The 112,577-nt window shown below is 40.3% G+C and overlaps 4 protein-coding genes and 1 pseudogene across 9 annotated transcripts in view; 4 read left to right on the top strand and 1 right to left on the bottom strand.

The window, feature by feature from the left end:
• CLDN15 (claudin 15) overlaps positions 1 to 19,770 on the top strand; it is a 41,195-nt gene extending 21,425 nt beyond the window's left edge. Inside the window, exons 3-5 of the mRNA XM_044673286.1 lie at positions 18,592 to 18,673; positions 19,100 to 19,213; positions 19,319 to 19,770. Of these exons, the coding sequence (XP_044529221.1) occupies positions 18,592 to 18,673; positions 19,100 to 19,213; positions 19,319 to 19,421 (299 nt within the window). The 3' untranslated portion in view covers positions 19,422 to 19,770. The remainder of the gene's footprint in view (positions 1 to 18,591; positions 18,674 to 19,099; positions 19,214 to 19,318) is intronic.
• A 19,414-nt stretch (positions 19,771 to 39,184) lies between these two features.
• ZNHIT1 (zinc finger HIT-type containing 1) lies at positions 39,185 to 43,257 on the bottom strand. Of its 3 annotated transcripts, none has more exons than XM_044673321.1 (5): positions 42,609 to 43,257; positions 42,322 to 42,492; positions 40,450 to 40,529; positions 40,150 to 40,319; positions 39,185 to 39,318 (listed from the first exon to the last, which is right to left on the bottom strand). In XM_044673321.1, exons 1-5 carry the CDS (start codon positions 42,628 to 42,630, stop codon positions 39,213 to 39,215), a joined length of 549 nt encoding a protein of 182 aa, XP_044529256.1. In that variant the 5' UTR covers positions 42,631 to 43,257; the 3' UTR covers positions 39,185 to 39,212. The 3 variants fall into 3 exon arrangements, with proteins under 3 accessions (XP_044529256.1, XP_044529258.1, XP_044529257.1); XM_044673323.1 differs by having other exon boundaries at positions 39,185 to 39,314; positions 42,609 to 43,254; XM_044673322.1 differs by lacking the exon at positions 39,185 to 39,318 and adding an exon at positions 39,552 to 39,847 and having other exon boundaries at positions 42,609 to 43,032.
• A 1,391-nt stretch (positions 43,258 to 44,648) lies between these two features.
• PLOD3 (procollagen-lysine,2-oxoglutarate 5-dioxygenase 3) lies at positions 44,649 to 56,424 on the top strand. Of its 3 annotated transcripts, XM_044673318.1 has the most exons (19): positions 44,649 to 45,129; positions 45,795 to 45,886; positions 46,047 to 46,183; positions 47,307 to 47,470; positions 47,729 to 47,841; positions 48,069 to 48,132; positions 48,360 to 48,457; positions 48,984 to 49,085; positions 49,636 to 49,761; positions 50,290 to 50,411; positions 50,811 to 50,915; positions 51,078 to 51,203; positions 51,885 to 52,026; positions 52,306 to 52,419; positions 52,637 to 52,705; positions 53,044 to 53,148; positions 53,507 to 53,653; positions 55,152 to 55,277; positions 55,969 to 56,424. In XM_044673318.1, the coding sequence occupies exons 1-19, from the start codon at positions 44,937 to 44,939 to the stop codon at positions 56,122 to 56,124; spliced, it is 2,301 nt and encodes a 766-aa protein (XP_044529253.1). In that variant the 5' UTR covers positions 44,649 to 44,936; the 3' UTR covers positions 56,125 to 56,424. The 3 variants fall into 3 exon arrangements, with proteins under 3 accessions (XP_044529253.1, XP_044529254.1, XP_044529255.1); XM_044673319.1 differs by lacking the exon at positions 53,044 to 53,148; XM_044673320.1 differs by lacking the exons at positions 53,044 to 53,148; positions 53,507 to 53,653.
• Positions 56,425 to 60,928: 4,504 nt separating this feature from the next.
• Positions 60,929 to 79,208, top strand: LOC123246322 (annotated as a pseudogene).
• Positions 79,132 to 85,343, top strand: MOGAT3 (monoacylglycerol O-acyltransferase 3). 2 transcript variants are annotated; one of them, XM_044673351.1, is made up of 8 exons: positions 79,132 to 79,227; positions 79,418 to 79,514; positions 79,669 to 79,776; positions 79,902 to 79,972; positions 80,469 to 80,673; positions 81,040 to 81,214; positions 84,738 to 84,934; positions 85,030 to 85,343. In XM_044673351.1, the coding sequence occupies exons 2-8, from the start codon at positions 79,442 to 79,444 to the stop codon at positions 85,182 to 85,184; spliced, it is 984 nt and encodes a 327-aa protein (XP_044529286.1). In that variant the 5' UTR covers positions 79,132 to 79,227; positions 79,418 to 79,441; the 3' UTR covers positions 85,185 to 85,343. The 2 variants fall into 2 exon arrangements, with proteins under 2 accessions (XP_044529286.1, XP_044529285.1); XM_044673350.1 differs by lacking the exon at positions 79,132 to 79,227 and adding an exon at positions 79,274 to 79,319.
• Positions 85,344 to 112,577: the final 27,234 nt, after the last annotated feature.

Here is a 112,577-nt window from a genome sequence, read left to right on the forward strand (position 1 = left end):
TGAGGGTGTGGACTCGAAACTACCACACCAATGCAACTACCAACAATTTGGAAATTGGTCTTGATCAAGGACACATGACAAAACTAGTGGAAATGTGCATCGGCCATGGGTGGGGGATTGCGGGGGGGTGAAGGGGAAAGGAGGAGCATGAATCATGTAACCATGTTAAAAATGAATATTAATAAATGTTTGAAAAAATGCAAAAAAAAAAAAAACAAGGAAAAAAAAAGATTAAGTAGGAGGCCATTAGGGAGAAGTGATGAGAGCACAAACTGAGGTGGCTATGTAAGTAGAAAGAAGGGAGTGGATTGTAGAGATATCATAGAGATAGAAATGTCAAGATTTTGGCAACTGATTGGATATATGGATGAAGGAGAGCAAAGAGTATGACCTGGGAAACTGGAAAGCTGGTGGTACCTTTGCCAGAAATAGGGGAGTTTAGAAAAGGAGTGGACTTGAGGGAAAAAATTGAGTTCTATTTTGTACATGTTGACTTTGAGATGGCTATGACATCTAGTTTGAAATGTCTAATAGTTGGTGATGTGGGACGTAAGCTCAGGGGAGAAACAAGCTAGATATATAGCTCTGTGAGTCATATGCATACAGTTGATAATTAAACCCATGGGAGCTGATGAAAATCACTGAGAGAGAGTGTTGAAATACCCAGAGTTATCAGGTGAATGATGAACCAGTAAAGGACCCTTTTGTTGAAAGGTCAGTCATACAGGTACAAAGAGAACTAAAGAGAAATCTCACAAAAACCTAGAATCAAGGTTACACAGAAAGTGAAGCTTGTCAGCAGGGTCAAATGCAGTAGTAAGGGCAAGAAGGATGAGAACTGAGAAAAACCTATAGATTATTGAGAGAATACTGGTAAATTAAGAAAGAGAGAGCAGTTTTAGTTGAATGATGAAGTAAAAGGGTTGAATGAGTGAGAGAAAAGAAAATGGAGGCAATGAGTATAGACAAATTTTCCAAGCTTTTAGTGGAAAAAGAGAGGAGAGATATGGAATGAGGAGATAATATTGTCTAACAATTTTTTTAAAAATATTTTATTTTTTTAGAAAGATTTTCTATGGTTACATGATTCTTGTTTTTACTTTCCCCTTCACCCCCCTTTACCCTCCCATATCCAATGCATTTCCACTGGTTTTAACATGTGTGATCAATCAAGACTTATTTACATATTATTGATAGTTGCATTTGTGTGGTTGTTTAGTGTCACATCCCCAACCATGTCTGCATCCACCCATGTGTTCAAGCAGTTGTTTTTCTTCTGTGTTTCCACTCCTGCAGTTCTTCCTTTGAATGTGGGTAGCATTCTTTTCCATAAATCCCTCAGAATGGTCCTGGGTCATTGCATTGCTGCTAGTACAGAAGTCCATTACATTCTATTTTACCACAGTGTATCAGCCTCTGTGTATAATATTCTCCTGGTTCTGCTCCTTTCACTCTGCATCAATTCTTGGAGGTCTTTTCAGTTCACATGGAATTCCTCCAGTTTATTATTACTTTGAGCACAATAGTATTCCATCACCAGCATATACCACAATTTGTTCAGCCATTCCCCAATTGAAGGGCATCTCTTCGTTTTCCAGTTTTTTGCCACCACAAAAAGCACGGCTATAAATATTTTTGTACAAGTCTGTTTATGATCTCTTTGGGGTACAAACCCAGCAATACTATGGGCAGGCAGTCTTTTAGAGCTCTTTGGGCATAGTTCCAAATTGCCTTCCAGAATGGTTGGATCAGTTCACAACTCTACCAGCAATGCATTAATATCCAAATTTTGCCACATCCCCTCCAACATCCATTACTCTCCCCTTCTGTCATTTTAGCCAATCTGCTAGGTGTGAGGTGATACCTCAGAGTTGTTTTGATTTGCATTTCTCTAATTATTAGATTTAGAACACTTTCTCATGTGCTTATTGATAGTTTTATCTGAAAATTGCTTATTCATGTTCCTTGCCCATTTATCAATTGGGGAATGGCTTGATTTTTTATACGATTCATTTAGCTCCTTGTATATTTGAGTAATTAGATCCCTGTCAGAATTTTTTGTTATAAAGATTTTTTCCCAGTCTGTTGTTTCCCTTCTGATTTTGGTTGCATTGTTTTTGTTTGTACAAAACCTTTTTAATTTAATATAATCAAAATTATTTATTTTACATTTCGTAATTTTTTCTAACTTGCTTGGTTTAAAATTTTTCCCTTTCCCATAGATCTGTCAGGTATACTATTCTATGTTAACCTAATTTTCTTATAGTTTCCTTCTTTATATTCAAGTCATTCACCCATTCTGAATTTATCTTGGGGTAGGGTGTGAGATGTTGATCTAAACCTAATCTCTTCCCATATCGTTAATTTTCCCAAAAGTTTTTGTCAAATAGTGGATTTTTGTTACAAAAGTTAGGCTTTTTGAGTTTATCATAGATAGTCTTGCTGATGTCACTTACCCCAAGTCTATTCTACTGATTCTCCCTTCTGTCTCTTAGCCAGTACCATATTGTTTTGATGACTGCTGCTTTATAGTATAGTTTAATATCTGGTACTGCTAGGCCCCCTTCCTTCACATTTTTTTTTCATTATTTCCCTTGATATTCTTGATCTTTTGTTCGTCCAAATGAACTTTGTTATAGTTTTTTCTAATTCAGTAAAAAAGTTTTTTGGTAATTTGATAGGTATGGCACTAAATAGGTAAATTAATTTGGGTAGAATGGTCATTTTTATTATGTTAGCTTGTCCTACCCATGAACAATCAATGTTTTTCCATTTGTTTAGATCTAGTTTTAATTGTTTGGAAAGTGTTTTGTAGTTGTGCTCATATAATTCCTGTGTTTTGTTTTGGTAGATAGATTCCTAAGTATTTTATATTGTGTAGGGTGATTTTAAATGGTGTTTCTCTTTCTACCTCTTGCTGTTGTGATGTGTTGGAGATATATAGAAATGCTGAGGATTTATGTGCATTTATTTTGTATCCTTCAACTTTGCTAAAGTTGTTGATTATTTCTACTAGCTTTTTAGTTGATTCTCTAGGATTTTTTAAGTAGACCATATCCTCTGCAAAGAGTGATAGCTTAGTCTCCTCATTGCCTATTTTAATACCTTCAATTTCTTTTTCTTCTCTAATTGTTACTACTAGTGTTTCTAGTACATTGTTAAATAATAGAGGTGACAATGGGCATCCTTGTTTCACACTTGATCTTATTGGAAAGGCTTCTAATTTATCCACATTGCATATGATGCTTGTTGATGGTTTAGATATATACTGTTTATTATTTTTAGGAAAGGTCCTTCTATTCCTATACTTTCTAGTGTTTTCAATAGGAATGGATGTTGTATTTTGTCAAAGGCTTTTTCAGCATCTATTGAGATAATCATGTGGTTTTTGTTGGTTTGCTTGTTGATATGGTCAATTATGTGAATGGTTGTTGAACCATCCTTGCATTCCTGGTATAAATCCCACCTGATCATAATGAATAACCCTCGTGATCACTTGCTGGAGTCTTTTTGCTAGTATTCTGTTTAAGATTTTTGCATCTATGTTCATTAAGGAGATTGGTCTGTAGTTTTCTTTCTCTGTTTTTGATCTACCGGGCTTTGGGATCAGTACCATATTTGTATCATAAAAGGAATTTGGTAGAACTCCTTCTTTGCTTATTATGTCAAATAGTTTGTATAGTATTGGAGTTAGTTGTTCTTTGAAGGTTTAATAGAATTCATTTGTGAATACATCAGGCCCTGGGGATTTTTTCTTAGGGAGTTCTTTGATGGCTTGTTCAATTTCTTTTTCTGATATGGGATTATTTAAGTATTCTATTTCTTCTACTGCTAATCTAGGCAATTTATATTTTTGTAAATATTCATCCATCTCACTTAGATTGCTATATAATTGCACAAAATAGTTTTTAATGATTGCCTTGATTTCCTCTTCATTAGAGGTAAGGTCTACCATTTTATCTTTGATACTGATGATTTGGTTTTCTTCTTTCCTTTTTTTAAATTAGACTGACCAGTACTTTTGTCAATTTTGTTTGTTTTTTCAAAGTACCAGCTTCTAGTCTTATTTATTAATTCAATAGTTCTTTTACTTTCAATTTTATTGATTTCTCCTTTAATTTTTGTAATCTCTAATTGGGTCTTTAGCTGAAGATTTTTAATTTGTTCCCTTTCTAGTTTTTTAATTTGCATGCCCAGTTCATTGATCTTTGCCCTCTCTAATTTGTTAATATATGCACTCGAGGATATAAATTTCCCGAGTAATGCCTTAGCTGCTTCCCACAGAGTTTGGTATGATATCTCATCATTGTCATTCTCTTCAATGAAATTATTGATTTTTTCTATGAATTCTTCTTTAACTAATTGATTTTGGAGAATAATATTATTTAATTTACAATTAGTTTTTGATTTACCTGTCCATGTGCCCTTACTAATTATTATTTTTATTGCATTATGATCTGAGAAGGTTACATTTATTATTTCTGATCTTTTGTATTTTTTTTGTGATGTTTCTATGCCCTATTACATGGTCAATCTTTGTGAATGTACCATGTGCAGCTGAAAAGGTGTATTCCTTTTTCTCCCTTTTTATTTTTCTCCACATATCTATTAATTCTAATTTTTCTAGGATTTCATTCACCTCTCTTATCTCTTTCTTATTTATTTTTTGGTTTGATTTATCTAGATCTGAAAGAGGAATATTTACTTCTTCCACTAGTATGGTTTTACTATCTATTTCCTTCTTGAGCTCAGCCAGTTTCTCCTTTAGGAATTTTGATGCTATACCATTTGGTGCATACATGTTGATTACTGTTATTTCCTCATTGTCTATACTGCCTTTTATCAGGATGTAATTATCTTCCCTGTCTATTAATAATATCTATTTTTACTTTGGCTTTGTCAGAAATCATGATCACCACTCCTGCCTTCTTTTTCTCATTTGAAGCCCAAAAGATTTTGCTCCAGCCCTTGACCTTAAACCTGTGTATGTCTGCCCGCCTCATATGTGTTTCTTGTAGACAACATATGGTAGGATTTTGGTTTCTAATCCACTCTGCTATTTGCTTCCGTTTTATGGGTGAGTTCATCCCATTCACATTCAGAGTTATAATTATCAGTTGTGTTTTCCCCAACATTTTGTTATCCTCTCCTAGTTCTACCCCTTCTTCTTACACTATTTCCTTTTAAACCAGTGGTTTGTTTTAGACCAGTCCCCCTTGAACCCTCCCTCGATTTACTTCCCTTTCTACCCCCTCCCTTATTATTCCCCTCTTTTTATTTTTTAAGGCCTAATGAATTCCCTCCCCCCTCTCTTCCCTTCCCTTTTTTGACCTCTACTCCCCTGCTCCCCTTGGTTAATCCCTTCTGACTTTCTCAGGAGGGTTAGATAGAATTCTATATCCCAATGGATATAGATACTGTTTCCTCTCAGGGTTAATTCTGCTGAGGGTAAGGTTTAAGTATTACCTCTTAATGCTCTCTTCCTTTCCTTCTTATAATAGTATTCATCCCCTCCCCTTCCCATGCCCTCTTTGTGTGGTATAGAATATTCTATTTTTCTTATTCATTCAACTTTCTCTTGATGCCATCTACTATTCACCCCCTTCTTCCCCCCCCATCTCATCTTAGACCATTTAGTGCTCCAACCTCTCTCTGTGAATAATTCTTCTAATTACTATAATAGTGAATTCAGTTTTTGAAGATTACACTTATTTCTGCATATAGGAATACAAATAATTTGATCTTATTAAAGCCCTTAAAGAGGCAAATTTAAAAAAATAAGAGTTTTCTTACTTTCCCTTCTGTTTCTTATTTACCTTTTCATGTTTCTCTTGGTTTTTGTGTTTGGATATTGAACTTTCCATTTTTAGTCCTAGTCTTTTCTGTGCAAATACTTGGAAATCTTCTATCTTGTTGAATGCCCATACTTTCCCTTGGAAGTATGTAGTCAGTTTTGATGGGTAGGTGATCCTTGGTTATAGACCCAGTTCTCTTGCTTTTCTGTATATCATATTCCAAGCTTTGTGGTCTTTTAGTGTGGAGGCTTCCAGATCCTGTGTGATCCTGATTGGTGCTCCTTGATATCTGAATTGTCTCTTTCTGGCTTCTTGTAATATTTTTTCTTTTACTTGGAAGGTCTTGAATTTGGCTATTATATTCTGGGGGTTGTCTTTTCAGGGTCTAGTGTAGAGGGTGATCTATGGATCCTTTCAATGTCTATATTGCCCTCTTGATATAGAACTTCAGGGCAGTTTTGCTGAATAATTTCTTTTAGTATGGAGTCCAAATTTCTATTAATTTCTGCTTTTTCAAGAAGACCAATGATTCTCAGATTGTCCCTTCTAGACTTGTTTTCTTGATCTGTCAATTTCTTGTTGAGATATTTCATGTTTCCTTGTATTTTATCAGTCTTTTGACTTTGCTTTATTTGTTCTTGCTGTCTTGAGAGATCATTGGCTTCTAATTGCCCAATTCTAGCCTTTAGAGACTGGTTTTCGGCTATAATCTTGGTTTTCCTTTTCAATCTGGTCTGTTTGGTTTTTCAAGGCTTCCAGCTGGTCATTTCTGGTCTTCAAGTTGCTTATCAATTTATTTGATTTCTGAGCCTCACTTTCCAATTGCGAAATTCTGCCTTTTAAATTGTTATTTTTTTTTTTTGCCAGATCTCTTCAATCTTTCTCATAATCTTAGATTTGAACTCTTCAAGAGCTTGTGACCAGTTTTCATTTTTTTGGGAAGGTTTGGATATGATTACTTGTTCATTCTCCTCTGTTGTTTGCTCTGTTGTCTGAAATTTTTCTGTGTAAAAGTTGTCGAGTGTTAAAGATTTCTTCTTGATCTTTCTCTTCTGGGGTTCTTGTGTCTGGCTTGCCATTGTTAGCCCAGTGCCCTCTCAGCTTTATCCTCACGCCCAGGGTCTGTCTGCGTTCTTTAGGCTCCTGAGGTCTCAGGTTTAGTTGTTCTCAGGGTCAAGCCTCCTGGTGGTCCCCTTCTTGTTCCTCTGCTCCTTTAACAATCTCAGGGTGCTACTTCCACAGTCATGCTCCCCTCTGTGCTGGGTCCCCACCCAAGGTCCGCACCTGGGCTCAAGGTCTGTGTTCAAAGTCTGGTTCTTTAGCCTCTTGGGGTCTTATGTCTTGCTGCTCACAGCAGCAAGCCCTGGTGAGCTGCCAAGGACTTAATGGATGCCCCAAACTTGCTCTAACTCTTGTGCGCTGGCTTTGGCACTGTAGGTGGTGTGGGGGGAGGGGATTGCTCAGCTCGCTTTTTAGTGAGAGCTATTTCATCCCTTTATAGCAATGAAATGTCCCGATCCCACATACCTTCAACACTGCACCCTGTTGTGGGGTCCCTTCGTTCGTCTGGATTTGTTTTTATGTCCTCTTGAGGAGTTCTGTATGCGTGGTTAGGAGAGGTTAAGCAGCTGCTTTTTACTCTGCCACCATCTTAACCCAGAAAAAGAATTTTTTTTTTAAGGATGGAGTAGACTTGGGCATATTTGAAGGAAGGAGGAAAGGAACCAGTATCAAACACAAAATAAATTTAAATTAAATTAAATTAAAAACCAGTATTAAAAACAAAATCCAGGATCAAATACAAAATTCCTTCATATCCTAGCCCCTGACTCCCTTTCTAGTGGTTTATTTTTTTGTTGTTGTTGTTGTTTGTTTTTGAAACCCTTAACTTCTCTGTATTGGCTCCTTGGTGGAAGAGTGTTAAGGGTAGGCAGTGGGGGTCAAGTGACTTGCCCAGGGTCATACAGCTGGGAAGTGTCTGGGGCCAGATTTGAACCTAGGACCTCCCATCTCTAGGCCTGACTAAATCCACTGAGCTCCCAGCTACCCCCCTTTCCAGTGTTTTTATACCTGCCCCACACCCTTTGATCCAATGGCATTGGCCTCCTGGTTCTTCCAAGAACAATATACTCTATCTCTCTGAGCATTTCTCTGTCTGTCCCACATACCTAGGGGCAGCCAGGTGTCACAGTGGATAGAATGCCAGACCTGGAGTCAGGAAGACTCATCCTTCTAAGTTCAAATCTGACCTCAGGCACTTAATAGATGTGTGACCCTGGGCAAGTCACTTAATCCCATCTGCCTCAGTTCCCTCATTTGTAAAATGAGATGGAGAAGGAAATGGCAAACCCAGTATCTTTGCTAAGGAAACCTCAAATGGGGTCATGAAAGGATCAGACATGATTGAAAAATGACTAAACTACAATAACCTCCATGCCTGAAATGCTCTCCCTCTTCTTTTCTGCCCACTGACTTCCCTGGATTTCTTTAAGCCCTGTCTAAAATCCCATCTTCTACAAAAAAGGTTTGCCCAAACTCTTTTAATTCTAGTGCCTTTTCTCTCAATTATTTCCTATTTATCCTGTATATAGTTTGTTTGTCTTTAACTTTCATTAGATTGTGAGTCTCTCCAGGGCAAGGACTGTCTTTTGTCTCTTTTTTTGACCCCAGTGCTTAATGCAATTCCTGGCATATAGTAGGTGCTTACCAAATGTTTGATAGGGAGAGATGTTCGATTAGAGAGGAAGGGATATTTGAAGGAATAAGATGTTAGAAAGTATGAAAAGGGATGAGATCATATCTGACACCATATTCAACCAGTTATCAAGTCCTGTTGTTTTTACCATTGTTACTCTGTCATATATATCCCTTCTCTCCTTTGATACTCCAGCAACCCTAATGAAGGTCCCTTATAGCCTTATGGCTAGACTACTATCTGCTTTATTATTTTTTTAAATCCTTACCTTCTGTCTTAGAATCAATACTAAATATTGGATCCAAGGCAGAAGAGTGGTAAAGGTTAGGCAATGAGGTTTAAGTGACTTGCCTAGAGTCACATAGCTAGGAAGTATCTAAGGTCAGATTCGAACCCAGAACCTCCCATTTCTACTTCTGGCTCTTTATCCACTGAGCTACCTAGCTGTTTTTCTAATAGCTTTATGATTAGTCTCCTTGCCTCAGGTCTCCCAATTCTAATGCATCTTTTATTCAGGTGTCAGTTTGATCTTCCTCACACTAAGATCTGACCATGTGACCTCCCTATTCCCTAAGTTCCAATGGTTTCCTTTTACCTTCAGGATCAAATACAAAATCTTCTCTTTGACTTTTAGAGTCTCTTCCTACATTTCCAGTCTTAAACCTTACTCCCCTCTGTGTACTCTCTGATCCAGTAACTCACTGGCTTCCTTGCTATTCCTTGAGTGTGACACTCCCATCTCCTGCCTGGCTTCCTTCAAGGCCCAGCAAAAGCCTCATCTTCTTCAAGAAGCTTTCCCAGGTTTCCTTAATCTTTCCCGCTTAGGCATCCCATCACTTGACCTGTATGTACCTTTATTTGTACAGAACTGTTTGCATGTTGACTCACTCATTAGAGTTCCATGAGAGAAGGAGCTGGCTTTTTTTGCCTTTCTTTGAATATCCAGAGCTTAGTACAGTGCCTGTTACTTAATAAGTACTACTTGCCTGACAGACATTAGAGAATTTGGCTTTGAAAAGGAGAAAGGCTGTCTTATCAGACACTGGGAGAAAGGAGGAGAGAAGGATACTAATCAAGCGAGTTTAAGATTAAAGTGGAGAAGAGGGAATTCATAGTGAAAATTTTCTTACATTTTTCTCATTAAAAGAAGATTTAAGAGGGGGTTAAGATGGCGGCAGAGTAAAAAGCAACTTCTTGACCTCTCCTAACCCACGCATATAGGACTCCTCAAGAAGACAACAGGGTGCAGCATCGGAGGTTCGTGGAAACGGGGCATTTCCATGCTATAAAGGGGTGAAACAGCTCCCACGAAAACACGAGCGGAGCAACCCCCTCCCCCACCCCACACCATCTACCGCACCAAAGCCCAGCACACGGGAGTAAGAGCAGGTTTGGGGCACCCATTGGGTCATTGGCAGCTCACCAGGGCTTGTTCCTGGGAGCAGCAAGACTTGGGATCCCCGCCCCCCCCCCCGGGAGCCTGAGGAACTGGCAGACTCTGAGCGCAGACCCTGAGCCCAGGTGCAGGCAAAGGGACTGACACAGGCGCCGGCTGAGGCACGGATTAAAGCGTGGACTGGGGAGTGGACGAAGGGGCTGATCCTGAGTGCAAGAGCGGACCTTAAGTGGGGACCCAGTGCAGAGAGGTGCTTGACTGCGGAAGCAGCTCCCTGAAACTGTTAAAGGAGCTTCAGGCAAAAGAACGAGCAAGGAGACTACCAGGAGGCTTGTCCCAAAATAACTATACCTGAGACCTCAGGAATATCTAAAGAGACACAAACAGATCCTGGGCGTGAGCATAAAGCTGAGAGGGAACTCAGCTTACAATGGCAAGCCAGAATCATCAGGAAAACCAGAAGAGAAAGATGAAGAAGAAAAAACCTTTAACACTTGACAACTTTTACACAGAAAAAATCCAGACAACAGAGGAAACAGTAGAGGAGAACAAACAATCCAAACCTTCCCAAAACAATGAAAATGGGTCACAAGGTCTTGAAGAGTTCAGATCTGAGATCATGAGAAAGATGGAAGAGATCTGGAAAGAAAATAACAGTTTAAAAGGCAGAATTTCACAATTGGAAAGTGAGGCAAGTAAATCAAAGACCAGAAATGACCAGATTGAAAAGGAAAACCAGTCTCTAAAGGCTAGAATTGAGCAATTAGAAAAAGATGCCCCCAAATCAAAAGAATTAATAAGCAAATTGGAGACCAAAATCAAACAGCTGGAAAACAGGTCAGACCAAACTGAAAAAGAAAATCAAAAGCTTATAGCAGAAAACCAGTCTCTAAAGACAAGAATTGGGCAAGTAGAAGCCAATGATCTATCAAGACAGCAAGATCAAATAAAACAAAGTCAAAAGACAGATAAAATAGAAGGAAACATGAAATATCTCAATGAGAAACTGACAGATCAAGAAAACAGGTCTAGAAGAGACAATGTGAAAATCATTGGTCTTCCTGAAAAACCAGAAATTAATAGAAATTTGGACTCCATACTAAAAGAAATTATTCAGCAAAACTGCCCTGAAGTTCTATATCAAGAGGGCAATATAGACATTGAAAGGATCCATAGATCACCCTCTACACTAGACCCTGAAAAGACAACCCCCAGAATATAATAGCCAAATTCAAGACCTTCCAAGTAAAAGAAAAAAAATATTACAAGAAGCCAGAAAGAGACAATTCAGATATCAAGGAGCACCAATCAGGATCACACAGGATCTGGCAGCCTCCACACTAAAAGACCGCAAGGCTTGGAATATGATATTCAGAAAGGCAAGAGAACTGGGTTTACAACCAAGGATCACCTACCCATCAAAACTGACTATATTCTTCCAGGGGAAAGTTTGGGCATTTAACAAGATAGAAAATTTCCAAGCATTTGCACAAAAGAGACCAGGACTAAATGGAAAGTTTGATATCCAACCACAAAAATCAAGAGAAACATGAAAAGGTAAATAAGAAACAGAAGGGAAAGTAAGAAAACTCATATTTTTTTAAATTTGCCTCTTTAAGGGCTTCAATAAGATCTAATTATTGGTACTCCTATGCGGGGAAATGTTATGTATAATTCTCTGTAGTGAACTCTGTTCACCATTATAGCATTCACTATTATAATAATTAGAAGAATTATTCATAGGGAGAGGTTGGAATGCCAAATGGTCTAAGATAATATGGGTGGGAAGGAAAAAAGGGGGATGAATAGTAGAGACACTAAGAGAATCTTGAAGGAATAAGAAAAATAGGATATTCTATTACACACAAAGAGGGCATGGGAAGGAGAAGGGATGAATATTATTATAAGAAGGAGAGGAAGAGAGCATTAAGAGGTAATATTTACACCTTACTCTCAGTGTAATTAACCCTGAGAGGGAAGAATAGTTATATCCATTGGGATATAAAACTCTATCTAGGGGCAGCTGGGTAGCTCAGTGGAGTGAGAGTCAGGCCTAGAGACAGGAGGTCCTAGGTTCAAATCTGGCCTCAGCCACTTCCCAGCTGTGTGACCCTGGGCAAGTCACTTGACCCCCATTGCCCACCCTTACCAATCTTCCACCTATGAGACAATACACCGAAGTACAAGGGTTAAAAAAACAACAAAAAACTCTATCTAACCCTACTGAGAAAGTCAGAAGGGATAAACCAAGGGGAGCAGGGGAATGGGGAGGTCAAAAAAGGGAGGGGAGAAGGGGGAGGGAATTCATTAGGCCTTTAAAAATAAAAAGAGAGGAATAATAAGGGAGGGGGTAGAAAAGGAAGTAAATCAAGGGAGGGGATAAGGGATACTGGCTGAAAGCAAACCACTGGTTTAAAAGGAAATAGTTTAAGAGGGGATAGGAATAGGGGAGGATACGAAAATGTCAGAGAATGCACAACTGACAATTATGACTCTGAATGTGAATGGGATGAACTCACTCATAAAACAGAAGCAAATAGCAGAATGGATTAGAAACCAAAATCCTAGCATATGTTGTCTACAAGAAACACATATGAGGCGGGTGGACATACACAAGTTTAAGGTTCAGGGCTTGAGCAAAATCTTTTGGGCATCAAATGAGAAAAAGAAGGCAGGAGTGGCTATTATGATTTCTGACAAAGCCAAAGTAAAAATAGATATGATTTAAAAAGACAGGGAAGGTCATTACATCCTGATTAAAAGCAGTATAAATAATAAAGAAATAACACTGCTCAATATGTATGCACCAAGTGGCATAGCATCCAAATTCATAAAGGAGAAACTGGCAGAGCTCAAGAAGGAAATAGACAGTAAAACCATAATAGTGGGAGATCTAAATATTCCTCTTTCAGATCTAGATAAATCAAACCGAAAAATAAATAAGAAAGAGGTAAGAGAGGTGAATGAAATCCTAGAAAAATTAGATTTAATTGATATGTGGAGAAAAATAAATAGGGACAAAAAGGAATACACCTTCTTTTCAGCTGCACATGGTACATTCACAAAGATTGACCATGTAATAGGGCATAGAAACATTGCAAACAAATGCAAAAGAGCAGAAATAATAAATGTAACTTTCTCAGATCATAATGCAATAAAAACAATAATTAGTAAGGGCACCTGGACAGGCAAATCAAAAACCAATTGGAAATTAAATAATATGATTCTCCAAAACCAGCTAGTCAAAGAAGAAATCATAGAAACAATCAACAATTTCATTGAAGAAAATGACAATGATGAGACATCCTACCAAACTCTGTGGGATGCAGCCAAGGCAGTACTCAGGGGGACGTTTATATCCTTGAGTGCATATATTAACAAATTAAGGAGGGCAGAGATTAATGAATTGGGCATGCAACTTAAAAAATTAGAAAGCCAGCAAATTAAAAATCCTCAGATGAAAACTAAATTAGAAATACTAAAAATCAAGGGAGAAATTAATAAAATCGAAAGTAAAAGAACTATTGAATTAATAAATAAGACTAGAAGCTGGTATTTTGAAAAAACAGATAAAATAGACAAAGTACTGGTCAATCTAATTAAAAAAAGGAAAGAAGAAAACCAAATTGACAGTATCAAAGATGAAAAGGGAGACCTCACCTCTAATGAAGGGGAAATTAAGGCAATCATTAAAAACTATTTTGCCCAATTACATGGCAACAAATATAACAATTTAGGAGATATGGATGAATATTTACAAAAATATAAATTGCCTAGGTTAACAGCAGAAGAAATAGAATACCTAAATAATCCCATTTCAGAAAAAGAAATTGAACAAGCCATCAAAGAACTCCCTAAGAAAAAATCGCCAGGGCCTGATGGATTCACAAGTGAATTCTATCAGACATTCAAAGAGCAACTAATCCCAATACTAAACAAATTATTTGATATGATAAGCAAAGAAGGAGTCCTACCAAATTCCTTTTATGACACAAATATGGTACTGATTCCAAAGCCAGGGAGATCAAAAACAGAGAAAGAAAAGGATAGACCAATCTCCCTAATGAACATAGATGCAAAAATCTTAAATAGAATACCAGCAAAGAGACTCCAGCAAGTAATTAAGAAGATCATCCACCATGATCAGGTGGGATTTATACCAGGAATGCAAGGTTGGTTCAACATTAGGAAAACCATCCACATAATTGACCATATCAACAGTCTAAAAAACAAAAATCACATGATTATCTCAAAAGATGCTGAAAAAGCCTTTGACAAAATACAGCACCCGTTCCTATTGAAAACACTAGAGAGTATAGGAATAGAAGGACCTTTCCTAAAAATAATAAACAGTATATACCTGAAACCATCAACAAGCATTATATGCAATGGGGATAAATTAGAAGCCTTCCCAATAAGATCAGGAGTAAAACAAGGATGCCCATTATCTCCTCTATTATTTAACATTGTACTAGAAACACTAGCAGTAGCAATTAGAGAAGAAAAAGAAATTGAGGGTATTAAAATAGGCAATGAGGAGACTAAGCTATCAATCTTTGCAGAGGATATGATGGTCTACTTAAAAAATCCTAGAGAATCAACTAAGAAGCTTGTAGAAATAATCAACAACTTTAGCAAAGTTGCAGGGTACAAAATAAATGCACATAAATCATCAGCATTTCTATATATTTCCAATACATCACAGCAGCAAGAGGTAGAAAGAGAAACACCACTTAAAAACACCCTAGACAATATAAAATACTTAGGAATCTATCTACCAAAACAAACACAGGAAATTATATGAAAACAACTACAAAACACTTTCCAAATGAGTAAAACTAGATCTAAACAATTTGAAAAACATTGATTGCTCATGGGTAGGACGAACTAACATAATAAAAATGACCATTCTACCCAAATTAATTTACCTATTTAGTGCCATACCTATCAAATTACCAAAAATCTTTTTCACTGAATTAGGAAAAACTATAACAAAGTTCATTTGGAATAACAAAAGATCAAGAATATGAAGGGAAATAATGAAAAAAAATGTGAAGGAAGGGGGCCTAGCAGTACCAGATATTAAACTATACTATAAAGCATCAGTCATCAAAACGGTATGGTAGGGGGCAGCTGGGTAGCTCAGTGGATTGAGAGCCAGGCCTAGAGACAGGAGGTCCTAGGTTCAAATCCGGCCTCAGACACTTCCCAGCTGTGTGTCCCTGGGCAAGTCACTTGACCCCCATTGCCTACCCTTACCAATCTTCCACCTATAAGTCAATACACAGAAGTTAAGGGTTTAAAATTTTAAAAAAACAAACAAAAAAACAACGGTATGGTACTGGCTAAGAGACAGAAGGGAGGATCAGTGGAATCGACTTGGGGTAAGTGACGTCAGCAAGACAGTATATGATAAACCCAAAGAGCCCAATTTTGGGGACAAAAATCCACTATTTGACAAAAACTGTTGGGAAATTTGGAAAACAATATGGGAGAGATTAGGTTTAGATCAACATCTCACACCCTACACCAAGATAAATTCAGAATGGGTGAATGACTTGAATATAAAGAGGGAAACTATAAATAAGTTAAGTGAACACAGAATAGTATACTTGTCAGATCTCTGGGAAAGGAAAGATTTTAAAACCAAGCAAGAGTTAGAGAAAATTACAAAATGTAAAATAAATTATTTTGATTATATCAAACTAAAAAGCTTTTGTACAAACCAAAACAATGTAGCCAAAATCAGAAGGGAAATAACAAACTGGGAAAAAATCTTTATAACAAAAAACTCTGACAGAGGTCTAATTACTCAAATATATAAGGAGTTAAATCAATTGCATAAAAAATCATGCCATTCCCCAATTGATAAATGGGCAAGAGACATGAATAGGCAATTTTCAGGTAAAGAAATAAAAACTATCAATAAGCACATGAGAAAGTGTTTTAAATTTCTAATAATTAGAGAAAAGCAAATCAAAACAACTCTGTGGTATTACCTCACACCTAGCAGAATGACTAAAATGAAAGAAGGGGAGAGTAATGAATGTTGGAGGGGATGTGGCAAAGTTGGCACATTAATGCATTGCTGGTGGAGCTGTGAACTGATCCAACCATTCTGGATGGCAATTTGGATCTATGTTCAAAGGGCTATAAAAGAATGCTTACCCCTTGATCCAGCCATACCATTATTGGGCTTGTACCCCAAAGAGATCATAGATAAACAGACTTGTACAAAAATATTTATAGCCGCGCTTTTTGTGGTGGCAAAAACTGGAAAACGGGGGTATGTCCTTCAATTGGGGAATGGCTGAACAAACTGTGGTATATGCTGGTGATGGAATACTATTGTGCTAAAAGGAATAATAAACTGGAGGAATTCCATGTGAATTGGAAAGACCTCCAGGAACTAATGCAAAGTGAAAGAAGCAGAGCCAGAAGAACATTGTACACAGAGACTGATATACTGTGGTAAAATCAAATGCAATGGACTTCTGTACTAGCAGCAATGCAATGACCCAGACAATTCTGAGGGATTGATGGAAAAGAATGCTACCCACATTCAGAGGGAGAACAGCAGGAGAGGAAACACAAGAAAATCAACTGCTTGAATACATGGGATGATGAGGACATGATAGGGGATGGAAAGTACCACACCAATGCAACTACCAACAATTTGGAAATTGGTCTTGATCAAGGACACATGACAAAACTAGTGGAAATGTGCATCGGCCATGGGTGGGGGGAGTGCGGGGGGTGAAGAGGAAAGTAAGAGCTTAAATCTTGTAACCATGTTAAATTTTCTAAAATATAAATATTAATAAATGTTTAAAAAAAAAGAAGATTTAAGGTCCTCAGTTGAAAGGGTGGGAGGCAGGGGGAAGTAGTAGAATGGAGGAGAGAAAATAAAATTTGGACTATTTAATATGTGGAATGAAATAGGGAATCAGGGATGGGGACTCTGACAGGTAGAATATGAAATAATTGAGGAAACAAAGGTATGAGTTTCTATGCATATTGGTTTATTAAGCAATTCATGACAATTGCATAATAAATTGAGATCAAGCCTCCTTAGCTTGGCACTGAAACCCAAATACAGGGAGAAACAGATTTTTATGCATTAAAAGAAAATAATTAACAGGATATAAACTAGTTTACACAGTTAGGTAATCTGATTTCTCTATGGAAAAATGATATGAGGCTTTCTGGGTAGGGAGGGGGAGAACGTACTGGTGCAGTTTCCTGAAATCAGAAGAGGTGTCCCACTTCCCCCACTTTCCCCCAAGTGTCTATATTCACTCAAAGGAACAAAGAAACATTAATTAATTGACTGATTTGGAGCTAGTTTTCAGATAAGGAATATAGGTGACTTGAGATGTATAAATGTGAGAAAACTCTTTGCATCAGCCTTTTCATATGACTAGATTTTTTTATCAATATAACCTAGGTCTCTAATTAGGAATCTCTAAGCAATAGTAGTGCTGGTTCAGCTTTCCAGCCATGTAGGCCTAGGTTCGAACAATGCAATAAAGTTTCCTCACAATTCCCATAATTGAATAAAGTTTTCTCACAAAACAGAAATTGGGCTAGATCCATAATTGAATAGAAAGGGAATTGAGCTAGTTCCAGACTTGAGTTACAAGATGGAGTAGTGGTTCACTCAATTCCAACTACCACTTCAGGGGCAGCACTTTATCCACTGTACCACCCAGTTGTATACTTGACACAGAATAGGTGCTTAATAAATGTTTATTGTTATTGTAACTTGCAGGAATGGAGTCAGGCAGGGTTTCCATCTACTGTGGGAATCAGGTATGAATAAAAAGATTGCCTTGCTGCATTGATACCCCAACTAAAGTAAGCAGGACTGTGTGACTTCCTCTAGCTCTAGTCAGCATGTATGAAAAGCTAGCTACCCCTAGATAGGTTTATGTATAATCCTCCCTCCTTTTACTCTATATTTGGAAATGCCTATTTTAATTTGATGATTAAGTTCAGAATAAAAACATATTTTAAGAAAAGAATATAAGTTCTTTGAGGAGAGGGCTTATATCACTTTTGTATTTGTATCCCCAGTACACAGAATACCGTCTAGCACACAAGCTTATCACTGTATGACACTGGGCTTAGGAAAAAGAAAAGATATTTAACAGGACAAGGCAGAATGTGTTTTAGTAGCTTAAAGGAGGGAGAAAACATGGTGAGGTGGAATATTCCAGGAAAGTTTCATGTAGGAGGTGTACCTTGAGCGGGAAAGATGGGGAAAATATGAACCAGGGGAGAAGAAAATGTGATCAGAGGTACACAGATGGAAATATGCAAGGCAAAGTCAGGGAAACTTTGAGTTTGACTTAAGAGTCATGATGAAGAAATAAGGTGGAAGTTAGATTGTGGAGGGCCTGGCTGAAGAAATTTGCTTTCATTGTGAGTAAGAGAGTAGTCTTTGACACTATTCATATAGGATTCTGGTAGATGTTTTAATTTTTTAGTTGTTTTAGTTCCCAGGCCTCCATTTTTTGCTGAACCATCCATCTTTCATTTTCTCCCCTACCTCTGAGAGCATATGTTCTTCTTAGGCCTTCTCTTGTTTTCCATTTCCCTCTCGTGACTTGGTTCCTTTTCTTCCTTGTCTTTTCTCCCAAAAGGGAGTGTGAGAGGCTAGGGAGGTTCAGTATAATTCTCTCTCCTTTAATCTTTCCCCTCAGGTATTTGTGGGATGGTGACTATCTCCTGGTATGCCGCTAATATCACCCGTCAGTTCTTTGACCCCATGTATCCTGGGACCAAGTAAGTATGGGAACTCTTTTCTATGATTCTGTTTGTCTCCATGTTCCATACCCAGCCACAAAGTTTCACTGCCCTGTTCCATTCTCCAACTGTCAGGTCCTGCCCTCCTATGCATCTATAAGGACTGCTCCCCTTTTCAGTTCCCCTCTTTAGCATTGGCCCCAGAGCTCCATACATTCAACAATTCCAGTAGGCAAACTTTTTAGAAACCAAGTACCAAAACTGCAACTCTCACACCATATGTGAACTTCCCCCTTTCACCAGACAGGGGAGGGAGGAAGAGTTTCCATTGGGCTGCTTGGCAGAGGGGTGGGTGATGTGAGAAATATTCTTAGGCACATGTGGAGAGGGGGAGGGGAGCAGCCCCCTCTGGCACATGTGCCATAAGTTCACCAACACAGATATTCCATCCCTGTGCTGTTCCAGGTATGAGCTAGGCCCTGCCCTGTATCTAGGCTGGAGTGCCTCCCTGATATGCATTCTTGGGGGTATCTGCCTCTGTAGCCACTGCTGCTGCCCACCAGAGAGTCCCTCGAATAGGTAAGCCTCAGGAAGGGGCATGAGAGGGAGGGGGCACAGATAGGGAAGCTATGGAGGAAGGGAAGGGACCCCATTGCTTAACTCTTGTCCCCATCTCTCTTGCAGTGCTCCACTACCCTACAAGGCTCCCTTGGCTGTACTGCCCCCAAGGACTTCGGAGGATAGTGAAGTCAGCTTTGGCAAATACGGGAAAAATGCCTATGTATAGAGAGACTTAGGTGGTAGCTTCTGCTCTCTTCTATTGCACCAGTTTGGAGAAAACAGGAGGAGAGGGCATGAGCTACCTAAAATCAGACCCACTCCTAGAACTTTGGCTCTGCCTTGGTTCCGAGCAAGTTCCAAGCACTCCAAACCCCTACAATTACTCTAGCTCTGCCACCAGGCTTCACCCTGAATTTCATGTCCCACACCTTCCTCTCTGGCCCTGAACTATTGGGCAGCTTTCTCCCCATTGCCTCTTTCCTTGGTCAGTCTCTGGGAGAACCTATGGGATTGAGTTGGGGGGGACCACTGAGTATGTGTATTTTGTATAAATAAAAGTTTATATTGCAACCACAGTTAAACTAAGGGATTCATGGGGGGTGAGAGTGGAGTAGCAGTGGGGTGGGGCAGCACACTGAGAAGGGTGGAGAGAGCCTGAGGGAGGCAAATAGGAAATTGTGGGAGCATAAGGCTTGTATGTGTGTGTGACACACAGACAAACACATACACACTCACAATGGGTCTATAATCAGAAAAGTTTATATTCCAACTATAGAAAGTAACCACTTCTGTGAAACTCAGTTCCTTCATCTGTAAAAATGAAAATACACTTGAACTACTACTTCACCTTGTGAGGATCAAGTGAAATAGGCACTTAAAAAACTTCTAACAACTGTATAGTGCTAAATAATAATGTCAGGTGTTATTGTTGATCAGAAGAAAGCCTCCAATTTCAGACTGAACTCAAATAATTGATTTAAGAAATTAGAAGATGTATTTTCCTTTTTTTCTTTTATTTAATTAAGAAAAATTTCCCATGTTTACATGATTCATGTTCTTTCCCTCCCCTCCTCTCACCCCCCCTCCTATAGCCAACATTCAATTCCACTGGGTTTTACATGTGTCATTGATCAAGACCTATTTCCTGTTATAGGGGACTTTTAAGATGTAATGTGGGGATTAGGAAAGTGTAATATGGAATTAGATAGGATGTAATAAGGGGTTTTACAGGATATAATATGAGGCTGAAGCTAGGGGTAATAACTGGTAGGATCAGGGAATAAGACAAGGTAAGGGACCCAAGGCTGGAGGTAATCAAGGGAATAGAGTAGGTAGGGGAAGTTAAGGCAATATAGTGGATGAGGAAGGTTCAATGATGAAGGATGGTAGTTGAGGTGATAGGAGAAATAAGGGAATGTATGAGTTCAGGGAGTATAACACTGAGGTAACAAGGGTTTCAAGGGAGAGGATGAATTAATCTAAGAAGGCAAACAGCAGCAGGAAAATACAGACTTGGGACTTAGGTTAAAGACAAAACACAGAAGGGAAATAGACTGATCCCTTCAAGTAAAGGACACTATACAGCCAAGTTAGAGTCAGCCAAGACACATAGAAATTGACTTCAGGCTTTAGTCAGTTTCACAGGAAGGGACTTGTATTGAAGTTACACTTCCTTCAAAATGGATATCCTCAGCTTCCTTCAAACCCAGGAAGTATATTGTTTCTCTTCCCCTTCCTCCCTCTCTTATTAATTAACTAATGAAGTAGCCAGAAGGTCTTTTTTAAACATAAAAGGGGCTTATTGTCTTCTAGGATAGATTGACAGGGTAGAGGATCAAGGAAGCCCTAACCACCGCTTAGAGAAACCTCAGGTGGGGGAAGGGAAGCAGGAATGTGAGACTGAGAAAGGACCTGCCTTTACTGAGCTCTCCAGGTGATTTTGAAATCAAAAGGGGTTTAGGAAGTTGGATACAAAGACTCAGTAAATAATCTGTTGCCAGGCTAACACTAACTATCACAAATTTGAACTACCTCTCCGATTCACTCTCCTATTCACTCTTCTCAGACATTCAGGTAGGGGAAATGAAGGTAGGAAATAAGGTAGGATAGGAAATTCAAAGGATTTATCTAAATTAACAAATCTCAAAAAACTGCAAATCTAAGCTAGGTTTCAAACTCAAGAAGGAGCTTCAGCTGGACCCTGGTTCCCTCCACGAGTTCCCAAGTCCAACTGAAACTTTTTCCCAAGAAAAACCTTAACTGACAATAGAAATTCTGCAAAAACAGTTATGCCTCCACTCTACACCACATTCCATATTGTTGATATTTGCACTAGGGTGATAATTTAGTGTCTACATCCCCAATCACATCCCCATCGACCCATGTGATCAAGCAGTTATTTTTATTCTGTGTTTCTACTCCCACAGTTCTTTCTCTGGATGTGGATAGTGTTCTTTCTCATAAGTCCCTCAGAATTGTTCTGGATCATTGCATTGCTGCTAGTAGAGAAGTCCATTACATTCGATTAGAGATGTATTTTTGCTGTTGTTGTTTGGAAGTCTAAGGGATCACTTATGCAGTTTTGAAATGCCTACTCTCTTTGGAGATTTACCAGATTGTTATTAGCCTATAATAGATGGAGTGCTGGTTTTCAAGTCAGGAATACCTGGGTTCAGATTCTACTTCTGACACTTAAATTGCCATGCGACAGTGGGTGAGTCTGAACCTCTTGGAAACTTAATTTCTTCATCTATAAAACTGAGGAAAATAACTTTAATAACACACACATCAAGAGAGATAATAGGGAGCAACTAGGTGGTTCAGTGGATAGAGTGCCAGGCCTATAGATGGGAGGACTTGGGTTCAAATCTGACCTCAGACACTTCTAAGCTGTATGACCCTGGTTAAGTCACGTAACCCACTTTACTTAGCTCTTGCCCTTCTGTCTTAGAGTTGTTACTGAGACAGAAAGTAAGAATTTTTTTAAAAATGAGATAATAGGCAAGATGATAGATTACCAACTTTAAAGCAGTATCCAAATGTCCCACTCCCTCCTCTCTGTCCCTGAACCATTGGACAGCTTTCTCCTCATTGCCTCTTTCCTTGGTCAGTCTCTGAGAGACCCTATAAGATGGAGGAGGCACTGCTGAGTATGTGTATTTTGTATAAATAAAATAAAAAAGTATAAATGTCAGTAGCAGGAATTCTTGATAATACTGATACTGAAAACTCAGTGGTCTCAAGTAGAGGTAGTTATCAAGACTAAGAATGCTATTGGCTCAGCAGATTCCCAAACCTCTTTTATTGATGAGGCAAACTGGACAAGACAGTCTAAAGTCAAGCATCATCCCCAATGAATGAGCAGGTAATGACTTGAGATCTTTACTTTATCCCTGAGTACATGCTGCATTGGAGTATTGGATACTAAACTATAAGTTATATCTTCATTTAATTTAATTTATATTTATCTTCATTCATATAAGACTTAAATTCATTTGTATGCAGGCAGTACCAGCATGAGAGCATTCTCAAACTTAAAAAAGTGTTTTCATGCCTGGAAATGTGCATCTCAGGTTGCTGGTCAGTTATTTATGCTCAGGAAAGAAAGTGAAAAAGGAAGCTGGAGTTTTGTGATAGTCTTAAGCTCATCTAAATTAGCACATATACTGACTATCATGCTCCAGAAATATTATAGTGGGGGAAAAAGAACCCACTCCTTGGCTTCTCCTGGGACATCCAGAAAGAGGTTATATGTTGCTTCTCCAAGGAGAGGAAGAGGAGGAGATGTCCTTCAAAAAGTAAATACTGAATAGATAGTTCTTTGTGGATTAGTAGCCAATATTCCTGATGCAAATACCACCTTGTTGCCATCACAGAACCTAGGGATCTATGAGAGAATTGTTTCATTGTCCTGAAGCATTCAAGCCTGTCGGTGCTGTCAAACCCATGATCAGTTGGAAGCAGCCAGAGAACCTCATAGCAAACTCAATGGAGTAGTACCCTTACATGTCCACTTTCTATATACTCCAACCTACCTACATAAAGAGAAATTATCAATTTACATAATTAGAATCGCTACTAGTTTCAAGGAGCTGGACTTGTGTCAACTAAAAGGTTCATCTATTTTGGACCTATACATGTGGTTCCATCTCAGGTTGAGTTATGGAGGAGCTTGACTGCCAAAAGAAAGGTTTATCTTCCTTTTCTCGTACACTTTGTTTTATTATATCCACAGAGAAAACTGTTGAAAAGTTAGGTTTGGATCATGTCTAGAATATCCCCAAACTGAGGAACAGAAATATATTCAATCTACATTATGGGCCAGATTTAGACAGGTACTCATTTCCTCTACCCAAGAGAAATGTTAAACACAAAAAGCATTTACAGAAACTTAAACAATTAGACAATAATTATTACTATACTAGAAGGCCAAGACTTGAGCTTTGCAACATGAACAATTTATAGTATTGTTATATTTCACTTTGGACTTGCACTGTCCAAACAACGCCTTCCAGGTCCAGGTTATTTGGTAAGCCAGGCTAGGGTTTGAGTTCCTTTTCCTGTTACTGGTATGCTGTCAGGCATAAAAAACTCTGAAGCAGCTAGATGGTGCAGTGAATAGTGTTGGCCCTCTGAAATCAGGAAGACAAGTTCAAATTTAGAGTCAGACTTATTAGCTATGTGATTTTGGGTTAAGTCACTTAGCCTCTGTCAGCTTCAGTTTCCTCACCTATAAAATGGAAACTTAAAATAAATGTAAAATGACATCTACCTCTCTGGGAGGATCCAATGAGATAATATTTATAAAGTGCTTTTCAGATCCTGAAGCAATATATAAATACTATGAAACTATTACATTCTTCCTGCCACCAGCTAATTCCAACTAAGGACTTAGGATCTCCAAAACCTCTTGAACTCGAAAGGTTGCTTACAAAGCAAAACATATCCAAATTAGAGTTAATGTTTGGCTACCTGTTCTCAGCAAACAAAGCAAAAAGGCATCCAGGAGTCCCAAGATTTAGGCTTAGCTCCACCTAGCCAAGCACCTGTTCTAGCTGCCACATGAAAGTGGTTGCCATGCAATGGAAGGTGGATGGGTGGGTAGACCCTTCTACCCCTCATAGAATCACTTCTTCCTACAGTAAGAGTCAAAGGATAAAGGGGTAGATTATTGTTTCTTTTTTAAAGCCTCTGCTGAGGCTCTTCCTGAATTAGCAGTCAATATGGAGATTGCTTTGTCATCCCTAAAGTGCCTGAGTCTTTCAGGGCCGAGTCACCCATGGCCAGCTGGATGCATCAAAGAGTTTCATCATCCCCAAAACACCCACACACTGAGCTCACACATGTGGTCTGCTAAAGCAGTCAGGGCAGCTTTGAGCATGCCCTATTATATAAATAAATTCAAGCAACTTGGGTAAATGGAAAGGGGGTTGGGGAGGGAAGAGAGCCTGTGAAAATAGCCTAGCATTAAAGTAGTATAAGCAAAACTAATGGAAGGGACATCCTATTTGGCCAAGCTGAAAATGCAGCCATCTCCAAGGAGACTAGGATGCTTACTGGTTCAAACAGAAATTTCCCAGCATCCTTTTCCTCGACCTCCCCTTCCCATAGTTTTATGCTCCCCTTTAAGGCTGAAGGGACTTGTGGGAGCAAGAAGCAGGAAGAGAGGGCAGGTTGCCATTGTAAGAAAAGTAAGATGTAGGATTCTGCAATCTTTAGGGGTTGAATTCCCATCAAGAGATACAGCTTTCCCATAGGCTGGACTTAGACGCCCTATCTAGCCACAAAGGCAGTGGTATTACAGGGAAACTACTACTGTGAAGGTGACCTGAAGATGTTTGGTGTCTGTTACTGAGATAGTCATTAGAGATTTTCTCTGGTGCTTTCTGAGAGCTCCAATGCCATTTATCTGTCCTAATCTACTTAAGAATTATAAAAAAAAAAAAATCCTTACCTTCTGTTTTGGTGTTTAGATACTAAGTATTAGTTCCAAGGAAGAAGAGGGGTATGGCTGCTAAGTGACTTGCACAGGGTCACACAGCTAGGAAGTATTTGAGTTCAGATTTGAACCTAGGACCTCCTGTTTTCAGGCCTGGCTCTCTATCCACTGAGCCATCTAGATGTCTCCTAATCTATTTTTTATCTTGGCTTGTTCTCACAGAGTTGGAGGAAGGAGGCAGGGGCTGATCTTGTTGCTGCCTTCTGGAAGCAGGTTAAAGATAGTGTGGGAGGCAGCTGGGTGGCTCAGTGGATTGAGAGACAGGCCCAAAGACAGAGGTCCTGGATTCAAATCTGGCCTCAGACGCTTCCCAGCTGTGCGACCCTGGGCAAGTCATTTAACCCCTATTGCCTAGCTCTTACTACTCTTCTGCCTTGGAACCAATACATAGTATTGACTCCAAGATGGAAGGTAAGGGTTAAAAAAAAAAAAAAAAAAGGATAGTGTGGTACTAGCAGGAAAGAAGCACAAGAAAAACTAACTGAAGGGGAAAAGAGAAAGATTAAAACAAAATAGGATTTTGTTGACTTGGGGGGGAAAACTTGACCAACCTTAGTTGTATGTTGCTCATACTATACATGACTATGCCATACTGTGCCTAGGCAGGGGAGGAGGTTAGGGCATGAAGGGGTATAGAGCCTGAGGAATTTGAAAGCCCCACAGGAGGAAGCCACTGAGAAGATGGGTATATCCTAAGGAGGGAAAGAAGTAAGGAAAGAAAGATGGCAGTGGTGACTTGAGGGATAAACGAGGGATCCAAAGGGGTGAGAAATAGAATTATGATGGACTGGCTGCTGAGCCCAGGCCTTCTGAGCATGTCCATAGTACCTGAATAGCCAGAGAAATCTATGACCCCCACTCTCCTAGGCTCATCTTGTGTCTCTCTAGTACAACTCTCTAGTACAATTAAGGTTTAAACTATACTTCCTGGCCAACTTTCTGATGTGGCAGTTATAATTTCATGTTTCTCATATGCGGAGCAGGCCTTTCTGATTAATTTTTAGTATTCCCTGACCCACCACTTTCTCTACTGGTTCATATTCCTTGACCCTCTTACCTCACTGTGTGACAGCTGTGATGGCAGGCCCTTTTTGAAAATTTTCTATAGGGAGCCTCAGCAGTACCTTTGACTAGAGGGCATTTCTTAACTTCATCTGGGTCACCCCCCAGAATGTACCCTGTGGGACAGTAAAAGAATCTGATTGAAACACCGTTTGCCCATTGGGTCATACCCTCTTAGGCCACATTTGGTTGGGAATATAAACATTCTAATTGAGCCTAATATAATTGTACAAATTTGCCTGGACTTTCCTCTAGATTTGTGTGACAGTACCAAAGATACAAGTCCTTTGGGAAGCTGGATTCTGGGAGAATTGGGATGATGTGTAATGTAAGTGTCTTGTGGAGATCTGAAGCTTGTTTTGTAACTAGTTCTGCTTCCTAACCATGTGCTGTCGAGGATGCTCTTTAATTGGCTGTGGCTCTGTAATGTAAACTGGGGGGCATTCCAAAGGCACTAGGTGGCCTTCTCTCCACTCTTTTTGGTTGACTTCTTCCAATCTGATGGCATTCTGGTGAAAGAGGAGGTTGAATACTGTAAGGGAAGAGGTCTTGGGTCCTCCTCATCCAAGGTAGACATGTGGCCCATGAATACAAGCCTCAAGTTCTTTGCCTCAGTGCTTATAAGTTGATTGGGGTCTGCAGCCAGCTGGTCCAGCTTTGAGTCAGAAGGAGCAACCTTTAGGACCCAACCCAGCAGCTGAGATGAGGGCTCACCCAGCAGCAATACTATATTTGGATATGAGCCTGGTGGGATCAATGCTATGTAGAAACTAAGTTAAGTCTGAGCCATCTCTCTCCAGAGAACAAGTTGGCATAAGGTGGATGTGCCCCTACCAGTTTTATGGGGGAAATGTTTGTATTTCTTGATATAACTTTGAAGTAAATATTCCTTTGCAAAAGCTGTTTGATGTTAATTGGTTAATTGCTTAAAAGTTGGCATTGCTAATTACTGATGGTTAACTGTGGAGGGAATATATCCAGAATGGGGACATGAGTTAGTGTCTGTGGAGAAGAGCTGATATCCCACCTCTAGAAGCACCCACTTAAAACCTTGAAGGGTAGATGTAGTCGGCCTAGCTCTGGGACAGTAAGACTGGAGAATACTCTATATAGATACAAATGTTTAGGAAGAGTCTTTAGATATGTGATATGTTGGCTGGTGGGAAGGGGCAGATTTAGGGTAGCTATTCTTCAAACACACATTTTGGGGGTCTCTTTTACACAATCTCTGTTTTATGTGGGAAGGAAACAGGTAGAGAAAGAGGGAGAAATTGAGAGAGGATAGTACTTTGGGGAGTAAGAGTCACAAACAAAATAAACTTACTGACCCTAAAAAGGGAATTAAAAACATAATAGGGGTATAGATCCAACTCACTTGGCATCTCTTCATGTGGAAGACACTGAGGAAATGACTTCTGGGAGGATCAGAGTGCCATTTAAGGTGGATGCCTTGAAGATACTTTGGGACATTCTTGTACATTCTACTCATTCTGTTAAGGTAATCATGTGCTTGACAGAAAGCTGGAAGCAAAGGAGGGTTTTTTGGTTGTTGTTGTTGTTGTTGTTGTTTTTAAACCCTTGTACTTCGGTGTATTGTCTCATAGGTGGAAGAGTGGTAAGGGTGGGCAATGGGGGTCAAGTGACTTGCCCAGGGTCACACAGCTGGGAAATGGCTGAGGCCGGGTTTGAACCTAGGACCTCCTGTCTCTAGGCCTGACTCTCACTCCACTGAGCTACCCAGCTGCCCCTGTTGTTGTTTTTTAAAGGACTGCGTCAGTCTAATTGCCTCTCTTTTCCTTCATTCATGTTTGGAGGAATGACCTGACTCCTCCACTGAATTGGGCTGGGGTAAGATTTCTGGCCAAGAACAATAAGAAGGCTATTGAAACATCATGTATATATGATGTGAAATTAGAAATAACACTGAGGTTGTGAGCCTGGGTGACTCAGAGGATCCTTGTGCATCTATAGTAAGGCAAGTTCAGAATAGGAGAGTTTTGGGAAAAGATAATGAATTCTATTTAGACATGTTGAGTTTGAAATGACTATACCCCATTACTTATGGGCTTATCATCCCTACCAAAGTGTGTGTGTGTGTGTGTGTGTGTGTGTGTGTGTGTGTGTGTGTGTGTGCCCGCGTATGTGTGTGTTGTTTATTTCTGTGGCTGAGACCAGCCACCCATCTCTGGGGCTACCTGAATTCTCTCATACTGCCACCTTCTGGTCAGTTGTGGCTTCTTTTCCTAAGGGCAGGGCTTTGAGGGCACAGTGTTGAACACTGGCTGAGAATTTGGATTGGATTGTGGCCCATATGAGGGACAAGAGGTAGGAAATAAATTCTAAAAAAATACAGGGTTTAGGTTGTAGGTCAGTTTTTAGGGAAGACATTGGATAATCCTGGGCAAAGTCCAAAATAAGCAATGGATATTCCCTCAATTTACAAGATAAGTCCAGAGGTTTATTGGGATATTAAGGTTATTAAGGTTATTAAGAACCTACATTCCTAATCTGAATATTCTGATGGCTCCCATTTACCCAGTCACCCACAAGGTTACCTCTTTTGAATAAGGCCCAGAATACACCCAAGCCCTGTGAGACCTAAAGCAGACCATCCAGTAGGCTCTCTCTCGTGGGATTTATGATTCTCTGGGGCCCATAATTTTAGAAGTTTTGGTCCATAAAAACCAGGCTGAGTGGAACCTTTGGCAGGCACCAAGGGGTGGCCAGAATGAATCACTATTAGTCTTCTCGAGCTGCAAACACACTGAAGCAGCCACTCACTATAGCACTTTGTTTATTTGTTTTTTTTTTTAAACCCTTGTATTCGGTGTATTGTCTCATAGGTGGAAGATTGATAAGGGTGGGCAATGGGGGTCAAGTGACCTGCCCAGGGTCACACAGCTGGGAAGTGGCTGAGGCCGGGTTTGAACCCAGGACCTCCCGTCTCTAGGCCTGACTCTCACTCCACTGAGCTACCCAGCTGCCCCCTCACTATAGCACTTTAGAATAATTCACTTGCTATAAGACATTAGTTCCTACTGAATAGATGAGGAAAGGTCATACCTTTGCCCAGATCTGCCCATTATAAGTTGGGTAATATAAAAGAGTACTTCTAGCAAGAGGGGTAGGATACAGAACTCCATTGTTAAAAGGGAATATTCAAATACATTCAAGATCTTTGCTTGCTTGGGTCCTTACAGATGTCAGTGCCTCACACAAATAGGTTGACTCCAACAGAGACTGAGGCTTTTAGGCTAATCTGTGAGGCTCTGCCCCTTCTAATAACCCATTGAGCCCACAACAATCAGGATTTGGATATTGAATAATGCCATTTTTCTCTGGTTATTGATGTTTCTATGTACTAATAGTTGTGGGCAACTAGACCTCAGCAGCAATTCATCAGGTAATATCTTGTGGTATCAGGGTCCTGACAAGTTCTCCTGATAGGCTGTTATGAGTCCCATGGCTGATATGCAAGAGAACTTTGGAGGACTGGGTATATGAGGTCTTCATCTACATTGATTTTTGCATAGTGGCCATGGACCTGTGAGCCCAGAGAGAATGGGACTAGAGAATAAAAGCCTTTGTTCATGGTCAGAACCAGTGGAGGAGAAATGATCTTTCCTCATTGGTTCAAGGTGCTATATTTGCCTAGATAGCTACTGATGTCCCATTCTCCCATTCAAATTTCACTAATTTATCTATGATTGTGTGGCAGGGAGACCCATAGCTGAAGCCTATTGTTATTTGGTGGGATTCCATCCAGGTCATACCAAATTGCCTTCTAAGGCAGAACATGATGGTAGTGGTGGTGATGGGGGTGAGGGACAGGGAATAGAGAAATGCAGAGATCCAATAATCTACCAAATTCATCTCTTTAGGAATGCTACTTTTTATCCTTACAGATGGAATGGGAATTAATCATTATGGGACCAAGTTCGCAGAACTCTTTTTCTTAGTCATCTAAAAAGGGACAGAGAGCAGTCTTCATTTGGAGCATTGAATTGATTTAATTATCTTCCAAAGAGAAAGTCTTCCTGAAAGCTCTCTAAATTGATAGAACTCTGCTGTGGGAAGGATTTAGCTCCATGGGACCACATCCCCAGTCGTTTTTCAACATAACTCATCAGGTTGCTAGTTAAACTTTTTAATCTCCCCAGTTCCTTGGGGATGGGAGCACTTTCTGCTTCCTCTGTGGAGGAAATTACCCTTTGGGGGGGTTGGGGGTGGGAGTGGGGTAATAATGAATTATGCGGATTATTTTATTACCACTGGTTACCGAATCTTAATCCACTTCTGTTCTCAATCTTGTGTCTTATAACTGATCTCAGTGGGATGCTGCACATTTTTCAAAGAATGCTCTGGGTCAGAGATTATACTTTCTATCAATGGCCTATTTATTGTTCTTTCACTTGTGCAATCAGCTAGCTGCCTTCAGCTTTCTCTGCTTAGTCTTAAAAAAAAAATTGAAAGCTGACTTTAGTTTCTGAATTACTTTCACTTTTTTATGCTAGATCTAGTGCTTTCTTTAACTTCCTTGTTAGCTGTATCTAATCACTGAATCAATGGAGGCCTTCTCTCTGGTTCCACTGAGAAGACTTCATATGCCACCAGGTCTTTTGCTACTATGGTGACACACTGACTCATCTGGCCATCTGACTAGTCTGTCCTCTGCATTTGCATCACTTTTCCTTAATTTCAATCCTGACATGAATTACATCTCACTCTAATGTGAAGTAGTACATTTCATAGCCGAAGACATGTAAGTAAGAGATCCTGCACTAACTGGAGATTCATAGAATAAAAATGATTTGTTGTAGGGAAAGCAAAAGTGAAGGGAGTAGGGTGGGGGTAAGCTAAAAAAGACATTGTCCCACTATGTAAAATGGGACTATCTATGTCATGCTCAGAATGACTAAGAAGGTGGTGGGAGAAATTGAATGAACCCATGAGATAATCTTGTCAAAGGGCGTTTCTCGGCCATAGCTGAAAAGAAGGGCTGAAGGGCACCAGGAGTAACACAGAGGGCATTAATATATTACATATTAATTATTGTCATAATTAATATATGCATATTAATAAAAATAATTATATATATATATATCTGCAATCTTATGCTGATCAAGAATTTGGAGTTTAAATTATAGCCTGGAGTAAAGGAACATTGATCTTTAAGTGTATGTTCTGAGGGGACTCAATGTTAATTCTGGATTCTCTACCTCCAACCCAATGATAGTAGTTGTTTACATTAGTGCTCAGAATGGGTTAAAAGAGTGGATAGATAGGGTATCTTCCAAAACTATTTCAGGAGTCAAGAGCCAAGAACAAATACTAGAATGGAGTATATTATGATAAATAGCACCCATCAGATTTATATGATAAGTCTATTTATTGGCAGGAATAAAAGGATTGCTCGTTGTTTGTGTTGCTTTTTCACAACCCTGTGGGCCAGCTGTATCATATGGTTTTCTTGGCAAAGATATTAGAGTAGTTTGCCATTTCCTTCTCCAGAGTAAAAAAAGCTTTCTTTCCATAAAACCAGAATAAAAAGGCATATATTGAGCATTAATGATTGGAAAACAGACTACTATGGGTGAGGAGTAAGGGCTACACAGTGAGGTGTGGCCATTTTGATGGTTTGCTTTGCTTATGATTTTCTTTCTTACAAAGGAGAGCTCTGGAAATGGGAGCTACTACTGAGAAATGGCATAAAAACTAAGAAATAAAAACAAAACATTTTTTAACCCGCCTAGACCACAAGTGGGGAGCTGGAGTTAGGCTGACTCTTTCTTTGGCCACAGATGTTGAGCAGATCCACTGAAACCAGGGAGCAAAAAACACAACAGGGTCCATTCACTCCTGCTTGGTAGGAGGCATGAAGATATTCATACTGGCAGTGGCCCTTTGTGAAATGGTGGCATTCAGGCTGGATTTGTGTACTCCCATTTTGGTTTTTTTTAAAGCCTTAGCTTCTGTTTTAGAATCAATACTATGTATTGGTTCCAAGGCAGAAGAGTAGTAAGGGCTAGGAATGAAAGTTAAGTGATTTGCCCAAGGTCCTATAGCTAGAAGTGTCTAAGTTGATTTGAATCCAGGACCTCTCATCTCTAGGCCTGGTTCTCAATCCAGAGCCGTGCACCTGCCCCCAAGGGCCTACCTACTTGAGCTGGGGGATGTTCTTTGGCCAGTAGATACTCTTAAATGGATTTTGGCTATTGGTTCCTCCCTGGGTCCCATCTAGTTAGGAAACCATTCTTGGAGTTGTTCCTATGGCCTGGACCTCAGTGCAAAAGGTTCTGAATCATCATAGGCTCAATGAGGTATATAGTTAAGGTCTGAGTCCTGGGCATCCCCTCACTGGGCATTCTTTTATTCCCCCACAAGGAGGTGGTTCAGGAAGGATGGAATCACTGGTTCCTTTAAGCCCTTGGTGGGAGTATGAGTCAGGCTTGCCCCTCACTTCCAGTGACTGTTGCTTTACTTTCATGTTTAGTAGCCACTACGTACCAGTGGCTATTCACCTACCAAAAGAGGTGTCCTCAATAAATCTATGCCATCCAGAGAAAAAGGGCTCTCCAGTCCAGAAGTTTCTCAATTCCTACCTGTAAGATTTAATAGTAACAAACTGGTTTACCCTCAAAGGCCTTTCCTTACTCTATCTCTTGCATGGAGCCACCCAGACCTCAAGATTCCTGCCCTTTCAGGGATTCTATATGTTTTGAGGAAATGGCATATCTTCTTTTCCTCAGACAACTCCTTTGTTGAAAGGGCTTGGGGGACCAAGGGATAAATAAAACTTTTATAATAAATTTTTTGTCATCCAGTTGTTTTCAGTCACGTTGGACTCTTCATGACCCCATTTGGAGTTTTCTTGGCAAAGATAACTAGAGTGGTCTGCCATTTTCTTCTCCAGGTCATTTTACAGATGAAGAAAGTAAGGCAAACAGGGCTAAGTGATTCGCCCAAAGTCGAACAGCTAGGAAGTGCCTCAGGTCAGATTTGAACTCCAGGAAGATGAATCTTTCTGACTCTTAAGACCCAGCACTCTAGCTACCTTAACTGCCCTCATAACAAATATACATTCTGAAATAAAACAAATTCCCACAGTGGCCATGCCCAAAACTATGTCTTTTTCCTAATTTTAAGTCTATTATCTTGACAGTGGATTCTCCTATAATATTCTAGAATAGTTGCTTGCCATTCTACTGATCCAAGTTCTAAATTCTTTCAGTTTTGTCTTTGTAAATTAGTCAGTTATACAAACTATTCTCCTGGTTCTGTACCCTTTGCTTCTGCATTAGTCCACAGATACCTTCTCAGTTTCCTTTGAAACTACTTTGTTTTGTCATTTCTTTTGGCAATATAATATTCTATTACATTCAAAAACATTTCTTTTGGACATTCTCCACCAGAAGGAAACCCCTTATATATACTGTAGCATTATCTGAAATCATAATTGCTTCAGCTGAAAATTTGCATGTCTTTTTTAACTATGAATATTTGTGCTTCAGGTGTTTTCTTTTTTTTTTTTTAACCCTTAACTTCTGTGGATTGGCTCCTAGGTGGAAGAGTGGTAAGGGTGGGCAATGGGGGGGTCAAGTGACTTGCCCAGGGTCACACAGCTGGGAAGTGTCTGAGGCTGGATTTGAACCTAGGACCTCCCATCTCTAGGCCTGACTCTCAATCCACTGAGCTACCCAGCTGCCCCTCTTTAAGTGCTTCTTGTATACAACATATTGTTAAACTGTTTTCTATTCCATTTTTCTATCGTTTTATGGGTGAAGTCATTCACATTTACAGTTGCAATTATTTCCCTCCATCCTATCTTTGTGTACTTACTTTACTCATTGCTTCCACCCCTCTTCACAAATGATGTGATACTAAAGAGGGAGTTTGCCTGAAACTTGTGATGTATATAAGTGAAACAGCCTATTTTCTCTCAGTTGCAATTTTTCCTCTTTATTCTACCCTGGCCCCATTCCAGGTTTTTTACTTTTTCTTTTAGTCCTTACTTCACATTCTTCCCTCCAACATGCTCATCCTGCCTTCCCTATTAGATTCCTTTCTACCTCTCCCTTGTCCCTTCCCTCCTTATTTTCCTGTTACATTTAATGTATCCTTATATCAAAATCTGTGTATGGGTGTGTGTGTGGGGGGGGGTGTATGAGGTGGGGGTGGGGCATTCAATCTTCCTTTATCTGTTACAGAAGAAATTTAGGTTCTTGGGATGCCCATTTCCCCCATAACCATATCTTATGCACCAATCATGTGATTTTCCTTCTTTTTCCTTTCTTTCCTAGTAGAATTATATGTTCCTCACATTTTTGTTCTCTCCTAAGACCATTAAACAGAACACAAACCCTGCATCATTTTTATCTTTCTTTATGACCCATATAGACATTAGGAGGAGCTGAGGAGACATTTTTTTAAATTCTTCTTTTAACATGTAAACAATTCATCTTTCAATTAAATATGTAAACCTTTCTATGTTTCTCTCAGCTCCTGTGTTTCTATTTCCAAATGTTTACTTAGTCCTGGCCTATTCTTCAGAAATGCTTGAAAATTCTCTGTCTCATTATATTTGAGCCCCTATATGCACTATGATTATACTTACTTTTTCTGGATAAATGATCCCTGGTTGTAAGCCTTTATTTCTTGATTTTAACAGTATTACATTCCAACCTCTCCTCTCCTAAATGAGGGCTGACTTAAGTCTCTTGTGATCCTGATTATGGCCCCTTGGTACTTGATTTCTTTTTTGGCTTCTTGCAGTATTTCTTCTTTGCCCTGGATGTTCTGGATTTTGGCCATGACATTCCTGAAGCTTTTCATTTTAGGGTCTCTTTCAGGAAGAGACTATTTAAAAAAAAAATTTCCCCTTTTATTTTTCATTTTTATTTATTTATTTTTAAGCCCTTACCTTCCATCTTGGAGTCAATAGTGTGTATTGGCTCCAAGGCAAAAGAGTGGTAAGGGAGGCAATGGGGGTTAAGTGACTTGCCCAGGGTCACATGGCTGGGAAGTGTCTGAGGCCAGGTTTGAACCTAGAACCTCCTGTCTCTAGGTCTTGTTTGTTTTGAATTCAGGGAAGTGCTATTTGGAAGTGTCTAGCAGACTCCCTATGGACATGTAGGGACTTTGAGACTACATTTCCCGTGATCCCTATGGGTTTCCATTTGGAAATTCTTGGCCAGCAAATAATGGGCAGTCACCATTTCTGTTCCAATCAGAAATTTTATGTACAAATATTCCAAACAATTTCCAGGTTCTTCAGGGATCACAGGAGAATTTAAGAAATCATCTGGTCTGACTCCTTCATTTTCCAGATGAGGAAACTGAAGCCTAGAGACGATTGACTTCCCCAAGGTCATACTTACCAAAGTGGAAGAGCTGAACTTTTAAGTCTTCTAACTTAAACCCAGTGCTTTTCCCACTACATCCTGATCTATAACAATGAGACCTATCTCCCAAGGGAGACAGAGGAGTCCTGGAAGTGACAGTATTTCTCAGACCTCGGGGTCTTGCTTCTAGCCCAGCCCTTAAAGCAACTATTTAGGGAAGGGACCAGTCATTCCCACCAACTACCAGGGCAGGCAAACCAGCTAAGCTGAAAGTAGCAAGGTGCCCCCAGGAAGAGACAGGAGAAAGACCATCCTGAAACAACTTACTAGCTATTGGACCCTAGGTAAGTCACTTTACCTTTGCTGACTTTAGTTTCCTAAGAGGATATTAATAATAGCTATCTCCCTAGAGTTGTGGTAAGGATCAAATTATATTTGTAAAGTACTTAGGACAGTGCCTGGCACATAGGAAGCGTTTAATGAATATTTATCTTCTACCTTTCTTTCTTCCTTCTACTACTACTAACATGACTACCATTTCCTCCCCAGACCTTTTGAGACATCCCAGAACCCAGAGCACAAGATCCTTGAGAATAGCAGTGCCCCACAAACCACCAGATCTGCTTCTAGCCATCATTGAGGGGAGACATATTTGTGGAGAGGGAGCTCACCTTCCTCATCATGATCAGCAATAACTACTGACCAATTGCCATAAGCAGATGAGCACAGAAACCCTGGAAGTGGCAGCAACCACCAGACCTCAGAGTCTTGTTTTCCATCTAGCCTTCATGGCCATCATCCAGGAAAACAACTCCTTTCGAGACAGGGACAGACATTCCTACCACTTGCCAACCAACTGCCATACACAGGGCAAGTAAGCCAGCCAATCTGACCTGTAGAGGCATCCTGAGGGAGAAACAGGAGGTAGCAAGTGTCAAGCAAATCAAACTATCATCATCACTACCTCGATGACTATCTCCCTTCTGATACTGATGGAGATAGTCCAGAACCCTGAACTCAAGAGCCTTGGGATTAACAATACTTCCAGCCCAGTGCCCTCAGCACCCCAGTGAAGATGCAGCCTCATAAATGCTCCACTAGGTGCTTCAGCCATAGCTACTAAGGACCCATTAAAAAAGTTCTTGCCTTCAAAACCCTTGGCATTGTCAAATATTTCAACATCAGAAATAGATGATTTTATCAGTGGAAATGACATTAGAGAAGAGGCACTAACATCTACTTTACCCCTGCACCTAAAAACCATGAGACTTCTCCATCTCACTTACAACTGAAACCTTCCATATGTGTTGTCTCCTCCAAACCTTCTTCCTTGCCTTCTTATTACTGTTCAGGGTACCATCATCCTTCCTTTCACCTCAGTTGAAAATTGAGGTGTCTGATCAGACTATTTCTCCCTTCCCACATCTAATCTGTTGCCAGTGTCACTGCCACCAGAGATCCCCCCCCCCAAAGGGGAAACTATCTGTTTGTACAAAAATACTTATAGTTCTTTTTGTTGTGGCAAAGAATTGGAAATTTGAGGGGATGTCTATCAACTGGGGAATGGCTGAACAAGTTGTGGTATATGATTCTTTTTTAAAAATCCTTACTTTCCACCTTAGAATCAATACTATGCATTGGTTTTAAGACAGAAGAGTGGTAATGGCTAGGCAATGGGGGTGGTTAAATAAATTACTTACTCAGGGGTCACACAGCTAGCAAGTGTCTGAGGTCATATTTGAACCTAGGACCTCTCATCTCTAGGCTTGGCTCTCAATCCACTGAGCCATCCCCAATCCCCCCTATGGCATATGATTCTAATGGAATGTTATTGTGCTATAAGAAATGACAAGCAGTATGCTTTCAGAAAAACCTGGGAGGACTTACATTAACTGATATAAAGTGAGCAAAACCAGGAGAATATTATACACAGTAACAACAATACTCTCCAGTGATCAACTGTGAATGACTTCGTTATTCTCAGCAATACAATGATCTAAGACAATTCCAAAGGACTCAGGATGAAAAATGTTATCCATATCCATAGAACTGATGAAGTTTGAATACAGATCAAAGCATACTATTTTTCCCTTTGTTTTCTCTCACAACATGATTTATATGGATATATTTTGTATGACTGCAAATGTATAACCTGTATAAAATTGTTTACCCGCTTAAGGAGGGGGAGGGAAAGGAAGGGAGAATTTGGAACTCAAAATTTTTAAAAATGCTAAAAATTGTTTTTACATGCAATTGGGAAGAAAAACAAACAACTTTTCCCTGATGCTGCCACCATCCCTACAAGCTATGGTTCTGGCTAAAGCAATAAAAAATGGCCTATAATGACAGCTCTATTTTTACAACTACAACACTGATGTCATTTTTATTATCTATTCCCCAAGTTTTGTATGTCAATTATTTATTTAAATAGTTTGAGATGAAGTTGTTTTAACTGTATGCCTCATCTTTCTTCCTTTCTTTTTTAAAGCTATTTTTAATTTTAGATCTAATGAGCTGATACATCACTACAAATAGCTGATTCAGAGGTAATTCCTATATCAGTTCTGTCAAAATATAGTCTGTTTCATTTTTTGTGGGTTTCCTGGCATTTGTCTTGATCTGTACCTACCAATTCTTTTCACCTTCGTGTCTTTGGATTCTGTCATTCCTTCTGCCAGAGCCATGCCTTTATTTATTTATTTTTATTTATATGCATATATTTGTTCATTTATTCATTCATTCATTTATTTGTTTGTTTGTTTATTTATTTATTCTCCCATCCCCATCTTTCCATTAAGTCAACAAGTATCTGAGCACATGAAGATTTAATCTGGAACATTTTTCAAAATATCAAATTCATATCTTTTCTCTTCATTAACAACAACCAAATGGTGGTACAAAAAGGGTCAATTTCATTGTTCTCTTTTGACAAATATTTATCATTAGCACAACAATACATAATGGTCAAATATCTCAAAAAAATTGTTTTTTGCTACCTTGCTAACTCCTTTCATTTCCTTTTTAAAGAGTACTTCCTAGGAATTCTTCCCTTTAGCTTAAAATTCTTCCTTTCTTCTGTTTTGGTTTATAGCAACAATGTCAAGGTTGATAGAATTCATTTCCTCCAGCAATATAGAGAATCTCACATTTAGAATAGCAATAATTAAAAGTTTAAAGATGTTCTAAAGACTGTGCGATTCTTAGCATACTTTTCTCCCTTTCCAGACATTTCAAACATCATTATTTCTAGTAACAGGAGTCAATTGGCTTGAAAATTAGTTGCCTACTAAGACTGGAAAACCCTAAAGGCACAGACAAGGTTAACCGACTCTCTAATTTCTTCTGCACCATTTACTCTCTCTATTAAATCCCTCCTACCTCAGTCATCTGCAAATATAGGCTGTTTGGAAATTAACTAAAAAGAAAGAACACAGATATTAAAGAAGAAGCCAAGAGAGACAAGGATAAGGAGATGGTTAAAAGTAGAGATGGTGGAGACCAAATAGACACAGAAAGGAGGATAGAGTTATGAGGAGGAAAAGAAGGACCCCAATATATCCAACCCCAACAAATACAATGTCAACTTGATAGGGATAGGCTTCTCTTTATGGCTTTATTAGAGACATACAGATTGGACTGTTTTATGCATCTCCCCCATCCAAACTGAAGTGCTGGGGGCAAGACTTGAAGAAGGGGTTCTCATTTCCTCAGTATTTATCTTCCTTGTTGGAAAAGAAACAGGATTAAGAGATATACCTTTTCAGACACATACAAAGTAAAGATTTATGCTTATTTATTACAGGAGGTTGCTTTTTTTTTAATAGGTGGGATTTAGAAGAAAAAGAACTAGCAACAGATATGCCAAAAAAACAAAGACAGTCAATATAGCATTTTTTAAATGTACAGAAGAGAACAGAAGGTTTAGAAGGAGAGACAAGCAGGACAGCTTTGAAGTGAACATGTTGCATTTATTAAATCTTTTAAAGAATGCAAAATGTATATAAGTATTTTACATATAATCATATTTTGTGATCTGTATATTAGGAAATGCTAATGTTTGATATTTGTAGAACATGGAATTACAAAATGAAAAAAAAAATTTTTTTAAGAAAAAAGAAAAAGAGACTGAAAATTAGTCCTCTCTAGGAAGCTGTTAGGTTCCAACAGTTTCATCTTTTCTCTCTGAGAGGGCAAGATAGGGTTTTCTTTCCTTGGGGAAGGTCCCAGCCTTATACTGTCCATTTCAAACACCTGGGGACAGAGTTGAGGCATCAGTTATCTGGATTAAGAGTGGGGTATGTGGGGAGGGAAGGGTACAGAGATGAAAAAGAAGAGTCTTTTAGGGAAGAGACCTTGTCTTTTATCCCTCAATGAGTGAGTTTATCTAGGTTATTTCAGGGCAAGCAATTATGAATGGACAATAGTATATATGTAGGGAAGGGGAAGGGAACATCTCCAGGTTTCCCCAGCGGAAAATACATTAGAAGAGGTAGAACTAAATTGGCCTGATGAGGAATTAGGGAAAGAGAGGGGAAAATGAAATACAGTCTTACCGTGTCTCTTGGTGCGTGCCAAGGCAGCGGACAGTGCAGTATCTAGCTCCGCAGCTGACACAAGTATAAGGAGAAGGGAAGCCACACACTGCACAGAAGGGGCGCTGGGGTCGGGTTGGGGGGCCTGCACAGGCTGTGAGATAGTTAGGGCCCTCGGTCACACTTAAATTCTGAAAAAATGAAAGGAGTAGAGACATGGATTTCAGTTACCTCCATACTGCCCAATCCAAGTTTGCCCCTTCTCTGGTATTTCTATTTTCCCAACTCCTTACCCCCTAAGTACTCCCCCACTCTTCTCACCTGCTCTTCCAAAAGGGCTTGGAAGTTCTTACGAAAACGAAGTTTAAAATGGTCACCTCTGGTTTTCTTCTTCTTCTTTCCTAAAAAGAAATGGGAGAAGTTATTCCATGAACTTTTTCAGGCTCCTTTCTTTCCATACTTTTCCTCATCTTTAAGCCAATATCCCCCAAGTCCATCACACTTCCACTGTTCCACAGCAGAGCATCACAGATTTTTTTTTCTCCCTCCCACTTAAGCTTCCCTTTTATCTTTCTACTTTATTCACCTATTTTAACAAAAACAGAGATCATAGGACATGGACTAAAAGTTAAAAGGAGCCTCAAAGGAAACAAGTTTAGAAAGATCTTGCTTTTTCTTTATGAACATGCTGCCTTAGATACAAAGAACTGGTCTATGAATGTAAGTCTGAGGGAAGGTTCCAACTATGTGAAAGAACTGGGAATCTTAAGGAATTTGCTAACCTAATAGGCTCAGACAGAGAAAGTGTCTTGCCTCACAGCCCAAAGAGAGTGAATGGCAGTACTGGGATGAAAAAGAAAGTACCCTTGACAACCATGACAATAATCTTTCCGCCTGTTATCAGGATGTTTCTTTTTCTCTTAAAAGCTCACTTCTATTATTCTGTCTAGTTTTTCTCTTTTCCCTTAGCCCCTTTCACTGGAGTGAATCTTCTGTAGAGCTGACCTGGTTGAGGATGAATACAATACCTCAAATAGGTCTCATCTCTCTATAATCAGTCTGGCCCCAGAACTCTGGAGACCCCTTGCACTGACTATGAGGCAGGACCAAGAACTGGACATCTCCCTTGCTATCACACACCTTTCTCCCAACCCCTACACTTTTTCAGTGATTGATAATGAAGTCAATATTGCCTCCTCTACTGGAAAAGGAATGTCAATCTAGTGCCCTATGGCTCCATTTAGAATATATGGCTACAGATAGCTGCCTTGCCTCTCTGATCTGTTCCCTAAAGCCCATGTTAGTATGTCCAGTATTTTTTTTCCACTCTTCCTTTCCCTTGTATTGTGTCCTCTGGAACCTCAGTTCTGATAAAGTACCCTACATATTAAGTTTGTAGCCTCTAGTAAGAAAACTATATACTTTGTGTATATGTATATATTTTGTATCTATGTATGTATATTTTGGTGTTTTTTTCTGCCCAAGAGAATGTGAGTTCCTTAAGGACAGGGGCCATGTCCTTTTATCTTTCTAACACCAATACCTAACACAGTGCCTTGGGCACATAGTATGGACTATATAGTATAGGCTAAACAACAAAAACAACAACAACAAAAAACTGAACTGAATTAAGAAGCCCATATTTGGAGTAAAAGGACCTGAGTTTGAATTCTGGCTCTTACACTTACTCCTCATGTGTTCTTCAACAAATTGCTCTCTCTCTCTCTGGATCTTGATTTCCTTCTCTGTAGAATGATGGGCGAGGAACTGAGGTTCTTAACCTGATGCTATATAATATATTGATAACTATTTCAATAGAATTGGTTTCCTTTGTAATTCTATGTATTTTATATATTTAAAAATATTCTGCAAAGGGTTTGAAGACTGCATCTCACTGCTAAAGTGGAGGGAGTGTGACACAAAAAAAGTTAGAAGCTCCTGGTCCAAAGTTCTTAGGTCCCTTCCAGCTCTAAATCTAACATCCATAATACATATTGATAACTATATTTCAGTACAGTTGGTTTCCTTCGTAATTCCATGTGTTTTGTACATTTAAAAACATTTTGCAAAGGGTTTGAAGCCTTTAATTTACTGCCAAAGGGAAGGGTCCAGGACACAAACTCCTGGTCCAGATCTCGTAGGGCCCTACCTCCCAGGGCCGTAGTCCTTTTACCCTCCCTCTTCTGGGCTCACCGGTGTCGGCGTCATCGTCGAACTGTGGCAGCCTCTTGCCTAACTGGGGTAGGCCAGCATGGGGGTCATCCTGGAAGTTGTCGTTCTCTAGGGCCTCCAACTGTCTGTTGATTCGGCGCTGCCGGGCTGCTCGGTCCAGCACACGCCGTTGCCCAGGGTCCTGGGACCGCACTGGGTGGAAGGAGAGAGGAGACGGGGTCAGGCGGGATCGTCAGGGGAGAGGCTGCCAGAGGAGGGGCGAGTGGCGGCAAGGTCCAGCGGACCCATCCGGGGAGAATCAGACTCACCCGAAGGCTTCTTCTCCACCATTCTGGCCAGTCCAGCCCACAAACACCAGCGCCGAAGCTCGCCCGGAAACTCCGGTTTGCTAACAACGTAGCTACTTCCGGCGGAAGTTCTTTATAGACGTCAGAGGAAGGACGAGATTGCCGAGGCCACCATTTGTCTTAAGGGCACTAGCTAATTGGCCGCGGGGCCCAACTGTAACCATCATGTTGCCTAGGAGACGAGGCCTTCTACCGAGGCCTCAGTTTCCCAGATTTAGAAATATGATCCTATGTCTTCTTGGATTTGGGAATTCTGAAGACTTATTAACTGATGAAAAATGAAATGAATAGAATAGATTTATGCCATATCCATCTTGTAAAAACAAACAACTCTGATAGCTGTAAGAATTATGAGCATTTGTACAATGAGCATTCATAATTCTAGAGGACCAATAATGAAAACCTATTCATGACAGAGGTGATAAATTTAGGGTGCAGAATGCGATACTTATATATGTTTGTATACAGTCATTCAGAGAATCTGTTCTGCTTGCAATGCATATTTGTTCCAAAAAATTGTTTTTTTTATTTTTTTTTTATATCCTGATAGGATGGAGAGGTAGAAAAACTACATTTCTATTACTATTAAAAATAGAGAAGGAATGTGCTTCATTTGTGGAATGTTGCATGCGTTTTCAGATAAGACACTATTATTAGTTTTATTCCTTACCAGAGAACTACAGAATAAAAAAAGAGGAAGTAAAAAAAAAAGGAAAAGTAAAATAAATAAATGAATTAATGAACGAACAAATGAATGAATGAATGAACGAATGAACAAACAAATAAATAAATAGACAAATAAATGAATGAATGAATGAATAGAAACAAAATAGATCCATAAAATAGTGATTTGAGGAGCAGGCATTAACATGGGAAAATTGGGAAAGATCTCTTAAAGAAGGTGACACTTGAAATGAACCTTAAAGGAAACAAGAAGGGAAAGAAAACTCCCCTCCAAGAGGTGGAGAAGGGAGTAGGAGAGTATTTTAGGCATGGGGAAACCACTTTTGCAAACAGAGAAATGAAAAATAAAATACAATTTATGGAGAACAACAAGTGGGCTGGGTGTGTGAATAATGAATAATTTGTAAAGACAGTCAGATGTGATGATCATGATGATAGATTGCTCCTCAGAAAGTAGAGGAGATTTCATCTCTCAGGGCTGCCAAGGGTAGCAGAACTAGATAGGGGACTGAATTCTAATTCAGTCTTTTTTTTTTCAGTGTCAACCTTTTTGTACCAGTTTTCCTAAAATAAATAAACAAACAAACAAATAGATAGATAGATAAACCTTACCTTCTGTCTTAGAATCTTATTGGTAAAATGGCAAGGGCTAGGCAATTGGGGTTAAGTGACTTGCCCCAGGTCACACAATTGGAAAGTATCTGGGGTCACATTTGAACCTTGCTACTGGGTCCGAGTTCTGTCCAGTGCACTATCTAGCTGCCCCTTTGTACCGGTTTTCTTATCGATAAAGTGAATGAATTGGTCTAAATAATCGCTAAAGACTCTTCCAGCTTTGTATCCTAGACTTCACCATACAGCTCCCCAGCCTCCTAGCTTCTCAAGTCCGTATTCTTCCTCTTCCCACCTCACCTCGCCCAACTTTCTTTACTCTCTCTCCATACTCCAAGGTTACCTTCCCCTTTCTATTTCGCAGGCTATACTTTCCTCTCTCCAAAGACTCCCTAGTGTATTAAAGCTGGAGAGGGCCTTTAGTCCTTTTAAAGGTGAAAAAACTGATAAACAAGAGATGGGGAAGGAACTTTTCCAAGGTCACATTTGAGACAGAGACCAGGTCTTCCAGATCCTCATTCCTGTCCTCCAATTCTCTACAATCTCCTCTTACCTCTTTCCTCCTCAGCTTCCCTAAATAGTCGAGTTTCACTTTCTTTAAAGCTTTTCCTTTCCCGTTTCTAATTTTCCCTTTCCACCCCCTATTCCCAAATCCACCCCCTACTCCCTTCCCCGCCCTACCCTCCTGAAATTTCCCAGCCCACTTCCCTAGACGTGCCCCCAGTAAAGCGCCTGCAAGCCCCAGCACAATCCCCGCCTTGTCTGAGAGTTGGATTTCGGTTTCCGTCGCCTCGGGTTACGTCTTTTTTTCCAGGTCTTCTCGAACCCCCTTCTCCCTCCCTCTCAGAAGCTAACCCTCTATATCCCTTCCCTTCTCTTTCCCGATGCTCTCTTTCTGGAGACGGGATCTCTAGAGCCACCTCCTCTCGTAGCCCGATCCGGTGTGCGCCTGCCGCTGTCGGTCTTCTTCTGAGTCTCGGTCCGCGCCCGGCCATGAGCGCCCCCGGCTCGCCTTGTCTTTGGCTTAGGTTCAGGCTCCTGCTCCAGCTGGGACTGTCACCTCTGTTGCTGCTGCTGCTGCTGCTACCGCTGCAGCTGCAGGGACCGCCCGGCATCTTGGCCTCAGCGTCGGCCTCGGTAGCGGATGGTGCCGCTGGCCCCAGCAGTGGCGAGCGCGTCAATCCCGGTTAGTGACCGAGGAGTGCGGAAGGGGCCATAGCTGGGGAGCTGGAGGCAGCGGGAAGGGTTTGGGACGGGGTGGGAGGGGGAGAGCGGGCCATGGCCGGCGTTCGGTCCCGAGCCCCAGGGTGGGGCCCAAATCTCTGCGGCTGTTGAAAAGGAGTGCGAAGTTTGAGAAGCAAGGCAGTCTCAACTCAGTTTTCTCTGGCTTCTATTTTCATCTAGAAAGGAGGTAACAAACACGTCGCCTCCCTTTTTTGTTCCGGTTACATCTCTCTTTTCTCAGCTCCCCACCCTACATTTTTACTTGTATGTGAAATAGGAGTCAGGGTAAAGGGCAGAAGTAGAGGCTGAGATGGAATAGTTTAATAAAAGTTTCAGACACCGGAAGGGTTTAGGGGCCAAAGGAAATGAGTTTGAGAAGGAATTGGGAGGGCTGAAATGGATTTGGGTATACATACTAATCTGTGAGTTGGGGTTTGGGGATTAAGTGATCTTGGGCTTTAAACTTGCCGAGTCTCAGTTTTCTCAACTGTAAAATGAAGACTTTGGATGATTTCTGAGGTCTCTTCCAGTACTAGGTTGATGACCTTATTTTTCCTTGGGTTAGGGGTGTAAGGCTTGGAGTATTCTTTAGCCGGGAGGATCCTTATTCGCTGCTTACAATTTCAGATAAACTACTGGTGATCACCGCTGCAACAGAGGAAACAGAAGGATATCTGAGGTTCCTACAGTCTGCAAAGTTTTTCAATTACACTGTTCAGGTGAGGAACTCTCAGGTCGGCTGGGGAAGTTGGGAGGCTGTGCTGAGGAAGGGAAGCTGGAAGAGCTGTGTACTGCATGTCTGGGTCCTCGAGGGGAGCAGGGTTTGTCTGGCCAAAACAACAATCCTCTTCTTCCTGGCATTCTCTCTCCCTCCAACAGACACTGGGCCTAGGAGAAGAATGGAAGGGAGGAGATGTGGCTCGAACAGTTGGAGGAGGTCAGAAGGTTCGATGGCTGAAGAAGGAGATGGAGAAATATGCTGAAAGAAAGGACATGGTCATCATGTTTGTAGACAGGTAGAGAGACCTGGGAATGACTCATAGAGTTGGGGGTGAGGAAGGGGAAAGATCATTGGAATAGACCCTTTAATGAGCAAAGAATCAAAATAATGAGATTTTAGGTTTAGGGCCAGAAAGTGGATATTAAAAAAGGTCATTCAACCCTCTCATTTTTTTAGATCTGTAAAGTGGGACTCAAAGAAGTGAAGCATAATAAATGGCACAAGTCCTATTTACATTTACCAAGTGTCACAGCATTGGGCAAGTCACTTAACCCAGTTTGTTTCAATTCCTCCTCTGTAAAATGAGCTAGGGAAGGAAATGAGAGCCACTCCAGTATCTTTGCTAAGGAAACCCTACATGAGGTGATGAAGAATCAGTCATGATTGAAACAACTGAACAACAAGTCAACAAACATTTATTAAGCACTTGGGGTATACCACTGTGCTAAGTACTCAGTAAACAAATATAAGCAAAAAGAAAGATAATCCTTACTGTCAAGGAGCTTACATTCTAAAGTAGGGAAGGTAATAAAAAAAGGGCAGTAAGGTGGATAGAGCACTGGCCTTGAGTCAAGAAAACCTGAGTTTAAATCTGGACTCAGACACTTACTAGCTATGTGGCCCTAGGCAAGTCACATAACCCCTATTTGCCTTTAGTTTCCTCATCTGTAAAATGAGCTGGAGGAGGAAATGGCAAACCACTCTAGTATCTGCCAAGAATACCCAAAAGGTGAAGAGTTGGATGTTACTGAAAATGATTAAACAACTACATATAAAAGAGAGCTGAGGGAGGAAAATATGGTTTCAAAGTCTAGAAAGTCAGGAGAAGAATGACAAAGACTGGTTTGGGCCCTTTCTCAAATGGAAGTCTGAAAGGAACTCACTGATTGGAGAAAGAGGCCACAGAGGCAGAGGAATGTTCCTGGGTAAGAAGGTTCACAGGGTACTTCTTCAAATAGAAGTTCCAGGAGTAATTCACTGATGGGAAAAGGGTATTATAAGCAACAGAAGGATGTTTCAGGGCAAGAAAGATACAGGGATGGTTCTCTGACTTTAGGTCCATCAGTCCAAATGTATGGGCAAAGGTGACAACTAGGGAATGAGGAGGTTCTAATAAGATGATCTCTTCTTCCACCCAGTTATGATGTGCTTCTAGCTGGGAGCCCCAAAGAGTTGCTGTGGAAATTCCTTCAGAGTGGCAGCCGCTTGCTCTTTTCTGCTGAGAGTTTCTGCTGGCCAGAGTGGGGGCTAGCAGAAAGATACCCCTCTGTGGGGAATGGAAAACGTTTCCTCAATTCTGGAGGTAAGTATGCAGAAGGATTTAGGCAGCTGGACCACTTTGGTTACTGAGGCTAGGTCAATCTCTGGATTGGAATGAAGGACAAACAACATGGGACAGGGTTGGAGTGAGATGGGCTGGATAGATAGGAATTTGAGGGATGGGGAAGGCAGGTTACTGGGCCCCTAGGAATCCTAGAAATGAGACTTGGCCCAGAAAGTCAGGTCTCTCAGGGGAGTAGGGTTGGACACCAGGGTTCCAAAATTTGCCCCACCTGGACAGGGTTCATTGGCTTTGCCCCCACTATCCATCATATTGTTCGTCAGTGGAAATACAAGGATGATGACGATGACCAGTTGTTCTACACTCGACTCTACCTGGACTCCAAGCTCAGAGTGAGGAAAGGGGATTGGGAAGAAGTCTGAAATACCTTGAAAAAGAGATATCTCCTGGTGGGGGTGGTTTGAGCTTTCTGGTGGAGTGGGAGGGAAAATAATGTAGCTGGAGACAAATCTGGGAGGCTGGAAAAATGTGAAGAAGTGTTGAAAGAAATATGGGAAGAAAGAAATTGGGGGTGGGGGAGAATTCCTTGAACTAATATTCCCTATTCTGACCCCTCCAGGAAAAACTTGGCTTGGCTTTGGATCACAAATCTCGAATCTTTCAAAATCTCAATGGAGCCTTAGGTCAGAAAAATGAAGGGGGAGCAACTAAAATTAATTAGTGATTGGAAGGCTTTATTGGGCAGTTGGGTCACCTGCTTTGGGAAAATCCCAGAATTAAGAGGGGTCCTTCATGTAACTAACTGTGTTGGCATTGGAGTCCCTCCCCTAAAAAATTTTGTCTTTTGGAATTTATCATTATGAGTCCTGAGGTTGGTAAGTATGAAACTTGGCTTCTTCCTTTCCCCTAGATGAGGTGGTATTAAAGTTCGATCGGAATCAGGTTCGTATCCGGAATGTGGCCTATGATACACTCCCTGTTGTGATCCATGGCAATGGACCCACCAAGGTACATTTTCTCCTGTCCCATGGACCTATTAACATCCTTAAGGAACCCCCCTATCCCAGGAGTTGTAGTACCCCTGTATTCTGGATTCCTGCATGGTGACCCTTATCATCATCATCAAACAATAGCTAACATTTATATAATACTTTAAGGTTTGCAAAATTATATAGATATAGTATCTCATTTGATCCTCACAATAATCCTGTGAGATTGGTGGTATTATTATCCTCACCTAATAGATGAAGAAATTGAGGCTTCAGAAGTTGTGATTTGCCCAGAGGAACATAGCTAGAATTTGTGTAAAGTAGGATTCAAACTCAACTTTTCCAGGCTTTAAGGTTCCATGCTTTACTCATTGTGTTGCCTAATTTCAGTAGAGAAGATGTAGAGAACAGTTGAGGAGACTGCAGTGTCCCTCTAATTCCCCTTGCTGATGTCTTTCCTCACCTCTTTGTGTCCACTTCTGTGAAATACCTGACCCCCTTAGCTTCCTGGACTTAGATGTTTACTTTCTTTTCTCTTGTAATAGCTCCAGCTGAATTACTTGGGAAACTACATCCCTAATGGCTGGACCCCAGAGGGGGGATGTGGGTTCTGTGACCGTGACCGGATAGACCTCCAGGAGGGGCAGGTGAGGAAGATGTGAAGATGAGAAAGGGAAGGGGGAAGTGAAATGGTATGGAGGAGTTAAGTAGAATTAAAATGTTTAATTTTTGGTGTATTGGAACCAATCCAAGGCAGAAGAGCAGTAAAGGACTAGGCAGTGGGGATCAAGTGAAGTGTCTGAAGTCAAATTTGAATCCAGAACCTCCCATCTGCCCCCCAGGATTCAATTTAATGTAACAAACATTAATTGCCTACAGTATTCAAAGCATTGTTCTAGATGCTAGTGGGGTTGGAGTGAGCTCCTGGGGAGGATAGGGTAGGGAGCAGAGTGTCTGGGTTTTCTCCAGCTCATTTCTGCTGGTTGTGTTTGTTAGAGGGTTATTGCTAGACAGTACAGGGTTTTGGTCTCTTCTTCCTTTGGTAACTTCCCCCTTGCCCTAGGACTTCGGGCTTGTAAATATGTAGGGGTGTGTGGTTAAGGGAAATCTTGTCTGTCTCTGGAGGGGTAGAGGATGGGGAACTGATAAGCTAGGCTTCCCAGTGACAACTTTCTTCATGTGCTCCATCCACACCAGCCTTTCCCCCGGGTGCTTCTGTCTGTGTTTGTGGAACAGCCAACTCCATTCCTGCCACGATTCCTGCAGAGGCTGCTACTCATTGACTATCCACCAGAACAGATCTCACTCTTCCTACATAATAATGTGAGATAACCCCATTCCAGTTTCCATACTGCCTCCTACTTATCACCTCCTGAGATGTATCACTTAACCCTAGTAGAATGCAAGCTCCTTGAGGACAGGGGCTGTTAACTTTTATATTTGTATCCCCAAACTCTAGCAGCATTTGTCAGTTTCAAATCAAGACCCAATTGGTTTTTTTAAAATCCTTACCTTCTGTTTTAGAATCAATACTTTGTATTGGTTCTAAGGCAAAATAGCAGAAATAATTAGGCAGTAGGGTTAAGTAACTTGCCCAGGGTCACATAGCTAGGAAGTGTCTGAGGCCAAATTTGAACCCAGGATCTCCTGTCTCTAGTCCTGGCTCTCAATTACAAAGTCACCTAGGTGCCCCCTAAAGGCCTTCCTTAAACCCTTGTCTGACATTCTCTCCTAATTTCTTCCCTTGTCTTTTCTTTACAGTCACCCATTCTTGAATTTCCTATCTCCTTCATCTTTCTTGCTCCTTGATATCAATCTTTGCTATCTTTTCCTTCTTTCCCTCAACCCTAGGAGGTCCACCATGAGCCCCACATTGCAGCTGCTTGGCCTCAGCTTCAGGATCATTTCTTTGCTGTGAAGCTTGTTGGACCAGAGGAGGCTTTGACACCATCCCAGGCCCGGGACATGGCCATGTGAGTAATTCTGGAGTGGCAAAGTGATACCTCCCTAATCATTCCCCTGTTATATATCCTGGCCATATCTGGAATTACAGATTAACCCAGCCATCCTCCGGCCTCCCTACTGTCCAACACAGGCATACCTCTGTGCTATGCCATCCTGCTCTATAATTCAGCCAATCCAATTATGCGTAGTTAGGGACATAGCCAGAGATGTCTAGGGAAGATACTTTTCCTTATATTATCCATTCTCCATTAGTAAGTATTCTTTCTAGAGTTCTGTCTGATTCATTTTATAGTAGATTGTATCTATTTATTTCCTGCTCTTTTCTAGCAACTGGGAGTCAGGGTGGGAAGCAGGTAGGAGGAGAGATTTGCATCAGAAGACTGACCAGTCCATTTGTTGTTCTGCAGGGATAGCTGTCGTCAGGATTCTGAGTGTGAATTCTATTTTAGCCTGGATGCAGATGCCGTCATCACAAACCCTCAGACCCTACGCAACCTCATTGAAGAAAACAGGTCACCTAGCTGAGTCACTCCCCCAATCTCTGAAGGGATTCTCAAATCCTTTTCCTCCTCTCAAGAAGACCCCCTTATGTCCACTCCTAGGGGATACTCCAGGTCCCTCATATTTCTTCAGCCCAGTGCTCACCTCAATCTTCCTGTTCCATTTCCCTCCAGGAAGGTAATAGCTCCCATGTTGTCCCGACACGGGAAACTCTGGTCCAATTTCTGGGGAGCACTGAGCCCTGAGGAGTACTATGCTCGATCGGAGGATTACGTAGAACTGGTGCAGAGGAAACGAGTGTGAGTCTTTTTCCGTGGCAGGAATCCCTGCCTTATCTTCTACTATATCTCTTGCACCTTTCTCCTTCTCAGCACTCATACTGCCACTACTCTAGTTCACCACTGAGTTATCACCATTGAGGGCATAGTAGGTGCATAATAAATATTTATTGACTGATTCTCAACTGGACTACTGAAATAGCCTCCTAACTAGTCTCCCAGACACCTTCCCCTTCACACTCCATCACCTTGTGGTTTATAGCTCAGAGGAGCAAGATTTGGGGAAGCAGGAAGCAGTCAAAGGCAAACCCTGCTGAGGAATGCATAGTATACAGATATGGATCTGGGATGACCAAAGAAGGTGTATCTAGAGGGATGGAAGACTATTGATCTGGATAGGGTGTACTATGTAGTACATGGTATATTATGTAGTGTGTGGGTTATCAGGACACCTGGGTTCCATTCTAGCTCTCTTATGTATGACCTTGAGGGAATTGGTTAGCCTGTTTGGCCTGTTTCCTCCTCTTTAAAGTGGAGATATTTGTGTTACCTACCCTATGGTACTGTGAGCAAAGTATACCTCCAAAGTGATTTGGAAATGAGTTATCAAATAAAATAACATATGCAAAATGCTTTAGAGCCACAAAACATTATATAAGCTTTATTATTATTCTAATCTTGTCCTCTTCAACACATACACAGAGGTGTGTGGAACGTACCATATATATCCCAGGCCTATTTGATTAAAGGGGAGACACTTCGGAAGGAATTGCCCCAAAGAGAAGTGTTCTCCCGTAGCGAGAGTGATCCTGACATGGCTTTCTGCAAGACCATCCGTGATAAGGTAGGAAATTTGATCTCTGGGGTCAGTGGAGACTGGGAGGCCCATTCCCCAATTCTTTTTTTTAATCCTTACCCTCTGTCTTAGTATCAGTTCCAGCATTAAGTTCCAGGCAATGGAGATTAAGCAACTTTCCCAGAGTCACATAGCTAGTTATGTGGCTGAAGGCAGATTTGAACATAGGTCCTCCCAATTCTGAGCTTGGTATTCTATTCACTGTACTACCTAGTAGTACACACTCCTACTCCCAATTCTTTTCATCTCTTCTTTATTCTTCCCTAGGGTATCTTCCTCCATCTCAGTAACCAGGAGGAATTTGGGCGACTTTTGTCCACAGCCCGATACAAAGCAGACCACCTGTATCCTGACCTTTGGCAAATCTTCGACAACCCTCTGGTGAGGGAGGAACCCAGTCCTTTGCCCCAGCTTCTTGATGCCCAAGTGGTTATCTTTCAGGGTCTTTCCCTAAATCCCATCTTTCAGGGGAATAACCGCCCTGGCCCAGAGGAAAGTGAAGGAATGGAACAATCTTGAGTGTGTCTGATATTAGAGCCTGTTAGGACTGGAGAGTGGAGAGGTAATTGGTGATGTTTCCTCCATGATCTGCCTGCAGGATTGGCAAGAGCAATATATCCATGAGAACTACACTTGGGCACTTGATGGAGAAGGCATGGTGGAACAGGTAAGCCCATCTAAGGAAATATTCCCCAATTGCCCAAACAAACAGACTTCTCCCCCAAAACATAGTACCCTAGGGAGTATCCCAACTACTACCTCTGAGCCCAATACGTAGTCATTCTACTCCTGTTCACACCCTGACCTTGTTACTTTATTTTCCTAGTCTTCTTCCCCTCTATCTTGTATCCCCCTAGCACTGCCCCTTATCCCTTTATTTGTTTCTCCACCAACTACCAGATCTAAAATGACTCATTCCACCCAGATCCTTCTCCTTGTCCAATCATCAAGATTCCAGAGCTTTGTGTTTCTTTCCTTCCCCTCTCCCAAACCCTGCCTCTTTAGCCATGTCCAGATGTGTACTGGTTTCCATTGTTGTCGGAGCAGATGTGTGATGAGCTAGTAGAAGAGATGGAGAACTTTGGCCAGTGGTCTGGTGGCAAGCATGAGGTGGGATGGGATAACTTGGAGAGGGAGAGTCAGGAGAAGTGACACTGAGTATTCTGTGAAGTAGAGGGTAGAAGAGAGGGAGAGGATGAAGGAATTCTAGGGAGAAGATAGGGGAGGGTAGGATTTAGGGATGGTTTGGGAATGAATGAGAGGGCAGAGGGAGGGGATAAAAGATATACAAACCCAGGAGATGAAGGGATACACAGGATTCTAGGCAGGGGCCAAAAGATCTATGGCCATTTTGGAGGAAGGCAAATAGTGGTAAGGAAGGCTTAAAGAACTCCCTCCTGGGGATAGGGTATTCCCAGGAGAAAGTATAGGTAATTCAACTTCTTTGTGCCCAAATTCTCCTTTTTAGGACTTTAGGCTGGCAGGGGGATATGAGAATGTGCCTACTGTGGATATTCATATGAAGCAGCTGGGTTATGAAGATGAATGGCTACAATTCCTGAGAACCTATGTAGGACCCATGACAGAAAACCTATTTCCAGGGTATCATACGAAGGTTGGATGATGCAAGAGGGCATGAAAATACTTCACTTCTCCATCTTTCTAATTCACCCATCATATCTCAATATCAACTGTCCCTTTCCCTGCATGATCCCTGTGAGCTTCCAACATCTTTCACTAAGGGATTGTGATTTATGATTTCAGTTCCTTTGTCATGGATGGGGGTGGTGGTTATTAAGAAAACAAATAATTGCTCACTTTTATATGATACTCAGGAATTACAGAGAATTAAGTGCCCACAATAGCCCTAAGGCTTAGAGAGATGACTTGTTCAGAAACACATAGCTGGTAAGTCTTAGAGCCAGGATTCCCACTTCTTCTGAGACTAAATCCAGGGCTTTGCCTGCTGTGCCATGCCATGTACCTGCCCCACCAGATCCATAACTAATGTGTTGGCACTATTATGAGGAAAGGAGAGAAACAGGTAAGAGAGAGATTTTGCAAAGAGAGCAATGTGCAAGACAGTGCCACATGCCCTGGAACCAAAGGCTGTGTTCTAAGAATGAGGGGACATTATTATAAAAAAGGACCCAGAGCAGAATCCAACTATGTTCCTGTGTCCTGAGAGAGTGTTCCCAACTGCTGTGAAGATCCCTGCCAGCCAGCCAGTAACTGTTTTTGAGATAGGCGTGAAGCCATCTTGGCCCTAGCCTGAAGAGGTTTGATCCCTGAAATAAAGGGATCAGCATAACTGCTCTGAGAGACTATAAATCTAACCAAAATGTTATCTGGGAGGATCAGTAGCTCAGGTAGTTAGTTAGCTGAGATTTTCTAGACAGACAATGTAGAGACAGGCAGCCGGAAGATCAGAAGACATTCCTTTGTGGGAGTCTTAGAAAGGGGGTTGGTTTTGCTAGAAACTTTTAGATTAGGGCATGCTATCCCTAATCCTCCCTTCCAATTTATCTTGGTTTTAAAATAAACTCTCGAACTGTTTTGCAAACTACCTAAGAGTTTGAGAAGCGCACTGAGCCCTGAGAAGGTCTGTCTGGGCCTCCTCATTGTGGGATACCCTCAATCTTGGTATCTCACCTCTACAACAACAACCAGACTGATCATCCACTTATTTCAGTCCAGATGAGGTCTAGCTACACTGTACATTGACAGTTTCAAGAAGGGGGAGAACTGGAACTAAATGATGCCTCATTCAGCCTGAGGGAGGGAATTTGAGAGAGGGGAATGGAGTTGCTTGATAAGCTGGAATGGTCTACATCTGACTATTTTAGTATAAACCTTAAGATATAAACTTTCATTCTCTTTGAGCATTGGCAAGAATAGTGCCACCTGATGCTTCCTTGAGGCACTAGTGGTCCAGTTTCAACTACCTGGTCATAGCATTAAGTCTGTTGAAAGTGAAGGAAGAGGTCCTAGTTGAGGATTCCTAGAACCTACCCTTGCTCTTCCTTCCCAAATCCATCTCAGTGGTCCTTCTGGCTTGAACCTATGAGATCATTCCAGACCCCAGGCCATGATCTTCTTCTATCTTTCCCCAGACCCGAGCAGTGATGAACTTTGTGGTCCGGTACCGGCCAGATGAGCAGCCATCCTTGAGACCACATCATGATTCTTCTACTTTCACCCTGAATATTGCACTCAATAGCAAGGGTCTCGACTATGAGGTGAGCAAGGATACCGTTTTCCTCCCCAGTTGATTTCCCTTCCTCCTTCTGGGAACCGAATGAAATAAACCTCTTCTCCTATCCTCCAATATACCCGTAAGAACATTGTAATGCCCTAGTCCCAGGACTGAAAAACATAAGATGTCAAAAAAAAAAAAATCCTCAGAGCATTTTTTACACTTTTTTCTTTTCCTTCCTCCCTCCCTCCCTTCCTTCTTTCCTTCCTCTTCTCTTTTATTTTTTACTTTTTTTCTTAAAAAATTCTTACCTTCCATCTTATAATCAACACAGTATATTGGTTCCAAGGCCCAACGGCAGTAAGGGCTAGAAAATGGGGGTTGCCCAGAGTCACACAGCTAGGAATTATCTGAGGCCAGATCTGAACCTAGGACCTCCTAGGCATGGCTCTCAATGCACTGAACCACTTACCTACTCCCAGAACTTCTCTTTCTCATTTTTATATACACATTCACTTCTCACTTTCCTTTTGTCTCCCATTTCCTTTCTTTGGCATACATGCACACTCCCTTATTTTCTCTTTTAGATCTCTCTTTATTATAATTTCTTCATCTTCCTCTTCTCACTTCAGTCTCTTACTAGTTTAAGTCCACGCCCTATCCCAGCTTTATCCTAGGGAATCTGACTTTAGCTGCCATGACATCTTGTCTTCCTGGGTTTTCTCTTTATTTAGGGAGGAGGCTGCCGATTCCTGCGATATGACTGCATTGTCTCATCCCCAAGGAAAGGCTGGGGACTTTTGCACCCGGGGCGCCTCACCCACTACCACGAAGGGCTGCCCACTACAAAGGGCACCCGATACATCATGGTGTCTTTTGTGGATCCCTGACAGTCAGCTACTTTCCTTTCTCTTATCACCACTGTGCCTTCTTGGGCCTTGGGCCCAGTCCCCTTCATTGCTAAGGGGAGGGGACCAGAGAACTTCTCTGGGTTCTGCTTCATGATGTGTGTTTATTGTGTACCTTTCTGTCAGTCCAATGTGTGTCTGTCTACCTTGCCTTGACACGGCCCTCTCAGGTAGCCCTTGGAATGCTTGTCTTCTTTCTCCTCAGCCACAAATGGTAGAGTGGTAGAGAGTTTGCAGGAGGTTCCTTGTGTGATAAGTTATTGAATAAATAAGGATTTGTAATCCTTGTGTCCATATGTATGTGTTAAAACCATGCACCCATGCTGGGAAGAAAATCCCATTCTTTACCTTCATCCTTATTTGTGGTAGTGGAAAGAGCATTGAACTGGAGTACAATGACTTATATTCAAATCCTGCCTCTGTTACATACTGTGTAGCCCTGGACATGTTTAAATTCTCTGAGCTTCAGATTCCTCATCTGCAAAATGAGGGGGCTTCTAAAGTCCCTTCTAGCTCTAAATTTCCTGAGGTTTTAGTTTTATCCCTTAATGACTTTCCACCCTCCCCACACATCACTGAATATGGGGAAAGGCTGATATTCACTAAAGGGAAGTAGACAGAAGAGAAAGAGGGAAGGCCTGAGGCAGCTTTGGAAAAGAAGTGGGGTTGTCATTTAACCATTTTCAGTCATGTCTGACTCTTTGTGACTGTTTTTGGGGTTTTCATGGCAAAGATACTAGAATGGTTTGCCATTTCCTTCTCCAGCTCATTTTACAAAGAAGGAATTGTGGTAAACAGAGTTAAGTGACGTGCCCATGATTACACAGTTAGTGTCTGAGGTCAATTTGAACTTGGGTCTTTCTTTCTTTAATTAATTAATTAATTGAGAATATTTTCCAATGGTTACATGTTCTTTCATGTTCTTTCCCTCCCCCCTCCCAGAGCCAATGAGCAATTCCACTGGGTTTTACATGTATCGTTGTTCAAAACCCATTTCCATATTATTACTATTTGCAATAGAGTGATCATTTAACTCAACATCCCCAATCATATCCCCAATTGAACCATATGATCAATCATTTCTACTCCCACATGAACTTGAGTCTTTCTGAAACCAGGCTTGGTTCTCTCTGCCACCTATATGTCCAAAAAAAGGAAAAGAGAAAAGGAGACTCTAAAGGTTCTAGAATCTCCTCCAATCTATTCTGCAAACCATGGCTTGATTTTATGCTTTAGTAGTTCAAGGATTTGTGGTTTCACTGTGGGTAGTAAATTAAGTTAATATCTACCAAACCTTTTACATGCATTGCTTTGATTGATGCCTATAATAGAGGGAAGAGATGCAATAATCATTAACCCATTAACCCATCTGGAAGTTAAAGGTCAAAGAGAGAAATGATTTGTCCAAGATCACACAATATCAAAGTAGTGTAACTGATATTCAAACCTATATCTTAGAGCTCTAATTTCAGGTCTCATTCTTCTTTTTTCCCAACTTAGTCTGTCATCAGGCTCACATTTGAAACCTTTTTAGCTTGGCAGGATTGGAGAGATAAAAACAAAAAACAAAATCAACCCTTTACTTTCTTTTTCAGAATCCACATTTCACATCAGTTCCAAGGCAGAAGAGCAATAAGGACTAGGCAATTGGGGTTAAGTGATTTGCCCAGGGTCACACAGCTAGAATGTGTTTGAGACCAGATTTCAGCCCAGTTTCTAACTCCAGGCCTGGGTCTCCTTCCATTCAGCCACCTTGCTGCCCCTTCCAGAGATTTTGTGTTCTACTGGCATTCTGTTTAAGAACTTGTGGTTACTTCTGTGCTGTTAAAAACAAACAAAAAACCCTCATTAGGATTTCATTTGGAAACATAACTAAGTTAATCTACTTAAAACAAGGCTTTTTTCATGTCATTCCTCTAGAGGTTCAAGAACTTTGACTGGCTACCCATTGTTTATTAATTAAAATTTATATTATTCCTTGGTCTGGCAATCAGAGCCCACCATCATCTGGCCCCCAACTTACCTATCCAACCATATCTCGCTACTTCCCTTCCTCCCCTGCCCCTCTAACCCTGTAGTCATATCAACCTACCTACTGTCTCCATAACAGGCCATGTGTTTTCTCAATATCTCTGCTTTTGCTTCCTCTCCACCTGGTAAAATTCCTACCACCATTCAGATGGTCACCTCTTCTATGATTCCTCAATGGTCAGAAGTTATTGCCCCTAGCCCCCACCTCATTTATTGCCTGGTGGTGATATTTTAGCCTAGGGACATATATTTTCTCCCAAACTGGACTGTAAACTTCTTGAGGGTGAATACTTCTATGTAGTTTTAGTTCTCGTTACTTTCCAGAATGCATTCTAAATTCATGCCAAACTGACATATCGCTTGTTCTTTGACTTGACACCTCATCTCCTGCCACCATATCTTCTTTTAAAATACAGCTTAGGGAGGTTGAGGGCGCGCGCACGTTGTGGGCAGCGCGGGGACTGCCGGTCCTGGTCCTGGCGTGAGGCGGCTGCGTGATCCCGGAGTGGGAGCGGCTGAGGTGGCACAGCTGGGATGTCGCGCACGAAGTGGCTGGGATTCAAGACTGTAAAGGGAAGAAAATGAAGTCAGCAGGGGTCACTCCAGAAGATAAGAATGGACAGAGGGACTAGAGATCACCAAATTTCAGAATGGAAGGGACCTCAGAAGCTTGACAACCAACCCATACTTGACAAAAAAAAAATCTCTTCCATATGATACCCTGAAAGAGGTCATCCAGCCTTTACTTGAAGGTTGACAGTGTGGAGAAACCTATTTCCTCCTGACAGTTAATTATGCTCTTGGATAGATCCAGCAAGTATTTCCTCTAGCAAAGTCTAAATGTATCTCTTTACAACTTCCACCCAATACTCAAGTTATGGGGTTTTTTTATTTGAAATTTTTTATTTAATTAATTGATTTAGAATATTTTTCGATGGTTACATGATTCATGTTCTTTCCCTTCCCTTCTCCCATCCCCCCTCCTGTAGCCAATGAGCACTGGGTTTTACATGTGTCATTGATCAAGACCCATTTCCATATTATTAATATTTGCATTAGAGTGAATGGAGTCTACATCCCCAATCATATCCCCATCGAACCATGTGATCAAGCAGTTGTTTTTCTTCTGTGTTTCTACTCCCACAGTTCTTTCTCTGGACAAGTTATGGTTTTTGAGCAAGGAGAATAATCCATTTTCCATGTGACAGGCCTTCAAATACTTGGATATATCATTTCTCAGTCTTTTCTTATGTAGGGTAAATAGCTCCAGTTTCATTCATTGGGTTTTCAAAGTATGATTTAGGTAGCTGAGACTCTTCCAAAAGATCTTTGAGTTCAAAACTATTTTTACAAAAAGTATATAATATATATACTATATAATACACATTATATAATATAATATACAATAAATATATAATAAATAAGACATTATCGATTCATAATTTCATGAGTGAGGGTACTCTGTTGGTAAAGATCTCAGCTCTTTTCACACACCCTTACCCTGTGTTATTGTCCCTGTCTCTTCATACATATTAAATAAAATAAAAAGATACCTGACCCCCCCAAAAAAAAATGCAGCTTAGGGGCACTTTCTTTTTATTCAATTAATTAATTAGTAGTATTTTTTCCGTGGTTACATGATTTATGTTCTTTCCCTCCACACCTCCCTTCCCCCTCCTGTAGCCAAAGAGCAATTCAACTGGGTTTTACATGTCAAGACCCATTTCCATATTATTAATATTTGCAATAGAGTAGGGGGCAGCTGGGTAGCTCAGTGGATTGAGAGCCAGGTCCTAGAGATGGGAGGTCCTAGGTTCAAATCTGGCTTCAGACACTTCCTAGCTGTGTGACCCTCGACAAGTCACTTAACCCCCAAAAGGCATGTTGATGAAATCCACTTGTATGCACTCAAATGGTGTGTAAGCTAAAGGTTGACCTCCCAAACCTTTATTTTTTAACACTCCCTGATTGAATTTCATACAAGTTTTGCACTTCTGACAGGCTTTGATTGCATGTGAGGATATTCCCAGTGCAAGCCAAATTCGTCTAACTACATTTATTACTCCCTGGGTCCCATAGTGTCCTTTGCTATGTATGCTATTGCATACATAGCTTTCTAGGCAAGATGGGTTTGTCTGACTCTGAAAACCACATGCCTTCTATTTCTTTGGCTCCAAAGTTCTTTTTCCATGACTGAATTTCACTGTCCTCATAGGCATTGTGTAGATTTTCATCTTCTAAGACAGTGAAGTTCAATACATGTAGTGGGCCCATTCTCACAGCATATTTGGTGGTGATATTAGCCCTATGGTTTTCTTATAGGGAAAAACAGGGGAGTTAACTTAAATATTATATGTGGGTTCAGAAGGGTGAGCAGGAGACAGGAATGGACAATAGGTGGGGACTTAACAAGTTAGTGAAACTACGTTTAACTGTTAGGGGAAATGACTGTTGACAGAAGTGACAATTAGGCCTAACTGTCACCCTGTTCCATCTAGACAAGGGATAAACTCAGAGTATAATAAATACACACACTATGAGAACTTCAAGGTACGAATAAAACACACAGGGAAATAGTTTAATTGTTTTTTGAGAGGATAGGAGAGGGGTTTGAGGTGAACCTATGTCTAACTGCCCAGGACTGGAATCAAAAAGGGTAAGTTCCTTAGCCAACCCAGCTTCTGCCAGGTTTGACAGCTTGGCTAAGGACCTGAGGGAGAGGGCTTGGATTTGGGTTCTCACAACTGATCCAGAGATGTCTTCAGGATACGGAACCAACTCCTCTACAGCTGATGATCCAAAAGTAACCAGGTAGGGAGAGATGTCTGCAAATTGTCCACCAGAACATAGGCCTCTTCCCTACTCAGAGTTGACTTGCAGGATGATGTCTTCAGCCTTTACAACTTTCACCACTCTCCAAGTTCCCAGGTCAAATATGGACTGCTGATTGTACTTCTGCTCCAACCCCTCACAAAACAGCAATGTCTATTGCTTAGCTTTTTCCTCCCTACCCCTTCATTCTATTCAGAATGTCCATGACTTCCAGCCAAGGCTTTCCCTAATATACTTGCAAAAATCTGCCTTTATACTTTTAAAGCCTATACCTATTATAGTTTCCTACTTATACTGGGTCTTTCCCCAATGAGTGTGATTTGCAGTGGACCACTGCCACTTCCTTAGGCAATTGTATAGCCTTGAGTTCCATTATTAGGCTTGCATGTGCTATCTGTTTCCCTCCACTTGTAATATATGCTCTATGCTTCCATATCTCTCCAGTGGTGTGTATTAATCAAAATCCATACTTGGAATCTGTAAAGATGTTCACCCTTTTATCTTTTCAAATGTGCAATGCCCTTATCAGTGCCACCAATTCTGCCCCTTGACCTCTCATGTCTTCTGGCAGAGATCCATACTATAGTGTTTCTGACTAACTGCTGTTGCTCCTGAAAATCATTCACTTTGATACATAAAACTAGAGCTGTCTGGGCTTATCAATGGTGTATCTTTTAAGTCCATTCTGGACATTTCCACTAAGGATATAGTTTCTTCACAGTCATGAATTGATTCTCCCTTGAGTGGCAAATCTGGAAGTAGAGTTGCTAGGTTTAAAATGTTGCAACGTTTCAATGTGATGTTCTCATTGCTTAATAAGACAATTTCATACTGTGACAATCTTTGGTGAGTGAAAGCTTTTGAGATACATTTTTTCAATATTGCTTCTATCTGGTGGGCAGAGTGAACACTATGTTTGGATCCCAGGACTAAATCCATAGATTTTTGAATCATTAATGCTGTGGCTGCCACTGCTCAGAGACATGGGATCATGCCTCTGGCAACTGTGTCTAATATTGAGCTATAGTATGCCATGGGTCTAAAACTGGGTCCTAGGCTTTGCACTAAAACTGCAGAAGCTACCTCTTGTGCCTCATGTACAAATAGATGGAAATCTTGGTCATAATCAGGAATTCCAAGTGCTGGTGCTGTTATGATGGATTCTTTGAGTTTGGCTAGTATTTGGTGATGTTCAGCTGTGAGTCTTAAAGGTTCTGTGACCTCTTTTCTAGTTAGGTTCATGAGACACTTGGTTATTTGGCTGTAACATTGTCTACAGAAACCTGTTACTCCAAGAATTGCTTGAAGTTGCTTTTTTTGTTGGGGGGGGGGGCACACTGAGCTTTTGGATATCAGCCACTCTTTGAGATTTTTCTTGTTCCTTTTTCAAAAATGAATCTTAAGTATTCCACCTTGGGCATAAATCATTGCAATTGAGATTTTGATACTTTGTGACCTCTTTTGTGAAGCTCTATTAGGAGTTTTGTACTGTCATTAAGGCAAGCTCTTGAAATCAGACTGGCAATGAGGATGTCATCCACAAAGTGTATGATCTTACTTTCTTTAAATACTATGGATTTTAAATCTTGTTTTAAGATTTGGCAGAACAAATTTCCACTTTCACAGAAATGTTGAGGCAAATGGAACCAACAGAACTGATTTCCATTCTAAGTAAAAGCAAAAATCTTTTGGCTTTCCTTGTCAATGGGTATTGTTATATCCATATCCTGAGAAATTTAGATGTCACCTTGATTGACAAAGGAGGCAGTTGAAGAGATTGGAATGTTCCCAGATACTGTGAGTCAGGGGCAAAAGTCAGTTGGCCTGGGAGTATAAATAACCCTAACAGCCACCTGGAGGGGCTTTTGGTCTTTGGTCTTTGGGCTTGGGTCCCTGGGTGGTGAAGGGAGGCTGGGAGGTCTATGAAGAAGAGCGTTGGTAGGAACTGAATATTTCCTGAAGACTGTGAGAGCTGGTGCATCACCAAACACTGATAGTGAGAAAGCTGAGAGAATAAAACCACCAATACAGCTGCATCAAGAGCAGTCACCATTCTCTGGCTTGGCAGTGGCCAGGCTTGGCCAGAGGGGTTGTGAAGAACAAAGCTCCAGCTTCTACTAAATCAATAGCCTCCAGTCCTAAGTGTTAATTAATTAATTATAGGTATTAGATTGACAGGGTCTCAAATCCCAATCCTTATCCTGTTTATCCTTTCCCTAATTATAGATTATAGATAAAGAGTGTTTAATAAGTACCTTCCTGAGTGGTCTTTATATCATGACTCTTGGGGAGGGAGCTAATGCAGTCAGATAAGAAATGTGATCCAAGGCTAATCAGAGCCCTATATTAATAATTTATCCAACCCCAGGTTGGACCTGAAAGGGTTACCCATCCACCTAACCTTTTGGAGTCCTCCCTGGGCAATTGTTATTGAAAGGGGAAATTAGTATCTAGCAAGGGTGATTGGGGTTGGTATTTCCCCCATCATCTGCACCTAGGGAGAATACAGAGGTACATCTGTATTACTGCATACCTATATCTCCCTAGGACCTCTTTTCTTTATAAAAGTATTGAAAAGTAGGCACTGCACAGATCTATCATGGTATAAAATTTTTAATTACTAGGAATTTCAGCCAGGATACTAGATGGACTTAGAATGACAGGGTGACTTTTGATGATGAAATAATTTATTGCCCTTACATTTTGTACAAATCTCCACTGCACATTGCCTTTCTCATATAATTTTGGTTTCTTTATAGGCATTATGGGTGTGATGTACTCTGAAATTACTGGTACCAAGATTTTCTGCTGGATCAGACTGTTTATGATTGGGGTGATTCTGTCTATTGCTTCTTTGCTTAATTTGTATTGGAGTATTTTAGGAAGTGTTCCTTCCTTCACTTTAACTTTTACTGGTATTGCAGATTTTAAAATCCCTTACATCTATTGACTGTTTTGCCCATACTTCTTGAGGAACTTCTTTGGGGATTTCAAAGATTGTGTTTGACTCATGATCTTTTATTTTATCCACTTGCCCCAGGAAAAGCAATGGATGGTGTTTCAATGGCAAATGTAGGAAAATCTTTCTAGATGTGTCACATTGTATTGTAGCTCCTATTTTACACAAAAAGTCTCTACCCAGAAGATATGATGAACATCCAGGTATTAACAGGAATGTGTGTTCTGTAGTTAAGGGCCCTAGAGTTACCATTTTTTATTTTAGTTTTGGTACTTTCTGTTTTTCCTGTGGCTCCCATAACTTTTTATTTATTTATTTTTTTTATTTTAAACCCTTAACTTCTGTGAATTGACTTTTAAGTGGAAGAGTGGTAAGGGTAGGCAATGGGGGTCAAGTGACTTGCCCAGGGTCACACAGCTGGGAAGTGTCTGAGGCCGGATTTGAACCTAGGACCTCCCATCTCTAGGCCTGGCTCTCAATCCACTGAGCTACCCAGCTGCCCTCCCATAACTTTTATAGAACCCACGATTTTGCTTTCCTCAGATATTTTTAGCACTGAGTGTGTAGCACCTGTGTCAATTAATGCTGGATATATTTCTGTTCCCACTTTTATCATTACACGTGGCTCAGTATTTTTAGGTTCTTGAAATACTGGAATCATTGGTGCTTGTAATTCTATTTTCCCCAAATCCCATTCTTGGTCCAGTGTTCGTATGTAAGAATTATTGACAGATACAGATTCTTGATTTGAGAATTCACTTTGCAATCCCTCTGCTTTTTGCATTGGAATTGCTTGAGCATGAAGATTTAAGGATGTTGGGATGTCTTTGTTGTTTTAAGATTCCGTATGTGTTTTTGACTTAAATTCTTCCACATTAGGATTTAATTTTATAGTGTTGTAATATATCAGTGACATTTCCTTTTTTTGTATCATCACTTTTGATTATCTCTTCAGGTCTTCTCATGAGAATCTCTGGAGATATTGCTTGGTCTCACTCATTGGTCTTTTGTACTAACTTTTGTCCCTCGCAGTTGGTGAAACTTTTTGTTTTTGCATAATTAGAATTCCCTGCTAATTGTGATTCTACTATATTTGTTTGTTGCTTTAGTTCCCTATCATTAGTTTGTGAATTGTAGTTTCCCCTAATAAGTTGTTTTTGGTTTGTGCTGAAAATACTTTTAAGTTATTATTGCTAAAAACTGTTTCTTTGTCTTCTTGGTTTGCTAAATCATTTTTTACTGGCCAGTTTATTGTAAGTGTACCCTTTGTTGTTACAATATTTACATTCCCTTCTCCCCTTGTGTCTTTATCCATTGTTCCATAAACCTTACTCCACATTTCCTCAATATCTTTCTATAATTGCATTTCATCATTTTCCAGTTCCTTAGTTTTGTGTTTTGTTTTTACACCCACTAATTCTATATCAATGCAATTTCCCCAAGTCATTTTCCCAATTCCTTTTCTCTTGTTTGCTTTTTGCATTCACCCCTTGCATCTGGCTTCATAATTGGCTTTGTTTGGCAGCACCTGAGACTACCTGCAAATAACGTGGTCTTTCCCCTTGTTTCTAAATTTGGGGCTTGCAATGAATTCTTGCAATTACAATGGCAACATTTTGTATTTGTTCATGTATTGTTGTTACTATACTTTGTGTTGCTTTTCCAGGACCCATTTTTGTTTTTAACTTGAACTAATTGTGCCTTTAAATGACAGTTACGGACTACATGTCCCAATTTTCCACATAGGAAACACTTGAGCAAATTTCTTCTTTGATTGTTTTGTGTGTAATTTCTTGTGGGTCTGTATGACTGCAGAACAGCTAGATTTTTTATTTCCTCAATTTCTTTTTATTTAATTGTGCTATTTGCCTCCTTGAGCTTGGTTTTAAGCTCTTTCATTATTTCATCCTTTTCATTTAAGATTTCTTTATGACTTGTAAATATATAAGTTGCAGTTTTTCTTAAATCTTCCAGACTTAGTGTTTCCCAGTCTGGGCACTGAAGTTTAAAATATGATCTAATAGATGTATTACTGCCTTTCACAAATTGTCTCCTTATGTGTTGGAGATTTTGTTCATTTAAATTATCGAAGCCAAGCACATCCTCTGATATTTTAATCACCTAATCAAGGAACTTTGATGGATGTTCCCCACTCTCCTGCCTCAACTTCTCAAATTGTCCCCAAGTATCTGCTTTTTTTGAAAAACTTTTCATTGCCTTAATAAATCCTCTCTGGCCTTTCTTAATGTAGATTTACATTATTAGATAATTCTAAGTCTGTTCCTTCCTGTGGCTATGGTGTTAAATTTGGATTGTTCCTAGTCTCCTCAATGAATTGTTGCTTTTCTCTTTTAGGAAATAATTCAGAGAGAAGAATTTCAGTGTCTTGCAAATGTGGATCTAAAGCCTAATTGCTCTTTTGAATTCTTTCAAACATTTTACAGGTTTGGAAAACCATGAAGAAATCCTTTTCTTCAGACTTTCCAAATCTGCTGCTGTAAGTGGCTTTTGTGTTTTGATATGGATTATACCAACGTCTGCTTGTAAGCTCATATGGTCTCTTAGTGGCAGTATTGGTATTCCCTCTTCAGCCTCATCTGTATTTTCTTGCTCAGTTACATTGTTATTTTTAGTTGCATCTTGTTGTATGTTAATATCTTTGCCATTTTGTTTTTCCTCAGTTAGTTGCCTAACCATTTCTCTTAGATGTGTTAACTCCTCCCTCATTGCTAACATTATCACTGAGATTTCATTGTCTTTTGATTTCTTTCCACAGATCAAATGAACACATTTTTTCAGGGCATAGTATAATTGAATTAAAGAGAATATTACTCCAGCACATGTAGGCACAAAGGAAATTAAATGGTCTAAAGTAATCTTTAGCACTTGGAAGCTTTCATAGATGTTAAGCAGAAAATAAATATAATCCGGGATTATGCCAAAAAATAAGGTATAAATCATATAAAAGAAATATCCAATCAAGGCTAGATAACTCATGGCTAAGAATAATCTGTTTGCCCTGCTTGTATCTTGAAAAGCCTCTTGTAAAGGAAAGAATGTCTTTATGTCTGGCCCTTTAAAGAGCTGCCCTACCCCTTCAGACCAAGTGGTTTCTTATTGGCTATGGTGTTGCTAGGCAGATTAGTTGTACTGACTGGAACTGGTTTCAAGATGGCTACTTTCTACAGTCACACAGGCTTTTGAAAGGTATGCAGGCCCAACTTGCCCCAAATTTCCCACTGTTTTATTTTTTTCCCAAATTTTTGTAAAATAGGCTGTAAAACCTAGCTGGCTTTAACAAAACTGTAAGAAAACTCTCTTACGAAGGTAAATTGGACAGGGAAACCCTGGGATAGTGTTACTGAGGTTAGCCAAGAGTGCTGATTAGCTAACCCTCAGAGCCACTCTAACTGACTTTGGCTTGTTTCCTTGGGCTAATGCCCCCCAAAACAGGTGTTACAGTTAAAGCAGCCCCTTTAAATCCTTTTTTTAGATAGCACAATCCACAGGAATCCAGGTAGAGCAAACAGTTGGGAAAATCCCAGGAATAGAGGTAGTTTCTATCTTGAGAGGCAGAGGGACCACTTTCCAGTCCCGAGATCCAGAGAGTGCAACTGTCACTCCCTCCCATCTCTCCCCTCCCTCTTCCAACTGCCTCTGTCCATCAGTCCTCTCTCTAACATTCCAAACCATTTCTGTGCAATTTCCCCCCACATTTCTAAGTTATTTTTCCATTTTGATTTTTATCTTGCTATATGGTGTGAGATGCTGGTCTATGCCTAGTTTTTGTCAAATAATAAGTTCTTCCTCTCAAAAAGCTTGGACCTTTGGATTTATCCAATATTAGGTTATGGTGGTCATTTCTTTTCCACTTATCTATTCCTCTATTTCTTACAGCCAGCACCATATTGTTTTAATGAGTATTGCTTTCTGATACAATATAAGGTCTATTACAACTAGATCACCTTCTTTCACTTTTTCCCCACCAATTCCTTTGATATTCTTGACCTTTTGTTCTTCCAGATGAATTTTCTTATTTTTTTCTAGCTCTATTAAATAATTTTTTGGTAGTTTGACTGGTATGGGACTGAATATGTAATTTTTAAAAATCTTTATCTTCTATCTTAGAAGCAATACTGTGTATTGGTTACAAGGTTAAAGAAAAGTAAGGGCTAGGCAATGGGGGTTAAGTGATTTGCCCAGGATTATACAGCTAGAAAGTGTCTGAGGCCAGATTTCAACCCAGGACTTCCTGTCTCTAAGCCTGGCTGTTCTCAATACTCTAACCCACCTAGCTGCCCCCATGAATAGGTAAATTAATTTAGGTAGAATTGTAATTTTTAGTATATTAGGCCTATCCATAAGTAATTAATGTTTTTCTAATTGTTTAAATCTGATTTTATTTGTGCAAAAAATGTTTTGTAATTGTGTTCATATAGTTCCTGGGGTTTTTTTTTGTCAGGTAGACATCCAGGTATTTTTATACTGTCTACAGTTATTTTATTTTATTTTTTAATTTTTATTTTGAATATTTTTCCCCTAGTTACATATTTCATGTTCTTTCCTTCTTCCCCCAAAACCCCCTACCCCACTTAGCTGACGCACAATTCCACTGGGTTTTACATGTATCTAGATCAAGATCTAATTCCATATTATTGATAGTTGGACTAGAGTTATCATTTAGTGTCTACATTCCCAATAATGTCCCCATCATCCCATGTGTTCAAGAGGTTGTTTTTCTTCTGTTTCTCCTCCCACAGTTCTTCCTCTTAATGTGGCTAGTTTTCTTTCTCATAAGTCCCTCAACTTTGCTCTGGATCCTTACATTGCTGCTAGTAGAGAACACCTTTATGTTAGATTGTACCACAGTGTATCAGTCTCTGTCTATAGTTATTTTAAATGGGGTTTCTCTTTCTATCTCTTACTGTTGGTAGTATAGCTAAAGATTTGTGTGGATTTATTTTATATCATGCAACTTTTAAAGTTGATTGTTTCCTTTAGTTTTTTGGTGGATTCTCTAAGTATACCATCATATTATTTAAAAAGAGTGATAGCTTGGTTTCCTCATTGCTTATTCTAATTCCTTCAATTTCATTTTCTTCTTTGATTGCTATAACTAGCATTTCTAGTACAATATTGAATAGTTGTGATAATGGGCATCCCTGCTTCATCTCTGACCCTATTGTAAGGCCTTTAGCTTATCCTCATTCTAATTTTTGTAGATGGTTTTAAATAGGTACTATTAATCATTTTAAGAAAAGGTCCATTTATTCCAATGCTCTCTAGTGTCTTTAATAGGAATGGATGTTGTATTTTGACAAAAGTTTTTTTTCTCCATCTATTGAGATAATGACATGGTTTCTGTTGATTTTACTATTGATATGGTACTTAATTTTATTGATATAATTTCCCTATTATTGAACCATTCTAGCATTCCTTGTATAAAACTCATCTGGTCATAGTGCATGATTCTGTGATATATTACTGTAATCTCCTTGCTAGTGTCTTATTTTAATTTTTTTGTTTCAATATTCACTAGGGAGATTGGTCTAGTTTTCTTTGTTCATCCTGGTTTAAGTATCAGTACCATGTAAGATAATTTATCCTTCCCTATCTCTCTTTTTCTTTTCTCCTAGTATGTTCCTTTTTCTCACTTCCTAATTTTTTAAATATCATCCCATCATATTCAATTTATTCCCTGCCCTCTACCAATGCATATCCCTCACTATCCTAATAGTGATAAAGTTTCTTAAGTATATATCAAATATTTTAGTATCATAAATATTTTAATTATCTCCTTTGCATGTAGAAATGTAAACAGTTTGACTGTATTGAATTCCCTGAGTTTTCTCTTTCCTCTTTATCTTTTTATGCTTCTTTTGGAAGTTTTATTTGATTACTGACTTTTCTGTTCAACTAGTCTTTCCATCAGGAATGCTTAAAAGTCCTTTATTTCATTTGTGTCATTTGAAATTATTGTAAGCCCTGGAAGACTATGTCTCCCAGGACTCTCTCTGCTACAACTTCCCCTGACACCTCCTACTTCCATTGGGGGAGGTGTCAGGGAAATTATAAAAGGGAAAGTTTTGGCACCTTTTCCCTCTCTCGACCTTGGAGGCTGGCTGGGCTCTCTCTACCCTGAGACCCTGATCTCTCTCCGCACATTTTACCCTTTTTTCGTACCTCTTAGTTTTCCCTAGATCTTTCCCTTTCTAATTAAAATAAAATCTAGCTATTCAAACCCTAAAGTTGCTCTCTGATAATTTCATTAAGGGCTCTGATCAATTGCCCCTGCCAGGGCTGGGACGCTACCTTCCTTTCCCTTCCTCTACCTTCCTCTCTCCTTTCTCCCATCCATCCTACCTTCCTCCCTTCACTTTTCACCACACACACATTAAATAACTATTTTTTCCCTTGAAGGATTATGCTCAAGTTCACTGGGTATGTATTTCTCAGTTGCAATTCTAGATCCTTTGCCTTCTGGAATATCATATTCAAAACTCTTCAGTCCTTTAATGCTGCTGAGTCCTGCATAGTTGTGACTGTGGTTGAATGGTATTTGAATTTTTTTCTTTCTGATTGCTTGCAATATTTTCTCCTTAGTCTGAGAGATCTGGAATTTGGCTGTAACAGTCCTGGAGGTTTTAATTTGGTGATTTCTTTCAGGAGATGATTAGTGGGTTCTTTCAATTTCTATTTTCCCTTATTTTATGAAGACAACAGGGCATTATTCCCTGATAATTTCTGGTAATATGGCATTATGGTTTTCAGGTAGTCCACTGATTCTTAGATTATCTCTCCTGGAGGTATTTTCAAGGTCAGTTGTTTTTCCATTAAAAAAATTGTTTTCCCAATTACATGTAATAACAATATTCAACATACATTTTCTGAAATTATAAGATTTAAATTGTCTCCCACCCTCATTTCCCTCCCTCCCTCCTAGAAATGAGAGGCAATTTGATCTGTGTTATACCTATATTATCATGCAAAACATACTTCCATATTGATCATTATAAAACAGTTGTTTTTCCATTGAGGTATTTCATATTTCCTTCTTCTTTGGATTTTATTTTATTGTTTCTTAATGTCTTATGGAGTCATTAGCTTCCATTTGCCCAATTCTAATTTTTAGAAAGTTAATTTCTTCATTGAATCTTTGTTCCTCCTTTTCCATTTCATCAATTTTACTTTTTATTAACTTGTTTTCTTCAGTGGAGTTTTGTACCTCCTATTATATTTGGCCGATTCTAGTTTTTAGACAGTTGTTTCCTTCTTTACTAAATTTTTAAATATCTTTTACCAATTCGTTGACTCTTTCATTTCTTTTCCCAGTTTTTCTTCTACCTCTGTTATTTTACTTCTGAATTCCTTTTCTAGCTCTTTTATAAGTTCTTTCATACTTTTCCTTTTTTCACATGTTTTGGCATTATTGTTCAGTTCTGAGTTTGTTTTCCCTGTCACTAAAATGGCTTTCTTAGGTCAGGGTTTTGGGGGGGGAGCGAGGGGGGGCACTTTTTTGGCTTTTACTTATTTTTCCAGACTATTTTGTGATCTTTGCCTATATGTTAAAAGTTCAGCTCTGTTCCTGGGGTGGAAGGGATGCTGTCCCAAATTTTTGTTTGTGACTACAATATGTGCTGGTTATGGTCGTCTTGCCAATCCACTGTGAGGAGGTCTGCTGCTGTTTTGCCTGAATGCTACCTGCTCTGGATTGAGCTAAATATTGCTCCATGCCTCCTATCCCTTCCTTTCTGGTCTGTCAGGACTTGTTCATATTCACATGGACATCTCCCCAGCTGGACCACATTCCCTTTGTATTGTAGTGAGATGGATTTTCACTGCCAACCCTCCACATTGTCTCAGGCTGGAAAACTGTTTTACCTCATCTTTTATTGGTTCTACTATTCCAGAATTAATTTAGAAATATTTCTGGTAATTGTTTGAAGGTGAGTTTGGAGAAACTCAAAGTGCTCCTTCCTACTCTGCTATCTTGGCTCTTAGAAGCTATGTCAAACTGTTCATCTCTTTCCATTTTTTTCTTCCATAACTCTTATTTCTTCAAGAACTTTCATTTCATTGATAAAAAAAAATCTAACTCAAAAAAACCCCCACATCACCTCTTATTCTACTTTTTTCAGAATTCTAGTAGAATTTTTGCCCATTTTGAGTGTTGTGTTTATTCCAGGACCTCAGGGACAAGCTGGGCCTGGAAAGCTTTCAGTGCTCACAAAGAGGCCTGATCCAGGGCAAAGTCTGATAGTTGCTCTTCTGGCCTGAACTCTGTAAATTACTAACCTGAGTTTGGGTCTGAGTAAGAGTAGACTGCTGCTAGATTTAGCCCCTCTTAGCCAACTGAAAATCTCACTGGTTCAGTGTGAAGATTATCCCTTTGTCTGGGATTTCTGCCCTGGTTATTATACTATAGGCTGGGCTAGATGTTGAAACTGCTGTACTCCAGAGGTCTGAGCCTATTACTGCATCAGGCTTCCTCTTTCTCATGACACCATACAGGGCCTCTCTACCCAGGATGTCCACCCTTTTGCATACCTTTACTTTTTCAGTTCTGAACCCAAATGGGTAGATACCAAAACTTCTAGTATACACTGGCCCCCATTGAGTATCCCTGGTATGTGTTTGGTGGTGATCCATATGGCGCTGGCACCTTCTTTTGCTTTAGGTTTTTGGTTGGCTGCTCCTGGATATATCTCATCTCCAGTGTATTCAGAACTGTCTAACTCTCTATGCTGAGCTGGGTTAGACAAATGATTCCCTGTGATTTTTTTCTTTCTGGATTGCCCTATAAGAATTCAGTCTGGTGTATTTGCTAGATCTATTTTGGAGTTTTCTGGAAGGGAGTTTACCTGTCCTGTTTACTACTACTCTGACATTTTGGCTCTGCCTTTCTCCTATCCTGTTTCCCTCCAGAGGCCTCTCAGTGCCTATTGATTGAAAGGGACAAAAAAGAAAGATCATACCAATCAGAGCCCTATTGTTTATGTGAAGGTTTTAAAACAAACAAAAAAGGTATGAACAGGCAACAGCTTGTATCAGAAACCCCTTGTTTTTCTATGTGATTAGTATAAAATGCAAAAAAAAATAAGATTAATTATTTCTATATAGGATAATTTGGAAATGTATTCAGCATTAGAAATGATGCCTTCTGACAATAAATTTTGTATCATGTTTTAAATTCATGATATCCCTCATTAAATAGTCAATAGTTTTCTAATATCTATTTTTCATCACATTCTTTTAACAGCTCAATTCAAAATTCTACAGTATGTAGATTAAAATATTATCTTTTTAACAGCATTTTTAATACAATGGTTTCTCAAATTTCACAACATAAGAGAATTTAGGAATACAATAATAACATATACAACATTGCATCAAAAATCTAATAGTTATTAAGTTTGGAAGATCCAATTAAAGAAATGATAATAACAATAGTCAATATTTATCTAGTGCTTACTATATGCCAGTCACTGAGTTAAGTATTTTACAATTATTACATCATTTGATCCTTACAACAATCCTAGGAGATGGGTATTATTATTTTCTTCTTTATATATGTAAAAGGGAAAAATTATGTTTGGAGTGGATATTTAGGAGTTTGATCACCGGGAAATCGATTACATGATCTCCAAATTAAAGACCCAAGTTAGGATGACTTTTATGGTAGTTTATTTACAAATAGGAAGAATGAAGGTAGGGAAGAAGAGAGACAGAGAGACAGAGAGACAGAGAGAGAGACAGAGACAGAGAGAGAGAGAGAGAGAGAGAGTTACTCTGGCCTGGTCCGAAGGCCCTAACCAAGATGGGTTTCAGAGGCCCCAGCAAAGGGGCACAGAGGTTAATTAAACAAGGCTTCTAGCCAAGAGGCCTCCTCTAAGATGAGAGGCCTCTTTTGAGGCTAGGGCCTCCAGAAACACCAAGGAAAGGGAGTCAGCCTAACCTACCCACATGACAATTCAAAGGGAAGCAGTCTGAGGTCTCAACCAGAGCTCCTCCAAGGTCAAGTTCAAAAGGCAAAAATCCCCTTCACAGGAAGTTATCATCATATTTAAAAGATAGTTCTTTTTGTCACTTCCTGTGTCCACTTCCAGTACTATGTGGACAAATGGCAGCCCCAACCGCCCAGGGGGAGTCACTTGTTTTTGATTTGTCACTTATTAGCACATGTGGGTCATAGACCTCTCCCCCTCCCACTTAATTCTAAATTGGGTGGGTGGCATATTCCTAGTGGTTAAAATCTAAAGAATGAATAAAGGTGAGCTAATTCCATTTTCACTTATACCAGGAAACTGAGGCAAAAAGAGATAACTTGCTTTAATATTATCCAGTTAATAAATTTCTGAGACAAAAATGTAACTCATTTCCCTGTTCCATACAACCTTATAATATATGTGACTTTGGACAAACTACTCAACTTCCCTTGGTTTCAGTTAGTTTCCTTTGCTGTAAAACTAGAGAGTTAGACTAAATGTCCTCTGAAGTGCCTTCCAGCTCTAAATCTATGACCCATATTTTATAATCGAGGAAAAAAAGCTTTGACATATAATTTGCTTATAAATATTCATCTAATGGGATCTGAGATAGGACTTGAGCCAAGGTATGATTTTAAAAGGTAGGATGAGTAGTAAGGGAACTTCAGGAGAGAACTCTTGTCACAGACAACTCTATTATGTGTACATATTTGTATATTTTAGTAAGGTAAAGAGGCAGGGAACAGCTGGGTGGCTCAGTGGATAGAGAGTCAGGCCAAGAGACGAGAGGTCCTAGGTTCAAATCAATACTTAGTATTGATTCCAAGACAGAAGGATAAGGATTTTTTTTTTAAAGGTATAATGTGGGGAGCCAAGGGATTAAATCCTCCCCAAATACTACACCCCCTCCACTCCTGGAATTCTTGAGAAATGCTAGTAAAAGGGCACAGCCTTGAGGAAGAAGCAACCTTGGGAAAGAGATACTGAGATAGGGAATTTTTCCCTCCCTTGCTCCAGATGTCCAGCAAGTAGGAAAACAGTTTTTAGTCAAGATTATTTTTGTTGACTGTCTGATTCCCACAATGGGCTAGCTTGGTTCTCATGGTAGAAGTGATATATACATTACTTCTGGCTCTGCCAGAGAGGAGGCCAGAAGGAGAAGCCTGATGGAGGAGAAACATAATGGAATAAACCAAGACTGTTAAAAGCCTGCTGGTATAAGTATCTCTTTTTTAACCCTTTGCTATATTTTCCATCACCATTCTTAAGTGGAAACCCTCTTGCTACACTCCCTGCCTAGTATAATATAAAACACTAGAAAGCGCAGCAATAAATGGGCCATTCCTTCATATCTTTAATATCTATCTAAAATTACTTACCATCTTTGAGGGGGGGGGAAAGGGAAGAAGGGAATCAATTTGGATCTTATAATTTCAGAAAACATGTGGAAAACTTGTTGCATATAATTGGGAGAATAAAATATCTTTGAATAAAAAAAGGTGAGGAAGCAGGAAATCAAAGATTGAGTTCAGGATGGAGGGTTAACAGAGTTTGTGAAGCAGAATAGTTTAAGGAGAGGAAGGTTAGAACAAAGTTGTGGAATACTGAGCCTAGGTAGTTTATACTTTCTTCATTAGGCAAGGAGGAGTCTTGAGCAGAGCTTAGATTAGAGCAACATCCTATAAATATTACTTTGGCAGGATTGTGAAAACTGGAATAGAGTGGAGGCGAGAAAAGCATTTATTTACAATGCAATAATTATTGCAATAGCAATAATCTCATCAGATGATATCACAGTTCTGTGATGAGAATGAAAATAGGGTCAAAATGGAAACATTGCCAAGGCCAACAAAACTCCTTAAAACAAACTGATTTGAGGAGTAAGGAACCAAGAGGAGTGCAGTTGGTAGCCCGTCAGTCTTGCAAGTTGGAAGATCCTGAGTTCCATCCCTGGAAGGGGGATGTGGTACAATGGGAGAAGCTTCTAAGGCAAAAGAGTCACTTATCTTTTACCCTAAGGGTCCATTATTCAGTCTGCAACTGCTAGCCTGAGATTCCCTTCAGGGTGGATTCTCACGGGAACAGGGAACAAGCACAAGCTTTGGGGTCTCCAGCCTACAAACTATTTCTAAACTTGGGGTTCATCACTCCCTAAGCTACAAGTTTGGGGTTTCTAGATTCCACGTCGTCAGTGGTATTAGAAGGTCTCATCTTTTGCTTGAGCTGTCATGGCTCTTTTCATTTCACTGGTTGGTGAAACTCTTTGCTTCCTCAGCTTTCTAACTGCTTTCTAACTCAATGATTACCCAGTTCCAAGTCCAGATACCTATATATGATCTCCCACTTTTATCAGATGATTCTAGAATCCAACTTCCAACTCTGATCCCCCAGCTTAAGGAGTTAATGTCCTAGGAAACTCTAGGTTTGACATGATCCCCAGAGACAGAGAGTCTATTACACACATCCTCACCTCTTCCTGAAATTTGTTGGTCCCCTTGGTTATTATGGGTCTCCTTTTCTCTTGCCTTCCCCATGTTGGAACTTTGGCAGAGGTTCCAACTCCATAACTCACTATGCCAACATGTGACACATGGCAGACATAAAAAAGGTTAGGTTCTTTTCCCCTTCTTCTCCAGACTTTGACTTGTTTCTTACTGGAGAATGAGTCCAGGGATCCTTTGGGGAGCTGGAAGTCTGTGTGTCATTTGAGAAGTGTGTTTGTGTGTGTGTGTAAGTGCTGCTCTGTATTAAAACCCTATGTTAAGGGTGTTTGTGTGTCATGGGAGGAGGTCAGTGTGTGAAATCCTCTTTCCTCACTCGAAGTAGGGACTCCAATCTTGGATAAGTGGAAATAGTATCTGAACAGAGCCTAGGTGGGAGAGCTTGCAAAAACTCTGTTGAACTCTCTTTTTCTGTCTGGAATCATAGCAGATATAGAAGAAAAGAAGCTTCTTTTCTTCTATATCTGCTATGATTCCAGACAGAAAATCATTCCAGAAATCTTTCTGAAAATGTGAAACACTGAAGAAGATGGCTATTAAAAAGCTACATCAGAGATGGGAAAGGCTGTCTTTGAAAAAAGCTAAAACATATCTTTAAGGTGTTGACATGAATCTAGAGTCCCCAAACTTGTGGCTTAGTGAGATCTGATGAACCTCAAGTTTTAGAAATAGCTTGTAGGTTGGAGACCCCAAAGCTTGTGCTTGTTCTCTGTTCCCCTGAGAATCCACCCTGAAGGAAATCTCAGACTAGCAGTTGCAGACTGAATAATGAACCCCAGGGTAAATGCTAAATACCCTTTTGTCTTGGGTAGTCTTCCCCAAAGTATCAGGGACCCTTACCCAGGAAGATACACCGGGCTGGGACCATCCTTTAGTATCCTTTGTGTAAACAGCCCCTTCCCTTACACCCTAGCCTCTAGCTATGATTCCTTTCCCAAGCTTGATTGTATCCTGTCAGTATAATGTCAATCATCTCTCCCAGCCCCTGTATCTTCCCAAATGGTATATAAGTTCCCCAATTTCCTTTGTTCCTTGGAGTCGTCATCTAGTGCGGTGTCACTCCCAGGGGGATCAGGGAGCAGAGCAAAGTAGTGTTCAATTCTTAGACTCTGCACAAGGCGCAGCTCTGCAAAAGAGGCCAGGTAGCCCTAATCCCCCTTTCCCTTGATTAAAGAGTGATTTTATGACTATTTAGTAATTCTGCGTTTTTTCTAAGTTAACAAAGGTATAGAAGCAAATCCAGTCAGCTGGTATCGCACAAAACTGGCAACTACTATGTATCTGCTAAAACCAAGTTAGCATTTGTGATCAGCATCAGAAGTATCAGTAGTGTTAGTCCAAAGATCTGCAAAGTATTAAAGCTTCTTCCTCTTTATCAAATCTTCAGTGGCAATTTTGTTAAGCTTAAGACTTCAATGAACATGCAGAGGATTGTTGAACCATACATTGCATGGCATTATTGCTCTTCAGTAATTTTCAGTTGATGTCTGACTCTTTTGTGACTCTACTTGGGTTTTCATGGTAAAGATATTGGAGTGGTTTGCCATCTTTTCCTTGACAGATGAGAAAGATGAGACAAACAGGGCTAAGTGACTTGCCCAAGGCCACACAGCTAGTAAGGGTTGGAAGCCATATTTGAACTCAGGTCAACCTTTTATTCATTGTGCAAGGGATTAAGTGAAGTCAGTGAATGACTTGATTTACACTTGCGGTTATGATAAGATCAAGAAGTAGAGAATTGGCCTAAAGATTTAATGCCCTTATTGCAAAATCTCTTGGTAAATGAGGAATTATATGCATGGAGGAATCTAATCATGAAATCTACTTTGTTGGCAAACACTTCAAAGCTGCCAATTTTTTGTGGTCCCTCAAATTATCTCCTCTCTGCGTGAAATGAAGAAAAAGACTACACTTTGGGGGCAGCTAGGTGGTTCAGTGGATAGAGAAGTCAGACCTAGAGACAAAAGGTCCTAGGTTCAAATATGACCTCAGTTACTTCCTAGCTGTGTTACCCTGGGCAAGTTACTTAAGCCTAGTTGCTTAGTCCTTACTGCTCTTCTGTCTTGGAATCAATACTTATGGAGTCTTAGAACAGAAGGTAAGGGTTTAAAAAAAAAAAAAAGAACTATACATTTTTGGGAAGGTTGAGATGCTGGTAACAGCAAGATCAGATCAACAGGTCTATTAGAAGAAAGAGCTAAAGATCTCTATCACGATTATTTTTTTAAATGGTCTGTTAATTAAGAAAAAAAAAAAAAGACCAAGTAGAAAGACATTCTATTTTTCAAAGAACTAAAGGAGTGTCTCTGAACTGTCCTGGGAGCCGCTTAGCTTAGGTTCACTCCTGCCCTCTGACTTTGCCCTACCCTTCAGGAAGATGGTATCTTCCAACCCACAGTGCCTCTATGACCGAAAAAAAAAAAAATAAAAGGGGGGGGGGTGAGGTGAGGAAACAAAAAGTATTTGTCTTTCGTATGCATGTGTGGAGAAGTGGGGACTAGGAAAAGCTCGAGTGCTCAAAAAGCCCCTGATGAGAGCAGGGGGGTGGGTAGGCGACCCAGTTTGGTCGTCTTGACCCACCCCCCTAAGACGGGCACCTAGGAGGAGGCCCTCAGGGGTCGAAAGAAAAGGAGCTGGCTGGAAGACAGTCGGACCGTGGTGTCCAGACACTAGCTAGTGTAAACATCTCCCTTCAGGGATCCTGGACCTCGGTCCCCCGGGGCCCTACCTTACTCTGCTGACTGCTCTGTGTTCCGCCCCGTGACTAACCAGAAAGGTAAGTCGAAGGTCAAAGTTTAGTGTGAGGTGTAAGCAGAGAAAGCTTGGGAACAATTACAGAGCCTCAGGACTTTTGGGACCCTTCCTCTGGTGAGATTTGCTCACTGTCCCCGCCCCCTCCTACTTTCACTGTTCCTTAAGATACCATTCCTCCGCCTCCCTTTGATCATTTTCTCCCCTTTTGGCAGGTTTGATTTTCACCGTCTTCCACCATGAAGACCCCAAAGAAGCAGAGAATAGAAATTGTCAGCGTTTATCAATTTGTACTTACCTTTCTCTTCATGGGTGAGGCTGGTCCTGCGTAAGCTAGAGATAGGGGATTTGGGATGCGGAGGGCTTTCGGGGCTATTCTTGAGTTGGGAGTGTGGTGGGCTCCTGGACATTTAGGTCTAGAATTCTATTTTTTCTCTCCCAACTTCCACCGCTTTTCTCATTACAGGCCTCTTCTTCTCTCTTCTCTTCCTCTTCCTCTTCTTCACTTCGTTCTGGTTCCTCTCCGTTCTCTACCTGGTGTGGCTTTTTCTAGACTGGGACACTCCAGACCGAGGTGAGCAGGGAAGACTGAAAGAAAATGACTTAAAGGGAGGGAAAAGGGAAGGGGGAGTGATGGATGGGAGGAAAGGCACCTCTCAGACTACCCCCCACTTCCACCTTCCCCTCTCCCCCTTGCAGGCGGTCGGCGCTTTGAGTGGGTGAGGAACTGGAAGGTTTGGGAACATTTTAGAGATTACTATCCCATTAAGGTGAGAGTGGGATATTGGGAATGCCTACCCCCCATTTCCTAATACTGTCCCTCTCTACTTAAGCACCTTATTCTCGTGATCATTCGTTTCTTCTCCCCTTAACCTGTGTCCGAGGGAAGAATAAGACAAGACAGAGGTTGGTGGGGTGGTGGGTGGCATGTGTATAATCTGTGTTTACGCCGCCTTTAATTTCTCCCACTCCTCAAATTTAAGGGTTGGAATGGTGGACGTTTTCCCATTCCAACCGGGGTTGCTCTTTTGTTCTCTTGACTTCCAGTAGAGATAAAATTCTTAAATCCCTATGCTCTCTTCTAAAAGGTCGGGTGAGGGGCGTGGGGGTAGAGGGCTGGAAGGGAGGGCTACTTGGGGAGGGAAGGTCTCTCTAATCTCAGGAAGAAGGCTTTTAACCCGAGAGGTTTGGGGCGGGGGTCGGTGTTGGTGTTTCAGCCGGTGTTGCTCCGCTCCCAATCCCCACACACACCCCTTCTCCGCAAAGCTGGTGAAGACAGCAGAACTGTCCCCAGACAAAAACTATGTGCTAGGCTCACACCCTCATGGGATCATGTGCGCTGGAAGTTTTTGTAATTTTGCCACCGAGAGCAATGGCTTTTCCCGTCAATTCCCGGGGATTCGGCCCTTCTTGGCAGGGCTGGCTGGCCTCTTTCGAATACCGGTGTACCGGGACTACCTCATGAGCTGTGGTGAGTGTGTATGCATACTTGTGGGTGCGCGCGTCTGTCATTGTGGTGGGGAGGAGGCGGTCCCCTCTATGTCTAAGAAAAGAAGGACTATGTTTGGAGTCAGACTTGTATTCAAGAGCTGCCTCGCTGTAGTGTAACCCCATGGGCCAAATCATTTCCCTTCTGGGTCTCAGTTTTTGAATATCTAAAATGGAAGAAAGGCTCTAACTGCGAGAAGTCTATGAATTTCTATGATCTATGATGGGAGGAGGGGTGCGGAGGGAAAGAAAAGAATCTCACCAAACCGCCGTGGCGCAAGTGTACCGTTGGGGAAGACTGGGGCCCTGAGCTGAGCCCTCGGGTCCTGGAGCCCAAGTCTCTCCGCAGGACTATGCCCCGTGAGCCGGCAGAGCCTGGACTTCGTGCTGTCGGGGCCCCAGCGTGGTCAGGCTGTGGTCATCTTGGTCGGGGGCGCTAATGAGTCATTGCACGGGGTCCCAGGAGAACATTGCCTCACGCTTCTTAAGCGCCAGGGGTTCGTGCGCCTGGCCCTGAGGCATGGGTGAGTTTGTTAGCATGGAGGCAAAAAAAAAAATGACCCTGGAGACAGGGCTGAAACTACGAGGTTGGAGGGTGACCCAGAGTTTAAAAGCAAAGGTATTAGGGGAGAGCTAGGTAGATTAATGGATTGAGAGCCAGGAGCCATAAGAGGCCCTGGGTTCAAATGTGGCTTCACACTATCTAGCTGTGTGACCCTGGGCCATTGCCTAGCCCTTGCTGTTATTTTGCCTTAGAACCAATACACAGTATTGCTTCTGAAACAGAAGGTGAGGCTCTATTAAAAAGAAAAAAAAAAAAAGCAAAGTTATTGAGCTGGTGTGGTTGCCTTCTGGAAGAAAACTTGAGTTTTAGGAAACACAGTTGGGGCTCACACAACTCTAGTGGTAAGTTTGAGACTTAATTCCGGGTCAGTCAATGAATACTCCCATTTTCTAATGTGGTGCAATGGAAAGACACTTGGACTTTATAGAAAACTTGGCCTCAACTCTTATCACTGAACTAGCTCTGTATCCTGAGGCAGGCTTCTCTGGGGACTCAGTTTCCTCCTCAGGACTTAAGAGATCTCCTGGGGCAGCTGGATGACCCAGTGGATTAAGAGCCAGGCCTAGAGATGGGAGGTCCTGGGTTCAAATCTGGATTCAGACACTTCCTAGCTGTGTGACCCTGAGCAAATCACTTAACCCCCATTGCCTAGCCCTTACTGCTCTTCTGCCTTAGAACCAATACAAAGTATTGATTCTAAGATGGAAGGTAAGGATTTAAAAAAAAAAGAGAGATCTCCTAAGGTGCCTTCTATCCCTTGTGATGCTTCTGCTATATATGGTTCTAAGTTTCACTAAATGAGACAAAGAACGAGAAATATTCTGTAAGTCTTGTCTTTGCGGAATCTAGAAGCCTCCAAACCTGTAGCCTAGAAAGATTTAATGAATTCCAGTTTACTTAGCTTGAAGGTGAAGGCCCCAGGTTTGACCTTGTTGTTGTGGAGATTTTTCTCTGAGGGGGAAGTCCTACTTCACTTGTCTCAGACTAAAGATAGACCTTATTTTGAGCTTGAAGTGGGGATAATCATTCCCATGTGGAACAAGTCCAAGCTGAGAAACTCTTCTTATCTCCGGAAGCCTCTCCCACCAGTATATCACACCCTCCCTTCCAAGGACTGAACTCAGGACCTTCAGTTTACAGGACTGATGAGCTGCCTACTGCACCAAAGAGTCACCTGGCTTGGGCTTAGCACTGATGGGAATGATCATTCCCACTCAGGCTCAAAATAAAGTCTATTGTTAGTCCAGACAAGTGAAATTGGACCCACACACAACAAGGATGAACTTGGGGCCTTCACCTTCAAGCTAAGTAAATTGGGGTTATTAAATCTTTCTAGGCTGGGGCAGCTGGGTAGCTCAGTGGATTGAGAGTCAGGCCTGGAGACAGGAGGTCCTAGGTTCAAATCTTGACCTCAGACACTTACCAGCTGTGTGACCCTGGGCAAGTCACTTGACCCCCATTGCCTACCCTTACCACTCTTCTGCCTTGGAGCCAATATACAGTATTGACTCCAAGACAGAAGGTAAGGGTTTAAAAAAAAAATCTTTCTAGGCTACAAGTTTGGGGGCTTCTAGATTCCATGTTGACAGTCTTAAATTCTAAAATAAATTCAATAACTATTAATGAAGTAGCTACTGCATGCAGAAAGAAGCATATTTAGTTGTTGGAGATAAAAAGTTAAAGAAAGACATGGGCAATCCTCCTTTTGGAATTTTGGGAAATAACTAAAAAGCTTTAGCTATAATGCATACTATATATTTATTATATAGTACATTTAAATTGCCAAACAGTGCTTTGCTTTTACCATCTCCCACCATGAAAACTCCATAGGGGAAAGTTGGTAACCAACAAGGGGGGATCAGGAAAGCCCTGGTTTGGCATTTGTGTTGGCCTTTAAAGGATAGGAAGGAATTTAATAATGGATAAATGGGCCGCCATCTCTGGGATCAAGGAGAAAAATCTAAGTAGTCAATGATTGGAGAGGATAGAGTTCAGTTTGGCTAGGGTATAGAGGAGAGTAACATGATGAAAAAACTGAAAAGGTATGTGGTGCTGGGCACCAATCTAAAAGTCTGGTATTATTTTACTTAAGACAGTATGATAGATTCTATCAGATAGAATGTTAGCTGCAGAGACAGGGAAGATGGAGGAACAAATTAGAGAGAAACAAGAACTTATTAATCTCCAGACCCATTGATCCTCCTTACAGAGTTGGAAGGTAGGTGTTATTATTATCGTCACCATTTTGAAGTTGAGGAAACTGAGGTGCACAAAGATTTAGTGACTTGCCCAGGATTACATAGCTGGCAAGTGTCTGAAGCCTTATTTGATTTCAGGTCTTCCTGACATCTAGTGTCCTGTCCATTATACTACCAACAGGGTTCAGATGTGCTCAAATCTCTATTCTGATGATACTTTTCTAGGCATATGGCCCTGGGGCAAGATGGAGGCTGGAAGGAGCCTTAAAGGTCCATAAATCAGAGCCCCTCCTTGTATAGAAGGGGCACTAAGGCCCAGAGAGGTTAAATTAGTTACCCACAGGTCACATAGCTAGTAATTGTTGGAGATGGAATTTGACCTCAGGTCTTCCTGAGTTTCTGCTCTACCTGCTATACCACACTGACTTAATTCCTGTGAACCTCAGATAACTCTGTCCTAGGAGTGTATGTTGGCATACCAGGTTGCAGTGGAAGAGTCCAAATCCAAGTTCCATCATTATTAACTTCTGAGATCCATATCTTTGTAGCAACGGAGTGTGGTGTAGCTGAAAGCAGAATACTGAGCTGCCTATGTAGCCTCTAACAGGATCCCTGTGTCTCATCCTCACCATCTCTTTGCATTTGTTTTGGTCTTTGTCTTCTCTCCAGTTTTCTGTGCATTGTCTGCATGGTGAAGGGGGTCGGGATGAAATAGGGAATTAGGAATTAGTCTGTGCCTGACTTGACCTGTCTCCTCCTGTCCTCTCTATTTCCTTTAACTTCATCTAACCTGCCCTTAGTTGCAGCTAGGTGTCAAAGTGGATAGACCCCTGGGCCTGGAGTCAGAAAGATCTGAGTTCAATTCTGATTTGGACATTTACTTGCTCTGTGACTCTGGGTAAGTCACTTAACTCCTAGTTGCCTCAGTTTCCTCATCTGTAATAAAATGAACTGGAGAAGGAAATGGCAAAGCACTTCAGTATCTTTTTTTTTTTTTTAATACTTATCTTCTGTCTTAGAATCAATACTGTGTATTGGTTTTAAGGCAGAGGAGCCATAAGGGCTAGGCAATGGGGGTTAAGTGATTTGCCCAGGGTCACACAGTTAGGAAATGTTTGAAGCCAAATTTGAACCCAGGATCTCCCATCTCTAGGTCAGCTCTCAATCCACTGAGCCACCTAGCTCCCCCTACTCCAGTATCTTTGCCAAGAAAACTCCAAATGAGATAATGAAGAGTTGAACACATGGTAAACAAATGAATATCAACAAATCTCTGTCCTACAGGGCCTCCCTGGTTCCTGTGTATTCCTTTGGAGAGAATGAGATCTTCACACAAGCATCATTTGGGATAGGGTCCTGGCAAAGGACTTTGCAGGCAGCCTTCAAAAAATTCACTGGCTTTGCTCCTTGCATATTCTGGGGGCGGGGTCTCCTCTTCCGCTGGGGGCTACTACCTTTCCCTGTGCCCATTACAACTGTTGGTGAGTTCCTTTTCCTTTGAAGTTGATTTTCTCCAATTATGAGGGTCACTTCTTCTGGGTTACCTTTTAACATATGAACCCTTTTCCCCCTTCAGTGGGCTGCCCCATCGCAGTACCCTATCGTCCGAATCCCAGTCAAGAGGAGGTTAACCGGTACCACAAACTCTACATGGAGGCCTTAGAACAGATGTTTGAGGAGCACAAAGAAAGCTGTGGTGTCTCCCCTTCCACCCATCTTACGTTTATCTAGGGCTCTGCCCCTGTGTCACCACCACCCACTACTCCGATTCTATGCATTTCCCTATCTTAGCTCTAGCCCTTTACAAGTGTGACCCTCAGAAGTGGACTGGGTCCTGCCCTCACTTTGAAAACATTCCTTTTCCTTCTAATAAACACTCTTCCCTCCCTAGCTCTCTTCCATCATTGTGGTCACATGGGGGAATAAGTCAAATGCCTAACCAGATCACAGGAGTACCATTTTCCAAGGAGTGAGGAGGCAATCAGAAAGTCCTAAATAAGATGGTGTGAAATCAAATGCTAGATTTTGAGGGATTAGTAAAAGTTAGAATAGTCAGGAAAACCTTGTAAGATGTGGAGCCTGAGCTGAATCTTGAAGGAGATAGGTAGGTAGGATCTGCTTACTCTTGAGACCTTCCAGGATTTAAGTGGGGCTGGGATCGAAGGGGCGTGTGGTAAAAATCTTATCACACCAGTACAAAACTCCAAGCTAAATTGTAAGTTTATTGAGAGGAGGCCAATCTCCCAAGCCCTTAGGAGATAGTGTTTTTAAAATAGAAATCTGACACCCTGTCATAAAAAATTGAATACAAAATTTTTCACATGGACAGATCGTGCAAGTGCTGAATAAGCCAGAAAAAATATAGAAAAAAAATAATCACTATGGGTAGTAACTTTATGTCTATTATTACTGACCAACTAGGAGTCAGCATTAATGTATGACATTTGCACCCAGCCTCTCCTGTCTTATGGTTTTGCAACAGGTGTGGTAGGCTTGGTTGGAACTTTTTTGGGTTTCAGGCTTAAGGTCAAAATACCATCAGCAAGATTTGTTGCCAACTTTAAGTTGTATTTTCTTAGCTAATGTTTATAATTTATATGAAGCAAATTATATTATTTGTGTTATAATCATAAAAGTTGATACTATTATAATCATAAAAGGGGATGGGGATTTCACATTCACAGGAGGGGAAAAATATGAATCCCTGCTGGCAGAAGTAAACTGGGTAGCTTGACAAAAGAAAGGTTTAAAAATAAAAAGTTGGTTCTGTAGGGTGAGGCCAGATTGCTTTTTTGGACCCCAGGCCAGAGGATTAGGGAGGGGACTGGATATGTTAAATTTGCCTCTCCCCTTGAATGAGTTACTAGAAATTTCTTGGAAAAGCACCTGGAATAGGGGCTTGTTTGTTTCTAGAATTTCAGATGATAAAATTAGAAAGGACCTTAGAGAAAATCCAGGCATTTTTTTTAATTTAAAAATTTTTTTGATTAATTAATTTAGAATGTTTTTCCCTTCCCTTCTCCCTCATTCATCCTGGAGCGGACAAGCAATTCCACTGGGTTTTACATGTATCATTGTTCAAAATTTATTTCCATATTATTAATATTTGCAGTAGAGTGATCATTCAGAGCCATCATTCCCAATCATATCCCCATCGAACCAGGTGATCAATTATATATTTTTCTTCTGCATTTCTGTTCCCACAATTCTTTCTCTGGATGTGACTAGCGTTCTTTCTCATAAGTCCCTCAGAAATGTCCTTGATCATTGCATTGCTGCTAGTAGTGAAGTCAGTTACATTCAATTGTGCCATAATGTTTCAGTCTCTGTGTACAACATTCTCCTGATTCTGCTGCTTTCACTCTGCATCAGTTCCTAGAGTCTTTCCTGGAAGTCTTTCCAGTTCACATGGAATTCCTCCAGTTCATTATTCCTTTCAGCACAATAGCATTCCATCACCATCAGATACCACCATTTATTCAGCCATTTCCCAATCAATGGACACTCCTTCACTTTCCAGTTTTTTGCTACTAAAAAGAGCCTGACAAAATCCAGGCATTTTATAGATGAACAATTCATTTAGCTTGGCATTCAAGGCTAGACTTTCTGACATCAACCTTCTTTTTTGGTCTTATCCCCTTTGCCCTATACAGAATTATACTTTTCGGCCAAACTAAATTGCAAATTCAATTACATTTTGTTTTTTTTTTTAGTTGAATTTACTGCATACCTACTCTTGTTTTTTTTTTTTTTTTGAGGTCCCTACCTAGTCACCATTTTGGTTCTGCTTCTGTTCCTATGAGACTACTTCTTTTCCAACAAAACACCTGTGATGTTCTCTAAGCATCTGCATCCCATATATCCTTCAGAGTCTAACATACTTCTTCCAAGGCTTCACTCACTGCTCCAGCCCTCACTGTTTTCCCTTCTAAGCCACTACACCATCTATAACATCAGGTTAAATTACTGGGCATTTGTGGGAAAATAATTGAAGTTGGGGGCAGCTACAGGTGGCTCAGTGGATAGAAAGCCAGGCCTAGAGATGGGGAGGTCTTGGGTTCAAATGTGTACTCAGTCATTTCCTAGCTATGAGACCCTGAACAAGTCACATAATCCCAGTTGCCTACCCCTTACCTCTCTTCTTCCTTGGAACTGATTCTTAGTATCAATTTGAAATCAGAAAGTAAGGGTTTTTATACACACACACACACACACACACACATATACACAACACAATATACATACATATAATATGTGTGTGTGTTTTTCATGTATATGAAGTTTAGATAAAACATTATTCTGGCCTTCCTGGAACTCGACATGGTTCCACACATACACCTTGATATACATTCTCTCTGCCTATGCTTATATTACTTCCCCTTCCCTTAAATTCCCTCCCTCTCTTCATTCCTATCTCTGCCTCCTAAGAACCTTTTTTAAATGATTCTGAATTTAAACACAAAAAAGAAAATTTCAATACACTTATCAGGACACAAGAAGAGGATACTATAGTGAACTTTGTAAGAGGGAGATTTAAGGTATTTATATGGATATATAATTTAAAGTGTGGCCGCCAGGAATCAACAATTCAGATTGATTCCGTAATTAAATTAGACCTAAGTCAGGACTGAGTTTAAGGTAGTTTATTTACAATTAGGAAGGTAAATGGTAGGGAAATAGAGAGAGGGAGAGGCTAGTCCAGGCCTGCAGAGGCCTGGATGGAGAGAGAAGGTTAAAAGGCTACAAAAAATAATAATAAATAAAAATATTAAATGAATAAATAAAACAAATAATAAATGAGGCTACAAGCCACAAGGCCTAGCAATCAGATTGGCTAGAGCCTACTTAAAGGTAGAGTTTGGAAACGCCAAGGTAGGCCCAAGGAAGTCAGCCTAACTTACCCACATGACCATTCTGAGTAGAAGATGCCTGAGGTCTCCTCAGATCCTTCAGTGCCAAGTTCAAAGCTGGAACTCCCCAACAGGAAGTAACCAACATACTTAAAGAAATAGTGTCTCTTCTCACTTCCTGTGGGTCCACCCCTAATTCAAGTGGACAAATGGCAGCCTCTGCACTGATTTGGACTGCCCAAAGGGTACTCCCTTGTTCTTGATTTGTTACTTATTGTCACATGTGGGTAACTCGTCTTCCCTCCCAACTAAGGGAGGTGAGGATGATATCATCTCTATGCCTAGGTTGAGTAGAGTTTGACTATGAATGGGCTAGAGTTAATTCCATTTACACAATTTTTACTTCATACTGCTTGCTTAATAAATCATAAGTAATAAATGTTTATATTACTTTAAAACTTCCTGCTTGTCTATGCTTCTTTATAAATACCTTTTGTTCTCTTCTGTACATTTAAAAAAATGTTTTGATGACTGCCCTCTTTTTTTAAATCAAGTCAGATAACGATTAATCACCTCCATGCACTTTGTCAAGGCACTCTATGTGCAAGAAGAGATCCTATTCCATCTCATCTCTTCCAGCATATTGTCCTCTGTCATCCTCATTCTTCATATCTTCAGTCTCTCCCTGTCTATTGATTGCTTCCCTACTGTCTATAAATATGCCTGTGTCTCCATCAGATTCCATATTTCTTCTGCCTTTTATAGCTAAACTTCTTGTAAAGGCTGCCTAGCACACATGCCTTCATCACTCCTATATTCTTTACTATATTCTGGCTTCTGATCTTCATTCTCTAAAGTTATCAAGGATCTCATCGCCAGGTCCAATGGCATCTTCTCAATCCCCATTCTCCTTAGCCTCTCTGCAATCTTTGATAGTGTTGGCTACCTCCTCCTTGATACTCTCTTCTCTCAAAGTTTTCAGGACACTACTCTTGGTTCTTCTCTTATATATTTGACCACTCCTTCCCAGGTTCCTTTACTTTGTCATGCTTGTTAGTGTCTCAAAGGGACATGAGTGTCTTAACAGGGCCCTCTTTTTCTCTTCTATATTATTTCACTTGGTGATCTCAATAGCTCCCTTGGATTAAAATATCATCTCTATGCTGACATAAGTATCTGGGAATAGAAGGGGAAACACAAGAGCAGGGTAAAACTAGTCTCTCATTGACTTGTAATAGGTAACAAACTATCACAAACTTAGCTGGGGAAATAACATAATAACAGAAACCCAACACAGCCAGGGAAACTACTTAACAGTGGGTTCTTGTAGTCTGGGAATAAGTCAAGGAAGTTTATAAAAAAAGGGTTTTTAATTAACAAGGGCAGGACAGGGAGGTAAGAGGATTAACTGACACTAAAGATCTATGGGCCAAGAGAATGTTGGATAGAGAAAATGGCTTCTTTACCACTTACTACAAGCAGCCAGCTTAGGCAGGACTGATAAGGCAGGGGTTACTGGGAATCTCATGGAGAAGTCAAGCTGGAACAGGTCTTAGGAAACTTCAAGTAAATACACTGGGTAAGTCAGGGAGAAAGATCTGAATGTCCACCATACAAGATAACACTCTAATCTCAATTTGAACTTCTTGGGCTTGATAGATGATCTTGTATATACTTCCTAAGGCACAGAGATAACCCAAAATTTACAGGCTCTTCATTCAGTTGCTAAACTCTAACTCCCCAAAAGCCAACTGCCATTACAGAGAGTCACTGAGAAAGGTCCCTCTGCAGCATTCCAGATTTGGAATATTCAGCTCTGTCAGCTTTTGTCTGGTTTGCTTTTACACTAACTATATAATAAATCCTAATCTATAATTTCCCTATAACAATGCTGATGATTCTCAGAACAATTTATTCATCTTAAACTTAAAACTCTGCTGACTTCCAGTCTCACACCTCCAACGCCTCTTAGAACCCTCAAATTAGATGTTCTGTAGACATCTTAAATTCAACATGTTCAAAACTAAATTCATCTTTCCTCTCAACACTCCTTCCTTCCTAACTTCTCTGTTACTCTCAAGAGTTCCACTATCTTCTCAGTCTCGCAGGCTCATAACCTAGGTGTCATCTTCAACTCCTCACTCTCTCACCCCTCTGCCCCATATCCAATCTATTGCCAAAGCCTATTGATTTCACCTTTGTAGCATCTCTGGTAAAACAAAACAAAACCCTTTTCTCCTCTGATACTACCACTACCTTGGTGCAAGACACCTTATATACCTCATATCCTATTAAAATAGCTTTCTAGTTGGTCAGCTTGCCCCAGGTCTCTCCCTACTATAGTCCATTTTCTCAGACATCAAAATGTTCCTAAAGCATAGATTTGACCATGTTACCTCCCTACTCAATAAATCCCAGTAGCTCCCCATTACTTTCAGGTTCAAATATAAAGAACTCTGTCATTCAAAGCACTTTATAATCTAGCTCTCATCACTATGCCCTTAACCCATTTACAGACTTACTTATTCATTCATTCATTCATTTATTTCAATTACACACAGAAACAATTTTTGAAGATTGTTTTCTGACATTTTGTGATTCGGATTCTGTCCCACCTTCCCTGAGGCAATAAATAGTCTGATATAAGTTGTGGCAGTACTTTATGAAGTCAATATTTCATATTTCCTGTGCTGGGACAGAAGACACATATTATACATACAATAATAAAAAAATATCAGAAAATAAAGTGAAAAATGTGTGCTTTGAAGTTCCTCCTTTGGCTGTGGATAGCATAACTTCCAGTCTTCCTACAACTTGCACCTTCTCCACGTGTTTTCTGATCCAGTGACACCAATCTCTTTGCTGTGTCTCAAATGAGATTCCCATTACCCATTCCAGGCATTTTTGCTGGCTATCTTCCAAGCCTGGGATGTCCTCATCTCCACCTCCTGGCTTCCCTTGTTTACTTCAAGTCCCAGCTAATATCCTGTTTTCTACAGGAAGCATTTCTCACTTTTAATTCTAATTCCTTCTCTCCATGGATTCTTTCCCTTTTATTCCGTATATAACTCATTTGCATATAACTGTGCTCATGTTGACTTCTCCCTTTAGACTGTGATTTCTCCTAGCAGGAGGGAACCATCTTTTGTTTTCTTTTGTATCTCCAGGGCTTAGCTTGATAATGCTTATTGATCAAATGACTGCCAGGCACTCTGCTAAGCACTGGCATCACTATTTTTGGCATCCTTATTGATAACTGTTCTCCCCTATTAAAAACCTGCTGACATACCTACCTTTTGGGATTCAATTCAAATACTTGCTCTGCTATGAAACTTTGTCTGGCCCACCCAAACAAGTATCTTTTCAAAGCACTTTGTATTTCTCTTTTGGCACTGCTAGTTTTTATGGTAGCTTTTTGGTGTTTAAAAAAAATTTCTATTCTCCAAGTCTTCCAAAGCCTGGCATCATCTTATGCTTACAGTAGGTATTCATTGAAGCTTTCATTGAGCAACTATATCTGCCATGCTAGCTATATTATGGGAAGATACAAAGAAATATTAGAGGGTAGCTAGGTAGCACAGTAGATAGAGAGCCAGTTCTGGAGTCCAGAAGACCTAGGTTCAAATCTGGCCTCAAGTCACTTAACCCCATTTGCTTAGTTAGTCCTTGCCTTTCAGTCTTAAGAGTTACTAGGACAGAAGGTATGAGCTTAAAAAAATTAGTATTAAGCACACTTATTGCCTAGGTAGTTACAATGGGAAATCATTGTACAACAAGTAAAAGAAAAGAGGCTAAATTAGCCACCAGAAGGGAGATCTGTGCTTTTCGAAAAGTGATTTTACTGAATTATGTTTTCATCCTAGCTTTGCCATTGATGGTTATGTGATCTTTCTTGGCAGTTTAACTTCTCTGATTCCCCAAATATAAAAAGATTCTGTGAAATTCACATTCTGCCTCTTATAAGACTGTAAATTCCTTGAAGGCAGGAACTACCTACACAGTGGTAGGTGTTCAATAAATATTTGCTGAATAGAATTGGATTCTAGTGAGGGAGAACATAGAAGTAACAATCTAAGACAGGAGTAAGTATGAGAATGAATGATATAGACCAATAGACTCTAGAGGTCCAGAAGGAATCTGATGGGTGGGATCTAGATGAGTAGGGGAAACATTCATGGATGGGGTGCAACTGGAGTTGGCCCTTGAAAGATAGCCTTAGACAGTCAGAAGGGAAAAGGAAAGGGCAAGGATACTTCAGAAGTGAAAAAGTCTTGTACTTGACACTGAGCAGGGCATATTTGGAGGACAGTGAAAGGGAATGGGAAGAGTCGAGGATTCATGTAAGAGAGAAAGGCTGATATGCAGTTATGTTAGAACCAGATTGTTGGTAGGTTTTTAATTTTTATCCTGCAGACAATAAGGAGCAACAGAAATTTTGGAACAGGATCATGATAGGATAAAAATGGTGGTTGGGCATGATTTCTTTGACAGGATAGTTTGGAGAGGAAGGAAGACCGATTAAACTATTATTCAGGTGATGAGGGTTTTAATTCCTATGATAACAATAAGATTGGAAAGGAATGGTTAAATTCTCAAGGTTTGAAGGAAGGTTTGACAAGATTTATGACTGATTGTGAGAGATGAAATAGAGGGACAATTCATTTTTTTTAATTTAAATATTTTATTTTATTTTTTTAGAAAAATTTTCCATGGTTACATGATTCATGTTTTTACTTTCCCCTTCACCTCCCCCATATTCAATGCACATTTCAACTGGTTTTAACATGTGTGTCACCAGTCAAGACTTAACTATCGGTGTAGTTATTTCGAGTCTACATCCCCAATCAGGTAGTCTTTTAGAGCTCTTTGGGCATAGTTCCAAATTGCCATCCAGAATGGTTGGATCAGTTCACAACTCCACCAGCAATGCATTAATGTCTAGAGGGATAATTCAAAGACAGATCCAAGGTTTAGATTCTGAGTGTCTCAGAATGGTAACTAGGGTGCGGCTTTTTCCCAGGATGATGATGGAGAGGGGAGAGAAGTGTTTTCAAAAAGCCTTTTGCTGATTTGTCAGCACCAAGTGAAGCAAATGCCTCTGCTTCCCATCTTATGCTTGAACACCATCCACTGCATCCATGATTCTCCCAGCACAGATTGCTCATGAGCATCATGAGAGATAGTTGGGGTCATTAATGATGGCAGCAATAACTCACCTCCCTAGCAGAGACCAAGTTCTTTCTCTTTTCAGTTTTCTGTGGTAGTACCATAGATAGAAATAGTGTTACTACATGAAAGAAGCTGAGGGAAGGAAGGTGGGGCTAGAAGGGAGAAGAGAAACAAGAGACTTAGCTTGCAAGATTCTCAGAATAGGTGGTCCATTGTTCCCTATGCCTCTGGAGGGAGAAAGGGAGGTTAGACTAATAATACAGGAATAATTCTAGGAGTAACAAATTAGCTATTAGATAAATAGCTGCTCAGCTGGACATGCCATTAGGTTACCTCTCCTCTATTCGATCTGAAAATTTCAATATCTGGGTGTGGAGGCAGCAGTATGCTAGTAAATGCTTAACAATGAGTTCTCGGTCAGAAAAAAATGTGCAATTAAGTTTAATTTTCATTAAGATTTTATCCATCATTCTCTTAAGTCTAGGCAATTAATAAAAATGATTACTCAAGTCCTGATTTGTACCACTTGCTGATTTCTGAAGTGTAAGTACACTGAGAGTTTAATAATCAGTCCTCTGGAGGCTCCAGCATACTTTTGGGTAGACATTGTAAATGAGGGGTGGGGGGTGTTTAGGAGGATTGGGGATGTGGCATAGAACAAGCAGTAGAAGGATGGAAGTCCTCTCCTCCCTCACAGCCACCCCTATTACTGAGAGACAAAAATGATCTCCCCTTTGGAAGAGGGTAATCCCAGAATGGTGTGCTGATGTTGAGGGGTTGAAGGAATGATATCCCCTCAAGGAGAAGTGAGTGATACCCCGATTAGATGATGGTGTGAATCAGGGAACACAGAAACCCCTCCTTACTCACAGTAGGAGGTCAGGCTTAAAATGGAGATCAGCCTGCCCTCACTGTTGCACTCCCTCCCCAACCAGTCTCCCTCCAATAGGACCAATGCAGATCTGATCTTGAGAGTACTTGGATGTTTAATCCCGAACAACAAAGTAGGGGGAGCATAGGTATGGTATCATCAGGAAAGGGGGTGCTGGTAATCCCTAAGCCAAGGTCTGTCACTCTGACAAAGTACCCACCAAGCCTCAGACCTGAAGGTGAGCCAAGGTGTCCCTCAACCAGAGCTTCTCCTTCCCCAAACCCTCTAATAATATTCCTATCAGCTATATTTGCTATAAATCTAGGTGGGATACTGTTGGACAAAGGCCAAGGCAAGTGGTGGGGCACAGCTCCCCAAAGGAAAGCCAGTAATCCTAAACTCAGTTTACTCTGTTGAAGATATATGAATGAATGTTGGGAAGACAAGATGTCACTGGTGCAGGTCTCCTATTCAGGTCAGGAAACCCCAAAATGGCCTTTTCAGGGAATCTCAGAATCAGATCCATGACCTTTCTCTTTGGCTCCAAACCCTGAAAAGCCCCTGTTTGGGTTTTCTACTCCCAAAAGTCTCTGCTGTTCCAACAGTCACTTCAGTTTTTCTTCACCCCCAACATCCATGGCAGTTTTCCAAAATGCCATTCTTATAACATGCCCATTATTTGGCCCTCCTCAGACAGTCCATGACATCTCTGTTTGATGGATACCTAATGAGGAGGTGGGCTTACGATTTTACAGTCCTTCCTTGATTCCTTCATGGTGATGGGAAAACCACATGCCCAACCACAGAATTCCAATATTTAGATGAAGAAATCTGGATAAGCCTGGTTAAGAGTGACACTACAATTTGTTTCCAGGAATGTTGCTTTGCCTTATCCCCAGACAGGTTTGTCTGAGACTAGCTTCTCTTTATTAGACAAGAGGGGACTCACAATCTCAATCTCAGTCATCCCAATTTTAGAAGCTGCTTTAGGGTAGGGAATTGTTAAAGCATTCTTTGGATTGTTAGAGATGAAAAACAGACAAGTTCCAACTAGAATATTAAAAAATATTACTTAAAAAGAAGTGATACAACATTAGGAATTTATCTTCTTAATAACCTGTGTGATTTTTTAAAAGATTCTTTGGGGAGTTGGGGGGGGGGGGGAGCAGCTGGGTGGTTCAGTGAATTTAGAGCCAGACCCAGAGACAGGAGAACCTGGGTTCAAATCTGGCCTCAGACACTTCCTAACTGTGTGACCTGTAAATACTTTTGCAAGAAACCATTTTGGGCCAGGATAGTTGCCAGTTACTGAATGCAGGGGTGGCATGAGCTGGCATGAGACCAAAAAGTCTGTTGATGAGCCTATAAATTTAGAGAGATTTCTAGCTTCAGGGTCTCAATCTGGTGATATGGTGGGAGGGTAGGCATCTCAGGATTGTCTCTTAAGCTAGGTTAATTTATATCTCTTAGGATTAGTTACCTAGGCTGCTCACTGCTCATCCAGTGCTTATAGCATCCAGGTTTAAACATCATCAACAACAATATACAAATTTGCTAAACATCAACAAGAAGATCAACTCTGTTTATCAAATCGACTTGAACTGAGCTTGAACATCAATTAATCAGAATCAGGCTTTAGGCCTGACCAAAGAAGTCTGCCTGGCAGGCTTTGAAAACTTCAGAAGATTTAATATAACTTCATTAGTTAGACAAGGTTTTAGGGTTTATCTCTAATCCCTCTTTCCTCAATATTTCAACCTATCCTTTCCCTAACCTTTTTACTATCATTAAATAAGTGAGAAGCTGATACTGACCTGTTCTGTACTGAAGATTCCAAGGGGAAATTGTCAGTTAAAACTTCTTTACATCATCAAATTTATTTAGTAGCTATTGATCTTCTGTTATCAGGATCAACAAATCACAGTCAGAACTAACATTCTTAATAGTTAAAAGTTTGAATTTATCTAAAGAACTAGGTTCATATAGTACTGACAGTTGGGGGGAAATCATCTGCTTCTTCATCTGTCAGTTGTAAAAGGTGGAATCAATTGAGTGGTGTTCTGTCAGCTGATTCATCACAACCACATCTAGCTACAGATTCACAGAAGCTTATTTAAAGCAAACTCATTTACCATCTAAATAAAAGGTCTCACAACTACAGCTTCATTTACCACCTTTTTACAGACCCTAGGCAGGTCACTTAACCCCCATTCCCTAGCTCTTACCACTCTTCTGCCTTAGAACCAATACATCCTATTGATTCTTTCTTTCTTTCTTTTTTTTTTTTTTAAACCTTTACCTTCTCTGTATTGGCTTCCTGGTGGAAGAGTGGTAAGGGTGGGCGCAATGGGGGTCAAGTGACTTGCCCAGGATCACACAGCTGGGAAGTGTCTGAGGCCGGATTTGAACCTAGGACCTCCAGTCTCTAGGCCTGACTCTCAGTCCATTGAGCTACCCAGCTGCCCCCATCGTATTGATTCTAAGATGGGAGGAAAGGCTGTATGTGCTTCATTGCTGACTAAAGTTTCATTGGAATTAAGTTCATCAGTCAAATTCTATATGAACACAAATATGAAAGAATAATCTGAAGAGAGTGCTGTATTTATGTTTATACACTGGTATTAATTTTGATTAAATAAAAACAAAAAGAAAAAAAGGCTGTGGAGGGTGGTTGAAAGGGCAGTATAATGTCTTAGAGGGGAAAGATGCTTAAGCTATATCTTCAGAAATCATTCTATAAAAATCATAATATTTTTTAAGTTATCATTATCTATTAATTTTATGTTTTACAGAGCCCAGTGTTCTAGTTGGGTTTTGCTACGCTTTTTGTTTCGATTTCTCATATAAAATACAGGGACAAGATTAGATAATCTCTCTGGTTCGGTCCTAGCTCTGGCTTTAGTATTTTCCATCTATCCCGGTAGGAGTTATTTTCCCAGAGTGAGACCAGCCAAAAATAGAGATAACACCAAGAGAGACTCAGTGAAGTGGGAGAAGACCTCCCCTATTTTGTTCTGTTGGCCACAATCCAGAAGTGCTCTTTCCCATGGCCTAATTAGGGTCAAGAGGTTTTGCTCCAGGGTAATAGCTGGCATTTATTTGTATAGTACTTTAAGATTTATGAAGCTCTTTACTCATGTTTGATTCTCACAGAAACCTTGGGAGGTGAGTTCTATTATTATCCCCATTTTAAAGAAGAAGAATCTGAGACAGATTAAGTGCTTAGCCAAGTGGCTGGCAAATAGTTGGGGATTTATAAATGCTTATTCTCTTCTCTTCCCTTCTTCCCTTAGGTGACTGGCCCAGGACCACACAGCTAGTAAAAGGATCTGAGGCTAGATTTAAACCTAAGTTTTCCTGACTTGAAGTCTAGTGCTACACTGTGATACTAGTAAATTCGGGGGGATGAGGTAGAAACAAGGGCTGTGTCAATGTGGAATCTGGAAGCCCCTAAACTTGTAGCCTAGAAAGATTTAATGAACCCCAGTTTACTTAGCTTAAAGGTAACAGTCTCAGTGCTTGGACCCATCACATGAGAGTTCCTCCCTGAGGGAAAGTCCAACTTCACTTGTCTCAGACTAACAATAGACCTTATTTTGAGCTTGAGTGGGGATCGCTATTCCCGTCAGGGTCAAGCCCAAGCCAGGTGACTCTTTAGGGCAGTAGGCAGTGCTTCAGGTCAGTCTCCTAAGATGAAGGTCCTGAGTTTCATCCTTGGAAGGAGGGTGAGATATACTGGGAGAGGCTTCTGGAGACAAGAAGAGTCGCTCCACTTGGGCTTGGCCCTGCTGGGAATGGTGATCCCCACTCAAGCTCTAAATAACGTCTATTGTTAGTCTGAGACTAGTGAAGTTGGACTTTCCCTCAGGGAGGAACTCTCATGTGATGGGTCCAAGCACTGAGACTGTTACCTTTAAGCTAAGTAAACTGGGGTTCATTAAATCTTTCTAGGCTACAGGTTTGGGGGCTTCTAGATTCCATGTTAACAGCTGTGAAGAGGACCTTTGTGTTGCTTATAGTCTGTGCTAGCAGTTGAGAAAGAACACAGGAATATTTTAAATGTTCTCATACCCTTAAGCCTAAGCCAGTATGCAGGGGTTCAGGTTGAAGTCTCTCTTCCTTCAGGAAAAGGAGTTATATAGTAGAGAAAGCACTGGGAGTTGGATTATATGATTTTTGAGGGTACTTTGCGGGCAGTTAGGCAGCACAGTGGATAGAGTGCTGGGTCTGGAGTCTGGAAGACTCATCTTCCTAAGTGCAAATCTGGCCTCAAGACACTATCTGTGTTGCCTTAGGCAAGTCACTTAACCTTATCTACCTCTTTTTCTTCATCTATAAAATGAACTGTAGAAGAAAATGGCAAACCACTCCAGTGGCTGCCAGCAGCCACAAATTAATATATTCATGGGTGAACTCTCAGAAGGGAGGTTGTAGACTGAGAGAGAATGAGTGATGAGGGAAAAGGAGAGGGGAAACAAGGGAAGAAAGTCTCAGAGATTAAGGATTCAACCACCTGGGCTCCAGTGTTGGTGCTCCTCTGATAGTGATGAGAGAGAGGACACAATAAAGATTCAGACAATAGAGAATTGTAGCAAAAGAGTAGGCTCTATGTGGAATTGAGCTCTGGTGGTCAAGAGCCTTGGTGGTCTAGAGTTTCCTGGTGTTCAGGCATATTCATTTTTATTGGGGTTACAAAAAGGAAGGGGGGAAGAGGCAAAGGTGATCAGACAAGTTAGGTAATCTTCACAAGATGCACACTGCCCATCCTAAAACAATAGATGTAGCTAACGCCCAAAATCAAGAATACATATGGCCTAAGGCATATGAGTTTGTCTGATAGCTATGTTAATAGATTGTTGTTGGTAAAACCTGGAGACTGAGATTGTTGGTCAGTCTTCTGGAGTGTAGCCTCAGGGGTGGGTTAGGAATTTGACTCGGTTAAGGTTTAATTTAACTAAAGGTTAACCAATCTTTAGAAATATCTTGAGTCAGCTTTTTGAGCACCCCTAAAATATTATCAAGATTAGTATATGCGTGGACTCCAACAACTCCTTTATCTTTGCCAAATGGGATCACAAAGAGACACTCCTGAAAAAAGATTGAACCACAATTGAGATTAATCTTGAAACTTCAGCATTTTGTAATTCTGGACTTGAGAGGAGCAATGAAGGGTAAAGGATCTTAAACATATAAGGTGGTAAAGCTGGTTGGGGACCATATTTTCTGGGTACCCAGAGAGGCAGGGGTCAGGAGTGGGGTCACTGAGATCAAGGAAATACTGGTGAGGAAGTCAATTAGGTGGGTGGAGAGAGAGGAAAGAAGAGGTTTTATCTGAAAAATGGGAGTAAATGAAGTCCAGAGAGACCTTACACAGAGATAGACTGTTTCTTAGAACATAAAGGAAGATTCCAGAATAATTCCTTAAAATTAGAGAGCTAAGTAATGGCCTGAAAAAAGTAGGGCTAAAATCTGATCAAGACTGCTTAAATGCAATCTGACAGAATGAATAACACTTAAGAAATCCCATGAGAATATATATACATCGACTTTACTCCCTCCAGAACTGCACAACAAATTGACCATTTGAAATCCAGGTGGAATAGGAAAGAGGATCTGCCAGAAAAGTCAGCCCCAATACAACCTGCCGGAACAACCAGAAATAGACCAGAAATATTTGTAGCTCAAAAGGCTCTGTCCAGCTAACCCACAAAAAACCCCAGGTGGATGAAAACTCATAGTGAAAACTTAGGAAGCAACTACCTTTCAGGAACATCCCAGGCCTAGGGATACTGAAATCCATAGAATTTTGTCCTGAAATGCAATGGAGAGCCCTAAAGATCCAGGACTGAATCTCAAAGATCTAAGAGAACCTAAACCTACCAGTCCTCTTAGTATAGAAACATCTTGGGAGATGGCGGTCAGCCCAGGAAACTAGGTGATCCAGGATGACACCAAGCAGGGCAGACCACCCTACTCAAAAGTGCAGCAGGAAGCAGAGTCTGGTCCTAAAACAAAGCCCCAATTCAAGATCTACAGCTTGTGAATAAAGAGGACACAAACCTCTATAAGGAATTATTTACACCTAGGTGGCTCAGTGGATTGAGAACCAGGACTAGAGATGGGAAATCCTGGGTTCAAATTTGACCTCAGGCACTTTCTAGCTGGGTGACTGAGCAAGTCACTTAAGCCCCTTTGCCTAACCCTTATCACTCTTTTGCCTTGTTTGAGAATTAAGACAAGGCATGGAAATCTTGCTAGAGGCATGGAATATTGGCAAAAGGGGATTCCAAATGACAGAAGAACAGAGACTTCTGGGAGTTCTGGACCTAAAAGAAGGTTCTTTTGGGGGTTTGAGCTCATGAAGGATGATGTGAGGTTTCAGCTCTGCGGCCACCAGAAGAGATATCTTGATGTTCCTGACCAATATAGAAGACCTGCTACCTGATATTGAACAGCAGCCTGTCATCTCCTGCTAGCTAGAAATGCCTTTTATCGTTTAGGGATTCTGGACTCCTTGGGGAGCAGTTCCATGAACTTCTCATACCATGAACCTTGTCAAGCAGTGTCCCACCTTTAGATTATCAAACTATACAAACTTATAGGCAATAATATAGTGGGGAAGGGCAGGTGAGGCTCTGTATTGAGATAGATTCAGTCTCCTGAGTGAAGGACCTGTTAGGAGAATAAATTTTTAGGGTTCTCTGTACCCACTCACCTTCAATACCTTGCATCCATTCCTCATTCCTTTTTGGTTCAATAAATAATAGAAAGATCAGATCGCTTTAAATCCATTAAAGGACTGTTCAGGGAGGGAGTGCAACAGCTTAGTCAGGCTGTACTCCATCTTAAGCCTGACTCCCTGCTGTGAAGAGTGGTCTGTGAACCCTGGGCTCACATTAACACTGAACCACGACATCACTCACTCCCCCTTGAGGGGGTATCATTCCTTTAGACCCCCAGGAATGGCATGCTCTCCCAGGGTCCCCCATTTTTCAAGGGGACCCCAACTAGTCTCACAGTGTTAAGGGGCAGTAAGTGAGGAGGGGATTGCTATACAGATTCAACCTTTTTCCCAGCTTCATTCCCCCCACTCATAAAACACCCCCTTAATAAACTTGGAAACAATACACAGTATTGATTCTAAGATGGAAAGCAAGGATTAAAAAAAAAAGAAATAGTATAATCCAGAGATGCTTAAAAATCTGATCTAGAAAAAAAAAGGTTAACTCCAAAATTTCAAAGGGAAAAATAACTTTAAAAAAGGGTTTTTTATAAGAGCTATATGACTAATTTTTCTGCTTTTTAATGTAATTTTATTTTTTAAAATATTTTTCCATGGTTCTATGATTCATGTTCTCTCCTGCCCCTCTTCCCTCCCCTCTCCTGGAGCTGACAAGCAATTCCACTGGATTATACAAGATCTACATGACTAATACCTGGAAAAATAAAGCAAGAGATATAAAACAATGAAATAAAAATTTGGAGGGAAGCATGAGGAGAAAAAATAGCAGAAAAAGTGACAATTTATCAAGTAACAAACTTCATGAAAAGTAGAAGATAGATGAATGACTTCATGAGACAAATATTAGAATCAAAAGACTGAAAAAAATTTTTAACTGCTATCAAAGGCATTTGACCTATGGAACATAGATCAAGAATCTCAAAGGTATATCAAGGGAAATAATGAAAAAAAATATGAAGGAAGGTGGCCTAGCAGTACCAGATCTTAAACTGTACTATAAAGCAGTAGTCATCAAAACAATATGGTACTGGTGAAGAGACAGAAGGGAGGATCAGTGGACTAGACTAGGGGGAAGAGGCCTCCGCAAGACTGTTGGATAAACCCAAAGAACCTAGCTTTTGGGACAAAAACCCACTATTTGACAAAAACTGCTGGGAAATTTGGAAAACAATATGGGAGAGATTAGGTCTAGATCAACATCTCACAACCTATGCAAAGATAAACTCAGGATGGGTGAATGAATTGAATATAAAGAAGGAAACTATAAGTAAATTAGGTGAGCACTGTTAAGTACACTTGTCAGATCTATGGGAAAGGAAAGATTTTAAAACCAAGCAAGAGTTAGAAAAAAAATCACAAAATGTAAAATAAATAATTTTGACTACATTAAACTAAAAAGTTTTTGTACAGACAAAACAAATGCTACCAAAATTAGAAGGGAAGCACCAAATTGGGGGGAAATATAACAAAAAACTCAGACAAAGGTCTAATTACTCAAATATACAAGGAGCTAAATCATTTGTACAAAAAATGAAGCCATTCCCCAATCGATAAATGGGCAAGGGACATGAATAGGCAATTTTCAGATAAAGAAATCAAAACTATCAATAAGTATGTGAGAAAGTGTTCTAAATCTCTAATAATTAGAGAAATGCAAATCAAAACAACTCTGAGGTATCACCTCACACCTAGCAGATTGGCTAAAATGACAACAGGGGAGAGTAATGAATGTTGGAGAGGATGTGGCAAAATTGGGACATTAATGCATTGCTTTTGGAGTTGTGAACTGATCCAACCATTCTGGACGGCAACTTGGAACTATGCTCAAAGTCAAAAGACTATCTGGGGGCAGCTGGGTAGCTCAGTGGATTGAGAGTCAGGCCTCAGAACTTCCCAGCTGTGTTATCCTGGGCAAGTCACTTGACCCCCATTGCTCACCCTTACCACTCTTCCACCTAAGAGCCAATACACAGAAGGGTTTAAAAAAAAATGAAAGAAAAAAAAAACTATCCGCCTTTTGATCTAGCTATAGCACTGCTTGGATTATACCCCAAAGAAATAATAAGGAAAAAGACATGTACAAAAATATTTATTGTGCTCTTTGTGGTGGCAAAAAATTGGAAAATGAGAGAATGTCCTTCAATTGGGGAATAATGGCTGAACAAATTGTGGTATCTGTTGGCGATGGAATACTATTGTGCTCAAAGGAATAATAAACTGGAGGAATTCCATGTAAACTGGAATGACCTCCAAGAATTGATGCAGAATGAAAGGAGCAGATCCAGGAGAACATTGTACACAGAGACTGATACACTGTGGTACAATCTAACATAATGGACTTCTCTACTAGCAGCAATGCAAGAATCCAGAGCAAGGCTGAGGGACTTATGAGAAAGAAAACTAGCCACATTCAGAGGAAGAACTGTGGGGGTAGAAACACAGAAGAAAAACAACTACTTGAACATATGGGCTGATGGGGATATTATTGGGGATGTAGACACTAAACAATAACTCTTGTGCAACTATCAATAATATGGAATTAGGTCTTGATCAATGATACATGTAAAATCCAGTGGAATTGTGCATTGGCTAAGGGAGTTAGGAGGAGAGGGAAAGAACATGAAATATTTACTATTTACTATTTAAAAAAAATAAAAATTAAAAAAAAAAACAAAAAGTGACAATGAAAATCAGGGCAAAAGGGACAGTTTTGATTATATAAAATTAACTTTTTGCACAAACAAATCAAATACAGTTAAAATCTGAAGGGAAAAAATCTTTGCAGTAAGTTTCTCTGATAAAGGTTTTATTTCTAAAACATATAAAGAACTGATTCAAATTTATAATATTAAGAGCTATTCAAGTGGTTAAAGGATATGAATAGTCAGTTTTCAAAGGAAGAAATCTATCCTATTAACAACTGCATGGAAAAAAGTTCCACCTTATTAATAATTGGAGAAATTAAATTAAAGCAACCTTTAGGTTCTGCCTCATATCAAACTGGCCAAAATGATAGTAAAGGAAAATGATAAATATTGGTAAGGTTGTCAAAAAATATATGCAGCAGTACACTATGGAATTTTGAAATGGTCCAGCCATTCTAGAAAACAATTTGGAACTTTAACCAGAAAGTTACAGAGCTCTTGTAATGTAGAGTGGCTAGCTGAAGAACAGGAGAGGAGTGGAGTATGGAATTAGGCCAGCCCCAGAGGCTATAAGCTACAGTACAGGGTGTGAATGTAATGGGGATCCTGCACCCAAGCTGGCAGAGAGATAGGTGAAACTCTCCCTCATCAGCAAAGCCAAGCCCCCTTAAGCTCAGGGTTCTATGGCCCTGCCCTGAGAAAGGAAGTAATCCTATTGGTGAAATGATGGAAGGAAATACAGGAAGGAGAAATGGCACTTCCTGGACCCAGTAGCTTAATGGAGTTGGTAGCTGTAGCCTTTGGAATGTTCAGACAGTTGATCTTACTTGACCTATGTTGAAGGTAAGGCAATGACTTCAAGTTCTTAGGCTTAAAGGTTTAAGGAATTTATTTGGTGATGTATTAGGTAGAGTGGGATTGGAAAGAGGGTAAGGTAATCTAAGATCTTAAGTCAGCTAACTAGTCTTGAAACGCTGAAAGGTCTTCTTATGGAGCAGAGTCTGCCTTATGTGCAGACTTAACTCTGATAATGCTTGGCTGCTGACCCAGGGCTGACAAGCCCTGGGCCAGATGGTGACATTTAGTTGGTTAAAATATATTCCTGTTCCCTAAGAGATTGTGGGGTTTGCCAATGAGTTGTTGATATTTGGCCAGCAATGATAGATGAGCCTACCTGCCTAAGAAATCTAAACCCGCGTTCCTCCTCCCTCCTCCCGGAGTCTAACCCCCAAAGAAGTAAAAGAAGTGAAATCAGGGGTTTGTGACCCTTCTTATATACCCACACTTCAACTGTTAAGCCTGGCACCAACCCCTGTCTCATGCCAGGTTCTGTGTTCTAACTGGGCAACTGATAGCTTGCACCCATGAAAAACATGGCTGCAAGATTTACATACTACACTCTGTATGCCCCTTGACTCAGCTATATCAGTATGGGTATAGTCCCCAAAGAAATCAAAGAAGAAAAAGAGCTATACATACAAAAAAAATCTACAGTAGCTCTTTTTTCCCCCCTCTTTAAACTTTTACTTATTTTTGACGTTCATTTAAAAAAATTTTTTGACCTTCAAATTCCTCCCCTCCTGTCCCTCCTCCACAATATGATATTAATTATACATGAAGTAATACAAAACATATTTCCATATTAGTCATGTTGCAGAGAAAATAAATTTAAAAAAATATTCTTCAATCTGCACTCAGAATTCATCAATTCTCTGAAAGAGGAGAGCATTTTTCATTATAGGTCCTTTGGAATTGTCTTGTATCATTATGCTTATCAGAGTAGCTAAGTCTTTCACAGTGGATCATTGTTATGATATTGCTTTTACTGCATGCAATGTTCTCCTGGTTCTGTTCACTTCACTTTATATCAGTTCACATAAGTCTTCCCAGGTTTTTTCGAAACAATCCTGTCCATCATTTCATAGCACAATAGTCTTCCATCACAATTATAAACCACAACTTGTTCAGCCATTCCCCAATTGATGGGCATCCCCTCAATTTCCAAAGTTGGAATCTAAGAGAATGTCCTATTGGGGACATAAATTATATTATACAAATGTGGGAAATGTGCAATGTGAAATAAACAATTTCAGAGGAAACTGGGAAGTCCTGATGCAAAACAAAGTGAGCATCACTGGAAAAACAATTTATATAAGAAAAATATTATAGAAAAAATAATTTTGAAAGACTTAGAACTCTGATCAATATGGTGATAAACCACAAGCAAAAGAATGAAAATGAAATACTACTCACTTGCCAGATATGATCAACTTAAAATACAGGAAAAAGCATGTGTTTTTTGGACATGACCAACATGGAATTTTGTTTTGCTGGATTATGTATCAAAGGCTACATTTATTTTTAATTACTCAATGTAGAGGGAAAGTGGAGAGACAGATTGCTTTTTTGTAAAACAATGATTGTTAACTGAAAAAGTAAAAATAAAAATATAAAGCTAGTTACCTTGTAGTGGGAGGAGAACATTGGGAAGAAATCATATCTACATTAATCAAGGAGATTTTCCAGGGCTTATTAGGATAGGATGACTTGACTATCTATGCCTTTTGCTGCTTGAAAGTAGCATATAAGACACCTAGAAAGAGCAGCTCAACTCCTGGGTTAGGCAGGATGCTGAAAAAAGAAAACCAAAAGTAAATGACCCAAAAGACAAGTAAAGGAGAGATATTTTAAATCACCATGATTAAAAAGCAAAACAAAACTCAGGAAGCTTAGTCTTTCAGATTCCAGGCCAGGCCCTTTACCCACTCTGCTACCTACCTGCCCATATGAAGTCCTCACCAGACCAAATAATGATCAAGAAACCAGTGAGAAATTACAGTAAGTCATTTCTTCCTCTTAGAACTGAACAAAAAGCCAGTCAGAATCTCATGGGAACCAGGTAAGAGAATGTAGTAGTCCCACCTCAGGGTAGAATCCCAACATGATTAGAGAAAGGCCAAGGATACATGTAATCTGTAAGGCTCTATGTTTGAAGATAACATGTGTGGAGGGCTTCCTTGAGAAAGCCCCAGGGTGGGGATCTTGGAACTCTGGGGAATGGCAGTGTAATATTTAGGTATTTGATATTATATAGATATATATTTTAAGGTGTGGTCGCCAGGAATCAATAATTCAGATTGATTCCATAATTAAAATAGACCCAAGTCAGGATGGGTTTTATGGTAGTTTATTTACAATTAGGAAGGTAGAAGGTAGGGAAATAGAGAGAGGGAGAGGCTGGCCCGGGCCTGCCTGAGGCCTGGGCAGAGAGAGAGTAAAAAGGCTAATTAAACTAGATTACACGCCACAAGGCCTTAGCAATCAGAGAGGCAAGAGGCCTACTTAAGGTAGAGAGTCTGGAAACACCAAGGTAGGCCCAAGGAAGTCAGCCTAACTTACCCACGTGACAGTTCAGAGGAGAAGCTACCTGAGATCCTTCAGCAAGTTCAAAGCAGGAACTCCCTCAACAGGAAGTAACCAACATACTTGAAGAGATAGTGTCTTTCGTCACTTCCTGTGGGTCCATCTCTAATTCAAATGGACAAATGGCAGCCTCTACACTGATTTGGACTGCCCAAAGGGCAGTCCCTTGTTCTTGATTTGTTACTTGTGGCTAGAGTTTTAACTATGAATGGGCTTTAGCTAATTCTATTTACACAGCAGTCAGAAGTGAACAGCATGGTGATACAGTGCTTTCATCCTGAAACAGTCCAAGCTCAGGGGCTCTGAAGTCCCTAATGTATTAAAGTATTCTAAACCTCAAAGATCCAAGGTAACTTAGTACTAGGAGGTAGAGATCAGTGGAAGAACCCTGGGTGATCCAGGGATATGCCAAGCTGAGCTGACCACACCACCGAAGTGTGGAGACTAGCCTTGTAACAAAGCTCCATTTTAGTAATTGAGTCTAGAGAGATAGGTAAATTAAGGGGAAAAAAAAGACCAAAACACCAAGTAGTATAAAAAAATTGTTGCAAATCTAGAGAAACTTTTTAAAAAACTGAATGTAGAGACTCAATTTAAAAAAATAGATTTCCACAAGGATGATGAGAATACTTAGAAGAAATAAGATAAAAGATATAAAATGAAATAAAAAGATCTAGAGAAAAAATGGACAGAATATAATAGAAGAGAAAGTGGTAAACCTTACCCAAGTGATGGATTCCCTGAAAATTAGAATTGACCATATCAGAAATCAATGACTCCATGTAGCAGCAAGTAATATTAGAACAAAATGAAAAAAATCTTTAAATGGAAGAAAATATAAGATATTTACAACCTGGGTCCCAGAGCACATTGGTACAGGCTCTCTTCTCCTTATGACAATCAATGCCCCATACCTGTGTGAGGGGCCAGTGGAGTTGAAGAAAGTAGGAGAGAGAAGAGCTTCCATCACTTCAGTTTCTTCATTTGTGATCTCTTTGGGCTCCAAATTCACTTTCGGTGCTTCTGGTTTCCAGCTTTGAGAAAGAAAAAACAAAAGATGCCAATCTCACTTCTTTTAGGTTGCTGAAGCAAAAGACTTTGGGAAGATGTTGACATGAGAAGAACTGGAAGTCTCTGTCATATTGCTAACCCTAGATTGCTATACCAGAGACTTTGGGAATTTCTTGCTTGAGTTGAATTAACCCATAGAAAAGCTCCTTAAAAGATACAGTTAGTTTAGTGTAGAAAAACACCCACCTCAACAGGGAAATAATTAAGAATGTAAGCAGGGAAAGATAATATTTGTAAAGGAATAACTCGAAACAAACAAAAAATTTTCTAATGCAAGAATTGCAAGAAAGGAAAAGAAAAACAAGGAACTAGAATGTAAGGAAGGACCTTAGATTGCCTCTTGGATTGGCTTGACAAATTATAGTATATGATTGTAATAGAATATTAATGTTCCATAAGGAATGTAAAAAATGGTTTTATTAAATGTTGCAGAATGAAATGAGCAGAATAACCACATAATAAAGAAAATCAACTTAGAAGAGTCTAAGATCAATACAAAGACTAACCATGCTTCCTACTTATGCTAAAAAATTACCCACTTCCTGACTTCCAATACTCTACTCTGTTCTTGGAAGAATGAGGCAAGCTCCTTCTAGATAATAGAGATCTAGATAATAGAGGTTCTCAAACTTTTAGCCTCAACACTTCTACACTCTTAAAAATTGAGGATCACCCTACTCTAGCTTAAAAAAGATGTGGGTCAGATCTATTGCTGTTTACAGTTACAAATGAAAAAGTCTTAATATTATTATGAAAATAGTTTGTCTTCCTAGACCTCCTAGAGTTGCTTCTTGGGCAAATAATCTTGGAGAGGGGTGTGGGTGGGGAGAGGAGAATACTGCATATGTGTGAGACTCATCAGCTCCTTCTACTCTTTCTACATTTTTGGACATACTACTTCTGGAAACTAGAAAGTCAGTTCTAGGTTAGTTGAGCCCAATAGGGAACTTTGGGACAAGTTTCCAAAACCACTGTTCCTCATCTTCATCCTGGTAGGTAAAAGGAATCTAAGACTGGGGGGAACGATAAAGCAGATTCTATTTGGGACAAAGAAATAAATCTTGATAGAGGCATCCTCCCTGAGGTCTGCTACTTACTGTAAATAAGTCATTTCCCTTTCCTGGGCTTGTTTCTCCCACCACACAATACTATAATAGGGTGGGACTAGAGAATATCTGATGTCCTTTCCAGATCTTATATTGGTTCTTCCACTCCAGCTCATAGATACTCTATTCTGTTTGTCAGACATCTATTGCTGACTTTCATCCTTTTCAAGTCCAGATTTTGGTTGCAGAAGAGGAAATATGATGGTAGTTGTAGAGGAAAAAAGGATCTCCTATACAAGACTAACGGGAGAATTCTTTGTTAAGATACCTGTCTCCTTGTGATAGGTTGGAACTGTTAGATTTTCTATCAAATTAACATGCTCTCTTTTTATTCTTAGCCTTCAGAGTCTAAGTTGTGGTTTAGGGAGATGTGCTCACTGAGTGAACTTAAGTTAAGTTAGTAAAGGAATAGAGAATCCCCTAGAATGCTACTGTGAAAGATCTTTTATGTAGATATGGTGAATTTGGCATCTTCTGTTTGTGTGTGTGTGTGTGTGTGTGTGTGTGTGAGAGAGAGAGGGGGGGGGGGTGGAATGGAGTCTTTTGACTTTGTGGTGGCCAACTAGCAAGAGTTCCCACCCATAAAAGATCCTACTACTAGGGGCATCCAAAGCAGCCTCTGTCACCTGCCCAGTTTCTCCTCAAGTGTAAGGGAACTATAGTGAGTAAGATAGCACAAAAGAAGACAGAGGCAGGGTAAGCAAACGAGAGTGGAATCTAGTGGATCCTGGAGAAGGTGAATGATATCAAGGTAGAGTATTGGAGAATGAGGCTAATGAGGAATCTTTAGTGAGTTTGGATAGGGCAGGGTCAAGAGGCCAAAGGTGGAGCCAAAAGGAACCAGTGGTGGTATGCACTGTGGGATGGAATTAAAAAGATTTAAGGCTAATGAAGAGGGTGGGTGAGGGAAGAGAGAAAGAGGGTTGGAAACTGAATCTTACCTTTTATAGGGAGTGCCCCGAGGGCAATAAATTGGAACTAGACTCAGAGAACTCTAGATGGTGAAGTAGAGAGAAAAGATCAAAGGGCATGGAGGTGGAGGCCACTTTGAGAGAGGTGAAGGCAGAGGGCAGAACCAAGCTGAGATGGAATTTTTTTTTTATCTAATCAAACAAATGCTGTCAGAACATTGTGTAGTGGGCACTGGAAACCACACTTGGACAATCTGTGGGAGAAGGGCAAGGGCAAGTCTGGGCTAAATCCTGAAAGATAGATGTAAGATAGGGAGGGGTACAGTCTGAGTAACTGGGAGAACAGAGGAGAGTTGTGATGATTGAAGTTGTGTATGTATATGTCTTTGTGTGTGTGTGTGTGCATGTGTCTGTGTCTATGTGTCTTTTTGTGTATCTGTGTCTTTGTGTGTGTGTGTTCCTCTACAAGAAATCCAAGGGGATGCCCTTACCAGTGAAGATAAGGATGTGGGGAGCTACAGCATCCCTGTGAGAGGATCCAAGGGGCTTTTCTCTTGAATCTTTTTCCAAAAGGGATCATAGAAATCTTGGGGTCAGTGGGGGCAATGGGCGATTCCCTAAGGTCAGATGAGATTTCTTAGAGGGACTTACCTGACTTTATCTTTCCTTATGCTGCTCTCCTTACAGTTCACTCTAGAATTGGTTCACGAAATCTAACCTAGGGAGACTGCCCTAGTGTAGGAGCAGTGTATGCCAGAGGTGCAAACAGGACTGGCGGCTGACACACTTGTTTGCAGCTAGTCAAGCATCAGAATCCATGGGGCAAGATGGCACTGCTCTGCCAGCTGACCAAGTAGGCCCTCAGGAGCTGAAGAAATAACTCACCAGGCAGGTGAGGGGATCTAAAAGAGAGGGAACAGGATGAGGAATGGAAAATGGAATTATGATATCATTTAGGATTGGCATTATAAATGCATCTGGGGAAGAAGGAGAAGGAATTGGGGAATACTACAGCAAAGCTAAAGAGATATTCTTAATTTTCTTAGGGAGGAAAATAAGCACTTTGTTGTTTTTTTTTTCTGATTCTTTTTGTTTTAATTTACCTCCACTCTCCAATTACATATAAAGTTTCCAACATTTAAAAAAGAATTTTGAGTCTTGAATTCTCCCCATCCTCCATGAGAAGGTAAGTAATTTGATACATATTTTACATGTAAAATTATGTAAAACATTTTTCCATATTAATCCTTTTGTGGAAGGAAACAAAAAAAATAAGAAAGAAAATGAAAAAGTTTACTCTGATCTGGATTCAGACTCCATCAGTACTTTCCTTGGAAGCAGATGGCATTTTTAAAAATGATGAGTCTTTAAGAATTATTTTGGATCATCGTATTGCTGAGAATTGCTAAGTTTTTCTCAGTTGTTCATTGTACAATATTCCTGTCATTGTGTACAATATCCTTCTGGTTCTGCTTAGGTCACTGTGCTTCAGTTTGTGTAAGTCTTTCCAGATTTTTCTGCACTCTTCTTGTTTGTTATTTCTTATAGCATAAGAGTATTCCATTGCAATCATATATTATAACTTACTCAGCCATTCCCCAAATGATGGGTATCTCCTCACTTTCCAATTCTTTGCCTTCACAAAAAGAGCTGCTTTAAGACATTTTTAAATGTTTAAAACATTTTTGTACATATAGGTCCTTGCCCTTTCAAATTCTTGGTACTGTTTCTGAAAAAGAGAAAGGAAGGATTTCCCCTATCTCACCATCCCCCTTCAGTCTCAAGTAGCCTAACACTGGAAGGTACAGTTTAATTCTGTGGCATTACTGAAAGGGAACGGGAGAATTGAGTCTGACACTTTTTTCCCCTTTCTAAAGGCTCCTTCTTTAGGTCTGGCTTCTCATCTGGGACCCAGTCTTGGATCTGTATTTTCCTTCAAAAAACTGGGAGTCTGGGGGACACACTTGGGTCTTGTCTAGTTCCTTCCTCCTTTCTAGGAACTAAACTCTTTTCCCCTGCCTGCTTCTCACCACTAAAGGTCAAAACCCATATGGTGGAATGGGTTGCAGTACCAAAAGAGAACACACGGGGGCATCCAGAACACGTGAAGGATTAAATTGAAAGAAGAGGGAAGGTGGTGTCTTTATGAATGTATGTTTATGTGTCTTTGTGCCCCCTTGTATAAGTACGTGCATCTTTGTGGGTGCATGTGAGACCGTGGGACTGCCCAGAAGATGACAGTTAAGAAATGTTTTTATTTGAATAAACGCTTTCTTGGAATGTCTTTGAGTGAGAGAGAGAGTGTGTGTGTGTGTGTGTGTGTGTGTGTGTGTGTG

Source organism: Gracilinanus agilis, chromosome 4, assembly GCF_016433145.1.
Source record: "Gracilinanus agilis isolate LMUSP501 chromosome 4, AgileGrace, whole genome shotgun sequence".
Lineage (NCBI taxonomy): Eukaryota > Metazoa > Chordata > Mammalia > Didelphimorphia > Didelphidae > Gracilinanus > Gracilinanus agilis.

Coding starts and splice junctions, on each gene's coding strand:
- MOGAT3 (XM_044673351.1), top strand. CDS start 79,442: ATGAAGACCCCAAAGAAGCAGAGAATAGAAATTGTCAGCGTTTATCAA. Junction 79,777..79,901: donor CTGGGACACTCCAGACCGAG/GTGAGCAGGGAA, acceptor TCCCCCTTGCAG/GCGGTCGGCGCTTTGAGTGG. Junction 81,215..84,737: donor CGCCTGGCCCTGAGGCATGG/GTGAGTTTGTTA, acceptor TCTGTCCTACAG/GGCCTCCCTGGTTCCTGTGT.
- ZNHIT1 (XM_044673321.1), bottom strand. CDS start 42,630: ATGGTGGAGAAGAAGCCTTCGG. Junction 40,530..42,321: donor CGACGATGACGCCGACACCG/GTGAGCCCAGAA, acceptor ATTTCTTTTTAG/GAAAGAAGAAGAAGAAAACC. Junction 39,319..40,149: donor GGCACGCACCAAGAGACACG/GTAAGACTGTAT, acceptor TTTTCCAACAAG/GAAGATAAATACTGAGGAAA.
- PLOD3 (XM_044673318.1), top strand. CDS start 44,937: ATGAGCGCCCCCGGCTCGCCTTGTCTTTGGCTTAGGTTCAGGCTCCTG. Junction 45,130..45,794: donor TGGCGAGCGCGTCAATCCCG/GTTAGTGACCGA, acceptor TTACAATTTCAG/ATAAACTACTGGTGATCACC. Junction 48,458..48,983: donor ATGGCAATGGACCCACCAAG/GTACATTTTCTC, acceptor CTCTTGTAATAG/CTCCAGCTGAATTACTTGGG.